The 144,179-nt window shown below is 41.3% G+C and overlaps 2 protein-coding genes across 2 annotated transcripts in view; both read left to right on the top strand.

Moving 5' to 3' along the window:
* The first annotated feature begins 42,282 nt into the window (after nucleotides 1–42,282).
* LOC107385341 (neurexophilin-2) lies at nucleotides 42,283–107,437 on the top strand. The gene is made up of 2 exons (XM_015959164.3): nucleotides 42,283–42,486; nucleotides 106,482–107,437. Exons 1-2 carry the CDS (start codon nucleotides 42,433–42,435, stop codon nucleotides 107,286–107,288), a joined length of 861 nt encoding a protein of 286 aa, XP_015814650.1. The 5' UTR covers nucleotides 42,283–42,432; the 3' UTR covers nucleotides 107,289–107,437.
* Nucleotides 107,438–124,639: 17,202 nt separating this feature from the next.
* shmt2 (serine hydroxymethyltransferase 2 (mitochondrial)) overlaps nucleotides 124,640–144,179 on the top strand; it is a 21,062-nt gene continuing 1,522 nt past the window's right edge. Inside the window, exons 1-9 of the mRNA XM_015959165.3 lie at nucleotides 124,640–124,768; nucleotides 130,768–130,959; nucleotides 134,802–134,881; nucleotides 137,110–137,310; nucleotides 137,538–137,619; nucleotides 139,870–139,992; nucleotides 140,988–141,127; nucleotides 141,539–141,701; nucleotides 141,891–141,990. Coding sequence (XP_015814651.1) covers nucleotides 124,736–124,768; nucleotides 130,768–130,959; nucleotides 134,802–134,881; nucleotides 137,110–137,310; nucleotides 137,538–137,619; nucleotides 139,870–139,992; nucleotides 140,988–141,127; nucleotides 141,539–141,701; nucleotides 141,891–141,990 — 1,114 coding nt within the window. The 5' untranslated portion in view covers nucleotides 124,640–124,735. The remainder of the gene's footprint in view (nucleotides 124,769–130,767; nucleotides 130,960–134,801; nucleotides 134,882–137,109; nucleotides 137,311–137,537; nucleotides 137,620–139,869; nucleotides 139,993–140,987; nucleotides 141,128–141,538; nucleotides 141,702–141,890; nucleotides 141,991–144,179) is intronic.

The raw sequence follows: 144,179 nt of genomic DNA, 5'->3' as shown, positions 1-144,179 counted from the left end.
GAGGAGGGGACAAGTCAAGAGGTGCGGCTATAGATCCCATTTCCGCATTCCTGTGGCAGCCTGCCCCCCAATTGTATTTGCACATTAATCACTTCCAACAACATTCCACGCAAACACACGCTTATGGCCTTGGGATTGAGCACACTCAATGGCATTTGGCAAGGGGATCTTTCAGCCTCATCCCGAGTACCGGTGTCCATTTCCAATTTTAAATTGCACTTAGACACAGCGAAGTGGGGTTGTGTGGTGGAATCAGCTGGCATAGGCCAGATGATGCCTGCCATGCCTGCTCACCCCAGCCATGGAATAAACCTCATCAACACACATCAACACTGTATTGGAGCAGGCGGAGGGAGACTAGGGGTCTTAGCACACCTCTGTTGTCGCTTGACTTTCCGGGGCTGGAGGCCAGGAGGGGGAGCTGGCTGTCTGGTTGGGGTCTGGGGTGGTGGGTTGCTTTGCTCGGTGCTGAGCAGTGGTGAAGAAGTAAACTCCTCGATTTCTAAAGGCTTTATTGACAAGGATGAAGGAGCCCTGCGGCAACATACAAAGCTGAGTGAGCAGAAGCCAATGGCAGCGTGAAGCAGCCACATGGACTAAGGCTAAAGGTAAGCAATGCGAGAAAGAACGTATGCAAATGCAGCGCGGCTTAGCATGCATACTGACAATGTGACCATATAAGTTGAACAGTAGCCTGGATAGACAGCAGTGTGATGGCTGAGCAGCAGCAAGACAAATGAGAAGCGGCAGTATGTATAGTCAGGAATAGCTGCATATACGTGATTTCAGGCACGTTCCTGACGACACCTTTTCCCTCGAGGTTTGATCACAGTGTACCCTAGTGGCTGGTGGTGCACTTTGCAGGGGTGCCTGCTCATCATCACCCCAGCAGAAAGGGGCTAACTCTGGGAACTGGTGATGTTGTACCCTTTGTGCAGCAGTACTGGGACCAGAGTGAATAGGGTGTGTATGGGGGAGCGTATGGGGAGGTGCGTAGCATTCATTTTTGTAATTCTTGGGATGCATGTGTATGTGTGAGCATGAGGAAGGGAGTGTGTGACTGTGTCTGTGTATGACTGCATATGTCAGGTGGGGTCTTGGACTCCTCCCCTCTCCTGGGACTCCTTGTGCTGCTACACATCATCGCCTACCCTCCCCCTGCCACATTTGGTGCGGAGTGTTCGTGGCTCCCGTGTCAGGGAGCTAAAGATTTTTGGCATCTGTCTGATTGATCCCGGTGGCTGCCTAGTGGGATCTGAGTCCCTGGGCCCCGGCGGGGCTAGTCGCCTCTGGGTATTGGGTCGCTGGGTCCCAGGCTTGGCCGGCTTAGGAGTGGGAGGCTGTGGGCGGGCCTGTGGGCTTGCCGTTGATATCTCCCGGGACTCTGCCGGCTGATGGTTGTGGCCCCCCAGGGCAATCCTCTGTGCCTTTCAAGAGGGGGCTGGGGCTGGGGCTGGGGCTTTTCTAGTTACAGTCTCCCTGGGGTCCTTGTGCTCTATGGCAGCTCCTGGATCTCTGGGGCTTGGAGCTCCTTCCATCTCCTATGCATCTTTGGGGGACAGATCTGTGGCCATTCACACTCCATTGGACACTCCTATAGAGAAACCTTACATATACAAGCACGTGTACGCACACAGGTGCTCACATGGTGCTCTCATAAGTATGGACTTGGGCACGTTCAACACATGTCTTAAGGCTGTGGTTGGCACTAAATGCACTGTGATTTACTATCGTAAGATTGTTCAGCAAAACAATGTTGATTTTATATTTCCTCATCAGGTTGACGCAGTGATAGTCTGCTGTATGTGTGTCCCTTTTTTTCTCTCTTTCTGCAGGTCTAGCTGCAGACCCCTGTTCATCATTGATTGTTTATTTTGTGGACCCCCCCCTCCTATTTTTCTCTTCCCTTCTCTTTCACCTCTGTCTCAGTGTCTGGTAGGAATTAGAAAGCATCCAAAAAACAATAACAATAAAGTTTTAAGTATCAGGCGTGACATTAAAGAACCAGTTTTTATGCTCCATCTGAGAGTAAATCTGTAAGGATTGTCACCAGCATTCAGACATTAATTATGTTTGCTTCACAGCCAGACAGGACACGGGAAAAAAAAACCCAAACCAAAACAAAAAAATAAAACTTTAGTAATGTTCAAATCTGGGATTGTTTCAGACAACTATAGTGCAGCTTTTCTGTTTTTTAATTATTTGCATTTAAGATGTGATTCGGCCAGTTGTTATAATACAAAAAAAAAAAAAAACTATGAAGTTCTTAGACCTTGTTTACATTGTAACACTTGATTTTATTAAAACATTTAGTACCACTAGTATCACATTCAGCTTAAAAGGAGCACAGCTTGATACAGCCATAATGTTTTACTGTAAATAGGTGTTTTCTCGTCTTTTACAGATGCCATTTTTGCCATATTAAATTAAATGAATAGCAAAAAATTCTCTGATTTCAGTTTCTTCAGTTTTTGCCTTATCGTGGTGGAGGAGTTTGAGTGCCCTAATGATCCTAGGAGCTATGTTGTCTGAGGCACTTTGTGCCCCTGGTAGGGTCTCTCATGACAAATTGGTCTTAGGTGAAGGGTGAGACAAAGAACGGTTCACATGATCTTTCATGGAAGGAAATTCAAAGAGTCGGAGTACCCGGCCCGGAGGGTTACCGGGGTCCCACCCTGGAGCCAGGCCTGGGGTTGGGGCCCGTGAGCGAGCGCCTGGTGGCCGGGCTTTCGCCCATGGGGCCTGGCCGGGCCCAGCCCGAACCGGATACATGGGCTCATCCAACTGTGGACCCACCACCCACAGGAGGAACATGAAGGGTCCGGTGCAATGTGGATCGGGTGGCAGACCAAGGCGGGAACCTTGGCGGTCCGATCCCTGGACAAGAAAACTGGTTTTTGGGACATGGAACGTCACCTTGCTGATGGGGAAGGAGCAGGAGCTTGTTGCAGAGGTTGAGCGGTACCGGCTAGATATAGTCGGACTCACCTCGACACATAGCATTGGCTCTGGAACCCAAGTCCTTGAGAGGGGTTGGACACTCTCCTTTGCTGGAGTTGCTCCGGGTGAGAGGCGGAGGGCTGGGTTTGGCTTTTTGTTAGCCCTAAGACTCTCTGCCTGTGTGTTGGGGGTTACCCCGGGGGATGAGAGGGTAGCTTCCCTGCACCTTCGGGTCGGGTAACGGGTCCTGACTGTTGTTTGTGCTTATGGACCAAGTATCAGTTCAGAGTACCCACCCTTTTTGGAGTCCCTGGGACGAGTGCTGGATAGTACTCCATCAGGGGACTCCATTGTCCTGCTGGGGCACTTAAATGCTCACGTGGGCAATGACAGCTTGACCTGGAGGGGTGTGATTGGGAGGAACCGCCTGCCTGATCTGAACTCAAGTCGTGTTTCGTTATTGGGCTTCTGTGCAAGCCGCAGTTTGGCCAAAACGAACACCATGTTCGAACATAAGGATGCCCATCGGTACACTTGGTACCAGGGCAGCCTAGGTCGCAGGTCGATGATAGACTTTGTAGTCGTATCATCTGACCTGCGGCTGTATGTTTTGGACACCCGAGTGAAGAGAGGAGCGGAGCTGTCAACTGATCACCACCTGCTGGTGAGTTGGATCAGATGGCAGGGGAAGATGCCACGTAGACCTGGCAGACCCAAACGCATAGTGAGGGTCTGCTGGGAACGCCTGGCAGAAGAACCTGTTAAGACAGTCTTCAACTCCCACCTCCGGCAGAGCATTGACCGCATCCCGAGAGCAGTGGGGGACATTGACTCCAAGTGGGCCTTGTTCCACTCTGCGATTGTTGAGGCGGCTGTTGCTAGCTGTGGTCGCAAGAAGGCCGGTGCCAGTCGTGGTGGCAACCCCCGTACCCGCTGGTGGACACCAGAGGTTCGGGGGGCCGTCAGGCTGAAGAAGGAGGCCTACAGGGCGTGGCTGGTCTGTGGGTCTCCGGAGGCAGCAGACAGGTACCGGATAGCCAAGCGGGGTGCAGCAGTGGCGGTTGCCGAGGCAAAATCTCGGGCATGGGAGGAATTAGGTGAGGCCATGGAGAAAGACTATCGATCGGCTCCAAAGAGGTTCTGGCAAACTGTCCGGCGCCTCAGGAGACGAAGGCAGCAACTCGCTCACACTGCTTACAGTGGGGATGGGGAGCTGCTGACGTCAACTGGGGCTATAGTCAGACAGTGGAAGGAATACTTTGAGGAGCTCCTCAATCCCACCTATGTGCATTCCGAGGAGGAACCAGAGCCGGGAGACCTGGGGATGGACTGTCCAATCTCGGAGGCAGAAGTTGCTGAGGTAGTAAAACAACTACACAGCGGCGGAGCCCCGGGGGCGGATGAGGTTTGTCCTGGGTATCTCAAGGCTATGGATGTTGTAGGGCTGTCATGGTTGACACGTCTCTGCAACATTGCGTGGTCATCAGGGGCAGCTCCTGTGGAGTGGCAGACCGGGGTGGTGGTCCCCATCTTTAAGAAGGGTGACCTGAGGGTGTGTTCCAACTATAGGGGGATCACACTCCTCAGCCTCCCTGGAAAGGTCTACTCCAAGGTACTGGAGAGGAGGGTCCGATCGATAGTTGAATCTCAGATTGAGGAAGAGCAATGTGGTTTTCGTCCTGGCCGTGGAACTGTGGACCAGCTCTATACCCTTGCAAGGGTGATGGAGGGGCATGGGAGTTTGCCCAACCAATCCACATGTGTTTTGTGGATTTGGAGAAGGCTTATGAACATGTCCCCAGGGGCACCCTGTGGGGGACGCTCCAGGAGTATGGGGTGGGTGGCTTTCTGTTAAGGGTAATTCAGTCCCTTTACCAGAGGAGCGTGAGTTTGGTCTGCATAGCCGGTAGTAAGTCGGACCTGTTCCCAGTGAGGGTTGGACTCCGCCAGGGCTGCCCTTTGTCACCGGTTCTGTTCATTACCTTTAAGGACAGAATTTCTAGGCACAGCCGTGGTGTGGAGTGTGTCGAGTTTGGTGGCAGGAGAATCTCATCTCTGCTTTTTGCGGATGATGTGGTCCTCCTAGCTTCATCCAGCTCTGACCTTCAGCTCTTGCTGGGTAGGTTCGCGGCCGAGTGTGAAACGGCTGAGATGAGGATCAGCACCTCCAAATCTGAGACTATGGTTCTCGACCAGAAAAGGGTGGCTTGCCAACTCCGGGTCGGGGGAGAGGTCCTACCTCAAGTGGAGGAGTTTAAGTATCTCGGGGTCTTGTTCACAAGTGAGGGTAGGAGAGATCGGGAGATCGACAGGCGGATTGGTTCAGCATCTGCACTGATGCGGACGCTGAGCCGATCTGTCGTGGTGAAGAGGGAGCTGAGCCAGAAAGCCAGGCTCTCGATTTACCGGCCGATCTATGTCCCAATCCTCACCTATGGTCATGAGCTTTGGGTAATGACCGAAAGAACGAGATCGCGGATACAAGCGGCCGAAATGAGTTTCCTCCGTAGGGTGGCCGGGCTCAGCCTTAGAGATAGGGTGAGGAGCTCGGACATTCGGGAGGGACTCGGAGTAGAACCACTGCTCCTCTGGATCGAAAGGAGCCAGTTGTGGTGGTTTGGGCATCTGGTCAGGATGCCTCCTGGACGCCTCTCCGGGGAGGTGTTTCGGGCATGTCCTGCCGGCAGGAGGCCCCCGGGTCGACCCAGGACACGTTGGAGAGGTTACATCTCCAATGTGGTCCGGGAACACCTTGGGGTCCTGCCGGAGGAGCTGGTGGAGAAGGCCGGGGAGAGGACGGTCTGGAGCTCCCCAGTTGGGATGCTACCCCTGCGATCCGGACCCGGATAAGCGGAGGAAGACGACGGCGACAATGACGACAGTTTTTACCTTTTATCTCATAAACTTCACATCAGCTTTATTATTTCTCATGTCATTTTGGGGGGCTAGAAATAATTAGTTTGATTTTAAAAATCTTCATAACACTTGAGGGCACACTTGGCAGTCTTGGCTTGCTTTTATCACCCCCTAGTGTTCATTTAGTAGAACAAAAAGTGAAACTTATCTTCTTGCTGCAAGTCTTTTCACCTTAATCTACCTGCTGAATTGTCTCACCAGCCTTCCTTAATGTCTACAAGAGCAGTTCATCACCAAATGATACAAACAAGCTCTGTTAATCATCTTAAACATCCGGGAAACATGCTGGAAGCATACTGCATTGCCTGGGATGGCAGCTTAATTTTTTCTAAGGATTGTTGTATACATGTACTTCCCAAAGCTAAATTCTGACAAAAAAATAGATGGAAGACTTTTTTTTAGTGTTTATAGAAGCAGCAGTGACCCACATGGCAACACAAAAGGTGAGTCTTAAGATTTGCTTTTACTGAATATTTGGCTGAAATGAAAATTCTGCATATTTATCTACTGTGTGTGTGTGTGTGTGTGTGTGTGTGTGTGTGTGTGTTTGTGTGTGTGTGTGTGTGTGTGTGTGTGTGTGTGCGTGTGTGTGTGTGTGTGTGTGTGTGTGTGTGTCTGTGTGTGTGTGTGTGTGTGTGTGTGTGTGTGTGTCTGTGTGTGTGTGTGAGAGAGATTATTTTACCTAAATAGTGAAACAAAATATATTAACAGTTTCAATTATTTTTCCTTATCAACCTTTGGTTTCAGTTCTGATTTTGGTTTTGTAAATATGCAATCACTGTTTAGAGACCATAAACATTCAAATGTGTGCAGAATGCAAGAAGTAAATACATGTCGGTATGTCTGTGTAAACATTTTAATGCTTATTTAATGATCATATCTAGCAATTGGAGTGCATTTCTATAATTTTAGCCTGCATAATTTTATTTTTGGTCTAAAGCATGTCTTACACATATTAAAGCACTGTAATCACATGCGAGACTGATAAGAGGGTGTGAATCTGAGAGCGTCAGAGGAGGCAGACTGTCGGTGAGTCAGGGATGTGAATTACGTGTGATGGAGACTATGATGCTCAGTGTCTTTAGGATCTGCTGAGAACAGATGGTGTTATGATTTCATCACATTGCTTTAAAGGCTGCCTTGCACAAATGCTCATCTAAGCGTCCAGTGAGTAGTTACCTCAGCATCTGCTTACCTTGACAAGCCTCACAGCAGGACATCTGACATCATCTAACCCAATAAACCTGCATGCTTTCTGCAGCATTCAGCCCCAAAAATACTCTTATGGATGGCTGGTCCTGGATAAGCACATCGGCAGCTGCTATTATCACCTACTTCTTGTGGTAAAAAAAAATGTAACAAACAACAACAAACCTAATACATTTTGGCAATTTCGAGTGCAGAGATGTTTAATGTCTCCAACTTATAAGTTGCCCTGACTGTATACAGTCAAGGCATCAAATTTGTTTGTGTCCACCTTAGATAACTCTAAATCTACTGATTCATTTTTAGATTTGGCATTTAATTGACATTTTCATGACTGACACCTTTGTTTTCTCTGCTCTGATTCACATCACAGCTGTTCAGTAACTTACAAGAACTGTTTATAATGTCCTTCAGACAGAAATCAATAGATCAGAAAAACAGCTCCAATCAACACCGTTAATTACGCACAGTGGCAGTACACAGTGTGAATGAGAATATAAGAAACTTAAAGTTTCACTATTGCAACAAAGCACAGATAAAACATCACTGATTGACTTCTGTACCAGAATGGAGTTCAGTTCAGTTTATTGATATAGCGCAAAATCACGACATATAAGGAACCCAGCAAATTGCATCGAGTCACTGACTGGAGTCAGTAAAATTGCAGAATGCTGTAAAAAATTTGCACAGATTCCATATAATTTTTTTTACCCAATTGTCCATATCTGACATTTGTAAAGATGACCTTGATTACTGGAATGCCACAAAAAATAATCTCATCAGACGTTCCTGCTGTGTGTGGTGTGTAAAGAGTACTCTGGTCTTTTTGGAATGATGTCTAGGCCACTTGATTGACAAATTGGGAATATTCAACATGTTGGATCTTGACCCGACACCACAGTTTGTGCATGCACTAAGGACAAATTGGGGTGAGCTCTGATGCTTGTGACAGATAGCCAATCAGAAAGTGAGGGTATGAATGCATGGTGCACAAAGCAGGAGGAGGAGGAAAAGGAGAAAAATAAGTTTCTATACATTGTAAAAACTGATTTCTAAGAAAGTTAAAAAAAAAGCCAAATTTTTTAGACATTTTACCTTATATTTAGTCTAAAAAGACTATCTCTACGAAAATAATATTACTGAAAATAAGGAAAATATTTTTAGATATGATCAAAAGTTTGTTGTTTTGAGTAAAAAAAAGCTGCTAATTCAAAAGTTGCTTGGCTAGAACTCTTAAAACTAAAATAAAAATCAACATTTTGATTTATTTGCTAGTCTTAGGGTGGATAGACATGTGCAATGATTTCATACAAATCTTACTTGTTCAGTCATTTTCCGGTTTCCCCAGTACGAACGTTAAAATTAAACATGCCAAGACTCATGGAATGTGAGCTGTTGCTCATTCACATTTAAAGACCAAAGGTGGATGATGTTTTATTCTTTGATGATGTCCACTCTATAACAGATATAACAGTTATTAATAGAATAGAATTTGCACTGTAAAAAACATACAAACAAATAAAAACAAATGGCCTGTAAATGGCCTGTATTTGTATAGCGCCTTCTTAGGGTTCTACGACCCCCCAAGGCGCTTCACAACACAATCAGTCATTCACCCATTCACACACACATTCACACACTGATGGTGATGAGCTACAATGTAGCCACAGCTGCCCTGGGGCACGCTGACAGAGGCGACAAATATTAAACAAATATTAAAGCGTGCATTTTAACGAGTCATAAAACACTCTCATCCGGAGGGAGAGAAAACATCACATTTGTATTTATTTGAACATTTGGTCAACTTAAAATTCATGAACAAATTATCTGGTTCCATTATCAGCACTTTCACAGCTTTGGCAGAAACACTCACTTGCTGTTCTCGCTGTCACAACGACCCATAAACTGTGCTGCCCTCACCATATGTCCTGGTGGCTTAAACTTAAGAGAAAAATGGTTTAAAATTAAAGCAGATTTAATTTTGTTGTCAACCTTTAATTATGTATAAACAACCTGGTTGATGTTATGAAGGTCGTATGATTTTCATTCACCACTGTTTTGTTTAAAGTTCAAAACACCAAACTAAGTGGCAGTGTTACAACATGCTTGTAAGTACAAACTTGATAATTTCTTCCTTAAAAGAACAATAATTTGGTTGCCTAATGTTAAAATTTAAGTCCAGTTCTTGACTAAGACTGGTAAACTACTCATTAAAGTTACTTTCACACTTTACACTTAGTGATGAAGAGTTAGTTAGGATTTAAACTTTTAATGAGACTCGTAATTTAGACTTAATGAGATGTTTTTCTATTCATGTGAAGACAAAAAGAAATTAGCTCTCCAAGTTAAATTAAAAAGCACAAATAAGTTTATTATTTTCACATCAATGCCGTTCAAAAAGCGAATGTAGAAACATTAAATTATGTTGTGCAATAACCAATGAGCTGATGTAATATTTCTGGAGAAATGAAGTATTTGACATTTAAATTGGAGCACATTAAAAACACACATTAATTTCACAAATCATTTTCCTGGAGTTGTCTAATAGGTGCTATCTTAAAAATAATAAAATTCTGATGTATTTGTTTTAATTAGAATGTGAAAAACATCTCAGCACACATTCTGGGTCCCATCAGGAAGATAATGTGTGGAATAAAAATGTAAAGTTTGTGATCATCAGCTGGTGACAGCTTGGTGAAAGCTGCAGCACCCAGACTGACTGAAAGGGGAGAGAAGGGAAAACCTTTGGAAAAGGAAAAGGTTAATTGTAACTAAGAATACTTATGACTCTTTGCATTTATCATTTACCAAGACCCATCTTAAAGTTCTCTGACCTTTTGTTTGCCGCTGAATGAAACCTATGAAATAAATCACACCGTGGCACACCTCGTCCTTCTCCCCCGCTCCTCCTCCTCTTTCCCCTGTATTTACTGATGCTGGAATTCTGTGTGGCATCTCCTTTTCCACCCTCTCGCTCTAATTCTTCCACTTTTCTTGTTTTTCGGCACTGGTGTTTCTTCCTCACTTTTATGAACCTTGGGCCTGCATTAATAACAGTGACACTCTATAAGAGCGGGAGATAAAGGAAAATGAAGATGGGAACCAGTGTCTCTCAGTGCGTGCACTTCATCATACACCAGACAGCCGCTGAAACCAGGGGATGAAGATGTTAAAGGGAGGAGAAAAGCGAGGGAAGGAGATGGAAGGAAAAGGTTGAGGTCAGAATGCGGGTTGTTGCACATGAAGGAGGAAAGAGGAGAAGAAACACCCTGGATTATGGCAGAAAACAACTGGAAGCAGAAATATTTTCTTCAAAAGTCACTGATGGTTTAATATCAGCAGCAAACATAAAAGAAAAAACAATAAAATATTTAAGAAAACAAGCATCTTGGATGAAGAAAAACGTATGAATCTGAGCAAATCTTAAAGTCTAATTTTAATGTTCATCACCTTCTTGTGACATCAGCGACTTCTGCATAATTGGCATCATCTTCATCCTGTTAACAGATGGTGGTAATGATTAATTGGGGTGTTTTATCAGATTTAAAAAATGCATTTCTAAAAAAGTAGTTGTTTTCCCCAATTATTTTGCAGGAACTTGTTTGGAACATCGATGTTCCCTTAACAAAATCCGCTCTTCATTACTGAAATGAATTATTTTTAATCAACTCCATAGCTTGTTTCAGTCATGGTTCACTGTTAGCTTTAAAACTTTTCTTTGATACATAGGTCTATATTTCATTTAATCAATGATGATGCCACTTTAAAATAAATAAACGGTAACACTTTACAATAAGGATCCCTTTATTAACATTATTTAGTGCATTATTAAGATTAATTAACTATTAATTAAGTATTAACAACTATGTAACCAAATTATGTAACGCATTCCTAAGCAGACACCCCCCTGGACTTTTTGTCCTAACCTTAAGAACACTTAAAAGTTAAAGGTAGCACTAATAAATGGACCCTCAAACAAACAAATATTTATAAATAAACATAAATGTCATCAAAGCCACTTTCACACCCGTTTATTGTCCCCACCAGTTAAAAAAAATAAAATAAAACTGACGCCCTTGCCCACTCTCACAGCCCTGATCTCACCTCCATTTTTGTATTTTCCAGGAGTGATGAGAAAAGATGCAGCCAAGATGGCGGTGGTGGAAACCGCCCAATGGGCTTCAGCTCAGCTCTTCAGAAACCTACAGGTGATGGCACAGAGGGTTCGTTCATTGTACCAGTCAATGGATGGGATATGCAAAAATAAGGTGGTAAGTCTAAGATTATTACATGTTCTACCAGCTTTTCTCAGAAGCAGCAGTTTCTCTGTGGCCATCACATTACATTACATCTTCACTAATTTACATAAAAGGCAGGTTGAAGACAGCACAGTTGTTTTGGTACGCTACATTAGACACCGCGAGTTGCCCATATTCAACAAGGTAAATGATGTTTTGAATTCCAGAACCCCTTTAAAATATTTTGGATGATTTATTTTCAAAGAAAAGTTCCAACCAGATAATTCTTTTATTACTTTGTTTTTGCTGTAAAAACATCAACGCCTCTCAAAAAGTTTGTGTTCAGCTGCGAACGGTAGAAGCCTCATCATCGTCCTTAATCACCATCATCACCTCGCAGTAGATTTTAAAAGCGTTCATGAATCCCAATCCTTTTCTTCTCCTCAGCTTTGCACCCGTTTCTTGTATTTTTTTAAGAACATCGAAGGCATGTTGTTTTTAAAAGCAGATTGTTAAAAATCCAGCTGTAATTAACAAGCAGACGAGACTTGGGGAGAGCAAGAGGTAAACAGAAAGAGACAGATTCTCAGTGGCTTTAATTGGAACAACATCTCACATTATACAGAAGTGTCGCTCCCTTCCCATCAGTAGAACCACTGGTTCTTCTCTCGACTGAACTTTTTCCCACTTCTTCAACGTTTTCTGGTCTTCAATTAGCGCTGGCCAATCAGTTGACCAATTAGGCCTTTTTGTGATTTCCCGCCTTTCTCTGCTCAAGCTGATGAACCCTCACCCGCCTCCCAATTAGCTTTAACTTAATTGGAAGGAACCAGTTGGTGGAGATGGAGGGAGTTACTGCATTGATACCATTTGGAGGATCTTATCAAATGCAAATCTGAATGGAGACATCGTAATACACAGATCGAGAGCAAGCCTCTTTTGCTGTATAAGTTTTTATTGTTACCAGATTCCAAACACATTTGGCAAAACACCCCTGACAGCCAATCTGGAAAAGATTCTCTCCAAACCAGGTCCATCCAAAGCGTCTCTCTTCCTCGTGTCAGCTCTATAAGCATATAGAAGAGAAGCAATGAGTCAAGGCGACCATGCGTGGCTCTTGTGCGCTGCTCCATGAGCTTTGTTTGAGCTCGAGGATGCTCAATGAGACGCAGAGAGTGTCATTTCTCAGGCCTGTCCCACAGGCGTGCCGAGAGAGCAGAGAGGGGAAAATAGAAGTGTTACAAACAGACTGTTCAATTAGGAGCAGAATGGTGTGAAATTGCCTCAGAATGATAAGCTTCTATTACAGCTGCGGCTGCGTGCTTGCCTGGTAGGTGAGTAGTTTCTGTGACACTATCTGTGAATGTATCAATACGACAAAGCAAACATCACTGAGTTTGTTCTCCGCGCAAATGAAGACAACAGGCATGCAGGTCAAGGCAAACATTAAGAACTAAACACAACACATATTTAAAACTAAACACAATTTCAATGCACATTAAAATCAACTCCTTTAACTCAGAGACCATGGTCTTGAGTCAGAAAGGTGTAAAAGGTCTTCTCCAGGTCACAAAAGAGATGCTGTTCCACCAGGAGACCTAAAGGAAGACCCAGGACACGTTGGAGGGACTATGTCTCTCAGCTGGCCAGGGAACACTTTGGGATTCCCCTGGAGGAGCTGGCCCAAGTGGCTGGGGAGAGGGAAGTCTGGGCCTCTCGGCTTAGGCTGCTGCCCCCGTGATCCAACTCCAGATAAGAGAAGGATAGATGGATGGATGGACTTTCTCATTATAGGTCTCTGTCATTTGGAAACTTATATTTCATTTTTTAGAAATACAATTTCTTAGTCTGAGTGGCATATGCATGAACTCTTCTACGTCACAGTGAAATTTAGCATTCATGACGCCACCCATCTTGGCTTGAAACTGCAGACATTTGTATTGATTTTAGATCCAGGAGAGAGCAGCGCTAATAGAAGATAACCGTTAGCAACTCCACAACATGGCAGAACAAGTTTGGATTTGTTCAATGCTGAAATAAGCTTTTCTTTATTTGAACCTTTGCAAATCTTTGACTGGTAGAAATAAATCCATGAAAATGGTTGCTTTTGCTCTAGTATTGTCCCAAAAAACCCAATCAGAACAGTTTAACAAAGTAGTTCAGATGAAAAAAAGAATCTCTTACTTCAAAATGTATTAAGTGTATTTGACCATTCACCTTTTGAAAAAGTTCAAATATTGCATCTCTTTTTGACAAATTTCCAAGCATAAATAAAGCTAATATAAACCATGTGAAACAGGAGAGGACGACAACTTCTCAGAGTGTAGAGGCATGAAAAGTTTGGAGTGCAGCTTTAATTATTTAAAACCAATTACAAAGATAACAGTCCTGTTTACGGCTTCCCTGCCCCCCTGACTCAGAGCTGTCCTTGACTTCTCTCTGATATTATGGATGCACAGACCTACAGCCACTCCTCTCAGCTCATCTATCATTTGGTAAAGGTTACTGAACAAAACTCTCCTCAGACAATGGCCCAGGAAAGGGCATGTGTAAGTTTTTGTGTAGAGGTTTTTCTCTTTCTCACGGTAGAAGAAGAAGAAAAATTCATGCATGAGCAGGTGGGTTAGGGCACACAATGGCTGCCAAAAACAAAAAGGATATTTTAAATGTCTTCTTCCCCATGAGACCACCGCTTCTGCTCAAAAGCTACTTTGGATAAGTCACTGAATTATTTCCGCATACTGTTATCGCTGAAGCAACAAAGAACATTTTAAAATGAAAGTGTTTGGTTAAGCTAAATGTTTTCACAGTCATGAAAAAGTCCTGGATGTAAAAACTGAAACGAGCCTCCTCCATAAGAGGAGGAGCTTGGAGTAGAATCTCGGACCTTCTCAACGATAGTCTGTTGAGGTGGTTCAACAATCTGACTTTACCTCATGTGGGAGAAGACTCTTAAGACAGACTCACAACCTACTGGTGAGATCATATTTCAGTTCAGTTAAATTTGATTCAGTTTATTTATTTAGCGCCAAATTATAACGAGTCGTCTCAAGGCACTTCTCATAGTAAACATTACAACTGAGTTCAGTGATTTGTGAAGATAAAACATCAAGGTAGAGTCACATTGCTTTTATCCAATCAGAAGCTAAATGTCCAAATATTGTCATCTGAAGCCACGTTCTGCTCCATTTGAGTTGTTCTTCCTGATTCAGGTGCATCTGAGGAGAATACATGCAGTTCGGCTCATTGCCTTCATAAAACTCACAGAAACACATTGGCCCCTCCCCTTTTTTACTAAACACCAATCATCAATTTTTGAACCAACTTGATGACATTCCCGTGGTAGCCCCACTACAACATTCATTAAATTCTGAAAGTAAATAGTTTTTTTTTATTCGTATGTAAATTTATCTTATATTGTCGTACAGGATATGCTGAATTCACCTTATCTGACAAATAAACAGCAGCAGAGACACACCTCATAAAAACCTGCTCCCTCTCCGAGTTCTGCTAAAGTGCAGTGACAAAGAAGGACTATCTTAATGCTTGTTCACACTCACTCGTGCATTCAGTCATGATTGCTGCTGCTTGGGTTTGACCAGAGTTTTATCTACAAATGTAATGGGGTCAACATGCTGCATCCACCGTCAGTTAAAGGCCTGTCGGGATTTTACCTCCCCCCGCTATAGCAGAACACTAGCTACCAAAACCTATGAAAAAAGACAGAATAATTACATTTTTACGGATGGCTTTGTCAAAGAGCTAAAGAGGCTTTCTCGCTAACAATGCCAGTGCAGGTATGATTTTTAAATCCCAATCCTGCTGAAATCAGCAGAGCACACTGCTGCTGTTTTTACTCAAGCAGGTTCCTGACAATGAAAAATGTCCATATATACTCAGACTGAGCTGCATGGGTGTGAGTGTGTGTGTGGTTAAAAATGAAGGGCAAAACAAAAACAGCTTCAGACAAAGTGGCAGCAGTAGATAAAGATTGTCTGTGTGCATGTGTGAGTCTGTGAGTATTTTGAATATACCGTGTTTGGTAGAGTCCTGCTTCTGTCACCCGTCATGAGAAGTGTAACTGAGTCACTGCACACAGTTTTCATCACCCCACCAGCTGGCACCTCCAGACAATTAAAAACATGCATATACACATGTGCACCGTTTCTGGAGAAGGGAGGAAGCCACACCCAATGCTATTCTGCAGCCGCTCAACTTGGAAAGAAGTGTCAGGATTTATAGCTGACAGACTCTGAGTAAATCTTTTTATGCATCCCCTTGCTGTTTTTCCTGCTTTACTTTCTGTTGATCGTGCTGACGTCAGCTGAAAAGCTTCACAGACGTGTTTAGGTCTGTGTTGGTGACCTGATTCAAGCTTTTGACCTCCACAGAGAGGAGTACACAGGATGCATCTGAGTGATGATGTGAAAGATAAGAGATGCATGGAGAGGTCTGATTATTTCATGTTGATGATTAACTTTTTGATTCATCTACCCACCCTCTCTGCACAGCGCTGCCAACTACAGCAGGTGTTCATAAACACGATGAGCGCTAAAGAGCAGCATGCTACTGTGAGGGAAACATGATTCAATTAAAATCACCCAGGACTTTGATTAAAGACAAGATGTAGAGATACGTGAATCTCAAATTATTCATACTTTCATAATCACGTCCCAGGTGTTGTTGGAAAGTCTGTTGAGGTGTATACAGCTTCCTTTGGGACAAACTTTTTAAAATTCTATTTTTAAGAGTGATCCTTCTGTTTGGGTCCTTCCAGACTGATCTTTAAGATAATGTGATATTTAACAACAGGTCATTCCAACGCCATGGCTCACATGTTAGTTTTGACCCTTGTGAGGGTTTATGAAGCAATATTTAGAACAACCTTTTCCAAACAAGCTTCCAGGATCCTCCTGGGGGTTTGAGGTGTGATGACAACAGAACCTCCATGAAAAAAGACAATTAGACCATAAGTTTGGAAACTAGCTTGGGAGTTTTTCTAGTCTTGATTATAGTTTAAGATACAAAAGTACCTGATCAGGGTTTAGGGTTGTAAAGAGATAAGAAAAAATTCATTTGCAGCAGTTTCTGGGCATCATCGATCAAGGAACCCATATTGACATTAATATCTATCATCTGTCTCAGTTTGCTCTGTTTTCATTCTTAACCTCCCCACCCTCCAATGCAAAGTGGCAGCAGTTCGTAAGTACAAACATCTTCATAATTCAGCCCATAAAGATCACAGTGATCAAAATATTGTTAATAATTGCGGTCACAGTCAGAAAAGACGAGGGCACAGTGAAGAACTTTGTAAACAACAGTGATTTACACTTCTACTATGGTGTAGTGTTGGATGAATGCCATAGAGCCCCATGCTGCCCCCTACAGTCTGAGAGAATATTGGCCCTCAGTGGAGATGGGCCGCAGAGGGCAGGAAGGAACCACAAACGCTGCAAGTTCCGACATGTGTTCCACCCATGCATTTCATTTCAATGCTGAATGTACATGCGTCAAGCATAAACCAAGCTTTAAGGAACTCTGGACGGATCTCATCAACTTGGGGGGGGGGGGGGGGGACTTGCTACCGAGGAGCTTTTTGACCACCTCAGTGACCTCAGCACCAGAGATTTTAGAGCCCAACCCAAAGTCTCCAAACTCTGCTTCCTCACCGGAAGAAGTGCCGGTGTGATTGAGGATGTCTTCGAAGTACTCCGCCCACTGATCCACAACATCCTAAAGCCAAGGTCAGCAGCACATTGTCCCCACTGTAAACAGTGTTGGTAGTGCACTGCTTTCCCCTCCTGAGACGCTGGATGGTAGACAAGAATCTCCTCGAAGCCGTACAAAAAATCTTTTTCCATGATCTCACCGAACTCCTCCCATGCTCAGGCTTTTGCCTCTTTGACCACCCAGGTCATGTTCTGCTTGGCCTGCAGGTACCCATCCTCTGCTTCTGGAGTTCAACAGGCCAAAGGTACCCGATAGGACTCTTTCTTCAGCTTGATGACATCACTAACCGTTGGTGTCCACCAGCGAGTTCGGGGATTGCCACCACAACAGGCACCGGCGACCTGCAGCGGCAGCTCTAGTCAGCCGCCTCAACATTGGAAGCACGGAACATGGCTCATTCAGACTCATTGTCCCACGCCTCCCCCAGAACATTTTGGAAGTTCTGTCAGAGGTAGGAATTGAAACTTCTTCTGACAGGAGACTCCGCCAGACGTTCCCAGCAGACCTTCACAATACGTTCGGGCCTGCTAGGTCTGACTGGCATCCTCCCCACCATCAAAGCCAGCATCATAACATATGACCCAAAAAAAAAATGGGTGTAAAACACATGGAAGTAGGTCTAAGTCTCTGGGTGACAAAAAATTAGATGCAATGTTTCCTTCTACGTGAGCCCATGAGGACGAAATGCACTTAATGATTTGTAACAAGCAGCTACAAAAGGTTGTATGAAAGGGAGTCTGATGTGCTTGTCATTTTGCTGGAGGTTTAACTGTCTGATGAAGTACCTGTTCAATAACTGCACTCCCAGGGATTTTTGACCCTAATGGCCATCCGTTGGCAAAGTCTTACTCGATCACAAAAATACTACTTGCTTGCAATGATTTAGGTATGTACTGCCCTCTATCACCAGGGAAATACACAACTTGTTCCTCCCACAACTTTTAAACAGATAAATAACACATCAAAACAAAAATATAGTCTTTTATACCTGCTGTTATAGGACAGATGGTTAATATTCAAATTGTTGATCAATTATTTGCCTGAAGCAATTTTGCTGTCATGGTGTCAAGAGAACATGTCCGTATGTGGACTGGAATGAGAATCAGCTCTTCTAAATCTGAGACCATGGTCTTCAATCAAAAATAAAGGATAGAATGCCTTCTCCAGGTCAGGAACAAGGTCCTGCCTCAAGTGGAGGAGTTCAAGTATTTCGGTGTCTTGTTAAATTAAACAATGAGGGAAAGATGGAGCGTGAGATCAATAGATGGATTGGTGCTGCGTCTGCAGTGATGTAGGTGTAATACCGGTCTGTTGTGGTGACGAGGGCTGAGCCTAAAGGCAAAACTCTCAATTTACTGGCCGATCTACATTCCTACCCTCACCTATGGTCACGAGCTTTGGGTGGTGACAGAAAGAACGAGATTGCAGATACAAGCCGCCAAAATGAATTTTCTCCACAGGGTGGCTGGGCTCTCCCTTAGAGATAGGGTGAGAAGCTCGACCATCCGGGAGGGGCACAGAGTAGACCCGCTGCTCCTCCACAACAAGAGGAGCCTGTTCATCTGGCTCGGGCATCTGGTTAGGATGCCTTCTGGATGTCTCTCTGGTGAGGTTTTCCTGGCACTTCCAACCTGGACAAGACCTAAAAGAAGACCCAGGACATGCTGGAGTGACTACGTTTCTTGGCTGGCCAGGAAACGCCCTGGGAGTTCCCCGCAGGAGCTGGCCCAAGTGGCTGGGGAGAGGGAAGTTTGAGCCTCTCTGCTTAGGCTGCCGATCCTGCAACCCAACCCCAGATAAGCAGAGGATGACGAATGGATGGAAATAATACTTGTTCTTTTAAAAATATGATCACCCACTCTTGGACCAAGCCAAGGTATTGGCTGAGGTTTTTAGACAAATGCGTCGGCCCAAGTTGGGCTGGCGGCCCACCGAGACAATGCCAGAATGCCAGATGGGCCAGTCCACCCATGTCCACATAGGCACACCTGTTGAAATGTAATGGTAATCAACTTCTGGACTGTCCCTGAAATAATTTTTGGGCTGAATATTTCGTCAGAGACAAGCTGCGTGAATACAGCGAGAAGACATGTTTTGACCACAATCATCTTTTATAATTCTAACATTTCATGTTATAATAAAAACTCTTTTTTAAGCAAGTGCAAAAAAGTTTTTAGAATTTGTCAGGGGTAAAAATAAGCCAAATGCAGCACCATATTTGGATTACTCCGGACCACTTTCACCAAGAGTAAAAGAGGAGGACTTTATTGCAACGGCACACTCATCGCAAATGTACAGTAATAAATGCAATTCTCCGAACCTTCAGTGCATGACAAGGGTGAGACAAGGGCAGTAAGATGAGACAGCAGATGATGATGATACGAGCCATAAATTGGAATATAAGGCCTATCTTTGTGTCTCGGGCTGCAGATGCAGATACTGAAATGTCTGTCCACTCCTGTTCATCAGCGACTCTGCTTTTGTCATTCACCTCCCAGAACTTCTCCACTGCTTTGACTCATGGGCTTTAATTACGCCTCAGGCACTACTCAGTAGCAGCTCTCTCAGCATAAATGCATAAATAAGTGAGGGGAAAAAATAACACAAAACAACACACAGACAGGTGGACAGAGAGGCAAACAAAGTCACGCACCTCTTTTGCAAACAAAGACAACGAGAAGTGTCATTTGAATTGCACAGGAAAGCATTTTTGCACAAGTTATATGGATGTAACACAAGTTGCTCTGTCTATGGCTAGTCAGTTTTGTGTTGTCTGAATTCTAAAAACGGAATAAAAAACATAGTATCACTTATGCTTCTTTATCATGAGCTGAGCAGCAGGCATTGCATACACGTGTGGGGCCTCCTTCATGTAAGAGCCACTAATGAAAGGCGGAGATAGAAATGTGATTGGATTTGCAACATACAGAGAGCAAAAATTCAACTCAGGCATGCAGGGCTGGACAATAAATTAGAGATAGCACATGCAGTGGCAGAACAACTCTCACTGACAGGCAGAGGAAGGAATGTTCCAGGACTACATTACAACCCCCCTCGATCAGACGCGCCAGTGTTTCCAGCACCTTCAGATTCAGTCATTACCTATTCAGAGCCTATTCCGCCTGACTGCCATGGGACTCATTACTCCATTGCTTTGTGAGGCTGCAGACAGTCACAACGCTGCGTGGCGGGTAAGAAAGAGTGGGAGCAGGCTGACCCAGGGCACGGGCGCTGACACAAAGTGTCTATCAAAACACACAACGAGTATACCAGGTTTGACTGCAGCGACGGAAGTTTAGAGGGAAAACTGTGACACGGACAACTGTTCAGAGCATCACTGAGTCCAAACAAGCTGCATACATGTAATAAAAATAGTTCCTGGTGTGAGGCAGCAGGAACAGCGGGGTGCTAGGAGATCTGATTTTCATATTTTCATATTTTTGATGGAAGTATTTGTATTCAGTTTCATTTTTGGTACATATATCACACGAGATCATGCACAATGTTAAATTGAAGATGTGACCAAAGACAACGTACTCTGTATTTCCACCTGAATCCATAAGTGATGAGTAACATGTGCAAAGCACAATATGCAGCTAAAAGTGACCGTTGGGCAATGGGCTTGATCACTACCAGGTGCAAAACCGCGTATCGGACGTGTCCTAGAAGTTTTGTGTTGTGGCTTTTGGGTATATTTTCTACGCATTACACTTCCATAACCATGTAAAGCTCAGAAGTTCAGATTGGGCCAGACAAGTACTTCAAACAAGGGAGCATTTGACAAATTTCAATATAAAAGACAAGTGCAGATTTTAATTGTTAAACTTATGTCATGTGACACCTTCTTAGTAGAGGTAAATAGCAGCAAACAAACCCTTTTGGATACATGCCATGGTCTTTCTTCTTGTTTGATTTTGTGTAAACTGGCAAAATCACGTGTGAACTTGCAATTCTCATGTGATTTCATGATACTGCGAGACCGGCCGTTTGGAATGCATTCACAGCCGCCGCTCATCTGAAACCTAGATTATACTTCTATGTCAGCAGATTTGCAAGTTTACCTTTTTTACTTCTCTGTTGGTGTGTGGCGTTTCCAAGCAATTCTCCACCGGGACAGAAGGGGGCGTACACCTTTTCTGGCAGATTTGCCTTCCATTTCTGTGACGTCTCTGGTCAAGGACTTTACTTACTTCAGCTTCTAAATGCAAACATCTTGAATAGAAACTTTGGATCCTAGTGTTCATATTGGAATTTGCCAATGTTTCGTTTCTGCGCTTACTCTTAATTACGAAACAAGTGTGTAAACATCGATTCACTCGGGAAGCAATGGCCGACAGTGACTTTTCATTGAGCTGGAACTGTGCGATCCCACAGAATGAAAACTGTTGTTACAAAGAATTCAACTGGAGCAACAGAGATGGCAACGTTGGTGGAATGTCCATCCCCGACGCTGCCACTGTTGTTTGCTCGACCAATCTCAGTCATGTGCTTTCTGTTGCGTTTGAAGGATAGTAAAAAAAATTGGAATCTACACCACTTGTCCTCGCATGCCTATCAGAGAGCCCTTGTGTCACTCTACAATTGCGCTGCATGTTTCCACACCTGCGCAGATGAAGTACAAACCAGGCGTAACACGCTCCTGGTAGGAAGTGAAAAAGCATCTATTCCTAAAAGTCCAGATAAAACTCCATCATTTCTCAACAGATGACAAAAGCTGTAGTAATTCAGGTTGGGTTCACTCAGAAAATAAGAAGTACCTCTTTATCTTGTCTGTTTTGCCTCGCCTCTCTGTGCTATTAATACCCTCCTTCTAGAAAGTTCTCAGAACCTGAGGTGCTGCTAAAATGTATATGACACATGCCTGTCAAGGGCTGAACAAAACAGATGTTAACAATAATAATATCAAGAAGAGAAAGATTTTAAAGAACAGAGTGAGACACATCGTCACGGCGCTAAACTCTGTACACACAACTATGTGCAGCTCTGTGTTATATGATCCAGAAAGAGTGTGATAATGGAAAAGCCTAGGGGTGTGAGCGGATTGTGTCCTCTCTGACTACAACTCTCCACTGCCGGCTGCATTACAATCTGTCAGGCCACTCCACTGAAACCCACAGCTAAGCTTCAACACGCAGCTCATTATAGCAGTTTCTCTGGAAAAAGAAATCAGCAACCTACACACAGCAGCAGAGCCCATTTGTTAAATCTGTCTCATGAATAGGGAGTGGCTGCTCGGACAAGTATTGCTGTGGTTATTAAAAAAAATAACTCTAAAACTTAATAGGAGCTTAAGTGGGGTGGCATGTTTATTGATGCCGATAAAATTAATAGGAACTTTAAAGGTGCAATTTGTAAGACTGACATCATGTGGTCAAATGTGGTTACTGCAGTACATTTTTCAAGCTAAAGTATTATTTTGTCACTGGATCTCATGGATCAGCACAAAAATATTCTAGATGCCATACACAGTAAATTGAATAAATAGATAGTCTTGTCTGGTGTTAAACGCTGGGGTGTTTTACCACAGGTATTGTTATAGGTCGTCTCCGGTATTACAGCAAGTGTGGTTGTTTGCCATTTTGCTTAGCTTGCTATTATAGCTCTGAACTAATTAAAGGAAGAAAATCACCACGATTGACTCATTATTCACTTCACACGTACATTTTACAGTAATGTCGAGTTGTTGGTAACTGGAAAAGTAGCTAAAAATATTGTTGTAGCTGACTATTTGCTTCAATTCACCATTAGCATTGCTAGTTCAACATTAGCTTCCAATCTTCCTCACCCAATACTGGACAGTGGCGGCGCCAGGGGGGTGCTAGCTACCCCTGGATTAGTCATTGCACCCCTATAGCACCCCAAAGTACATATTACATTTATTTTTTTTACAATTTAATTTTTATATAACGTGTGGATGTGATGATATTTAACATACAAAACAAAAATAATCAGTAAATTATCACATAGATAGTAAAACTTAAACCAAAACAAGAAATTGATGTTAACCTTTGACCTCATTTTCCACCTGCGAACGAGTGAAAGGTAGAGCTAGTGGTAAAATTGATCAGTTTTTGTTGCCCAAATTTCCACGGGTTCGGTCAGAAACAAATGAATCCTTGGAAGTGATCTCAGACCCACAAAAACCTATGGTTCTGGATGAAGAGAGTCAACCCTCAACCGCCGCAGCAGTCGAGGGTTTTGCCGCTGGAAATGCTAATACTAACGTTAGCTAACCTTGCAACACTATAGATGGTTTTCTGTGTAGCTGTATGTGTTCATGATTTTATGGAAAAGTCAGCGATTGTTCATATGTTTATTATGTAAATTAATGATTGTTTCAGGTGTTGTTGAGGTTTTGTGCACGCATGTGTATCTGCTAGTGTTGAAGGTGTTTTAGAGAACAATAGGTATGCATGACCATTTCCTTCATAGCACCCTCAATAAAAAGACTAGCTCCTTCGTAGCACCTGCAGAAAAAAATTTCTGGAGCTGCCACTGATACTGGGGTAAAACAAAAAAGGCTTCTTGGGGGTACAAGGAATAACTTCTGGGTTGCTCCTGTTTACTGGTTTCTAAAGCAGCTGGTCTTGAATTACATTTTTATTTTATTTATTTTTAAAGGAGAAAAACTGATAACCCTGTCAAATATGTTTTAGTATAACATTCCTTCCAACATGATTAACATCCTTCCAATTATTTCACAGTAGAACGCTTACAAACTGCAACTTTAACCCTCTCACTGTCTTCATGGATGACCCCACCAGGAAGTTGACCATTGAGCAGGATTGATGGTTTTGGTGGGGTCACCCATAAAGACAGTGGGAGGGTTAAAGGAGCTGATCTGAGGTCAGTTTGTCTCTTGTATGAACCAGTAATTAGAATAATTGTAGTTTATTTCCTGCTTTTTGGATCAAAAAGCTTAGATTTTCCCGTGTCGGGACCTTAATGGGATCATACAAGTTCATATTAGTTAAAAGATCACTATGGTGCAGAGATGAAAATTACCTGGTGTAATTAGGTCAGAAAACTTGGTTAGTTTGCATTGTTCATATTTTTGTCCCAACTTTCAGATTAATTGTGTCACGATGCTCTTTTAAAGTCCACCAGAGGAGCTGAGCTGCTTTCACACTTTTAACAAAACTTGTTAACGGCCCTTCATTTTATTTTTCCTCTGGAAAATATTCTCACACATCTTGACCCATCTAATTATGAAGTTTTTAACTACCACCATTTGTTTTTCTTTGCATCAAAGTGAACTTCTGCAAGATTTGAATGTTTCTGAGTAATTAGCATTTTAGGGAAAATGAACCAATGTTGTCTGAAATTTGAATGCCACAACGTTCTTTGACTTTTTTAGCTTTGTGTCTGTGTGCTACATAAAAAGTCAATAGATGAAAATTTTCAGAACTTTTAACCTTTTTGTAATGGAATTTGGCAGGGGTTATGATAAAACTCAGACTTGAGTATGTCTAAAGCTAATCAGTGTTTTTCAGCCTTTCATTTTTTTGTTTTTTGGAATCATTTGTTTTTTGTTATCTGATAAGTTTTTGCAAGTTTATAACTGAAGAAAAGTGTTTTGCACAGCTCTTTTTTGATGCAATCTACTCACACATCCTTAATATTGCATTTGCACAATTTGCCCTGAAGTTTACATCTTACTCACCTGTGGTCATCTGGGGAAGAAAAGGTGTACAAACACCACTTATTTACTTCAGTCTCGGGTAAACAAGCAAGACTTGTGCCATCTTTTTTCCCATCTTGCATTCAGTTTCCGAAGTATTGCACCAAACTGCAGCATTTCAGCATACTCAAGCTTTATTCCCCTAGCTCTCTGTCATTCTGATCACTGTTAAGCCTGTCATATTGAGGATCTGTCCTCCAGGGAAGTCACTTCTACCTCCATCTCACTGCTCCAGGGTAAACTCCTGGACAGCAGGTTGAAGTACACGCTAGGCTGATGCAGAACAGCAATAGCAGGAAGACGCTTGAAGACAACTGTTTGTATGGAAATGCCTCCTATAACGAGCTCCCTGGATGTTCTATCAATGATGAGAAAACACAAAGGAGCTCATTATGAGCTACAGATCACCCTCCCTAACCGGCACCTTCCTGATGCATCCACATTCATCCACAATCTAGATCGGTGAATGACAATGAAGCTCCAGGTGTCAACAGTAGGGTGATTATTTGCATGTGACTCTTTCCTCTGTGAAATGCAGTATTTTTCACCATAAAAATCAAATAATTGTATAATCTATTCCTTCTCAGATTAATCGAGACAAGAATTTGATGACTGTGGATTTGATTTGTGCATGGACACTGCAGATAGATTTGCATCAATTAAAAGCTGAACCTTTTATTTGGTAAAAAAAAAAAAAACTTTTTTTCCATCCAGAAGCTTGTTTCCACTTGTTGCTTTCAAACACATTTAATGACTTTGTTCAAAAGAACTCAAAGCCTTTGTTGTGAAAATGTGAAGGAGAAAATACTGGACTATTGTTAACTTTGCAAACAAACAATGTAGTTTTTGTTTTCTTTTAATTCAGGCAAATGTGGGTTTTTACGTAAAAATCCCTACATGGACTCCTGAAGCTGGTTTCTGCTATTGTTAAATGCTCTAGATTGATTTATTTCCCCCCAGTTTCTTTTACTATCTAGAAATGATGACAAATAATGTTTTTATCCCTGGATAAAACACTGATATTAAAAAAAAAAAACTTAAAATAAAAAAAATCAGCTGGATGTATTTAATTTAGGCAACTTGAAATTGCAGCACAAAAATAGTATTTTCTGCAGGACAACACTGGTGGTGATGGCTAGTTCTGCTTAACGTTTCTGACTACCAGTCCACATTGGTGTCCATTGGCCTATCCCCCCACACATCACTGATCCCATTTCTCTGCCATGGAAAATCTAAACGGCTACTAAACTAACTTGCAGTGCAAAATATGAAATGCACCTCACTCATCATACGTCCAGATGTTCCATTCTCTCTTTCCTTGCAACACCATCATTTGCAACTTGGTATTCTCTTAATTAAAACAGTTTTAAGTTGTTTATTATTTTTTAAAATCGATTTCTCTCAGCATAAACAGCCTAAGTATACATTATAAATTTTACAAAATGTCAACCTCTGCTAAAAGCTGGTGATGCAGATAAGTAATACGTTTATACTGGGGGAGTAGAAATAAAGTAAAAGTCTCTTCTTTCCACTGAAGAGCAATAATGAGGAACAGGGTGGCACCCAGACTTGTTCTAGCTGGCAGCACAGTGCCTGTAGGGGAAGTTCACACTAATCAGACTGGTGTGAAGGTATTAGCCTTGGCTGTGCACTTGAACTGCCTCATTAAACACCTCACTTGATGGGTAACGCCAACCAGAACTCTCAACTTTACAATCCATTTTTCTCAAGCTCTCTTGTCCAAAACACCCGATTTCTGCAGTGGAAGGAAGCACCTACAGTCTTGTGTTTACCGAGCTAGAAGAGAGGGAGGATTTAGACATCAGCTGTTTAAACAGTTCAGCCACCTGCACCACTGATGCATTAACTCTGCATCTGTAATGGAAGCCCTGAACTGTATCAAATACTAACTATGGGACAGAATTGGTTTGTTCAAAATTATGTACACAGGCGCCACCGGTCCCACCGACCACCGCCAGCAGGTAAGATGGGTATAGTGTCTTGCCCAAGGACACAACGACAGCAACAGACTGAGCGGGGCTCAAACCTGCAACCTTCCGAACCTTAACTCCTGTGCCATTGTCGCCTTTGTGCCATAAAAATAAAGCTGCCTTGCCTTGTTTATAGGAAACAGAAAGTGTTTGCCATATAGATGAAACTGCAGATGCATATGAGCAGATAAGCTCTTGTAGAAAACAAAGAAGGAACATCCTTCTTCTTAATAAATATAAAAGTCTATGGGAAAGAGGGATAAGTGCCATCCAAGCCCAGTCGCCCTCATGTGTGTTTGCTGCATGTGGTGACTCAGGAGTCAAGTGGCTGGATTAATTTGTCATGGAGCAGAGGGAGTGCTCAGAGTTAGGAGTGCGCCACGAGAGGATGAGTGGGAATGAGTATCAAAGGATAAAGAGGGTGGCAAACTGTATGGGGGGGGGGGGGTAGATAAACCTGGAAAGTGGAAAGACGAGCAAGAATAAAAGCAACAAGAGTAGGAAAAGGACGCGAGAGGGAGACGAGAAGCTTCAGTTCCCAGAGCCCTCTGACAGGGACTCATCTCCAGAGACCTCTTATCTGCAGGGGGCATCTTTGACTTGATAAACCTGCTCTACACACACACACACACACACACACACACACACACACACACACACACACACACACACACACACACACACACACACACACGCCTCCCAGAAGAGTGAAGTGCTAGCTGTCACTGTGCCTATACCTTCAGGCAGCTTGTGGGGCAGGATGGCGAGGGGGAGGTTGACATTGTGCCTAACTAAGAAGTCACCTTTTGGGGGATATGAATCCTAATAAGATGAGGATGGGAGGGTGAGCGAATGTACCCAGTTGCTGCTTGCGCGTGTGTGTGTGTGTGTGCGTGTGTGTGTGTGTGTGTGTGTGTGTGTGTGTGTGTGTGTGTGTGTCAGATGGAGAGCTGCAGAGTGCTGACAGGCCCTCTATGCTTCCTGGCTGCTGGATTATTTTTGGTCATTTATAAGCATTGTTGCTTAAAAGAGCTTTTTACTTCCAACTGTTACAGATGCAGCAACACTTCAACAGCAGCAATGAAGCCGACTCCAGCAGGCTCAGCCCAACCCCCCACCCCCACCCACATGTGTGTGCTGTGCTTTGTGTGGTCGTGTGTTTGTTTTTGTGTTGAGGGGAACACCAGAGATAGGAGCGTTGTCTCTCTCTGACAGAAATGAGAATGTGTTGCAGTTCCCAAACGAAGGAGCAGAAAATTTATTTTAGTCTATGTGAAAGCAGAATAAAGAGGCCAGATAATATAACCTGACGGTTGTCTGAAAATTGATTTGTTTATTGGAAGCTGCGGATCTTTGGTTTATCATCAGAGCTAAGCTCACCTTTGATTGGCATCAGCTACTTCATTTAAACCCCACAGACTTCATTTATCTGGCTCTGCTTTGCAAAGGGTTTTCAACTGTTATTTTACAAGATATTCATTTTCAAACACAAGGAATTTTTATTGTCTCTGCTGGTGAGTTGCTCTCCAGTAATTCTATATTTTATGGTTGAGTTCTCTCAGAGCTTCATCAAAAAGCAGAACTAGTTATTAACTATGAACAGTCACTGGTTTAGCTATTCAAATGTCACAATTCAGTTTGTTTCATGCTGATTTATTTTTTCTGTTTTCGGGATGATCTACTTTGCCAAAAATGTTTAGTGACCTGAATTATGACATGCATGTGCACGTTCAGATATTTCTACTACCTAACAGCAAAAGGTCTCTCCATAGCTGCAGACCAGCTCCAGAACTTTATGTTTGTGTGTTTCTCAAATGTGACCCTTTCATTGATTAATAATTAAATGGATAAAAACATCTGACAAAAGACAAATTATATTCTACTTGTTATTGACATTTCTAAATACTTTTATAAAATGTGTTTTTTCCAAGTTGGGAGAAACTAAACTGTTATTTTACTATAGAGTTTCTGGTGTCCCACATATTCATTGATTTTAATAGTTTTTAAGGTGCAACATGTAAAAATGAAGTAAGACTGACATCCAGTGGTCAAATGAAGTTACTGCAGCCCTTTTTTAGAAACAAAAGTTTGCTTTTGCACTGCCGTTTCGTGAGTTTCATGCCTGTTGCCAGTTACGAATCAGCGCCAGAAAATGTTAGATGACAAGCAAAGAAGAGTCATACACAAGGTGTTAGCACTCTTGGGCAGTTTACAGTTAGGAGCACTTACTACACTTATTACGGTAGTATGTCGCTGGCATTAGAGGAAGTGTGGTTGTTATCTCTTCTGCTGTTAGCTCGCTGTTATAGTTTTAAACAACTTATTAAAGGAAGAAAAACTCTCTAAACTAACTCATAATTCACTTCACACATACATTTCACTGTAATATTGAGTTGTTGGTAATTGAAAAGTAGCTTGAGATATTCTTAGAGCTGACTATCTGCTTCTAATTCACAATATAATTTTCATGTGGAGTCATAAGGTCTGCAAGCAATTTCTAATATATTTGTCTAATATATTTGTGATGGTATATAAATAAAAATATATATAATCCATACTTAGGCTCATAAAAATAATTATATTTTAATAGGGATTTTAAGGTGATAAAAAATATACACATAAAGCTACCTTTCATTGTAATTTAAATTAAAAAAAAATTCAGATCTTATTATTATTATTATAATTTTTATTGCATTTATTTCATGGCCAGGGAAGCAGCAAAACCTTTCAAGAAGCTGATTTGGTTTTGAGTTCAGATTTATGTAATTTAGCAATTTTTTAATGCAAGCTGATGCATTGGAAAAGCTATTGTTGGAAAGGAATCGACTAGAAACAACCGGCCATCATGATAAATGACAGACTGACAAACAAATGTAGACTGTTACAAACTTTGTCAATAATATTTAAATTATGGTTTCATCTTGGTTCTCCTGGTCCTCTTATTGACAAACTCATTATAATCAGCCCATCTGCTCTTACTCAGTAATCAGCATCCTCAGCGCATAAAGCTCTAGGTTTCCTTCTTTTCTCTACCAGATCCTGTTCTGTTCTCCTCAGAAGTGTCCCATTTCCTCTTGATGCACCTCGTGTTTAGGCTTTAGATTTAGTGGCCTTTATACATTTTCATTTTCTAAAGTTCAAACATCAACTTTGCCTCCCAGTTTGTGTTTCACTCTGGTTAAGAGAACAAACAAGACAAAAAAAAAACCAAACCAAATAAAAAACAAAACACTCCAACAAGCACTTTTCTACACAAAAGGATAAACTAGTTGGGCTCAACTCTCTCAAGACAATGGTCATTTCAAAAGTCTGCCACTGAACTACTGGAGGAGTCGTTCACATTGTGTCACTGTCAAAATGATTCCAGCCACACATTCTATCCTTCTCGGCTCTGACAGACGTAATCAAATCCAATTATTCCACTCCTCCATTTGATTCCCATTAGTGTTCATCTCCCATTCTCTGCTCAAATTCCCATCCTACAACAAAACATTTGAATGTCAATGCCATAGCCATAACACCCGCAATAGGCTCATCTCTCACCCCAACTCCTTCCCACGCGTTCTTCTTTCTATGCTCGACAGAAAGGAAAACAAAATGACATGGTTTCATATCTCGGCTGTGATATCCCGAGACTACACAGGGAAATGACTATTTCTCGCACACAAAAGGCTCCATTACTGCTAGGTGACCTCTTGTCATTGTGTTGCTTAACCTCCAAGGTAGACACCTCAGGATCTGTGTGTGTGTGTGTGTGTGTGTGTGTGTGTGTGTGTGTGTGTGTGTGTGTGTGTGTGTGTGTGTGTGTGTGTGTGTGTGTGTGTGTGTGTGTGTGTGTGTTTGTGTGTGTGTAACTGAGCAGTGTAATTGTGTCTACTGGAGTCTGTCATGCAGTGTCAAGGAATTTATCCTGTCATTCATCCTGATTATTTTTTGCTCATTCCCACAAAAGTCTCTGCTGTCATGTGTAATAATTGATCAGCCTTTTAGTTTGGGGTTATGTTTCCAGCTATTAAAAAATGTCACATGGCTTTAAAAGGCTTTTAAATTATGTATTATTTTGTGCATTCTCAATGGAAGAAATACCATCTAACCAGAATATGATTTTTTAAGACATTGGATGCTTTGTGGGAAAAGGACATTTTGATTTCTAATTGATTTAAACTCAGTTGTAGAATTTTTACAGATGAATTTTTTTGTTTAAGGACGAGTGACACCTAAATCAACTTTTTTTGGCTGATAAACGGTAAAGATCACCATCGGGGTTCCCCAGGGATCAGTCCTAGGACCACTCATTTTTATCCAGTACTACATGCTCCTCCTCTGCCAAATAAGCCACCGAAATGTAATCTCTTTTCACCATCAAGCAGATGACTTTCATCATCATCACCATCTCTATGTTCATCCATAATGCCTTTCATTCTCATTGTCTGGAAGAGGATAAGCACAACTTTCCCCTGCTAACGCTGTTTTCCCTCATCAGACTTGCTAGTGTAATCTAATCGAGATGCAATATTTTCCCCTCCTCATCAGTGTGAGATTTGATTTCTGCACCAAATTTTATTTCCTTCCACAGAAATCTTAAAAAAATGTTTCCTTTGGATTTTGGCTGCTTGGTGCCAATTTTCATCCTGGTTGTTGTACCTGACCATGACAGAATATTGTGTAGATGTGAATGAAAATTAGAAAAGTGGACAACAAGGGATAAAAGAGTTGAATTTCATTAAAAACTATCTGCATCAGAAGGTTTTTGCCTGCAAAAGATGAGGAGAGGATCCATCAAAAGACCTGAGAGATGCATCATCCTTCAGTGTGACAAGTTTTCAGCTAATATCTCTTTGGGAATCACCAAAATACTATTTCATGTCTGTCAAACTGTTTTATCTGTGTTACTTTTCACAGATTTGGAACAAAAAATATTGGAACAAATTGACTTTGTGACAGGCTGCTGGTAGCAAAATGATCCAGTTTAAATAGGTCTTTTGCTAAGCTATCTATTGTTGACGCTGTGCTTGTTGAGCATTTAAACTAGGTTATAGGGACTCTACAAGATATCTAGTTGTCACTGACCTAAACAAACAAACAAAAAAATAAAATGAATACACACACACACACACACACACACACACACACACACATATATATATATATATATATATATGTGTGTGTTCATATTTATATATATATTTATATATATATATATATATATATATATATATATATATATATATATGTGTGTGTGTACATATATATATATATATATATATATATATATATATATATATATATATATATATATATATGTGTGTGTGTGTGTACATATATATATATATATATATATATATATATATATATATATATATATATATATATATATATATATATATATATTAAGACCTTGAAAACAACAATTGCTCTGCACCACCTTTAGGAGTCCTTAGGAAACAAGCAGAAAAAAAGGCTTTTTCACTTTACTTATTCCTTCTTTATTATTCTGTCTAACCACTTGCTCCAAGACAACCATGTGCCATTTTTGTCTTGGAGTTTCCCTCTTATTTGCTACTAATCCTGACTTCACTGATTTTCCTCCTCCACCTCTCTCGTGATTGTCCTTCTCTCTTATCCTTCTTTACCACCTTCTCCTCATCCTCCACAAGATTTTAGCTCAGTGCATCAAGCACATTAATGCTATGTTGTGTACAAACCTTCCTGCACAGTCTTCTCTTTAATACATTGTCTATAATAACACACATATTTATTAGCTTGCAAACACAAGCGATAAACTGTCTTCTGTGGTTTTGAAGATGATGAAACCTTCTCTTGGCATTTTGGAAGGCGAAAAAAGGAATAATGATACCAGGATGATATTTGTGAGGGTAGATGCACTCGGCTCCAGCTCAGAGCATGTTCATTCATTTGCTATAACCACGCAACGACTGAGCGACTTGAAAATAGGAGTGTCGCTGCTAAGTGGAACAGAGAAGGGGAGCAGCTGGGCGAAATTCACCTGCCACTTCCAATGTGGATCAGAAATTGTCTTCACACCAGTATCCTCTCTCCTACAATGGGGGGAAGAATTAAGAGAAACAGGAAGACAGAGTGTGCTGTGGCTGTATAAATCACAAACAGCAGATTGAAGGGGGTCAGGGATCGAAAAGGAAAAGTCACATTCTTTGACACCTGCTGTGTTGGTAACAGAGTTTCATGGTCTGCTAAAGACAAAAAATAGGTGTAACACACTGATTTACAGCAGATACAAGTTTCTCAAAGCAAACTTGATCTGGTGTGAAATAAGTTTGCTTTACAGTGTTTTAGTCCTACCACCTGTTTGAATACTCTGGACTTAAACGGTAGGTTTAGGAAGGCACAGAACCGGACTGCTGAGACAACAGCTTTAGCAGTAATCCTCAGACCGTCTCCCCAGCTAACTTTTTCAGCTTTGAAAATAACAATGGCTCCATTGAGCCTGGGTCTGCAATAAGATTTTACTCCTGGTGGGATGTGTCTTAAATACATCAAAGGTTTTCCAAAGGAACCCCTAACCACCTCAAATGAATCTTCTCAATGGGGAAGAGCACCAACTCTACTTTGAGCTCATCTCAGCTGACTTCTTCGCTCATTTCCTGAGGATGGGCCCAGTCAAATCTTCTAATTCTTTCAGTCATCACCCCCAACTCATGAATGTCCATTTGTGAGATCAGTCCTCTCTTCTCCATGGCAGGTGGATACAGCATCCATGTAACCAACCCCAATCAATCAATCCTCACCTGTCATTGACATTAGAGTTGTTAGGGTTTTTCCTTTCTAAAATAATAATCACACAGGAACGAGTATTGTCTTTTTTTTTAGCTTTGCAAAGGGGAGAGAGCAATGGAGAAGTTAAACAGGATACAGTCGTGTCTCCACTCCACTGCCCAACTCCAAAGTTCTCCCCTGCGTGGCTCATTTTTACTAAGCACAGGAACACATGGCAGTGGTTGCACATTACAAGGATGTGATGTGGTAAGATTGTGCTTAACTGCAACATGACTTGGAAGTGAAACATAATGCTCCAGACACACAACAGAGGGTGATTGTGTGTGAATGTGGGTGAATCATCAGAACGAGGAACAAACCTCATGTACATACATGGTCACATATATTATGAGATGAATGGTATTTAAAAACTCCAACAGGAGTACACCGCCCTGAGCAGAAGCAGAGCTCAGCATCAGCAGCTTGGAGATGTTTTTACCAACCTGCTTGACTGGGAACTTCTGTTCTGGAATGACAAAACTCAGTGGCACATGTCTATGTTAGGTCCATGGGTTGAAGAGGTTTCTCCATGAATCTGAGAGAACAATGGTATTACACATTGAGATGAAATCAATGAACAGGAGTCTGGTGTATTTGTCCTCAATGTCTAGGTCCAACTGTTGTCTTAAAGATGGCCCAGTCAGTGGCCCGCAGTGCAGAAGTTGCACCTTTATGGCAGACCTGAATTATTTTCTTCTCAGAATGGGTGAATTTCAGCAGGGGTTTGTAGGATGGGGTTAAATGGATGCACAGATTATCAAAGAGTCCTAAGTGATGGAGGGGGGATCTTTTGTATGCATTGGAGAAAATACTGTAGTCCAGAATACTGTTTTTCCTGGTGATAAAGTCTACATAATGGTGAAACTTGGGGAACACAATCGTTAAATTGAGGTTACTTGAGTCCTCACAAAGCTAGCAGCTCGTTGTGAACATTCTGTAGAACTTCTAACCAGGTTGATGTGAGCAATAGCACATGGAGCTGCATAAACAGCCACTACAGCTATGATGGAAAACTCCCTTGGTAGACAGAAAGACCATAGAAACAGTCTATGTCAGTGGTCCTCAATAAGCGGCCTGTGGGCCATGTCCGGCCCGGGGGACCCCTCTTTGTGGCCCCCGAACCCCCCATGCTAGGCTAACCAGAAGAATGTTGACATAAAAAGGTGTGTGTCACCACCGTCTGTAGCGGAGTGGTGTGTACTTCATTCAATAGGTTTTCTAACATGCATGTAAACTATGAAAAATGCTTTTTTCCCCCCTTTTTTTCATCCAAAATAAAAACAAATAAAACATATAAACAACAAGAAATGCATAACAAAAAAATCAAATATGAACAAAAAGGAGCAGAATGAAGAAAAACATCTTATAATTTCTGCCCCCTTTTCCAGAAGAAATAATCAATACAATTTCCATTTGTCAGACGCACATACAGATTCATTTTAAACCTTTTCCTGTTCTAAATTCCAGTGCGATCATGATCACTAGCTGCGTTTTCATGTGCCTAATTTCCTCAATCCGATTGAAATCTTGGTTGATCGGAATTTCCGAATCTCTGTTCACATGGACACGAACTGAAATGATCCGATCATGCCGTGCGTACATATGCACCAAGCATTTAATCCGATTAAATAGGTTGAGCATGCGCAGAGTTGCCTTTCACGAAAGAAAAATTGTAAACAAACGCCATGAAACGAAAAGAAAAATGTAAAAACAGAAATAACTATTCTTCCTGCTTTCCTGATCCATTTATTCAATTTAATATTTTTATTTAGCTCATAGAAGTTACGTTTTCTTCAGTGAATAACTGCAGATATATGCTTTGCTGCATTTTATTGTTGATTAAAATAAGGGAGGGTTATGTCTGCCTCTTGATCAGCTGGTCCGCAGGTCTGAATTGACAGCTGTTGCGCTGCGCTGCGGCACAGAGCGGGGGTGGGGGTGGGGGGGGGGGTTAGCCTCATGTTTTATTACTGAGCTCTGTTGTGGCTTATTATTAATAACATGTGACGATCAGCTGAAACTGTTGAGAAAAATCTGTTCAAACAAAATAACAGAAGATGTTCAGAAAGTTTAGAAGCCTGTGTTCATCATTAACGAACCGCATCTCAGGTCATCTGCGTTTACGTGCTTTTAACGAACACGGACTTTACTGTCGTTCAGAGTATTTAACCGAGGACGTTTTCCTACCCAACATCAGCCTCCAATCAGGTCTGTAAAACCCAGATTATCCTGTGTTCTTTACAAGCGTGTCTCCATCACCTGCTGCAGAAGCTGCTGTGTTCAAAGCTGACAGAAACGGGGATCCGTGCGCTTCAACCCCCACGATAAACCTGCGTATTTCCAGTAAAGATTTGAACATCTTTGTCGAATGATTTGTGCAATAATCAGATTTTTATTTTACTTCCACAAAATGCAAGTTCTGAATTAAATATTACTGAAACGGGACGGCTTGTTGTCGGATTTAAAAGCCGCCGCTTGTTAATTACACTGTCATTTTTGAAGTCAGGCAGTCCAAATGACAGCGGAGAGGCCCGCTGGCTGTTGCACACATGCGCAGTGGGCATTGTTTTACCCCAACAATCCGAATGGCTGTGCACATGCACGTCAATCGGAATGAAGAACGGAATAAACCACCTCTCTCAATCGGATTGAAATTTCAATCCGATCGGGCCGAATCGGATCAGAATATTCTGATTGACATGTTTACATGCAGAATTTTCAATCTGAATGGGCATTCAATCCGATTAAATATGCGCATGTAAACGTGGCTATTGATTTAATTAACATTTTCATAATTATTTAGAACACTCAATTTGGTACATTTTTTGAATATATTAAATGACAGAGTTTTTTTTATTTCCCTTTTAAGGTTATTCCATAATTTAACACCATTTACAGATATATTCCATTCCTTAATTTTAGTTCTAAATCTAGGTTTTGTAAACACATCAGTTTCTTTCAGCGTGTAATTACTAGTTCTCTTTTCAAATATCCCCTGAATGTTTGTTGGCAGAGTACCTAAATTGGCTTTATACATGGTTTGTAAGACTTTCCAGTCTTTTAAATCATGAAATTTCAGTAATTTATATTTAATAAACAATGGGTTTGATGGATCTCTACAGCCAATATAACTGATTATTCTTAGAGCTCTTTTCTGTAAAATAAATAAGGGCTGTATATAGTTTTTGTATGTTGTTCCCCAGATTTCTACACAATAAGTCAAGTATGGAACAATCAGGGAATTGTACAATGCCAACAAACCAGAATTAGTCAGTAAAAACTCGACTCTATGTAATACTCCTACGGATTTGGCAATTTTACCTTTTATGCCACTAATATGGGATTTCCAGTCAAGTCTTCATCAATAAGAACTCCAAGAAATGTAGTGTCTTTTACTCTTTGAATTTTAATCCCATCTATTTCCAATGACACGTCACTGTTCTTTTTATCATTAAACAGTATGAAATTTGTTTATTAAGATTCAGTGTCAATCTATTTATATCAAACCAGTTTTAAATTTTAATCAGTTCATCATTTATCACTTTAGCCACCTCCTCAATATTTGATCCTGAGTAAAACAATGTTGTATCATCTGCAAATAGAATGGTACTGAGTATTCTTAGATACATTTACCAAGTCATTAATAAACAAAATTAACAGTTTTGGTCCGAGGACCGACCCTTGTGGCACTCCACAATTAATTTCACATAGTTTCGATTTATGGTCCTTTATCTGAACAAACTGTTTCCTTTTTTCTAAATACGTTTTAACCCATTGATGAGCCACACCTCTTATTCCATACTGACTTAATTTTCGAAGTAACCTTGAGTGATCAAAGACATCAAATGCTATTTTCAAATCAATGAAAACACTAACAGTCATTTTTATTGTCAACTGCTGTTGATATTTTATCTGTTAATTCCATTATTGCCATTGCCGTGGAATATTTAGTTCTAAACCCAAATATATTTTTATTTTTGATGAATTTATCCAACCTTGATACAAATACTTTTTCCAATATTTTAGAAAACTGTTGAATCAGTGACACCGGCCTGTAATTATTGAAACTATGTTTATCACCACTCATACAAAGGAATGAATTTCGCTGTTTTCATTGCGTCAGGAAAATTTCCAGTAGAAAGTGATAGACTACAAGTGTAAGTGAATGGTTCAATGACAGATTCTATGATGGTTTTAACAGTTATCATGTCCAGGTCCTGATAATCAGTTGATCATTTGTTTCCACAGTTTTTTACAATGTTCACAGTTCATTGCTACAGAATAACTTAGATCAACTTGCATGCACAAGTAAACCCACTGATTGAACTCTTTTAGAACAGCAATGTTTGGTAACTATAGTTGGTTTTCCTTGTTTATCTACCAAGTCATCATGCTTCTTTTGTCCTCACTACACGTCACTGTGTAACAGTTGCATTTACACACCAATCTTTTTGTACGTTTGTATGTGCATATGTACATACATACAGTACATAACAACATAGGTCCATACATGTATACATACATACGCACAAACATTTGTATGTACATGCATACATACATGCATACATACATGCATACATACATGCATACATACATACATACATACATACATACATACATACATACATACATACATACATACCATACATACATAACATACATACATACATACATACATACATACATACATACATACATACATACATACTGTCACACCCTGTCCTGTCTCCCCTTATGGTTTAGTCTTGTCTCTGTTAATTGCTCCCACCTGCCTGTTGTTTTCCAATCACCCAAGTTCCCAACCCTCTTGTATTTAAACCCCTTCAGTTCCTTGTCTCGTGTTGGATCATTGTTTCTGTGTCAGCGTGTGTTATCATTAAAGCCTTTAACCGTTCCTGTCTGCCTGCCTTCTTCACCCGTGTTTGGATCCTTACCTCCGCTTCGCGCTCCAGCACGTCTGACACATACATACATTTATACATACATACATACATACATACATACATACATACATACATACGTGGACTGTATGTATGTACGTACGCACATACATATACACATATATGTACGTACATACATACATGCATACATACATACACAGTCTACAGTCCTTACTGCAGAAGCTGAAGTTCATTCATCTTGTTGTCCAGGGATTGAACATTACAAATCAAGATTGATGTTAGTGCTGCTTGTAGCTCTTTTCCCTTTCTTCTTCTTCTTTTATTTAATTTTTTTTGTTTGTTTTTTACATTTTTTTCCTGCTTCCCATTAAACTGTGGGATGTCTGCCAGGATATCATCAAAGGAAAAGGTAACCAAATCAAGCTTAATTCCAGAATGCAAAGGACCAGTTTGATTTTCAGTGTACAGTATCTGAAGTGGGATACCAATAAACTCACACAAGCTGAACTGAACTGAACCCTCACTTCAGATTCTTAGACACAAGTTTTAGGAAGCTTTGAAATCCCTAATTTCAACCAAAGATATTCACTGAGATTGTTGCAAGATGATGAAGAAAGCATATGAAATGCCAACAGGAAGAACTTGCACACTATACAATAAAAAACCATGCATAATAGCAGCCTAGAAATGTTTCACACAACCGTCATTAAGTGAGAATAAATATCATTAGTGCCACTCACTTTTCTCTGAAAACATATGGTGCAATAAATTAACATGTCATTTCCGAGGCAGGTTTATTTTCCTTTATTCTGTCCTGAGCACTTACGCTTCTATTATTTGAGGAATGTAAATGTGATATTCCACCACACATCAGCACATTTTAATTTTCAAGTGTCACGTCTTGTGGATAAAAAGTAAGCTCTGGTGTAAGATGCTGGGGTATCTTTCCTCATGAGTTCAAAAAATAGTTTTTGCCTAAACAGGATAGAAATATTGCTCTGACATGAACATTATTAGAAATAACAGCTTGACAATCTCGTCCTGGTCATCCAGAAATGTACCGGCGCGTCCTGGAGAAGTAATCCTGATCCATCTTAATCTTTCTCCCTTCCTCCCTCCCTCTTGGGAGCTCAGTAGTCGAGTCCTCTCAGCGCTCTTGCTGGCCCCGGTGTGCAGTGACAGCTTAGCTCACATGGAGGCAGTGCTGTGTTGTTCACACGCTGATGATGAGAGACTCTGAAGCATGGAAAAGAGCCTGAATCCTAACAAGTGACAGCAGAAATTTTAAACAGGAAACCGGAGAAGTTGGTAACTTGAATGTCAGAAAGACAGAGAAACAGACATGAAAACAACACGACAGATGGATGGTTAGAGGGACATTGTACAGTCTGGTGACATGCAGGAACAGTCAGGAAAGACAAACTCTGATTCATTGACAGAACAATAAAATCGGACCCAGGGAGGAACACTGATGTCCACACAAACATGTGAGACAGGAGACACTCAGCGTCCCACATCAGTTAGTTGTGAAGCGATCCAGCAGTCAGCAGCTGGGCCCGGCCGTGAGGGAGAGACGAGCTGCCCTTATATATCCATGCAACATTAATATTTCAAAATAGTTTTTATGGGAATTTGCAGTTTGCACGGCTGACGGCCTTCACACAAAGTCACAAAGCTTTTCTTTCTCCTTTCAATCTCGGTGTTATGATTTGATCTTCTTAAATTAAATGGGGCAGAGTGACATTTAGACTTTCCTCGCACTTATTGGCTTGATCAAATTTAGACTGCATTATCCAGAATATTGTCAGAAACTGAGCTAAATGTGTATAATAGTATTATCTGTTGCCACACCATGCCGGCTTTATTTGTACAAGCACTTTTTAAATGCAATGTTGACACATTAACACTATCCAACCGTACAGTTATGTAGACAAAACCACTTTATAACAGAAGTCGCTACATGCTGGGTTCACATTTGTGTTTAAAGCTAAGTGATTAAAGTGGGTTTTCAGGTGAGACTTAAAGAGGGGGACCGACATGGCCTGCCTCACCTGCAAGGGCAGAGCCTTCCACAACCTGGGCAGTGAGAATGCAAAGGTCCTTTCCCCTCTCGTAACACAACACACTTTCAGGACCTTGAGTAGTGATTGATCCGCTGATCTCAGACGACTCCTACTGAATGATGTCTGACATAGGATGGGGCCATGGATTGTACTGCTTTAAACACAAATAGAAGGATCTTAACTCATTAACTGCCATTGTTGACTAAAGCCATCAATTGTTTTTTTTAACGGGGTTGGCTTGGGAACGAGCTTGTGCACCTTCAGAGTAAACATCACAGCTCTAAAGTTGATTTACATCCATCTGTGTCACATGTCACATGATCATTAAGCAGCATGTATTAGGAGATTGTTTTGGGACGCCACTATGCCTAAAGCGAGGTGCAACCTTAAAAAGCTTCTGCAGTTCACGTTTCCAACAACAGATTGTGAAAGAATGGAAAAAGCTAGAAACACACTGATTCTTCCTGATTCAAAAGAAGTGAAGAAGGGAGTCTACTTTTTCTTTTGGCAGTTTTGGTGTTGGTCATAGAGCACAATATTCTGTGACTCTTAAAAAACAGTAAAAATGCTCAAAATCGCTGGCAGTCAGGGGCTTCCTGTTCAGAAAAAGGCTGGCAGTGAATGAGTGAAATGTGATCCTGAACTAGATTGGCAGCCAGTGCAGAGATTCCAGTAGGGGTGTAATGTGATCTGGTCTACGCACCCAAAGCTGCTTTAGCTTCCCAAAGTTGTTTGCACCAAACCGCACGAATGATGTGCTTGTTTCAAAAACTAGCAGAATGCCACATCAGACAAGAGCAGAACACAGCAGGATTTGGCAGGAGATAGGTGTAGGAGATTGTTTTCATGTTCCGCCTGCATGAAAAACTCATAGTGATTGACTATTATCAGAAATAAGAATTAAAAATGTTTTATCAGTGTTCCATAACTTTAAAGTATTATAAGCTTTTTAAAAATTTGGACTGATTGAAATAAAAATGGTCAAATCAACTGAAATATCACTGGTGTAAAAACTAACATAACTGGTTGCTCCCTTTGTTCTGGTAACTTTAGATAATGTTCAGTTGTTATCAAATGAATAACTGAGCACTGTTTTAACAACTAATATTATAGGTTATAGTTTGTTTTTTATAGCTGAATTTGTGTGGTATTATATTAAGCTAATTATGGCTTTTTGGCTTTGTTGTTTTGAACCCAACTGATTTTATTTTTGGCACCACAAAAAATAAAGACTACAAAATAAACACCTAATATATGTTCTTCACTGAGGTTTGAATTACTCTATTCATGATGCTGTGCTCAGATATTTTTGATGTCAATAGAAATAACAAATAAGAAATGACCAGCAAGTGATTTTTACAAACAAGTGATGAAAATTCTGTCATAAATTTGGAAATCAGGAGTAAATTTCTCTGAAAACCAACTACTAATGACCTTAATCAGAGTATTCTGTCTAGCTAACATAAATGATCACCTCATCACCAAAACACGAGCTGGACTAAATGATGTTCAACACGCTGTTTTGGTTGATGTGGTTTCCAGTTAGAACAACGCGTCTGTGCGCCGTGACAGAAAGGGAGGGCAGTAGGAGAGCTAGAAACAGCGCAGGAGCGACACATCCCAGCTCTCCAAAACCACCCAGACAACAAGAAGCGCTCGGAACCTCCAAACGATCCAAACTGACTCCACGCAAACTTCCCGCAGACGCTCCAGCATGTCCAGCGGAGGCGAGCACCGCGGATGCGCCACATGAGGCGGACCAGAGGAACAGAACGCCGCGCTCTTAAAGTTTGCCCGCAGAGACGCGCTGTGACTCTCGCAGAGCCCAAAAAGAAAGTTCCTCTGTGTTTTCAGCTTCTCTGACTCTAAACGGACTCTTGGGATTGCTTGGATTCAGCGGCGCGTCTTTTTTTTATGTTCAGCCGGGGAGACGCGTAAATATCCGGGGTGGTCCGCTATCAGGAAGGTGACATGCAGGTTCTCGGATGGACCACAGTTCTCCTCTGCCAGTGGATCCTACAAAAGGTGATGTTTTTTTATACTACACAGTTTTATTGTTATATCAGTTTTATTCTAACAGAGCAGGAGGTGTAACTTTGATTAAAGTTTATTTCCCTTCACACCAGCAGTTGGGGCGCACTATAAACGTGTTTTATGGCTACTGTTGATTTAGGAAAGATAACTAACTAAATAACTAAATAAATAAACACATGAAGCACGAGTCTGCTTCCAAAAGCCGCAGATTTGTGCTGCCTGAGCGCTTCCTTTTAAGCAGCTCTCCTTATCCATTTATCTTCTCACCCTTCCAGCAACTTCCTCTCATTTTTCTTTAGAAGTTGAACGCGCCCGTGGCTTGTCTTATTATCTTCGCCATCGCTTTACGAGCGCACACCCCGCGCATCAGCGTGCGTGTGCGCGCGTGACTGCTGAAGCTGCTGCATGTGTGTCTGCAGGGGTCAATTTACGCGCCAGTGCGCGCGCACGCATCCACTATTTTGGTTATTAAAGTCCTACCTTGCCATAAATAATCCAGAGCAGAACAAAGTCTTCAGAGACTTTTCGGCCTCACTAATAAAAAAACAGACTTCTCACCAAACATATTCTCCTCTTTTGTGTCTTCACCTTTTCTCCCCTCTTTTATCTTCCTGTAATTAACTTTTATTGCAGCATGCATCCCATTTTTGCATATAAAGACATAAACATCTGCTGTAATGTTTACGCTATACCTCTGGTTAACAGAATATCAGTGTAAAGTGACAAAGTAAAGTGTTGGATGGGCGGGGGACCTTTAACACCAACGGAAAAATAGCTTTCCTCTAGAAAAGATGCTCCTGATGTGTTTTTGTGATATTTTTAAACAAATTGGGGTTGAGCTTGTTTCATGACAGGTAATAACACATAAGCCTCTTTTGAAGATGTAATGCAAATCATTCCATGCTCATCCGCCTGAGAGCGCAACTTAGGTTCAAGTGCTGGGATTGACTCGGTATTAGATCATATCTGCCCCATCACCTCTGCTGTCTTCCAGTTGAAATTGTATTTTTTTTTCTCCAAGGGATGAAGTAGAAGCAGAATCTTTTTTGTGCTCACAGGTAGGATAAAGAAATGCAAAAGTGAAAGGAATTAAATTATCCAGAAATTCTGAGAAAATCAGAGGCGTTTTTACGTGTGAGTACACATGTGGAAGCAGGGAACGGTGAGGAAATATGGCAAGACAGATATGTAAAGCTGATGGTTTATTTTCCAAATTTCTCTTGTTTTCAAATAGAAAAGTAATAAAACTGTTCCTGCATGTAATGCAATCTTATAATTCTTTTTTCACCTTGTGCTTTGAAATTATATCTATAGTAACAGCACTACAGAAGAAGAAAAGATGTGTGAAAAGCTTCTTTGCTCTTTTATGCTCCCAGGAGGAACAATAGCATTAGCCAGCATCTCAATCTGACAAAATCCTCTTATCTCTCCTCATAAAACAACTAGCTGTATACCCCAGGGACAATATGGCAACTCAGTTGCTTTAATTTCATTGTATGTGGCCTCACTTCCTTTGCAATCTCGTCTCATGTAGTCTGCATAGCATGTGCATTCCAGTGGTCTCTGTAAAGTGGAACGGGGAGGAGCGTGCTTTCCACACCTCGCGTCCATGCACACATTTTATGCACCTTGTTGTTTGGGGGAGAATTTTGAACCATCAGCAAACAGCAGGATCAGATGTTTTCCCATTACGGATTAAACCAGGTGCTTTCTCCCCTCGGTTAGTCTTTTTTGTCCATCTGCCCGTGGATCACCCTGCATGTAAGGAAAACAATCCAGTTTGAACAAACATTAGGCACCGCTGCTCTGTAATCTGTGTAAATTATATTCTCTTTTTACTGATTAGATATGTAATCTGTTGAATCATGATGACAGAAGCAATCACATTACTGCTGTATCTTTAGTCTCCCAAACAGCTTCCACTGAGATCAAATACTACTTTAACCTAAAAAACAAGGAGTGGAATAAAACAGTATTTCTGCTGTGGTTATCGTGAGATTAAGCTCAAGTGTAGATTATTTGTTTTAGCAGCACCATTTTTTAACGAATTGTGACGTGCAAGGTGAGCAGTTACTTGCTTCGTGTCATCCTTTGACTGCAGAAATGAACTTGAAAAGTTCAGCTTCAGTTGCAGCTTCACTGATAATAATTCCTACAACATGACTGAAGCATTTGGTGTTCAGAGGATGATGACGGAGAAAAATGTCTCTTGGTTGAGATCTGTGGACTGTGAAGGCCACACTATATGATTTGTTTAATTTCTAGACCCATTCAACCATTGCTGGGCTCTCTGTGGGTGGGAGGAGTGTCACTGTTGAATAGACCACAGTAGTGATGCTTCCCTGCTAAACACAACAACCACAAAAACTCAACTCATGGCTGTGAAAACTAAATGCCACATCCTCTCACTGTAAAGGGGCTGTAGTTCCAGTTTTCTGCTTATGAGCTACTTATTTATGTTTCTTTAATTTGGACCATGCACAGAGAAATGCAACATGACAGTCATGAGAAGGCAGATGCATGTGGCAGATCAAGCCATCCATCTGCAGTCTTTCTGCACGTAAATATAATAGTTATGAAATATGAAATACATTAATACCTCAAAAATCAAACTGCATTTAGGGTGTTTACCTGGAATGTCGCAGCATTTAAATGACAAAAGTAGCAGGGACATTTTTTAAAGGGGACGTGATGCAAAACTCACTTATTGCACCATGTTGTGCTGCCATGTGGGTCTCTACAGCCTCTAAACACTCCTAATTTGAAAAATAATCTACCAATCTATTTTCTATCAATGTTTAGTTTCAGTAATTATGTGCCTAAAACAATCTGTTTCAAAATGTCATTGTTTGTGATGTCATAAACCGGGAATTTAGCTTTGGACCTCTCAACTTTTCAGGTTTTAGGGGCAGCAGCTCAACTCTGACCCCCCCTGGATATTGGAGCATCTCAGCTTATAGTAGTCTGACTGGGATGGGTGGGTGTGGCCAGCTCTAACTTGTTTTCCTAAAGTGACAGAGCCTTGAAATGGCTCATTAAGTAAGGTACTGAAACTGTTAAATATAAAGCTGCTGGAATTTCTTCATGTGAGAGGGATTTAGTGATAAAAACAAAATTAACATTTTTGTGTTAGCCATAGAACTTTTATGTATTACAATAAGTCATATCGTGTCTCATTTAAAAGAATATTGACCAAAAATTGAAAAAAATCTCTACTCTTTGACCTTCTGATAAACCTGTCTTTTATGACTTTTTTATTGACTACTCATAGTTTCTGCATGTGATTAAATTTGCAGTGTAAATAGTAAGTAGTGGTGGTGCGTTACTACAGAGGTAGATTCTTTAAAGTCAGTTTAAATGCTAAATGTTTGAATACCAATATTGATTTTAAGTCTGAGTTGCAGTTAACAAGCTACAGTGTTTTTATTTTACCTGCCAGTGACACTTTCAAGCTTAATTTCTGTTATTTTATGTGCCGCCATCTTAACAGAAAAAATGCATTTGCATTCAGGCTGTGTCACACAAGATTTCTCTGCCCTAATTAAGTACACTTCTCCATTTCTGTCCGTTTCAGATAAATAGGAAAACAAGGACATCAGCGATTGATCTTATCCTTCTGAGTCCACCCAGTCCCATCATTTTGGCTCAGTACAAACTTCCTGTATATAATATAACCTGCAGGTTCTGGTTGAGCTCCAGTTGTTTATTCAGGGTCTAAAGAGCAGGTTTCATATAACAAGTAGGTGAGCTTCTGGTGAAGACAAGAAAGGGAAGAAAAAGAAGAGGAGATAGAAAGATAAATGTGTCAGACTTGTTACCTCATTTACTTCTCTCTCCATCCAGTCGGAAGCAGATTTGTGTCAAGTTTAAATGCAGGAGCATGTCACAGTCCTTTGAGCGGAACAGAGAGTCAAAATAAATATATATATATATATATATATATATATATATATATATATATATATATATATATATATATATATATATATATATATATAAATAGATGGAGAGGCTGGGTTTGAAGATAATTTTAGGGTCAGGTCACTAAACATTTTTAAATCGAGATCCAAGCCTAGTGACCCGTGAGATCCCACTACAGGAACGGATTTACGCTGAAGCTGTTTCTGTGTGTTTTCTGACACATGGAAGAGTAGAAGCTCTTTAAAGAAGAAGAAAAGGAGGGCATCAACCAACATTTACTTATCTGTTTTCAGTACCGGGTTAAACCTTAGGAATACAATCAACATTTTAAGGAAAAGTATACATGTATCAAATTCCAAAAATGTGTAATAAAAGAGCTGCATATTGGCACAGTAAAGGAAGGATTACCCCTGCACAAAGAGATTGATGAATCTCAACATCTTCGTATAAAATTCATTTTTAACCTTTTCTGAAATTTTATATCACAGGCTCTTCTTCCCACTCGCGTGATAAAATCAAATGTGTGATTTCACCCCCAAACAGTGGGGTCATGCGTACGCTTTTCCGTATTTTGTTCCACCACTCGACTGTTGACTAGCCATCAATCTGTGCGTTTCATTTTAAAGGGGACACATTAAGACTTTCTCCTTAGGTTATAATAGAGCTATAAATATTGTTGATAGGGTTAGGTTTGATACATATTTAGGAAGCTCTTTGCACTAAATCCTCTCACATAAACATACAGCAGTTTTATCCTTAGCATTTTTAGTACCTTCCTGAATGAGGCCATTCATGGCTCTGTCACTGAAACAAGCTGGTGCTGGCCATGCCCACCCATACCTCAGTCAGGCTGCTATAAGCTGAGAAGCTCCAATGTCTAGGAGGGGCTCAGAGTAGAGCTGCTGCTATTCTAGCTGAAGCTTTCCCCTGAGAGGTGGATATATTCTAACTTCCCTTTTTGTGACATCACAAATGGGGCTTTTTGAAACAGCTTTTTTGGACAGACATATCCAATATGCGGCCCATGGGCCATTTGTGGCCCTCAGAGTGATTCTGTGCTGCCTCTAAATACATTTCTAGAATCATAAACTTAGTCCCTCCTGCAAGTTCTTCTTAAAATTCTTATTTAAATATGCACTAACATGCCTAGTCTATGTCTATGTTTGAGCTGTGTCAAAACAGTTCATCATAAGATAATTTGCGGCAAATTTTTTTGTTTTGTTTTTTAAATCCCACTTTTGTGGCCCTTGAGGAGTTTTAACTTGATGATTTTGGCCCCTTGTCTTTAAAGGGTTGAATAACTCTGAGAAAGATGCCTTGTTTAATCACAAGTTGTTAAAAACCAAAAAACTGGTATGTGATTTAAAATATATTTTTTTTACAATTGTGTCATTCAGGTAAACGGCTAAAGTCTGAGAAACAGGTACTAGAGCGGATAATGCCGAGTAGGTTTATTATGAGGCCATGGAATCTGTAAAACTTTTATAGGTTGGAATTCTGTAGAAATGCTTCTTGAATATGAATATTGGGGCAATGGTGGCACAGGAGTTAAGTGCTCGCCCCGTAATCGGAAGGTTGCAGGTTCTAGTCCCGCTCAGTCTGTCGCTGTCGTTGTGTCCTTGGGCAAGACACTTAACCCACGTTGCCTGCTGGTGGTGGTCGGAGGGACTGGTGGCGCCAGTGCTCGGCAGCCTCGCCTCTGTCAGTGCGCCCCAGGGCAGCTGTGGCTACATTGTAGCTCATCCCCACCAGTGTGTGAATGTGTGTGTGAATGGGTGAATGACTGATTGTGTTGTAAAGTGCCTTGGGGGGTTCCAGGACTCTAGAAGGTGCTATATCAAATACAGGCCATTTACCATTTTACCATGAAAAACAAATATATGTATGGATGGATACAGATATGCAACAGATTAATTTGACTGTATACATTTTGATAATCTTTTATGAGTTTTTGAAGCAGAATGTGCACCATTTACTTGATAGAGTACTGTAAATGTACTACAAATAATTTCAGATAACATGTTTTGTATTAACTATAGTAAAACAGTCACTTTCAGTATAATTGAATCATCTAAATAAAAGAAAATAGAAGAAACAATGTGAACTGCTTTGCAGCAAATTATCACAGCAAGTAATTAAATTAAACTGATTCAAGACAGAAAATTGAAGTCTTGTTTACTAAAGATCCACTACAGGTGCACAGTTTGTATGACTGGCAGAATTAAAACCAGCTCAGAGGTTATTTAATGTCAGTTTTCATTTTAAAAATGTAAGATTTCATTAAAATTGAACTTTAAATATAATCAAATCAGATGGAAGTGAAAACAACACGTCTTTAACATCATCTCAGACAAAATGTACACAGAGGAAGTTCTGTATAAAACCAGGGATTCTAGGTTGGGATGATTCGGAGAAGGAAGTGTGTAAACATCTGCTGCCTCTCTCACATCTCATGACCTGGACCACCTCTGACCCTCCAGCACAGAACTGTGTTTAGCAGCCACTTTGAGCAGAAGTAGAAATGATAATGATGGAGCTTTTAAGAAGAAAAGGCTGAAAAAAATGCAGAATTTTCAAGTTTTTCATTGTTTTTATTGTATTTTTTTCTCTCTCTGCATCCAATATTTCCTCCCTCCACCTCTCTGCTCCTCTCAATGACAAGAAAGGACGATGAGGGCAAAGTGGGTAAAGCACATATGGAGGTCCAGGTCATGATAACCACACCTGATCTTTGTTGAACTGAGCCCGACCCGTGCTGCAGAACACACACTCGCACAGCATTTTAATGCATCCCTGCCTACCTCAATGGATGGGCTGCCATCACTACAATAGTACTACGTATGAATCACTAAGTCCCAGACATCGACTGTGGAAAATTACTCCCTGAGATGAGCTGGTGGGGCCAAAAAAAGACCAGATCTGAAATGCTGAATGTGTTTGTGATGTGTCACAAATACGGATAAATGTGTTGCTTCTGTGATGACATGAACTATCCCCGAACACGAGAATAACAAGGTATGCTTGGAAAAGCCTCCTAATTGTTTTCTGTTGTCGGGATCAACGTGAGCCAGACAAGGAGCCTCTTTTTATCATAGGAGATTTAACAAACATGCATTAAGTCAGGCACATGAGATTAACGGTGATCTGACAGAGGAACAGAACAGATGTGAGTGTCATGGCCTTGTACATTCTAACAAGAAGACCAACATCAATCATCATGCAGGTCCTGAACAGAAGGACAGGGAAACCTTCATCATTCATTATCTTCCTTCATTAAAGTTGACTTTAATTAAGCATGAGTCTATTATTTTTAAGGACGCGGCTTAAATGTATCTACCTTTATTATACAAAAGGGTTAAAGTCGACAATTATTCCAAATGTGTATTTATTTATGTGTTTAAAGCGTTTCTGATTGTACATCAATCACATTCTGTATCATTCTAAAGATTTAGTTGTTTTAGACGTCTGTTTTTCATTTACAGCCATAAAATTATGACTGTTGTGACAATGAAATGCGAGTTACACTGCACAGCTTGTTGCAATGTAACACATTGCTGGGAAAACCTGAATTTTAAGAGTTTTATGCATGTAAACTTTGACACGCCCTCAAGTTAGCAGTTCAGGGATTTGGTCAGCATGTCCCCAGGTCCACCCAGAATATGCTGGATGGATTATACCTCCACAAAGGCCAGGGAACATTTTTAGGTCCCACCGGTGGTGCTGGATGTAGCTGGGGAGTGGGCGGTTTGGGCCTCTCTACTATGGCGAGTGGTAGCTGCTATGGTGAAGCTAACCATAGAAGAAAGTGCAGCTGAACCTTTTGTCGCCATCTGAATGTCTGAAGTTTCAATGGGATTCATGCATGTTACTTATTAAAGACTCGCAATGATGTGGCGGCAGTTTATACAAACAATTGCTAGCAAGAACGCAGTGGTGGTGCACCGTCAGAATTCACAAAACCTTAAGTCTAGAACTAAGTACGCCACCTCTGCCACACCCAACTGAAAGAACAGATACAGGTACTTAGGGCCTTTATTTAGAAAAAAGGATGTATTTGCTTCTTCTTTGACATTGTATGGCAGCCTGCCCCGTTGACTGACATCCGTAGCGGTCCAACAGCATGCAGAGACATCTTGAAAGACAACCATTGATAATGGTCCACAGAGATCTCTCTATGGGTCGTGGCCAGACTTTACATACACATATAAAGGATGGCAACTGCTCCACCACACCAGTGGCTGAATCAGTTGTTTAGCAGCTCATCAAGTTTTGCAGAAGCCTGTTAATCACCTATTGTGGGGGAGCAGCGAAACAACTAAATGTGCCAGAAAGCAGACCACCAGGGCTAGAATGGGTTATCCTGGGACTGTAGAAAGTAAAGGTTAGGAGTATCTTCTGATGGCAAATGCACTTTTCTAACTTCTTTCTATTGGTGCTTGCCATGAACTTGACAATAGATCTTGTTTTGGTTTTAATTTCATTGAGATGTCCCTCTTATCACTGGAACAGATCGAGGTCATTGGAATATTCACTGGCTTGTGCATACAGTAGCTTGAAGTGGTGTACACACTCTGTATCCCTATAAGTCGGTGTGCTGCTGTCAGAATATGATCTTTTTTTTTGCATTTCTGGGATTGTACATGCTTCATGTACTCATAACTGTTACTGGAATTTCACATTTATACAAAATGTTTTAAGAGGAATGTATGATGCAACGTGTTTTTGTCTATGTATACTTTCCTGAAATTACTGCATGTCCTGGTCCTTTCCCCAGTTCATCAGACGTTGTTGTTGTTGTTGTCCTCTTTTGCAGTATTTACTCAAAGAAAGCAGCAGGGGGAGGTTGTGGGTAAAGTGGTCAGCCCTACTTTGGTCTCCTCATGTTGCTCCACTTTGAGAGGTCCCCAGTCATCTTTATGATGCGAGCAGGGTGTTAATCTCTCTCTCCCTCTCTTTTTCCTGGCTGTGAGGAGCACAGTCGAGCTTTGGAAATAGATCACATCAGAGGGGACGCTTGGCGCTCGATGATGGGCACCGTGTTTGTTTCATACATGCATGATGAGTAGCTCAGCTCTCAGAGGGGGCCACCAGTTGCGGCATAACACCGCTGCCCACGGTCAATGCCGAGCCTCAGTTCCTCCCTCCAGTGGGAGAAAACACAAACTTTTACAGTTTGTTACAGCAGAGACCTGGTGTGTTGACTCGTGTGAGAAACACACATTTGAACACGTTTCCCACCTTAACTTTAACTTAAATGTTAAGGGGCCATATAATGAAAAAAACATTTTTTGGAGCTTATTACAATGTGACCTTATTTCCATAGTGGAAAAAAATAACAGATAAACCCATTTATGTCTGCATTTGTGCATTTTTTTCAGTTTTAGCTATAAATTTAGCGTTATACTTAGAAAATAATCTAAAGCGTCAGTGGAAACTGGTTTAGTCATCAGGCCCTGCTCCCCTTCCAGAAGCTTGTCCCTGGTCTGCAACCTGTCTCATCTGGCCAGTATAGGATACGTAGGTTAGATGACTGGAGTCATATAACAGACTTGGTAGTCCAGCAGTTTTGTACTGGGCTGGCTTGCAGTTTTATGCAAGTTTGCATCCCAGTCTGAGTGGTAACTTTTTTTCTTCTTTTTCAGCTACATTTGCCCGTATTATGTTATCAGTCCTGTATTATTAAACAGTTGAAAAATTAAGGACTGCTCTGTTTATTTTTTCTTTCTTTCTTATTTAGCCTGTGTGAGTCCACGTGAGGTGAGCAGAGTAAATCATCTAAAATGCTGCTTGGAAATGACCAAAATCAAAGAGTTTTAGAGACACAAAATATTAAGCCAAAAAAAAACCAATAAAACAAAAGCATAAAACCATAACACTTGTTTCGGCTGGCTACAAACATTACTGCCGCACCACCGGTAGTCAGACCACGGGCAGGCAGACCGTAGGCACATTTTGTCAGCGCAGGTGTGGGCAGCGTTTCAGGAGACCTAAAGGAAGACCCAGGACACACTAGATGGACTATGTCTCTTGGCTGGCCAGGGAACGCCTTAGAATTACCCCGGAGGAGCTGGCCCAAGTGGCTGTGAAGAGGGAAGTCTGAGCCTATTGGCTTAGGCTGCTGCTTCTGAAAATGGATGGATGGATGGATGGACATCTCAATAGTGCCAATGGTAATATTTAATCATAAACTGTGTGTACATTTGCTCTCAAAGGTTTAAAACAGCATAATATGTTAGTGTGTTGCTTGCCCATTGTAGCTGAAACATATTAGGGCCTTGGGTTTACAGTACACAACATTGTTTGATTAATACCAGCCTGTTGAGATATAAAACAGGATTTTATACATGTAATGAAATATTAAAGCATAATCCGAGTGACACCTTAAATATATAACTCATGGTTCAGATGACAGCGAACGCTGAGGGTCATGTCAGTTTGAGGACCACTCCCCGCTTTGAGAGCAGGAGGAGGGATTGGGTTTTAATCATTCTTTAATATCTCAAATGCAGCTTGTAATGCATTAATTCAGAGGAGCATTGAATTTATTGGAAATCTGTGGCAGAATGAGATGAGAGAAGAGAAATTGTAGTGCAGCTAGACCGGTGACCCCTTCAGTAAGCCTCAAAATGCACTGAAGCAGGGAAACACACCAACCTGATAAATAAAAGATTCTGCATAAAACCACTGGACATAAAATCTTAGGAATTTGTCGTGTTTTTAAGAAGTAATGTAATATCAGATGTTTGTTTGCGTTCCTTTAAGGGTTACGCTGGATGCAAGATAAAAGCAAGAGAACACTCTTGCATGTGTTACATTTTTCAGCTTGTTTGCTGTTTATGCCTTTTCTCTTCCATGTCAAAACTTTCTTTATATATTGTTTCCTGAATTTGCACCTAATGGAGAGTGGAGTGGCGATTTCAGCAAAGAACTGAGCACTCAGCAGGAAGCATTTGGTCACATATCCCTCGCACATCTCTCACCCGTCTTTCATCTTACACCTCTCTCACCTGCCGCCTCCACCTGCCTGTCAAAGCCTTCCCAACCGAGCTTCTATCTTCGCCCCGTTTCTCATCCTGCAAGCTTCTGCACCCTGATACGATTTTGTCCAGCTCCACAACCACTAGTTTTTCATTTATTTTTCCAGTGCCTCTAATTAAAATGAAGCTCTGGAAGACAAACACAACCCAAGGAGAATTTTCTACTTTCAGTTTCCAGCTCCGTGAGCTCGTACAGTTTCCCTGCTCCTCTCCTGGTGGGTTCTGGCTTCAGTCATCGTGTTTCTCTCCGGGTGTTTCTGAATCACGACATGGCACTTCTTACTGCTGAATTATATAAAATCTCTGCTTGGTTTTTTGTTAATTAGTCTGAGCAAAGAAGAGATGGGGGCGGGGGCTTAATGGCAAAGGGGCAGACAGGGTGTGTGTGTGTGTGTGTGTGTGTGTGTGTGTGTGTGGAGGCAGCGAGGGGAGACTTCCGCCTTTAACTTGGTCCAAGTTGGCCCAAAGGAGGCTGCTGCGAAGGGAGACTAGGTCAGGGCCATGGAAGGAGAGGAGTCCACAGAAAAGTGAACTTGAGGCTGTGTGGGCAGACGGCAAGATAAGAAAATCTTCTGACATCTTAACTGTCCTCATATTCACACAGTATTCCTCAGAAATCATCTAGCCATTGGGTTTTGTTCACTCCGAGAGCTTTTTCAGAAGCAGCACATTGTCTGCCTGACTCTACAGGTCACACTCAGCTGTGTTAAATCACTCTTTTATGCCTTTGTTATGATCATTCATTCATTTTTCTAATCCTTAAAAACCCTGTAGATTATTTCTATACCTTGTTGGTTTCTGGTGTTTTTCTGATACTCTGATGTTTATTATGTTCATTAATGTGTATTTTGGGCCTTTTAAACAATACTTTTGTTGTCTAAATATTATAAAAATATCCTTAATCTAAATGTTCTTTAAATATAAAGGAAGTATGAATACCTTTGAAATGAATGTTTAGATTATTTTATATCCTTAAAGGGGACATATGCAAAACTCACATTATGCATCATTTTGTGCTGCCGTGTAGGTCTATATTGTCTCTGTAAACAATCCCAACCTGACAAAAATCTGTTTGTGTCTAAAATAACCTGTTTCAAAAAGTCACCATTTGTGATAATGCAGCAACTGAGTTCTGAACGAAGGTCCAATACGTAGGTCCCATAGGCCAATAGAGCAAGGTGTACCTAATAAAATGGAGAGTGACTCTTGTTCAACTGATCATTCTCTCCTTGCGTTACTTAAAGTGACATTTTTGGAGTAAAATTGGATGGATTACCATGTAAAAAGGCTAAAAGTCAGTTTCAGATTGTAAAATAATCGACATGACTATGTTAGAGTTGGGAAACATCATTAAAACATTTAGTTTAAAATTATTCTCTGTTACACACCAGCCCGGCTAGGAGGTCCAGGAAGAAGGAACACAGATATAGTAGGACTACCGAAATAAATGAAGAGGAGGGAGTGGCCACTTCTTAACAAAAGTATTTAACAGAAAGAGTCCCTCAACAAAGGCAGTTGGTGCTCTCCATGGTGCTGAACCTTCAGTGGGGGATCTGGTAAGTAATCTCTGCTGGGGGGCGCTCTCTATGGTGCTGAACCTTGAGCAGCAGGAAACCATACTGAAATGGCCCAGTGGACCACTGGACTTCTCATATGGGGTTTGCAACTCACAGGGCTCGTAACATCCACCCCCTAAATAAGCAAAGAATATCAATAAAACAAAGCAAAAGTGACAATAACTGATTCAAGACAAAAAAAAATCTGGCAAAAGGGTGAAAGGGGAACCCCTCTAACTGCCTAACCAATAGCTAGCTGACTCAAACCTAGTCTTCATGCAGCTTGGCGGCGGATTGATTAAGCTTGAAACCAGCAAAACAGTGAGGTGGCCCATTTCCAAAGCCCATCCCAATGTTTCCTTGCGGAGCCCCCGAGACCACCCAAAGATAGCCAACTCTTGACCCCGTTCGCCACAACACTATAAAAAAAAACCTAGGAAAATAATATAAATGGAAACTGTGTTCCCTCGCCCAGACGTGAGTCACCGGGGCCCCCCTCTGGAGCCAGGCCTAGAGGTGGGTCACATTGGCGAGCGCCTGGTGGCTGGGCTTTCACCCATGGAGCCTGGCCGGGCACAGCCCGAAGAGGAAACGTGGGTCCCCCTTCCCATGGGCTCACCACTCGTGGGAGGGACCAAAGAGGTCAGGTGCAGTGTGTGACAGGTGGTAGTCGAGAGCGGGGACCTTGGCGATCTGATCCCCGGCTACAGAAGCTGGCTCTTGGCACATGGAATGTCACGTCTCTGGTGGGGAAGGAGTCTGAGTTGGTGTGTGAGGTTGAGAGATTCCAACTAGATATAGTCGGACTCTCTTCAACGCTTGGGTCTGGCTCTGGAACCAATTTCCTTGAGAGGGGTTGGACACTCTACCATTCTGGAGTTGCTCCCATTGAAAGGCGCTGAGCAGGGTGGGCATACTAGTTGCCCCCCATCTTGGTGCCTGTACGTTGGGGTTTACCCCAGTGAATGAGAAGGTAGCCTCCCTCTGCCTACGTGTGGGGGGATGGGTCCTGACTGTGGTCTGTGCTTATGCACCAAACTACAAATCGGACTACCCACCCTTTTTGGAGACCTTGGAGGGTGTGCTGGTGAGTGCTCCTTCCGGTGACTCCCTTGTTCTGCTGGGGGACTTTAACGCTCACATGGGCAATGACAGTGAGACCTGGAGAGGTGTGGTTGGGAGGAACAGGCCCCGATCTGAATTCGAGTGGTGTTTTGTTATTGGACTTCTGTGCCAGTCATGGATTGTCCATAATGAACACCATGTTCAGACATAAAGGTGTCCAAATATGCTCTTGGCACCAGGATACCTTAGGCCGCAGCTCGATGATCGACTTTGTTGTTGTTTCATCTGACCTGCGGCCGCATGTCTTGTACACTCGGGTGAAGAGAGGGGCGGAGCTGTCAACTGACCATTACCTGGTGGTGAGTTGGCTCAGAAGGTGGGGGAGGATGCCGGTCAGACCAGGCGGGCCCAAACATATTGCAAGGGTCTGCTGGGAATGTCAGGCAGAGTCTCCTGTCAGAAGGAGCTTCAACTCCCACCTCTGACAGAACTCCAAAATGTTCCGGGGGAGGCGAGGGACATTGAGTCTTAATGGACCCTGTTCCGTGCTTCCATTGTTGAGGCGGCCAACCGGAGATGTGGTCACAGGATCGTCTGTACCTGTCGTGGTGGCAACCCCCGAACCCCCTGGTGGACACCAGTGGTTAGGGATGCTGTCAAGCTGAAGAAAGAGTCCTATCAGGTCTTTTTGGCCTGTGGGACTCAAGAGGCAGCTGATGGGTACCGGCAGTCCAAGTGGAACGCAGCTCAGTTGGTCGCTGAGGCAAAAACCCGGGCATGGGAGGATTTTGGTGAGACCATGGAGCAAGACTTCCGTATGGCTTTGAGGAGATTCTGGTACACCACCCGACGCCTCGGTGAGAAAGCAGTGCGCTACAACTCTATAATGGGGATGGTGTGCTGCTGACATCTACTCAGGACGTTGTGGATCGGTGGGCAGAATACTTCGAAGACCTCCTCGATCCCACTGACACTTATTCCAGTGAGGAAGCAGAGTCTGTGGTCTTTGAGTTGGGCTCTCAAAGTTCTGGTGCTGAGGTCACTGAGGTGGTTAAAAAGCTCCTCTGTGGCAAGGCTCCAGGGGTGGATGAGATCCGCCCGGAGTTTCTTAAGGCTCTGGATGTTATGGGGCTGTGTTGGCTGACGCGGCTCTGCAATATCGCGCGAACATCGGGGGCAGTCCCACTGGACTGGCAGACCGGGATGGTGGTCCCCTTATTTAAAAAGGGGGACTGCAGGGTGTGTTCTAACTACAGGGGGATCACACTCCTGAGCCTTCCTGGTAAGGTCTATTCGGGGGTTCTAGAGAGGAGGGTCTGTCGGATTGTTGAACTTCAGATTCAGGAAGAGCAATGTGGTTTTCGTCCTGGCCGTGGAACACTGGACTAGCTCTATACCCTTAGGGGGGTCCTGGAGGATGCGTGGGAATTTGCCGAACCAATCTACATGTGTTTTGTGGATTTGGAGAAGGCATTTGACCACGTCGCTCGGGGGGCCTTGTGGGGGGTACACCGGGAGTATGGGGTACCAGGCCCTCTGATACGGGCTGTTAGGTCCCTGTATGACCGGTGTCAGAGCTTGGTCCGCATTGCCGGCAGTAAGTCGGGCTCGTTCCCAGTGAGAGTTGGACTCCGCCAAGGCTGCCCTTTGTCACCAATTCTGTTCATTACCTTTATGGACAGAATTTCTAGGCTCAGCCAAGGTGTGGAGGTCATCCGTTTTGTTGGCCTGAGGATCAGGTCTCTGCTTTTTGCAGATGATGTGGTCCTGTTGGCTTCATCAGAACGTGATCTTCAGCCTTCGCTGGAGCGGTTTACAGCTGAGTGTGAAGCAGCTGGGAGGAGAATCAGCTCCTCTAAATGTGACACCATGGTCTTGATTCGGAAAAGGGTAGAATGCCTTCTTTCGGTCAGGGATGAGGTCCTGCCCCATGTGGAGAAGTTTAAGTATCTCTGGGTCTTAATCACAAGTTAGGGAAAATTGGAGCGTGAGATCGATAGGTCGATTGGTGCTGCATCTGCAGTGATGCGGGCGTTGTACCGGTCTGTCGTGGTGAAGAGAGAGCTGAGTCAGACGGCGAAGCTCTCAATTTACCGGTCAGTCTACGTTCCTACCCTCACCTATGGTCATGAGCTTTGGGTAGTGACCGAAAGAACAAGATCACGGGTACAAGCGGCCGAAATGAGTTTTGTCCGCAGAGTGGCTGGGTTCTCCCTTAGAGATAGGGTGAGAAGCTCAGTCATCCGGGAGGGGTTCGGAGTAGACCCGCTGCTCCACCACATCGAGAGGAGCCAGTTGAGATGGCTCGGACATCTGGTCCAGGCCTCCTGGACGCCTCCCTAGTGAGGTTTTCCGGGCACGTCCAACTGGGAGGAGACCTAAAGGTAGACCCAGGAAATGTTGGAGGGACAATGTCTCTCACCTGGCCAGGAAACGCCTTGGGATTTCCCTGGAGGAGCTGGGCCAAGTGGCTGGGGAGAGGGAAGTCTGGGCCTCTCGACTTAGGCTACTGCCCCCGCGACCCGACTCCGGATAAGCGGATGAAAATGGATGGATGGATGGATGGACCTAGGAAAATCCCAAAGGGGATAATCCTCTACATTCTACAAGGGTCCCACTTAATACTAGACCTAGTGAATACTTTAGGGAAAAGCATGGGACAAACAAACAACTGATACATTTTCAGTTGTTTCAACAGCAATAATTATCTATTTAGGCATTTCTCCAGTTACACTGATTCACTGAATCCATCTGCAATCATCAGTGTGGCAGCCAAATCCTGCTCACAAAAGCCTCCTATCCGGCCTGCAAAGTATTAAATTATCCATAAATTACACAAAATCCCATGCATGAGTCAGATGTAACTCAGCTCATAAAGGGTTAATGAGGGCAGAGCCTCGGTCGCTCAAAGCGCTCGCTCACAGCTTGGTGAGCGGAATGACAGCCACGTGCAGACGTGTGCTGCTGAGTGCTTGAAAGAGCCCCTGCCTTCTGAGCCCTGTTTAGTAATGACTGAACTCCTGAGCAAAACACTGCTCAGAAGGTGCTAAACTAACAAGTTCAAATGAGTAAGCCTGAAGTTAACAAAATTAGCAGCAATGAGGTGAGCCATGGTTCACAGCAGCTTATATTGCTTTTGTGAAGTTAGATTTCTGTGAAGCTGTTTTGCTTTTGGAACAGCAGTCCTCTGCAATCGTGTGGGCTGTTGTAATCACTGCTGGTTCTTCCCTTTCTTTCTTATGTTTTCATTTTTTGCATTAAAATCACTCTCCATTTAATCTTTTATTTTAGATTTTTGTCTAACAAATAATTGCAACTAAAACTTCTCACTTTAACCGAAACCTGGAGTTCTTTCTCAGAGGGCTCCACCTGAAGATGGAAAAATGTGCTGCAAAGCTGTTATGACGAATCTGCAAGCAAGCTAGGTCTTAAACGCAAACACTCACCTCTCTTCTTGGGTATCTTCCCTTCAGCCAGGATCGGAAACCTGCATTTTAAGAGGAAATGAGAGAGTGCTAAACACCAGCCACCATTTTCTAGATCCAAATGTCTTTTGTTGTCTGTGACTTGACATGTTTTTCTTTCTGGAACTCTGATAGTTTGTCCCAAAGTTTAAGTGGTAGCAGCCAGCTGTTTCTCCTTCCTTGATGTCATTGAGCTGCAAACCTCTCATACCATTGGTGTTCTGTTGCTAAGTGCGTTGTGAGTGGAGGACCCAGGGAGGTGCAGAAGTGCAATCATTTGGCGACATCAACAACCACATGGTCCAATAGTTGCTTTGGGTCAGGAACAAATGTGAGAGAACCGCTTAATGAATTATTTTCGTTATTTTTTTTATTTATATATATTTTTTGATCTTCACAGTATACTTACTATGTTAAAAAGTTGTTAAGTGGCATGAAAGAATGTTTTGCGCTAAATAGTTTCCAAATTTGCAACCAAACTAGCTATAAGCTGCTCTCCCTGTGATTACGGCTGAAATCGATGCCTCTCATTCATGAAAGTGCACCTCTACAGTTACAATTAAAATACGTTTCTCACTTTATGCTTTTTATTCATTTATATATATTTCAAAGACTTACTTGTCCATAAGAAAAGTTGCCAGTTCTGCATTTTTTTGTCATCAGAGTTGAATATGTACTTCCTTCTACCTTTCTATCAAAAGCAAGTCCAAGGAAAATTCGTTGCTGGTCGTTGTGGTGTTTTTTTGGCATGCGCCTTTCTTTCCTTTTGTCTGTCTTTAAGTAGAAGCAGGCGGTCATGGAGTCGGGATATTTTTTAAGGTGGTTATAGTTGCTCCATGATTCACTGTGTTTTTGTCAACAGCTTGAAAATGCAACTCATACTTCTGTAAACGCTTGTGCATGCTCTGTAATTGACATTTGTAAATAAGAGGATGTTTAACACCATTGGCTAATGCTGAGCGACAGTCAAGTAAAAAAGGATTGTGTTCTATAGGATGAGGGCTGGGCTGGGCTGATTGTTGTATAGCCTACGTTAAATCACAGCACAGCATCAAACTTTCATTTTTATGGGTAAAAAAACCCCAGAAATATTTCTTGAAAAGGGGAAATGTCTGGATTCCTGGTGTCCATTTAGAAAAAACATAGCTCTTACATATTTTTGTTGCTGAACCCATCACTCCCTGAGGTTTAAGACTTAAAAAAAAATTCAAGACAAAAAAATAATTTTTTGCCTATTTGAATGTCACTAAACATTGCACGTCCTTAGAAAATTCCCAATTTAACATCATAAATAATGTAGTTTGATAACTTTTTAATGCAAATGGTGTCACATCTGCATCACAGTCACTGCAAATATAAGAGGAGGGAAAGCCTCTTTGACTGAAATAACTTCCCCCAGAATCAGTTTCCTTAAGCTTGAGTTCACTGTGCTCAGCAGATGTCACCCTCCCCTCAGCAAACTCTCCAACTAGCCCTCAACCTGCATGTAGCTACATGACCAGTCGGTGACAGTGACATAATGTGGCACCTTTATAAAGGACCAGTCAGACAGAGAATGTGGAACGGGAGGTGATATATAGAGAGAGAAATGGAAAATCAGCCACATATGTACCAACAGTGAGAGACTTGAATCTGAACAGAGCTGAGGCTCAATAGGAAAGTGTGAACAACCTGATGCAGTTTATACAAGGACAGACCACTGGTTGATAAACCAGGAGATCGCTGATCAACGTCTTCCTTCTGCTTGAGCAATGCAGAACTGTGCAAATGTTTGAAGCCAACCCTGATTTATTTATATTTTGCTTAAAGGTGTGGCTGTAACATGTCATCAAGGAGAGGAGGATAAGATTTTAAAAGTTAATGGCTACAGTCCCCCCTTCCCTTTGGGAAGGAGCTTAAAGCCACACCTCATACTACGCACAAATAATGCCATGGTGCTAACAAAGGGCTGCTGAGGCTGCATGTTTTTCATTTGTCCCTGCTCAGATGCACCTGATTCAAATAGCTGAATTATCTCCTCAGCCTTCATCAGGTTCTGCAGAAGTTTTTGTTCAGGAGAGGGGCTTAGAGGAAATAAAACTTATGAAAGATCACCAGAACAGCATCAGATAGACTAATTAAAGCATTTTAAGTTACTTTAGAAATTTTAAACCACTGCTCTAATAAAATATATTATTCTGTAATTCATTAGAAGGCCTTGACAGATGTTCCCCAGACAGTCTGAATGCTTTTTACAGTTAATCTTTGTATTTTGGCTCCTTTCATGCTGTGTTCTTTTGCACTTGATTGTGACAGAGGATTGTGCAGCGTGAGAGCAAAAATCAGAAACAAGAGAACACAAGAAATGTCATGGTTGTAGAAAGATCCTAAATAAGTTTTTCTTAATTTGGACAAACTTAGTTTTACAGACTGATAGTGTAACATAATGAAACACATGAGCCTACAATGTTATTTCATTTACTGAGGATCTGGCCTTTTGCAGGTAAAAATCTAGAAAAAAAAAGGCAGAAAATCACAAGAGAACAAGCAACTTATTTGTAAAATAACAAAGTGACTCAAAAAGAAAATGAAAAACATGTCATTTTATCCCACTGTTTAAATTGCAGAGTAGATGGGATTAACTCTAAATAAAACACCAACAGCTCTTTTGAAAATGAGCCAATAATCCACCCACCACAAACACAGAAACACGTGTCACACACCTGAGCTGCCAAACAACCTCAGCAGTAAAAGTCTGCATCAGCCGCATAGCTAATTAAACAAAAATATGTGTTTACATCATTGTTGTTTTGTTTAGACTCTAAAATCAGCTGCCGTTTCACTCAGTACTGTTAAATTAAATTGTTTTTTACCCAAAGCCTTTGAACTACATTAAAAAGCACAGGACATGTGTCTAGTGAATCTCCAATACCTGATAACTCCACAGTTTTTACTGAAATCTGCAGCTTATTTTCAAAAACTGAGTGAAGAAAATTCCTCAAACTTTGAGAACAAATTGTAATTTTTCCAAGTCAGCAGAATTGCCTCGTGTGTGAGATGACTTCATGTCCCGCTGAAGGAAAACTGTTCTCTGCAACTCTGGCAGCTGGCAATTCAAAATGTCACAGAATTGACTTCCTAAAACCTCCGCCTGGGCTTTTCTCTTACACTAGACATTATCAGGTTACGGAATGATGGTTGGACAAATTTGTGAGGACTTAGTCAAAGAAAATTAGCCTAGTGAACTAGACCAAATTCTTGCTTTGCAAAGAATGGTCTAGGCATGCTCCATTGGAACCTCAGCAGCTCCTACCAGGACTCTGGCTAGCCAATCACAGCTCTCTAGAGGGGTTTCAAACACATAAAGAGCTGTGATTGGTCCATAATGGTGGGCCAATCATAGTGCTCTATCTGCTTAGTGAACAAATCACAGAGCTTTATCCGCTTTGTGGGCCAATCAGGGCACTCTATATGCCTGGTGGGTGGGATGATGCAACAGAGTGAAACAAGAGTATGTCACATTCATTGTCCAGTGGAATGCAGAGATCATTTGAAAGACAACGATAGAACCCGCCCCACAACCGAGAGCCATCAATGGAGCGTGGCCAGACTAATAATACATTTATTTAGTCTGGCTTGCCAGGCTAAAAGAAAATAATTCTGCAGCTAGAATTCAGATCAAATTAAAACATGTCTGCAGCACTAACACCACATCTGCTCAGAAAAACTCATAGTTGTTTAATTATTTGGTCATGTAAGGGATTTATTAAACAGTAAAGCAAACAAGTTCATTTGCATTTTGACCAATTAATTTCAAGTTGCATCCACACAAAAAAAAACAGACAGAATTACTTTATTTCTTCCATCAAAGGCTGTTCCAGCATGTTAAATGGATTAATAAGGAATTGAACTTTCTTTCTTAGCATTGAGAAACATAGACCTACTTTTATCATAGCTGACATTTAGGTAATTCTGTAATTTCACTTAGAAACTTTCAAGGAAACCATTTTGACTAGTTCCTAAAAGAAAGAAGTATACTCTCAGTTCACAGCATTGCATAAAAAGTCACACAAATTGGGACTGTGAAAAAATTATTTAAAGGCACACTTGGCAGTTTTGACTTGTTTTTAGCACCCCCTAGTGTCCGTTTAGTAGAACCAAAAGTGAAACATATCTCCTCCTCGCTGTGCGTTCATCTTTTTAACACTTTAATCTAATGGCAGACATGTCTCCTCAGCCTTCATCAGTGTCTACAGGAGTGAGTCATCACTAAATGAAACAAACCACCTGTGTTCATGATCTAAAACATGGAGGAAACTGGCTGGAAGCGGACTGTTTCATATCATGATTTATTTAAGACGTCAGCATATCGCAACCAAAAGGGCTAGAGACAAAATTGTTTAGCATAAATAGTAGTGGGGACATGTCCCTGACGCCCTTGGCTAAAATGACACCTATATGCTTCCGAGTACATACCCCAAGTGCACAGGTGGTCCCTGATATGACCTAGAAAGTAGTGCTTTCAGGTTGGCCCGCTGAAAGGGTGACATGCACGTGCCACATGTCAGGGCGGATGGGCTGAGCTGAAGAGTAGCGGAGGTAATTGTAGCGTGGCTGTGTGACCCAGACGCGGAGTTACTGGCGTTTGGTTATAACAGGAACGCAGCTTGCTTTTAGGAACGGCGATACAGCACTCGCATGGAGTCGAGGCTGAACTGTGGTTCCTTTAGGTAGGGAGCTGTCGTGATGGAGTGCAGACAGCGCGGAAAGTTCTCTTTCCTGGATTGATTTTGGTTTGGTTTAGATCGGGTTGGTTTGGCGTCTGTCATGAGACAATGACTGAATGACAGCTCAGTGGTGACAGGTCCTCAAATAGATTCCGCGTGGTGATGTCACCGAGTAGCGTCGGTGACGGGAATGCTGGGAAATGGAGTGCTGCGCCAACCCGGCCCGCAGAGGAGGTCAGGAGGAGGAAGAGTTTGTGACACCACGAAGGTTTGGTAAAATGACACGGAAGTCCTGATAATGGAAACAGAACCTAGGTACTGCATGCTTTATTTAAGTATCAGATCAAAGCAGAACAGATTAGGAACATGTTCTCAATTAGGCTTTCCCCACCTGAAATAGGTCATTTAGTGGGATTAATGCTGACATGTTCTGCTCATGTTGCAGTTTATTCCAAGTCAAAGGGCCAAAAAAAAAAGCAAAAAAAAAAGAAAAAAATACTTCTTTTGGTCTCTGGGCCTTTTAAGAGCTGTACGCTCAGAGTGGGTTAATGGCGTCTCACCATCGACCAATTGGGATTCTCTGAGGAAAAAAAAACTTTGGATAAACCACAACTGGGAAGCATTTATAGATATGAATATTTTGGCTACAATGATTGGAAGAAGGTATCAATGAGCTGTAGTTGGAACATTTTAAATCATTATTATCCAGACTTTCTGGGCTGTAAGGTTTAAATGTGTATAGAATCAGCAGTCTAAACAGACAATAACATGCATTTAATAGTCTAAAAATGTAGTTTTAAAGAAAAATAGCACTACATTTACTTTTCAACTTAAATTTTCTCGATTGATTCCACACCCTCACCCAATAACAATCCTGGATGGAGAATAGAAATCTACATCTGGATTTAAATATATTTGTGAATCGTTTGACTGGGCTGGGCCCCAGTTTGCCTTTGTACTTTACTTTCTCTACACTCTTCTTCCTCCTTCTCCTCTGGTATTCATTTCCTTTTTATTTTTCTCTGTCAGTTCGTGCGGTGGGATATTTTTCTGTAGTCTAGATAAGGAGGCCAGGGTGAACCTGCGTCTTGCTACATCAAGCAGCAGAGTATTGAGAGGCCAGCTTTCTGTCCCCGCGGCCCGCAGAGTCGCATAAATCAAGCACATGTACACACAAGGACAGAAAAAAGAGATTAAAAAGATATCTGTGAGAGATTGATTTCTCTGTTACCTTGTAAAAAATAAAGAATGGTGAAAAAAATAAAATAAAACACATCATATATGTGCATGCCTGCGCAGGAGACCTTGACTGAGAAAGTCCACGACTTCGGGAGCGACAGGTGTTCAGAATTTATGTCTGGGCCAAGCATCATTCTTGAGATCGTCTTGGGGGCTTAACCTTAAAGTAATATCGAAAACGACGAGTCCACAAATTTTGCTCTGACATAATTGTGTGCCTCAAGGTTTATCACATCCAACAGAATCTCATCAGGCAAAGCCATTTGCGTTAACCAGATGTGCTTTATGCAGAGATTGCCACATCCACTAAATCGAGATTAAAATGAGATTTACAAATGAGCATTGCTGATAAATGTTTTGTACATTTTAATCTACAAGGCCAGTGCTTCCTATGAACCTCCCTCCTGCATCTCTTTTGTTATTATTATAAATGCTGTTATTTGAGAAATGCAGCTATGGCTTGTTATTTATTTTAAAAAGAGCTTACATTACAAAGGATTTACCATTTAGCGTGTGTTGTAAACCATGCAGCGGCACCGAGACACCTTCGGTGCTTTATGCACACAGTGATTTCTATTTTGGCAAGAATTGATTTTCTATCTGTGATAGCTAATGTTCTTTGTTGAGATATCAACCCAACTTTCCATTTTCATTTACTACATCTAATATAGCAAAGATTAGATTAAATGGGTTTAGTTAATGGTTTCATTCTTGTTCTTCATGGAGATGTCAGACCCCACTGTCACCTTTCCATTCCCATATCCGATGCTGAAGAGATTATATTCCCCATGTATATATTTTATAATTTTATAGCCTTTTTTAATAGAACACATTAAATGTTGGAATTAAGAAATGTTACTTTAAGTCCTAGCTTTTTTTGTGTATGTGCAGCATCAAAAAATTATATTTATTATTTGTTTATTTTTGAAGAATACATTCATAACTTTCATATGGAAGATGTTGGTTTTTATTAAAAAAAATTGGGAATAGGAGCAAAATACATGTGACAAATGGAACAAACACTAAGCTGGGACTGGCTTTATAACACAAACACATTTTAAAGGTGTGGGACCTGTTAATCTTGATATGTTTATGCTCATAGAACAATGTAATGCTAAATTGGCACAGATTGTAGAACATGAACGTCACATGAACTGCCATGAAACTTTGAAGATTGAAGCTGTTTAAATATGGCAGCAATGCACCTTGGGCTTAGCTAGCCGTTAGCTCATCAGTCTTGTAGGACATAAAGCATTACGATGCCATTCAGGAAGCTATATAAAGCATTTTATTTAAAATCTTAAACAGGCAGTTAGATTACTCTTCTGTCTTTGATTTGCTTTTATAATAAATTTAAACATGAAATAACATATATTTCTACATTATCAATATTATTATTATTATTATTATTATTATTATTATTATTATTATTATATCAAATAAAAATAAATAACAGTTTATCACAGATCATCTCCAGGAGCTTTAATTTTTATTTTCTAAAGAACCACACTTTTAAAATTTGAAATAAGTTTTTGATTGTTAATGTAAAATTTTAAATGTTTGCATCATTAGTTTCCAGCTTTTCCAGCTGTAAAGCCTCTGGTTGGGTTTGAGTTTCTACTTTCCCTTTACCTGGAGTGTTCCAACAATGAAAGTGGCTTTAACAAGTGCAGAAACAAATGTGTGAGTAAAGCGTGAACTGCTTGCTGTATTGACTGAAGTTTATTGACAAACTAAACACTGTGCATTAGATTGGTGTGTTTATGGGCTAATTGCTCCTTCGACAATAAACTGATGAGGAGATCTGAAATTCTCTTTTCTTTTCAATGATACTGAGATCGATGAGAGTGAACAACTGTATGATATTAAACCAGGACTGTTTGTTAGAAAGGACTAAATGAGGCTAATAATGTATGTTATTTAAGGAGCAATATGTAAGAGTGAAATAAACACACAAAAGTTGAGTGTTTCGATCATATTGGAAGGAAGGTTGTATTGAAACAAATTTCCTTCTAAGCTGGCTGGGGGTTGTCAGTCTGTCTTTCTCCTAGTCTTTGTTTACAATCTGTGGGCCTGTGAGGTTGCTGAGTTTGCGCCAAGCTAATGCAGCAATACCAGCATTTGTAATTTGACACCGGAATGCAAAAAGCCCCACAGTTGTTCAAAGAACCAAAGCCAGTTAACAAGAGCGACCTGGAAGTTATTTCTTGGACCCCCTAGAAGCCACAGCATCTTTTTGTTTTACTCTAATATCGAATTAAGCAGGCTAGAGGCTAATTTTGTGCTAACAAATTTAACACTGAATTAGGAGCAAACACTCGGCTCCAAAAATGTATCAAGCTACTTTTTCAATTACCCAAAACTTGATATTACAGTGAAATGTAAATAATCAGTCAACCGTGGAGTTTTGCTTCGTAAAGAGTCATTAAGACTTAGAACAGCAAGCTAACAGCAAGACGGCAAGCAACCACACTTTTTCTAATGCCGGAGATAACCTACCGCAATAAGTTTAGTAAGTGCTCCCTATCGTAAACACCCAAAGAGTGCTAGCACTAGATATGGCAATGTATTTATCTACTTATCAGCTTATATGACTCGTCTTTGCTTGTCACCTAGAATCTTCTGGCGCAGAACCGTAACCGGAAACAGCCATGAAAATCACGGAACGGCAGTGAGAATGTGACTTTATTGCTTAGGAAAATGTACCGCATGTATCGCCTCTGTCAGTGCGCCCCAGGGCAGCTGTGGCTACATTGTAGCTTATCACCATCAGTGTGTGAATGTGTGTGTGAATGGATGAATGATACACTGTAATGTAAAGCGCTTTGGAGTCCTTACTCTGAGAGGTGCTATACAAGTGTGGGTCATTTATTATTGATTTATCATATATTGCACCTTTAAAATATACGTATATTAGAATCATTCATGTTGGTTTCAAAACAGTTTCATGCAAAGTTCTCTGAGAACATTTAAAGTCTGACAGGACAAATACAATAAAATTCTTTATTCAGTCTCAGCTGCACACCTCTTAAATGATTAATCAGTAATAATTATCCAGCTAATTTAATTTCACTTGTATGCTTTTACTCACCATTTTAAAAGCCTAATTCTTCCATTTGAGCCTGATTTGGAACCATTGTTAGATTAATTTCCGGTATAATCATCTGAAGCTTGAAAATACACCAAAATGTAAGTTATCAAACATGATAACGACCAAGCCAACCAAATTCCAGCATTTTCTTTAAACTAAAACTTTTAGTAAGGTGCATTGAAGTGATGATAGTGGTGCAGAAACTGTGACCATCCAGACATGCATGAAAGTCTACAGTAAAATCAAAGTGTCTCCTTTTCATCCAGGTTTGGTGCAGTAACAGCAGATCAGATTGCCAGACGTTAATGTTTGCTTTGCTAAAAGCTTCAGAGTGGAAGACGTATAATATCATTACTGATTCATTCAGCTGACGGGTTTGTCAGGAAGGTTGGAGGGAAGGAAGAGGAGGAAAGTGTACAAAGAAAAAGGAATAGCACATCGCTGAAATTAAGAAACTGCCATAAAATGAAATAGAGATGAGTGCTCCACTGAGCCTCAGACTGAATACAAAAGAAAATCCTGTGAAATATACATGGCTGGCAGGAGAGCAGGGCAGAATGCTAAGCTGGGATTTCTACCTGTAACTTACAATGCTTGGTCTGATCCTGAGCCTGTTGATCATCCCGGAACATTTAGGGATCACCACTTCGACATCTGCGATCTGTCCAAATGGAGCCGATTCCTCATCACCTTGGCAACAACAGACAGGAAGATGCAAAGGAGAGGAGAACATCTCCCATATTTCATAAGATTTAATGTTATTTTTCCCTGTCTGTAATGCTTTTATTATTGCAGATTGGCTTAGCGGTGAAAGGTATTGATTGTAAGCCCGGAAAGCCAACTGGGACTAAAGGAAGCAGAGATGGGAGGTGTGAGCAGTTAATGGCAGGTGATTTGTATTTGTTTAAAAAAATCTTGTCGTCCCCCGAACATGTAAGGTGTTATTTTCCAGCATTTTACCCAAACGATGCATTCATGTTTCTGAATAAATCATAAGAGACGTGTTTCTTTTTGTAAAAAATTGCTTCTGGAAGATTTTGAAGCCGTAGACACAATCCACCCTAAAGTGGCGGTGTGTGGAGCATGTTAAAGCGTTCAAATAAAACACAGAAGATGTCTGAGAGATGAGGAAAGAAAAGGATAAATAATTTATAATGTAGTTAAACAAAATAAACACTGATTCAATATAAAATAAATTATCATTAACTAAGAGGTGTCTGTGTTCTTGCCTGCAGCTAAACCAGATTTTCTACAGTTGATTATTGTTTCAGACTCTTAAATAAGCAAAAGCAATGTATGAAAGTGAACAAATGTCCGAGCAAACATATACAGAGATAAGTGAGAAATTGTGTGTTTTTTTGTTCCTATGCTAGGCTTTGCATTGAGAAAACGATCTTAATGATTCTTTCTCACCTTAATACCAAGCGGTCAAGGTCAGCCCTGCATCATGGACAAGGTGTCCCGGACACATAGGAGCACTGCCGCATCAAGTTTTTTTTTTGCCCGTTTTGTTTTCTGTAACTTTGCCCCAGAATTTATCACTGTTCCAACTGAAGGAATACACAAAGATACAATCAGAGAACAAGCGATTCATCCAGCTGCGCAGCTCTGAGGGAACCAGCTCTTTCTAACTCTTTTTCTCAAGTCATGCATTTATTCTTTTTTACTCCCAGTGATAGAAAACTTCATAATTCAATTTTATAAAATAAAATTACTTTAGAGATTAAAGAACATATCGACTCCAGTTAAAGGGATAGTATGCAAATTTTTCGCATTTAAAATAAGTTGCCGGTATGTGCTAAAATGACCCCACTCAGACCCCACCACCCTCTATGGCCAGAATACCGCACTTGCAACTTCAGTGAGGCGGGCCGCCACTTGGCACTGCAGCCTTCTTCCATCACATGATTTTTGCATCTTTTAAATGATGAACACAGCTGATTTGTTTCAGGAATGCGTACCGTTTATAAAACAGTTTTATTGTTTTAGCTGACTTTTGTTCTGTTTTAGGGTTTTATGAGTGATTTGTTTTTGCTTTCTTTAAACATTTACCTTGACTTTTATTATTTTTGTTGTACAATATTCTTGATTTCTCTGAAAGGCGCTTTAAATAAAATGTATGATTATAATAAGAAGGCTAGCAGTTGTCTTTTTCAGTTCGCCGACCTCCAATGAAAAAGAAGTTTGCGATTTTGTTGGCGTCATGGCGAAGCATGGGAGTAAAAGGAAGAGAGTATAGTCTTTGGAGGAGAAGTGAAGAAAGTGTGAACTAGATAAGGACTAAAATCAGAGTGAACTTGTTACAACTTTTAACACTTCTTTTCTTTTTTATTTTATTAATTTGAAACTTTTGATGTGAACTTATTTATGTGCCTTTTACAAAGTGAACTACTTAAACCATATTTATATTGACCTACATCATAGCTGTAGGAGACCAAGTGAAGTATATTAAAATTACTCACTGGTTTGTAGGAAAACTCTGGTAATTCGCACCTGGTTTATTTTTGAAAGTCAGGGTCAGAGCATGAATATGCAGATGACACCATCCCTTTTTTTTTCATTGATAGCTTAGGAGCAGAACATGTTTGCAAACCGTTTGTTGTGTTTCTCTCACCTGTCTTGGAGAGCAGAGAAAGATGACATGAAGCTGTGCAAAAGCTCAAAGAAAGTCGATGTGTCTGAAGACAGAACTGTGGGGAAGACTAAATGTTTACTGGTGGGAGGCAGAGTCAGCCTGTCTCACTCGCTTGGATCATTAATTTGTGTTCTAATTAGCAGTAATGCCACAGTTGAAATGTAACGCCTGCTTATGAACAACGTGTGTGTGTGTGTGTGTGTGTGTGTGTGTGTGTGTGTGTGTGTGTGTGTGTGTGTGTGTGTGTGTGTGTGTGTGTGTGTGTGTGTGTGTGTTTGACCTGCCCAAGTTCTAAGTCTCCTGGCTTGTTAGAAATGACAGATTGACGCTCTCCTTCACCCCCTCCCCCACCCACCCATCAGGCCCACTCCACCCATCCATCTGTTCTGGAGATGTGCCAGATCTCTTGACCTGTCTTGTGTTTACACCACACGGTTGTCTGTGTGTGCGTATTCTAGTCAGTCCAGCATTGGTGGTATTGGACAGGTCTAACTGGTGGAGAGCGCGGCAATAAAAAACAATAATAATGGAAATCACACTTTAGATGCAGCCATCGTTTTCAGTGCTGTGAGTTCCAAGGCCAAGCTACGTTTTTGTACTCTTTTGCATTTTTCGGCCCCTACGAACAAAATTTGCCGTCCCCCTCAACAGACCACACACACCCACACTGACATCATTCTCTTAATTAAGATTGTTAAAGATGAGGGATATTATGAGTCCTCGGGTTTGAGCTCACCACTTCCCACATCTGTCTCAGTTCTATGAAAGATGCTGAAATTGACTGCATAGGTCACTGTTCATTTCCTGTGTTTCCTCACTCATTGTGGATAAACTACTTCAGCCAACCTTTTCATCAGCTGTCCTCTGATTTTTTAAGTCCCATACGCCTCGATGAGCATTTGCCTCCCCAGGCCCTGAAAACATTCATTTAGATTGTGCCAATATCCAATTTTCCAATGTGTTTCTTGTGGACATATCTTTAAGGAAGAAACCAGAAAAATGTGTTGGTGTTGCTATCCTTCGGTCAGTGACATCACATTTATTAAAGGCTGTGTGTTTGTGTGCTTCGGGGTGTTTTCTTTGTGCGTGTGTGTGTGTGTTGGTTATTCTAGTGGAACGTCTAGCCCAGGGACTGAGGCGAGCTGGTCTTCTCTGTAATTGAAGCACAGATCCCGCCAGACTATTAGTCACATGTCTTGCTCTGTCCAGAACCTTTTATCGTTGTTGAATCAACACAATCTGTGCGAATGAGAACTGGTCAGTAATACAAATGTAGCTTTCAGGGGCAGCTATGACATATCCATTTTCTGTTCTTTTACAGCAGATAAAAACTTTTGATGCTTTTCTTTTGTTGTTGTTCTATAGAATGTTCACTGTCCGGACAAAAAATAAAAATTCACACACTCAAATATCTAGTTGGACCTCCTTTAGCTTTGATTACAGCACACATTTGCTGTGGCATTGTCATTGGCTTCTGCAATGTCACCAGATTTATTTACATCCAGTGTTCCATTAATATTTCACCAAGATCTTGCATTGATGACGGTAGACTCTGACCGCTTCACAAAACCTTCTCCAGCACATCCCAAAGATTCTCAATGGGGTTAAGGTCTGGACTCTGTGGTGGCCAATCCATGTGTGAAAATGATGTCTCATGCTCCCTGAACCACTCTTTCACTATTTGAGCCTCATAAATCTTGGCCAAGCTTGCATTGTCATCTTGGAATATGCCCGTGCCATCAGGGAAGATGGAATAACCTGGTCATTCAGTATTTTCAGGTAGTCAGCTGGCCTCATTCTTTGAGCACATCCTGTTACTGAACGTAGACCTGACCAATTGCAGCAACCCCAAATCATAACACTGCCCCCACAGGCTTGTACAGTAGGCACTACGCATGATGGTTGCATCACTTCATCTGCCTCTCTTCTTACCCTGATGCACCCATCACTCTAGAACAGGATCCATCTGGACTCATCAGACCCGTTTTGAATAATATGTTGGACAGTTCTTAACCCAGTTTTAGTCGTTTCTGCAATCTCCATAGATGTGTTCAAAAAGGAAGATAAAAAATAGAGATAAGAAAAATAGGAGGTAGGAATATAATCATGATATAATAATATAAAGTGGCAATAATATACAAGACAGTGTATAGGCACTAATCAAAGCGGATCAGTTCAGGTACAAACACAACACAGGGTCATATGACTGGAACCACACAACTGGAGTGGGCAGACCTAGGATTGTCGTTCCGACTGCAGAGGGGAAGAAACTGTTCTCATGGCGAGAGGTTCTGGTTCAAATAGATCGGAGCATCCTGCCAGATGGGAGCGAGTCAAAAAGACTGTGTCCAGGGTGACACATCTGCTGTGATCCAACCTGCATGCGTCAATGACCTGGAAGTCTTGTATAGAGGAGAGTTTGCAGTCAATGATCTTCTCAGCAGAGTGCACAACCCGCTGAAGCCTCTTTTTGTCCCCGGTGGTGGCTCCAGCATACCACACAGTGATTGAGGAGGTGAGGATGGACTCGATGACTGCGGTGTAGAACTGCCTCATTGGCTGTGCTGGCAGGTTGAAGCCTAGCAAGTATAAGCCAATTTTACTCTTTACATCCACGAGCCAAGTTTGTGGTGACAAAATAATATATTAGAAATAAAATAATTACTTTTGAATAAGTTATGTTTTTATTTAAAATGATAATATTATTGTTATTCATGCCTAAAGATGAATAGAATTTTTTAGATAAAATCCTGGTTGATGTCATCATTATTCATGCATGAAACTGTGAAATTCCCAGATTCAATCAAAAAATATGGATGTTTTCCCCTCCTTTTCTTCATTTGTTTCTTTTTTGCACAAAAGTGGGTGGATTGTTAAGTCATCATACTAATCATTACAATGGCTGTTAAAACCAGCAACTCTGCAAATTACATTAAATAAAATAGAGTGAGGAGTGTTTTGCGGATAAAAAAGGTTTATTTGCAAAAAATATGTTTTGAAAAACATAAAAAAAAACGCTATCTGCTCTACAAAGTATTTTAATTTCAGCAGATTTGCATGATTTTGTCATCAGCAGACATAATCTGCCTCGGTCGTATTGTATGAGTTTACATTTCAGCTGCGACCAAATAATGAGCAGCTGAGCAACACCCAGCAGGTGAGATGACCTGAGCTGAACCAGATTGTCCTGTCTGCTGTGAGGGAGCGAGCAATATCGCTGCAATATTTAAGACCTGATGGAACGGTGATATAGCTGGGCGGCCCATGGAGACACAAGCCTCCTCAGACCGTTAGCAACTATGACACAAATAACTGTAGTGGACATGATTGTCCGCACAAAGACAATCAAGCCTTTTTCTTTCCTGTATTGAGGCCTGGAGTTTGACACCTGTGGAATGATGGAAGACTGATCCAAGGGAGTGTTTTAGATGTAGAGCAGGGTTTCCCTTACATAGGCGTAGCCGTGGCAGCCCGCCACGGCTGGAATCCCACCGCCACGCCTACAAGATCCCAAGTTTTTTTTTGTTTTGTTTTGTTTTTGCGCTGTTTCCCGAAGAAGCAGCGGGAACTACTATGTTGTCGCTTGTGATCACAGCCGGCAGGCAGCAAGGAGCAGCAGGCAGGGCAAGGTGAAGTTACAGGATAAGTTACTGAGTTTAAAATTAGAAAGGTAGCAGTGGATATAATGCTTTGTGGTTTACATGTTTCAGCAGCATTAAGATAAACAAGTGTTGACGATCTTGACAGGGTTTCCTCCAGTGCTTATTATGCCAGGTTCTCCTCCCCCCACCAGGCTAAGCATCACTTATTCATGTAAAATTTATTTATTTTTTCATGTCTGACTTTAACCGCATCTAATATTGTATTACGGCGTGAGCGCGACAGCGACAACTTAAGATCGATGTATGAGCAGCCTGAGAGGTCGGGTGTTTTCATCTGAACCCTTACAACCTCCAGCAGGCTACGCTGCACTATTGACGTGTTAGCGCGCGGCGCTAACAACTTAGCGACGTGACATGTCTCTGAGAAAGCGTAAAAACACGTTGGACGCTTCTTCTGAAGCGGGAAAATAACACTTCTTCTTAAGCAGAGCACAACGTCGCCTCGGCTCGTTCACGGCCGAGCCGGACTGAGCTCGATGACATTGACCCAGCACAGCCACTGGGTCGTTGGAGCTGCCCCGTGACTGCCTGATGGAAAACCTGCAGGTTTCATCAGACTCGTCTCGTCTCGTCTCGTCTCGTCTTCCTCCGCTTATCCGGGTCCGGGTCGCGGGGGCAGCATCCCAACTAGGGAGCTCCAGGCCGTCCTCTCCCCGGCCTTGTCCACCAGCTCCTCCGGCAGGACCCCAAGGCGTTCCCGGACCAGATTGGAGATGTAACCTCTCCAACGTGTCCTGGGTCGACCCGGGGGCCTTCTGCCGGCAGGACATGCCCGAAACACCTCCCCGGGGAGGCGTCCAGGAGGCATCCTGACCAGATGCCCAAACCACCTCAACTGGCTCCTTTCGATCCGGAGGAGCAGCGGTTCTACTCCGAGTCCCTCCCGAATGTCCGAGCTCCTCACCCTATCTCTAAGGCTGAGCCCGGCCACCCTACGGAGGAAACTCATTTCGGCCGCTTGTATCCGCGATCTCGTTCTTTCGGTCATTACCCAAAGCTCATGACCATAGGTGAGGATTGGGACGTAGATCGACCGGTAAATCGAGAGCCTGGCTTTCTGGCTCAGCTCCCTCTTCCCCACGACAGATCGGCTCAGCGTCCGCATCACTGCAGACGCCGAACCAATCCGCCTGTCGATCTCCCGATCCCTCCTACCCTCACTCGTGAACAAGACCCCGAGATACTTAAACTCCTCCACTTGAGGTAGGACCTCTCCCCCGACCCGGAGGTGGCAAGCCACCCTTTTCCGGTCGAGAACCATGGTCTCAGATTTGGAGGTGCTGATCCTCATCCCAGCCGCTTCACATTCGGCCGCGAACCTACCCAGCAAGAGCTGAAGGTCAGAGCTGGATGAAGCTAGGAGGACCACATCATCCGCAAAAAGCAGAGACGAGATTCTCCTGCCACCAAACTCGACACACTCCACACCACGGCTGCGTCTAGAAATTCTGTCCATAAAAGTGATGAACAGAACCGGTGACAAAGGGCAGCCCTGGCGGAGTCCAACCCTCACTGGGAACAGGTCCGACTTACTACCGGCTATGCGGACCAAACTCACGCTCCTCTGGTAAAGGGACTGAATGGCCCTTAACAGAAAGCCACCCACCCCATACTCCTGGAGTGTCCCCCACAGGGTGCCCCTGGGGACACGGTCATAAGCCTTCTCCAAATCCACAAAACACATGTGGATTGGTTGGGCAAACTCCCATGCCCCCTCCATCACCCTTGCAAGGGTATAGAGCTGGTCCACAGTTCCACGGCCAGGACGAAAACCACATTGCTCCTCCTCTATCTGAGATTCAACTATCGATCGGACCCTCCTCTCCAGTACCTTGGCGTAGACCTTTCCAGGGAGGCTGAGGAGTGTGATCCCCCTATAGTTGGAACACACCCTCAGGTCACCCTTCTTAAAGATGGGGACCACCACCCCGGTCTGCCACTCCCTAGGAACTGCCCCCGATGACCACGCAATGTTGTAGAGACGTGTCAACCATGACAGCCCTACAACATCCATAGCCTTGAGATACCCAGGACGAACCTCATCCGCCCCCGGGGCTCCGCCGCTGTGTAGTTGTTTGACTACCTCAGCAACTTCTGCCCCCGAGATCGGACAGTCCATCCCCAGGCCTCCCAGCTCTGGTTCCTCCTCGGAATGCGCATTGGTGGGATTGAGGAGCTCCTCAAAGTATTCCTTCCACCGTCCGACTATAGCCTCAGTTGACGTCAGCAGCTCCCCATCCCCACTGTAAACAGTGTGAGCGAGTTGCTGCCTTCCTCTCCTGAGGCGCCGGACAGTTTGCCAGAACCTCTTTGGAGCCGATCGATAGTCTTTCTCCATGGCCTCACCAAACTCCTCCCATCAGACTCGTAGTTTCTTATTTTTGCTGGGGACCCTCTGTATTTTACCGCTCCCTCCTGCAGTCTTCCCCTATTAAAATTTAAAATGATTCTGTAAATTACGTGTATCAATAGAAAAAATCTGCCTCTGCCAGCTGCAGTAAATGTAGTCTCCAAATAATAAATAAGAGGTGTATTCATCTGTGTATCTCCTTTGATCCACATTAGTGATATTCTCAGCACCAGAACAGTGAAGCAAAGAAACAGATTCCTGAGTTTGTTAGTCATTTTATTCATTAGGTGCATCTGACCTGCTCTATTCTCTGAAATGAGATCAAATTAGTGCTTCTATGGGTTGTCTCCTCCCTGCACTAGAAATTTTTACTTTATTCAGAGACGTGTCAAATTTCTCCCCAAGGCCCCCCCCCCCCCCCCCCCCCCCCCGGCCCCAAATTCCTAGGGGAATCACTGTAGAGAATCCGAACTTCTTTCATGTCTGTCCGTCACCACTCCTCCACACATCCAAGTAGAAGTTTTATTTATGAAAAACAAGCAGTCCAGTCGGACCAACCAGTCTTTATATTGATAAGGTTCTCATCTACAGTAGATGCTCAATACCCCCCACCTCTCACAGTTCATCTGAAGAACAGAATGGGAGCAAGGCTGCTGGTCAGCACTCTGGTTTTCCGCATCCAGATGGTAGATGTGAAAGATCCCAGTAAGGGGTCCTGATGCTGCGTCCTTGAAGTCAGATGATTTATACACCGGCAAAGGCATCCGAAAGGCAGCCGGGAGGAAACTTACGACACGTTGTGAGTGCTGCGTCATGCCTTTATTTACACTTTCTATCAGTCATTTTTGATTTCTGTTTAATTAGATTTTTCTTGCAAGATTAGAAGAATTCTAGAGCTAATCCTGTGTGTGTGTGTGTGTGTGTGTGTGTGTGTGTGTGTGTGTGTGTGTGTGTGTGTGTGTGTGTGTGTGTGTGTGTGTGTGTGTGTGTGTGTGTGCATAACCTTGGAGTCAACAGGAGAGAGTTGCAGTACCCAGCTGCCAGCATCTCTTAGGGGTTATATTCTTTGGCGCCTCCCACTGTTTCCTTTTGAATTAACACTGCCATTGGTTGCGGTGAAAGCGGTTTGCCCCGCTACGGAGAGCTGTGTATCCCACCACAGGCTTGAGATTTGCCCGCGTTCAACCCTTTTCAGCTAAGCTCCCTGTCACACTCCCTCACACACATCTATTGAGAGCATCCCTCACAGTGGGGAAGTACCAGACATGGAAACACAGTCTTTTCATCTTTTTATCCTATTACATCCTAAAAGTCAACTGATTCCCAGATCAGGGAGCAGAGGCTGGAAAGCTGTTGGTCCTGGCAGCTAGATGAAAGAATAGAGGGAATGGAAAATGGAAGGATGAGGAAGTAAGAATTATGGGATGTTTTAATTTTGTTAAGGAAAGGAATTAAAATAGCACAACTTTGAACTTTGGGACGTGGATGTGGTGAACTGCTGAATGCAGAGAAAAAATAAGAAAAATGAATTATTTACTTTAAAGAGACAACGTGTAGTTTTTTTTTACCTCAATCTCAGGAAACATCCATTGTAATGTTTTTGAAAATGAATAAAATTACATGCAGTCGTTGAAAAATATTTGTGACTTCGTAACATAAAACCATAAAAATCGCGTCTAAAGTACATAGGGCGTGGTTCTACTTCTCTGGGGTACGCCATTTTAGATGACCTGCCCCTGAGATATAAATACATAATGAAGTAAATAACCTATCATCGACTAACACAACTGCAATGGTGGCGTGACTGCCTCCAGAAAAAATGATGCCCTTTCCTGGCAGAGAATTGCTTTGTAACACCTTCCAGACGACAGAGAACTCTGAAAGGTAAAAATCTCAGCCAGTGTGTGTGCAAGACTTCACACCCAAGCTGACGGAGACGCATCAACTTAAGGTGGATGAGTCCATAAACGCAAATTTACAGCGTGAGTTGGATCTGTGTGTTTTTCAATGCAGTTGAGGGCAGTTGAAAATTACTTTCACATTCTGCATGCGTGTGTAACTCGGCATGACCAATCATATGTCAAAAACGTTGCTCAAAAAAACTCCACTTTAAAACGTTGATATGGTGGAGTCAGCCATGTCTGTCAAGGCTATTAAAAATTTATGAGATTCAAAACTTAACCAAAATAACTTTATAATCTCTAAACACAAGAAGTAGAGAAGCAGGTGATAGAAGGAATGTGTCACGTTGTGGGCTGAAGGAGTTGGACCCAATGCGCAGACATCCAGAACAACACGAGGCTGGTCGTCCTGAAGCAGACCCCCTCGAGAAGAGGGCTGAGAATGAGCCTTGGATGGCCCGGAAAAATACCAGGCCACCCACATATGTAAACAACCTACGCTACCCGGCCCTGGCCGACCCGGTACAGATGGGAATGGCCCAATAGTGACTTACTTTGAGTACATTTTACTTTTTACTTTTACTTGAATCAAAGTATTGGTGCTTTTACCTAATTAGAACATTTTAATGCTCTTTCCATCTCTACACAGAACTGAGGCAGCCAAGTTAAAGTCCTGTCCACTAATCGTTAATCATCTTACTCGACTTTTCTGAGCTGTATACTGTTTTCTGGAACTTTTTACACAGTAGACTCATGCATTAAAATCACATGGTTCAGTTTAGTTTTGAAAAGTATCTTAAGAAAACACGTTATGCATTCAAACATAAATTGTAAGAAACTACAAATGAGTGATTATTTTCAATTTTGTGAATTACTAGTTGTTTGCGGGACCTTTGAGATGATTTTCTCAAACATCCATCCATCCATCCATCCATCCATCCATCCATCCATCCATTTTCAGCCACTTATCCGGAGTCGGGTCGCGGGGGCAGCAGCCTAAGCCGAGATGCCCAGACTCCCCCCTCTCCAGCCACTTGGGCCAGCTCCTCTGGAGGAATTCCAAGGCGTTCCCTGGCCAGCCAAGAGACATAGTCCCTCCAGCGTGTTCTAGGTCATCCTTTGGGTCTCTTCCCGGTTGGACATGCCTGGAAAACCTCACCAGGGAGGCATACAGGAGGCATCCTAACTAGATGCCCAAACCACCTCAGCTGGCCCCTCTCAATGTGGAGGACCAGCAAGTCTACTCTGAGCTAGGGCTGCTCAATTAATCGAATTTTAATCACGATTACGATCTGAGTTTTGAACGATTATAAAAACAAAACAAGCCAATTATTTGCTCCTCCCACTTGTGCTGCCCTGAGTTGCAAATGAAGCGCTCCACCCACAGTGTTGCCAACTTGGCGACTTTGACGTTTTTTTCCAACAGCTTTTCAGACCCCCTTCTTGACTTTTTAAATCTTAAAAGTACCTAGCGAACACCTCAGAAACATCTCTGGTAACCCTTAGCTACTTTCTGGATAACTGTCGTCTACATTTCCTGCAGGTTAGCTAAACACTCCGCCTGCGCTCCGGACCGTTCTTCACAACATTAGGAAAGGGAATGATGTAGTGATGTGTCGGTCGCTAAAGAAACAGCTCTCGGAGCCGGCTCCCTGTTGGAGTAACCAGAGTGAGTGACACACACACTGCACCTGCGGACTCCTGAGCCACTAAAAACGGCTAAATGTGCGGCGTGCTAAACACACGTGCAGCTTGCCCCGATTGCTGAGACCGGGTTGGGGGGTGGGGGGTGCAGCTGTGGTTGGGACAATTATTACATTAACTGATGGACTTGTAAATAAATAGTTTATAAATAAGGTAGAAATAAGTTCCTCACGCTGATAAATAATAACTGATCTCTCTGAGGGCACGGTGCTAGTGCACTCTCCTACAGCACCTTGACACGACTCAATAAATGTTATGCAACGTTTTGTGAACATCAATTTATTTGTGTTTATTTGTTATAAATGCCACTGTATAATTCTCGCTGTCAGTATTTGCAAGATATTGGTATTTGGGTCTGTACTGGTTAGACTTAAATGAGTTAAACCAAGGTCTACAGCCCTTGGGTCATAAACTATGAGCTATAAGTATATTGGTCTTTTTATACTGGGAATCAGGAGTTATTTTAGTGATCATCTTGTTTCTTATTTCTTTTTGTCCTGATTGTGCCCTGAGCAATTTTATGACAGAATAAAAACAAATAAAATCAAGATAAATTGAAAAATAATCCTAAATAATCGAGATCTCAAATTCAGCCACCATAATCGTGATTATTATTTTTGCCATAATCGAGCAGCCCTACTCTGAGCCCCTCCCAGATGACCGAGCCTCTCACCCTATCTGTAAGAGGAAGCCGAGAAACCTAGAGAGAAAACTAATTTCGGCCGCTTTTATCTGTGTTCTAATTTTTTCGGTGACTGCGGAAAACCTATGACCATAGGTGAAGGTAGGAACGTAGGTCGACTGGTAAATCGAGAGCTTCGTCTTCCTGTACAGCTCTCTTTACCACAACAGATCGGTACAATGTTCGCATCACTGCAGACGCAGCACCAATCCACCTATCAACCTCACGCTCCATCTTTCCCTCGCTCGTGAGCAAGACCCCGAGATACTTAAACTCCTGCACTTGCAGCACTTGGGAATGCCTTCTCCTTTCTGATTCAAGACCATGGTCTCTGAGTTAGAGGAGCTGATTCTCAAACATAGTTGTCAAATTCGTTATAAAAGTTCTTGTCTCTTAAGAAAAAAATAAACAGTTTTGAACCCTGCCAGTTTGCACAACTGAATTATGACACTTTCACATTAAAATGTTATTATCCAGAGGACTGAAGTCAGCAGTGAGTTCAAGCACAACTAAAACTGAAGCTGTGTGTGACTATTGTTGATCTTGAGGTCGTTGCTGACTGCAATTAGAGCAGCTTCTTTGAAATGACTGTCTGAAACCCGAGTGCTATGCAACATAAGTACTAAAATAGAAAAGTGCAAGAGAGAAGGAAATACTGGGAGGGAGATTGGAGGGAAGTGCGGAAGTGGAAAGATCAAAGACTGTAGGAATTAGGGATGGAGGAAAAGAAAAGGCAACAGGAACCAAATCTAATTCTTGTTAGGGATAGAGTGTGAAACTAGCACAGCTAAAGTGAAAGAGAGAAAACGGATCGACACAGAAGTGATGTAAAATTTCAAATGATAGAGAAAATTAAGAATGAAGAGATCGGAGATGAGAGCAGCATGTTGGAGCAAAATGTATGTCATCCCATAATCACGAGTAGAATGAAGCTTCGAGGAAGAAAAGCATGAAAAATTAAACAAAGACAAAGAAGATGGAAAAACATTGACATTTAAAATGAAAATGAGAGAGCATGACTCGGTCATTGTGAAAACAGCATTCTGAAGCCTAATTCAGTTTAGGTACACCAAAAGGTTAGTCAGAAAGTTTACAGGTCATCTTCACTAATAACCCATTTTTTAATTAATATTTCTGATTAAAATCTGTCAGTTTTTCATGCAGGCTGAACATGAAAATAGTGTCCTACATATTTCTCCTGCATTAGCTTCTGATAAAAAATAAAAACTCTAGGGTTTGAAAATCCTGACAGATCTCTGTCACACTGTCACAACATTCATGGACTCACACATCTTGACTCACGATGGGGAAAACTGTTGTTGGTTTAGAGTCCAGGAAACGGCAGAGTTTCCCCCTCATAGAAGCTAACTGTTAGCATTAGCAACTCCACCACACGGTAGAACTTCTTCAGACTTGTGTTATTTGTTAAGATAAAACATCAACATTAAGCAGAGTCAGTGGTAGAGTCATGTTGATGTTATCCAATCTAAGGCGAGATGTCCAAATATCAGGAAATAAGACTCAAAATTCTGATTGGTTTAATGAACTGAACTGTATTGAAATGTTTACTTTGTGAATTGCCTTCAGACAACTCTTGTCATGATTTTGCACTGTATAAGTAAACTGAACTGAATTATCCATCCTCAAACAGGCAGCGCCTTTTTCCCTAGTATGACTTACTAGGCATTCATTCTTACTAGAGACCACTGCAAATGTAATAAAAGTACGAGTAAAGTTGACCTTTAAAGAACTTTTGTATCTCGTAGGTGAAATAACTATCTTGATTTAATGGCTTCCCTCTGAACTTCATATTTTATAGTGGAATGAGCAGAAATAATTATATCATTATATATTAGTGTTTAATCTTACCTGAGGGTGCCTTTAACCTGATGCTGATGGATATGGCAGGAATTTAATGAAATTGTTAACACTCCATCTGGCTACAGAGCCAGCATCTATGCTAAGACATTTCCACTCACATCATAAATTATGTCAGACGGCCTTTTCATGTACTTTTAGAATTACGGGATTTCACCCATCATGCTAGTCACAAATGGCATCATGGCTCTGTTTGACCAATCAGCACGGGCCTGCGATGCGCTCAGTTCTCGTGTTTGCAGTCGGATCTCTAAAACTAATAATGCTAGGTTTGTGAAATGCTCACATCACAAGGTTGACTAGTTGTGCTAAAGAAGGATATATGTGTAAATGTTAAACTCATTGAACTTGGTGAAGTCATAGCAAGAATATCAGAGCTGCTATAATTGAACATACACCCTGAGCAAGTATTAGAAATTATTTGTATTTTTAGGTAAAAGCCATTGTTTTTTTCGACATTATTTTCATATTGATCGTAGAAAGAATAACAACAATTATAATATTGAATACCTCTTATAGTTTAAACTAAGATTTCTATGGAAAATGGAGAATTGCAGTTATTGTGCTAGCCAATCTCACCACCAGTGATGATGATGATGATGATGATGAATAGAGGGAAGATGACACTGAGAGAAGATGCTGAAGTATATAATATTCTAATATTTATATATGATCAAAAAAGGTATCTATTGCTCGAATTTTTTTTCTAAAATGTTCTACAGTAATCAGATTTTACAAAAAATGTACTATATTGTGTACTAATTGTCATCATACCAATTTATTTCTAAGGCGCTTTGACAAACAGCATGCGAGCTGACCAAAGCACAGACAACACTTACATAAAAATCATACTAAACAGATGAATAACAGTCAATAAACTCACCTAAAAAGCGATTAAAAACATTAAAAGGGATGTAAACGTTAAAAACACATAAAAAGAAAGTCATGGTCCAAAAGTCACCATGGGGTTTAAATTTAAAGTTTTTAATTATTTCAATGAGTTCACTATAAAGGGTGTCACTACCCCAGCCAGGTCTAGGAACCCCTGGGAGGTCCAACACAAAAAGGTAACTAAATAAGCAGACTTCACACCAGTCACCTTTAGTACAAACGTCTTTAATATTAACACAAAGCGTCCCGACGGGAGGTGACAGGATAACAAAACAATTAAAGATAAATGAGACATTTACTTTTATAAGGTATTAATTCTAAACTGCCGTTGTTAACTAAACAAACCATCCTTCAACTAAGATGGGTACAAAACACTACTGAGGCAAAAGGCAAACAGAACAAGAACAAAACGTTGTAAATGAAATGTAATTCTTGCCAAGAGTTGGTTCGGCTCAGAATACTCAATAGGGCCTTACCAGTACGGGGAACGAAACCCAAGCAATGAAAACCGGGAGAGAGGGGAGCTTGCCAAAAAGACCTATAGTTCTACCAAAGCTTCCCTAAAGGTGGAGTGCCCAATTCTCTCTCTCTCTCTCTCTCTCTCTCTCTCTCTCTCTCTCTCTCTCTCTCTCTCTCTCTCTCTCTCTCTCTCTCTCTCTCTCTCTTTTTTTTTCTCTCGCACAAGCCTCCTGTTAACAGAAATGTATACTAAGTGTCCACTTGTGGGTGTGTCTCAGCTTTTATGCACTGCACCTGGGGAAGTCTGATGTTTTTGCGGCGTGCCGCTCTCCATGGTGCTGAAGAGAAGCAGCACCTGGGGAAGTTTGGAGTTGCCGGAAGCAAAAGGCGAAGGAAAAACCTGTAGATCGTAACAAGGGTGAAAAGTGGAATGTGAACACAAGCACCAAAGCCACATCTACTGTTTGGAGGTTGTAGTTGCAACTTGCAACAATAAAACTAGATTTCCAGCCGTTGGGATACCAGGTTTTCTGCCGATATGTGACATTTTTACTTGGGTCCATCTGTTGTAGGCTTCACCTAAACTCATTCTGGTTTTACATCTTTTATGGTCGCTCCTCTACTTACAAAGATAATGACATCTTCTGCTCAGAAGCAGCTGCTTGACTTGCCGAGTCCACCATTTTCCGCAGTGCCAGCCTTGCTGTGTTGAGCGGACTGTTTGGCAATCCACAACGACGCCCTCTACTGGCTGGAAGATGTAAACATAAACCCAGTGTCGTGCTCGTCAAACTACATATATTTTAATTAAATTGTAGCTTTTAAAGGAAATTCTGTACCTTCATTAATGCCCCGTGGAAGTATTTTTTTCTACACTTAAGAACCCATAAAATTTGAATGCCAATCTGTCAACATTTTAGTTGCCAATAAACAGACTAAACAAACGAGTCACATAACCTAAGTACTTCCCAGGAGAAGCACTTAAATCCATCCTGGTGGGACATAAACAAGAATAGGTGAAAAAAAATCAGACCAACCTCAAACAAATCAGTAAAATGGTGGGAAAAAACTTAAAATCAACATTTTAAAAGGTTGTCTACCAGAGGAAAAGGACTCAGGCTAAGATGCAAATGAGTACGGATGAGTTGAAATGAAAGTAGTTGTAGGGAGCAGGACTGCAGGTGGTTGGGGGAAAAACGGGGGTGGGGGGTGGGGGGGGGGGGGTTGGGCACTGGACTGAAAAAGAGCAGGTCTTTATTATGGTGAGTAACTTTGACACAGTTGCGCTGCGCCCAGTGCCAGTCCATCCGTCATCCAGCTCTCCTACTGATGAGCGCTGGAAACAAATCTGAGGAAGCCGGGCTTTACTTTGCCGCCTGGGTGACTTGTCGGAGTCGTCATGAGCCTATGTGTTCCTGTATCCCTCCCCAGCTGATGTCTCCCAGGCTCAGCTTCACCCGCTGGCAGTCTCTCCCCCTCGCCTCCCCCTCTTCCCTTCGTCTCCCCCTATTCATTATGCAGATATTTTTTCCCCCTTGCCAGTCCTTCATGTTTATTTCATTCTTTATTTATCTCAAATGTTTTGTTGCTGTTTATCTGTTTGCAGAGTGCGTGCGTACGTGTGCTTGATAAGATGCGAAACACAGAGGGCATCAATCACTGTCACTTAGCTGTTCGGCGTGTCAGCGGCAGACGTAGCCGTCCTCCAATCCTTTCACTGCTTAGTCTAACTTCGATGAATTTTCAACTCCTTCAGTACATAAATCTGCGAGACGGGGAAGGAGTGAGAGAAGATGCGGGAGAGCTGGATGAGGACAAGTACTTTGTGCTTTTGCAATCTGAGTCAAATACATGTTTACACATTTACAATTGAGAAATCCAGGAGCGTGGTGTCAGATCTCATATTCAGGACTCTGTGCCTCTGCCCCCCCCCCCCACCCCCCACCCTCCCCCACCTTCTGTAGACTTCTGCAACAGTTATTTAGATGGATGATTAAAGTTAAGCCACAGCCAGCAAGAGTCTCAGCATTCTTATTTAAGGAAGAATGGGCAAGCTGTCATCTTTTGATGCATTGCCTGCCATTCTGCATGCAAACAAGACGCGCTTTCTTCCCAGTCCCTCCCTTTTCATTTCATATGTATCCCCAAAGACTTCCCTTAGTCATTGATCAGGTGCTACTGTGGCATCAGTGGATACATGTGGGAAGTCTGCCCACCCAGCAAACCAGGCTCAAAAAAGAAAAAAACACTCCTGCATCCTGATCTGGTGCAATCAGAACAAGGATGAAGGGAAGACTACAGCACATTGATAATCTGTGTCTGGCTCCTCAGCGGGAAACTCTCCCAAGGTTTTACCATCAAGCTTATTTGTCTACTTCAGGGCAAACTGCATGGAGGCAAAACATAAAAAGTTCTTTATTTACAATTACAGGTGTTTTTATGAGTTTTTACAATTTATGATTTGAGGTAATTTCATTTGCATATTTTTTATGTTTTAAAGTAATGCTCATCTTACAGGAGTGTTTGACCTGGTTCAAGGAGTTAACAGATGAACTCAAATAACCTTTAAGTGGGTTTAAATGTTAGCGCAATAATCCACACTGTGTTTCCTCTGAAATTACCACATTTAGCTACAGATTCCTACACTGTTAACGCACTATTGCCACCTTCTGAAAAAAGTTACCATATTTATGTATTCAGAGTTTGTCTGTGACATAAATTCAGAAGTTCTTGGCTGGCAGGTGAAGATCTTGAAGAGAGGCAACAGGTTCTGCTGCAGGTGTAGGAAGTTCCAAATCAGCAAAGAAAATAAAGATCAGGGAAGAGAGTTGGAGGAGAATTCTCCTGGTAGCAAGTCACAAAACGGTGAACAAAGAAAAAAATGCACAACCAGATGGTGGTATCTAATGAAGACCATTTGGGCCCATTTTCTTATTTATTTATGAATAAATAAATAAATGTATTTGTTTGTTTGTTTGTTTTTATTTATTTATTTATTTATTTATAAGAAATAATCCGGTGACGGCTCTTGTCCTAGTAGACCCCACAAAAGGCAACAGAGCGTTTTTAGTTGAATAACCTGCGTCTATGTATATAAAAGCCAGACCAGAAGCTGTTTGAGTTCTTTGATTTTATTTAAAACTAGAATGTTTATGAGTTATTAAAAGAATAACTGAAAACAATTGTTTAGGTTGTTTTTAATTTTCTCTACAGTCCAGCAAGGTAAAAAAAATAGCTATTTCATGTACGTATTTGGTAAAACGGCCTGTATTGTAGTGTATAGCACCACCTCAGGGTTCTACAACCCCCCAAGGCACGTTACAACACAATCAGTCATCCACACATTCACACGCTGGTGGGGATGAGCTGCAGTGTAGCCCCAGCTGTCCTGGGGCACACTGACTGAAGCGAGGCCTGCCAAGCACTGGCGCCACCAGTCTGCCCGCCCACCACCAGCAGGCAACGTGGATTAAGTGTCTTGCCCAAGGACACAACAGCAACATTCTCTGGTGGGAGCCGGGATCAAACCTGCAGCCTTTCGACTTATTGCTCTACCTCCTGAGCTACTGCTGCCCTTTGTTCATTTATTTAAAATGCGTTTATTATTTTTTTATTATGGTTAATGTAGTTATGTTTTTTTGTTTTAGTTTTGGTGCTACAAACCCACAATCCAGCTAAAAGGTAACGTGGTCAAATTCTAATCCAAGAGTTTGGGCCTTCTTCCCCTCTTACTTTTCCTTCATACCTTCATTTATAAATCAGACAAACCTGCTTAAGAAAAGAATGTTAAAAGGACAAAAAATGCCAGCAAATATACAGCGTTCTATCAAAATAAAGTGCTCATTCATTTATGGTCAGGATTTCATCTTCTAAGTTTTTCAAAACATCTGCTATGGTCCAGAGTAAAAATGAATGTTTTGTGGGACGTCCTCTTGAGGACTAAAATCTGTGGCACCCCTTTTTCAGGAAGTGGAAGTTAGTTGGAGGAGTTGGAGGTAGAAAATGGCAGGATTTAAAGTCTCTCTCATTAACATTTATGGTATTTGACATCTCGCTTCTAATTGGCAAACAGCAATGTGACTTCCACTGCCTCTGATCACTCTGCAATGCTGATGTTTAATCTCCACAAATAACCCAAACCTGAATGCGCCCCACCATGCTGTGGAGTTGCTAATGCTAACAATTAGCTTTTTCTAGTCAAGACTCACTCTGCTGCGCTCAGAGGAGGAGGAGGAGAATATCCTTGCTGGGCATTTATCAGATGCAGGGCATGCAAGACCTTTCTAACATCCCATCATGGATGTAAGTGTTGTGTGTGAATGTATAATAATAATAATAATTATTATTATTATTGTATGTTTGTATGCTTTCACTGAAGTGCCAGAATCGATCCATGCTTATTATTATAATAATAATAATAATAATAATAATAATAATAATAATTATTATTATTATTATTATTATTATTATTATTATTATTATTATTATTGTTGTTGTTGTTGTTGTTGTTATTATTATGTAATAACCTACAGTGTGTTGTTTGTGTAGTCCAGCTAATTTCCAGAAATTGTTTCCTTATTAGAATAATATTGTAAAATGTAAAAGAATAATAATAAAATAGTCAAAAGTTGCTATTTATTTTCATGTTTTCTTTTTCTATTTATATTTTGGTCATACCCTTTTTTAAATGTTGAATCACAATGCATTATGTGTTTCAGCGGAGAAGTTTACAGCTCAAAGTGACAGATGGGGCCAGTTTAGATCATGATACAAAAAAGAGAAGCTGCTTTTGGAGTAAAATTTAACAGTGTGAATCTGAATGAGTAATGGTCAAAGAAATTATGAGCTGACTGTTTCCTCATAGCCAACAGCTTTGATAGTTGTCTTCTTCTCATTCACATTGAATGTATCCAAGAAACCCATTATCTTCACCATTGAGTGAATGGTCTTTTTATCTGTACATAAAGTTTTTTGTGATGTTTAAGTTACAATGTGTTTGGATAATGTGATTCTTAAGAAAATAGATACAATAAGAAGACATCAAGTTTCACTAAAAAAGTGCACAGGCATATCACACACTGCTGGATTTCCTGTTTGGACCTGCCTGCACTGGTCAGAGACGTGAAATAATTTTTTTTGAAAAATCTGCCTGTCTCACCTTTTTCAGGATGCATTCATTTTTCATGCATGTCTTTTGCAGATGTTACACCAATAATCACTTTTTAATTTTTTTTTTATTTTGGCTTGTAGTTTGAGGAGGTTCGAACCTCATCTGACTTAGGCAATGATTGCAAAGTCATTCAGGAAATTTCATCTACAGCAGTTCTTTTGTTTAAAACAATGATTACCAAAACAAATATGACCCTGTAGTGATCTAGAAGCACATCGGCGGTTTGAGATGGAACGTTTGCCGTTTTACTTATTTTTCACTTTTCTTACACTTGGTACTTATGATTGCACACAATTGTTTCAAACTGAGAAATACTTAGGTTATTAACATGTTCAGGAGGAGGGTTATATTTTCTTGTGAGTCATGGTAATGTTTCACTTGGAGACATAGGCACCAAATGACTAATATTCCTGTACATTTATACAAGGAGGTGTAGTTGAATGCTTTTATGTATAATTTATAAATTATGATTCTGAAAGTTTAAGAGAATTTTAGCGCTGAGAAGTGAGACTAAATCCACCCAGCAGATAGAGGAACACACAGACGGACGTGTTGCCTTATGATGGACAGGACATGTGGTAGACGTCCCCCACCGCGACTCGGTTCTGGCTCCTGATTCTAATGGATAAACAGAAAAACCGAGACTGAAACAGTTGATTTTTGTGCGGCCAAGTGAAAAAATGCCAAAGCACAGTTTGGATTATTTAGATTTTTCCTTTTTTGTGATGTGCAGAGAATTTCTGAATTATTAATTCCTACTTAAGTTTACCTAATTCCTCACTACATACTCTGTGATGGCATCAGATGCCAGAGTAACTATCATCTCTCTCTCTCTCTCTCTCCTTCTTGAAACGTTATTTTACCTTCAACAGAAATCTCATTAAAACTGAGAAAAAGAAGAAGCTTTATCCTGACTGAAATTATTTCAGACCTAAGCTGGTTCTTTTTGAAACAATATTAGAAATATTACTTCTCAAGAAAGCTCTGATTATTCTCTCTGGGCTGATGTGAGTCTCATTTCTGTCTTATTGCACTCATAATCTCACTGTGTGTCGTATATATATTGTCTTTTTACCTTTTTTTCCTCTTTCTTTGCACTTTCGCCTCATATTGTCTTACATCCCTCCCTTTTTTCCTCTGGACTCCCTCTTTTATTCGCTCTCTTTTTCTCCCTTGCTGTGTTATCTGCCTCGGCTCCATTTCCTTGCTCCTTGATACTCCCTGACTCAGTAGCTTTCATTTTCATGATAATCCAGAGACACCACTGGACTGCGAAATCGCTTTTACTGCCTTTTTTCTCCTTACCCCCCCCCCCCCATGTTTCTTCTTTTCACTCTTTTACTTTTTTCCCTCCTCTCCATATTGGTTTATCTTTTTTCCTCCTGGCTTTATTGTGCTTTTTGTAATTAAAAACCATTTTTGGCCCTTTTTTTTCTCCCACTTTTAGGGCGATGGTGGCGTGTTAACTGTTACCAGAGTTCACTTCTTAAATTCACTTTCTGATTCTTGCTTAAGCACATGACTTTCCTGTTTCAGGGGGACCGTTTCTCTGCTGAATTAATGCTAGATTAAAATGTTGAGGCAATTAAAAAGAAAATAAATGACCTGTTTTCTGTTCATCTAGTGGAAAGGCCTAGGTAGGCCCAGGTACGTGTTTTTGGTCCTCCTGCAGTGGTCGCTTTGACGAAAATTAACCATTAATTAAAAAGTTTCCATTCCTACAGGCTAGTTTAGCTAGTTTCTGTCAAGTTTAAAGCAAATTTGTGATTAAAACCTATGTAGCACAATGATATTAAGAAAATCAATGACAAAAGAGCAACATTTATGCTCAAATATGAAATAATTGAGTAGTCGAAATGCAAAATTCTCTAGAAATATAGAAAGGTCTTCCTATATAGCATTTAAAACTACAAGTCTAATATTCCTTTCATAAAATTTTAAGGAAACTTTTTTCATTGAAGAATCAACGCACAATGACCAACGAATAATGAACTTTCTCTCTACTCATTTAAAAAAATATTTTTATTATTTCAAAGTGGAATTTTAGAGGCTTTAATTTCATCAAAATGGTACAAACAATTATTTGTTTTCCCATCATTCTAATGTTAAATATCCCAAAAACCTATGAGTGGATTTCTTAACTAACAACTGAAGCGACTTTTAGTTTTATAGTTTTTATCTAACACCTGGTGAAATGTTATGTTTATTGTGTGTTTTAAATATTTCTTGTGGCTCCAAAACATTTCTACAAAGCAGAAGTTTTTTCAATGATTGTGAAGGTTGCAGACCTGTGTTCGGACCCTTTTTAGGCTGTGTGTTAAAAGTTGCATCACAGGATCTGAGAGTAAATTTAATTCACATAAAAATGCTAAATGAAAGACTTATCACAGTGAAAAATGTCTAATCAAATGAACCTGTTTTACTGTTTAATGCTGTTATAACAAATCTGCAAACAAGCTAGGTTTTGAATGCAAACACGGTCACAGAATACTCAGTCCTCCCCTCAGGCATCTTCCCTTCTGCCGGGAATGGAAACCTGCGATGCCAGAGGAAATTAGACATGGCTAAACACCAGTCACCCTTTTCTAGGTCCGAATGTCTTTTGTTGACTTCAAATGGTGTTTTTCTTTTTGGGTGTTCTGTTGCTAAAAACGAGAGTGTGTAATGAGTGGACGAATCAAGAAAGTGCAGCGGATCAGCAAGACTGACAACTGGAGGATCAAATTGTTTCTTTTGGTAGGAAATGTGTTATTGGTGGAGGTTTTTAGACAAATTTGAGAGAACCACTTCATTCTTTTTTTTAATTTATTTTGTCTCCACAATGTGTGTATAGCTTTTTGATCTTAGGACGTTAAGAGATATGACAAATAAAGTTTTAAGCTTATTTGTTTTCACAATTTGCCATTGCACCTTTAAAGCCAATTTAAATATAGAAGACATGTTAGAGAAGGGAATCACACACCCAAAAATGTCTTTTCCTTTCATTCTCAGGTTGTAAAATGAAGAAAGCATGTTTGAAAATGGCTTACTATAATGTAGGCAGACAGAATTACTGAAATGGAAACTCAGACTTCTGTCCTGAGGCTAATAATAAAGAGCTCTTTTAATATGTTGGTGCTGAATACAAATAATGTGGTATTTATTTATTTATTTATTTTGCTTATAGACGTAAACTCCGAACCCTAATCAAATAATAACAAAGTAGTAAAAAGTAAAATAATGCACATTTGGGTCACTTTTAATATAATTTGTCCTATTATATGTGCTATATTTTGATTAAAATACTAGTGTTAGAGTAAGTTTCTGGTTCTTTATTCTGGGTTTTATGCATGAATAAATGACATTAAATCCATCATTAAGTGGTTGTACACATTAAATAATGCTGAAGAACAGAAGCTGACTCCCATTCTGCTCATTGAAATGATACGTTAAACAAATTAAACATGTATAATCTTCTATTTAGTCTGAATAAACTGAGTGTGTCGATGCATTCTCCTCCATTGTTGATCCTTTGATTGACTTCAGCAAAACGGAGTTCTTGTGATGTGGAAAAAAATCTGTGGGAAATAAAACAATACAAAAAGCTGACTAGAACATCATCTGAAAGGATGTCACTAAGATAAAACTGTAATGTGGCTCTTAAGGTCGTTAAACCAGCCTGCCATGAGACTGTCTAACAAGTCAGCAGCGCCATCCAGACCACAAGGAAACAATCTGATGAGTGTCAGATTAATCAGAACAAATTTGGCTGTGTAAAAACCAGCCCCCATGGGACGTTTCAGGTCTCGCTTTAGTGAATAAAGTAAAGACCTCGAAAATTCAGAAGTAATTTGAAGCAGCCAAGACCCAAATTCCTCCTATAAAATGGATCAGTGAAGGTGCTTTGGGCAATTTCTGTGCATGTACTAATACAGCCTGTCTGTTGCCCCACAGTGCACATACAATAGTCGTTTTTCAGGAATTTTTGAATCAAATTCTTTTTGTGAGCATGACAGGACACCCCCACCCCCAAATCCCAGGAAATACAGATGGTGAATAATAGCTACTGGTTGCTGCTGCTGGGGAGGGATAGTTAGTTAACCAACACATCAAAGGTGTTTTTAAGTAATTAGTATGGTTTTGGGATGGTTTAAAACACTGAGGAAGCGGTAATAATGCAGCCACACCCTCCCCCTGCCACGCCTGGTGTGAGGGGTTGTGCCATGGTCTGCCTGAGTGTTCGTGGCAACCGGGTCTGGGGGTTTAAGATTCAGGCATCTGCCTGATAGATCCCAGTGGCTGTCTGGTGGGGTCTGGGTCCCTGGGCTCTGCTGGGTCCCCGGCGGTGGTGGTCACCCCTGGGTCCCGGGTCGCTGGGTCCCGGGCTCGGCCGGCTAGGGGGTGGGAGGCTGCGTGCGGGCCTGTGGGCTTGCCGCTGATATCTCCCGGGACTCTGCCGGCTGCTGGTTGTGGCCCCCCGGGGCGATCCTCTGTGCCTCTCGGGGGGTTGGGGGGGGGGGGGGGGGGGGGCCTTTCCTGGTTGCAGTCTCCTTGGGGTTCCTGTGTTCTGGGGCAGCACCTGGATCTCTGGGAATTGGAGCTCCCCCCGTCTCCTGCGCATCTTTGGGGGGCGGATCTGTGGTCCCTCACACTCTCTGTTGGACGCTCCTATAGAGAAACCTTAAATAAACAAGCGCGTGTACACACACAGGTGCTCACATGGTGCTCTCAAAAGTATGGGCTTGGGAACGTTAAACACAGGTCTTGAGACTATGGTGGGCACTTAATGCACTGTGATTTATTATCGTGATTCTTCAGTTAAGCAATGTTGATTATATATTTTCTTCATCAAGTTGACGCAGTGATAGCTTGATCTTGTTGTATTGTTGTTGTGTCCCTTTTTTTGCCTTTTTCTGCAGGTCTAGAAGCAGACTCTTGTTCATTGTTTATTTTTGTGGAACACCCCCCCCCTCTCTCTCTCTCTCCCCACCTTTTCTTTTCCTTTCTCTTTCACCTCTGTCTCCGTGTCTGGTCGGAATTACAAAGCATTCAACAACAATAGCATTAAAGTTTTAAGTATCAGGCGTGACATTAAAAGCAAACACTTTGATGCTCCACCTGAGAGTAAATCTGTAAGGCTTGTCACCAGCATTCAGACATCAATTCTGCTTGCTTCACAGCCAGACAGAACACGGTAAAAAAAAAAAAAAAAAAAAATGCAGCCAGAATGTGAGATGATGAGATAAGCACAGACAAAAATGCATTTTTCCTGCTTCTTCAATCTTTGTGAACATATTACTTACAGTTGTTTATGTGTTCTACACATCTCCTACCCACTTTAGATTACCATGTTTGATCACTGGATTTCCTAGATTTCTTGGGTATTGCTCCAAAATGTCTAAACATTTTGATTTACAGACGTTTTATTTTCTTCTTCTTTTCCTGTTCTATGCAGAAGAAATACTTGTTTGACAGAGTAAATTGAGGTTTAATTCTAGAAAAATGATCCAATTTCCATAACCTTCCTTTCTGGAGTTAATGCTTCAGTATTTCTTTTTTATTTACAGCAAAGATTAGCCCTACTGCAAAGAATTAAACTGACACTTTATCAAACGCTTTAACAGGCTATACTCTAAAACATTATTTCTTAAAAAGCATTTTTAACCCAAAATATTCAGCAGCTTGACTAACAATCAAGTGGACAGATAGTTTTCTTTGTAAACTTTCCTTCTTTTTTAGGAAATATTCAAGAATGTTATTTTCATTTAAAAAAGAATTTTCAGATTTTTTTAACATGCAATTTATTCTTCTTTTGGAAATACAACTGGTCACTCTGAGTTGCATATGCAGACTGATTGTGAAAACAGTCGTCTAATTGCATTAGCGGATGAAAGAAAAAGATGAAGAAACTGTCGAGTCAGAAAAATCCAGACCCTTCCACATCACAGGGAAGCGTTGGTATTCATACCATTCAGATCTTATACCAGGGGTCGGTAACCTGTTCCCATCAAAGAGCCATTATTACCCATTTCCCACAGTAATGAAAACACCGCAGCAGTCACATCGTTGTGGGCGGGGCCTACCCTCAGACAGCAGAGCGCTGCTCACAACAGGTGACAGCAGCCGGTACCATGGGCGTCGCACCCGTGGGGGATTCAACACCCACACTTTTCCAGCTGTTTTGCTCACCTCCACACCAGTCTGGTTTCTTTACGTCGCACTCACTCTGTTTGCCTCATCTCCTTCTTCACCTCCCGCTTCTGGCAGCCAATGTCGGGTTTCCAGGAGAGCAGGAGAAGGAGGGACGGAAGAGCTTGACTGAATTCATAATTTTGCATCTTGACATTAGCTGTACAAAGTCTGAGTTTGATAAAGTGAAGAACAACAATTTGCAGAGGTTATAATAGGCGCGGCGCCAGGTTTTCATTTTTGGGTGGGCCACGGTAATTTTGGACGGACCTTAATAAGCAGTGACTTAGTGAAGCAGGCAGGTCGCGCTAGAAAATTTAGTTTAAAAAGACGTCATAAATGTGTTCCCCCGTCATTTTTATTTCTAAAATATGAAGTAAAAACTCACAATTTAATTTTCATTCATTTGCCATTAATATTTAGTCTACACACATGCGTTAAGTGGACCAACTTCCAGTAAAAGCAAAGCATCCAGCCCACCTCTCCAAATGCGTAAAATGTGCATCAGCCGCTAGTTAGGCGCGCCGCGCGCACCATCAGCTACGTCAGCCCAGACAAGAGCAGAGCAAATAGAGAAAGAATAGAGGATAATTGTGTCTGGATGTGGATGGAGATTACATTTTACATCAGCATGATCATCATTTAAATACATAAACTATCACCTGTCTTCTAGTCCATGCTATCAGCATTATTTTAATTGGTGTGTGTGTGTGTGTGTGTGTGTGTGTGTGTGTGTGTGTGTGTGTGTGTGTGTGTGTGTGTGTGTGTGTGTGTGTGTGTGTGTGTGTGTGTGTGTGTGTGTGTGTGTTCCACTTCAAACACTGGTCTAACCAACCAGACCAGCGTGTCCAGTAACATATTAATGTTACAGTTAAAGTTTCACTTCATGTAGGCTAGGAACATTTCACCTGCCGTGGCCCGACCGCTTCTGCTCCACATGAACTTTGGGCATAATCAAATGTCTCTACAGGTGCTTTCTGAGCTGAAGAGGCTATTCTGCCTCAGACTGGATGCGTCATGCGTGTCCATATTAGAGACGGGAACAAGCGCTGTTCAGCCAAAGTTTCATAATTTCATAAAAAGAACATTTTTCCAGGTGACACATTCCTCAGAGAGACCGGGTTTCCAGACCGCTTAAGTGGGAGGAAATCTCATGCACCGTGGTTCTGCACTGCGCTGCGAACCCCTCTACAGATCTTCAGCTCACTGTCCACCGTGGGCGATCCGAGCCACGCTGAACACAGTGTCCAGTATAAAGCTCTGATGTTCTGATGGGAATCATTTTCTGACGCGATGTGCGTTAACGATTAAAATGTCAGCTCATCCATGCGCATCAGTGTGCGTTGGGGTAATTCTTTCAAAAAAACCGTCATCCTTGAGTTTATCCGTCAAAATAAACAGTCAAATGAAAATATCTGTAAACTGCCATTTAACTGTTTTGACTTCCTGTGAAGATTGTTGCAAAGAGAAACAATTAAACTTGTTTAACCCCAGAGCCTGTGCTGCACTTCGTGACTGTAAATGAGGGGAAAACGATTTAATGGGATCTTTTTCTTTTCAACATGGTTTAATGTAAAGTTTCATTTAGTACAAACTTTAGTTACACCAATCTAACGAGACAGAGCCTGGATTTGTATTCTGAACAGTTTAAACATGTTTAAAACGGAGACATGCGTGACACGTCTAAAATTCGCACCTGCTACGCTATTATGGAAATTAAACTAACAAGATGATTAACATGAAATTATTTTAGGCACAGACAACATCCCCCACACTTTTGAAAAGCTTGCAACGCGCCTGGTCGCTCGTGTACATCAAAGTTGTCTTTCATAAAAAGATAATCAATAAAACGATTAAATAAAGTGGATCCAGAAGCTGTAGCCCGTCTCTGCCTACAATATTTTGATATTTTTCACCCTGTTGATGGTTTTACTGAGCAGGTGCCACTTTTGTCATACGTTTCTTTTTAAAACATGTTTAGACTGTTCAGAATACAAATCCAGGCTCTGTCACGTTTGATTGTTGTAATTAAACTTTGTAGGTGGGGAAGGTCAGAAAAGGATCCGATCATTTTGTTTTTCCCTCATTTACAGTGACGGAGATAACGGCGCAGTGCCCCTGGCTCTGGTGTTAATCAAGTTAAATTTTATCTATTTTCACAAGAAAACAGAACAGTTAAAAGCAGGGCTTGTGTTGACCGGATAGTTCCCGTATTTGAGAAAGAATAGAAAGAATTACCCCGACGCATGCAGACGAACTGACATTTTATTCCACTTAAATCGCAGATGTTGCTAAATCACTCAAGAAAAGATTCCCATCTGAACATCTGAGCTGGACATTGCTCAGCGCATCTCGCTGTCAGCGCATACATAAGGTACACAGCTAGCTGAAGTTGTGGAGAGGGGTTTGGAGTGCATCGCAGAACTAGAGCGCATGCGGGAAGATTCCTCCCACTGAAGCGAGTGTTTTCCAAACCCTGTCTCTCAGAGAGACTTGTCACTTAGAAAATGTTCCCTGATTATGAAACTTTGGCTGAATAGCGCTTGTTCCTGTCTCCAATGTGGCGTCGCATCCAGGAGTCGTCTGAGGAGAAGCCCAGAATCTCACAACGTCTTCAGCTCAGAACACGCATATGATTACGCACAAGCATGACACGTCAACCCGGTCTCACAGTAAGACTGGGTTGGACCTGTTCAGGTTTACGCAGACAATCTTTACATTTAGAATTGGCATACAGATGTAAAATTTATGCAGTAAAATATAAAGCATTTTATTTAAATATCATTCATTATTTTACAAGCACAGAGAGCCGCATCAGATGGATGGAAGAGCCGCATGCGGCTCCAGAGCCATGGGGTGCCGACCCCTGTGCTAGCCTACTTTATTGTCCCCAGCAATTTTTAAACCCCACTCAAGTGTATGGTTATTGTCCCCAGCAATTCTGAAAAAAAACAGACGCCCTTGCCCCCCCCCCACCCCCCCCCCCCCCACCCCCCCACCCCACCTCGCTCCTCCAGGCTACCTTCTAATCCATGAAACCGGAGCACCAGAGCTTTTTTTCCGCAGAAAATGGCATGGCCTCACAGGGCATTTGTTAATTTTAGAAAAAAACAACATATTTATTGAAATCCTTTATTACAAGTGTCACATTAATGTTAATAAGTATAAATGTCACAATTGCTTACTTTGGACACTTTAGAATCATCCCGCAAAGGTTTTTAATGGAATACTAGGCAGTTTTGTCTTGTTTTTAGCACCCCCTAGTGCCAGTAGTGAACCCAAAAGCAAAACTTATCTCCTTGTTCTGTGCTCATCTGTTTAACACCTTAATCTAACAGCTGAAATGTCTCCTCAAACTGCCTTAGTGTCTACAGGAGTGGTTTATCACTAAATCAAACAAATCAGCTGAGTTCATGATCTAAAACATGCAGGAAACTGTGCTGCAGCACCAGGCACGTCAGCTCCACTTTATTATTTCCAACAGGGACTGGACTAGCACTCTGAAGTTGCAAGTGCGATATTCTGGCCACGAAGGGCAGTGGGGTGACATTTCTCTAAAAATTGTAGTAAAATAAAAAAAGGTAGGGATTTTGTAATAAAGTGGATAAATATTTAGTTTTACACCCTCTCATCCCCAGTTAGTGTGTTGTGACTGCTGTAAACGAAACAGAAAGCAATCAGTAAAACGAGAGCTTGTGGTTTGAAGTGTGGTGGGAGCGGAACTGGGCATTTGACTCTTCTGTGTGACAGCAGATCAATGCACCCCAGAGTACCGATAGAAATGAATAGATTGTCACCAATAAAAGTCCAATTAAACAAAGGAACAAGCCTCTGAGACGAGCAGCTCTCATCTTCACATCAGTCCTTGTTGTGGGAGGTGAGGCCTGGATGTGGGCTGGGCAGCCAGCGATCCTTGTTCATTTCCTCTGAATGTTTTTGCTATCAAAGAGGTGTGAACATTATGGATGAATGTAAGAGTGGGCAAACTGCAGATGCAAGATCAGATAGACAATAGAAAGAACGAAAGAAAGAAAGTGAGAGGCTTGTAACAATTGATCCGAAGCACTCCCCATGATGAAAAGAGATCTTAATATATCAGGTTTCAGCAGTCAATTGTAGAGGTTATTTGACCTTATTTAATAAGTTAGGATATGTTCCCTCACTAAACCAATCTATTTGCAATAAGGTGAGTCTTATACTTTTGCCTAACTATCTCATCTATACATGCAGTCTCCTTATTGAACAATCCAGACATTTTATTCTTGCATGTACTTCCAAGTAGTTTATAGGCCTTCCATCTCGGCTCCAGCTTTTTGCTCATATGGAGCTCTAAATGAAGTTAAAAAATGATTCATGTTCCCCTTTCCTAGAAAATGTACAAGATCTCCTTTCCCTACCCTCACCCCCGTCTCTTCTTCACTAATAACATTTTCTTCACTATATTGTTCTATCTTCCAAGCTCTGTAATCTGATTGTTGCTTCAATGATTGTGCTGTTATTGAGTTGCCTGTATCATACATATGTATAAGTCCACCACAATACTTATTTCACCTTCTGCTACTTTTCCCCCTTCAGCATCCAACCAATCAGGAATATCCACAGTAATAGTTGTTAAACACGTGTAAAGCTCACCGTGTGGATAGCCCAATGGAGACTCTGGGCATGGGATCGTGTGAAATTCTGATGGTTTGGAAATTTTAGTATTGTCATCTCACAACATTCATATATTTCAAAGAGGAATAAAAAAATTAAAGCAAGCGAAAAGTTATTGATTTTTTTTCAATATCACAAATAGCTGTTTTTATGTATCATTTTGAGCAAAATGAGTCTCAAGCATTTTACCAAGATGTCTGAAAAGCAAGTCAACATTTCAAAGAAAGGTATGATATGATGTGTGATAAAAATTTCATTTTTTAATTCAAAATCAATAAAACCATTTACTTATGAGAAAAGGGGTTTACTAAACAAGCTTTGAAAGTATAAGACATTGATTTTCTTAGTCAGACCATCAGAAAATGTGTTCCTGTACAATTATGGAGAGATTCTTGACATTGACCTGGTTGTTGAGCAGAAGCTGCAGCAATGAATTGTCTACTTTGTCTAGCTTCAATGTAAACCACAGCTTGTCTCAAGGAGCTTGTTTCAATCTCAGAGACTATGTGGTCTGAGGCTGTTGTCTGCCCTTGGCATGATCTCCTATGGCAAATTGGTTCAGGATGAGGGCTCAGACAAAGACTTGGATTAAAAGGAAGTAAAGTACCTTGCCAACATCCCTAGTTAGATCCCGGTTCACGTGGAATTTCAAAATTGTCCGACAATTTTCAAAAAAAATTAAAAAAACAACTGATTTCACACACAAAAATTATCCGGGTCAACGGGAAATCTCACAAGATCATTTGTGACATTGGAGTAAACATCCGTCCATCATCTACGCGTCACATTCAACAGGCAGCTTGCTTGTTTGTCTTCAGAGTTGGAACAAGGCAATCCAACACGTTGAAAGTCTCACATTCATCATCAGAATGGTGCGGATGTCCTTCTGAGCAGACCAGAAGGCTCTGAACACACCTCACATGGCAGGAATATCAGATAAAAAAGCTTACAGAGTAATTTTTGGTGTGTATTTAAGATTGTCGGAAGGCGAGGATCAGATCAAAAATAGGCATAATCTACGTGCCGTGTTAACCGGGTCTAAACTAAAAAAACCTGAGTTCTGATCAGGTCTGGAAAGAGGCTTGTTGAAAACCCACTGAAGGCTATGTTTTCCTTATGGGGTCACATCGGACCAATCTCCCACCACCAGCAGGAGGTACTCAAAGGGACTGGTGCTTCGTGGATTGGGCAACATATGGTCCGATTATTGTTACTGAATGGTACTATAATGTTGTTTATTCCATTTGGATCTTAAATGAAGCATGGCTCAGTTTAACATTAGAGAAAGAGCTACTGCCCTCTCAACTGTCCTCTTCTTTCTGAGCATTCCTTTTCTGTGGCCGTCTCCAACTTTAGGTCCTCCACCACCTCTCTTACCCATGGTGACCCACAAGGTTCTGTGCTGGGGCCTCTGCTCTTCCTCTATCTGCTTCCTCTTCAGCACATCCTGAGCTCCTTCAAAGGAATCTCCTACCATCTTTATGCAGATGACATCCAACTGTACATCTCCTTTAAGCCCCATGAGATGTCTAAGCTGCAGCTGTTACACACCTGCTTAAACTCTATTAAAACCTGGATGGCTGGGAGCTTTCTTCAGCTGAATGAAGATAAGACTGAGATCCTCTGACAAGCTGGTTCCCAAAGTCAGAGACTCTCTTGGTCAGCTTGCTTCTCACACCAAACCTTCCGTCAGGAATCTTGGCGTGACCTTTGACCCAGCTCTCACCCTGGATTCTCATGTCAGTTCTTTTGTTCGCTCTTCCTTCTTCCATCTCAGGAACATTGCTAAGCTGAGTCCCATTCTGTCCCACTCTGAACTTGAGACAGTTATCCACGCCTTCATCTCCGCAAGCTTAGACTACTGTAACTCTCTTTTCACGTGTCTGAGCAGAACCTCCCTGAACCGTCTACAGGTGGTTCAGAATGCCTGTGCTCGGCTTCTGACCATGTCCTCCAAACACACCCACATCACCCCGCTTCTCCTCCAGCTTCACTGGCTGCCAGTCAACTTCAGGGTTCATTTCAAGATCCTGGTTCTGGTCTATAGGGCCTTACATGGACAAGCACCATCTTACATTGGTGATCTTAGTCCCTACACCCCCAGCAGATCCCTGAGGTCCATTGATCAAAGCCTACTGGTTGTGCAGCACACCAGGCTAAAGGCTAAAGGTGACAGATAATTTGCTGCTGTGGCCCCCAGACTCTGGAACTCTCTCCCCCTGAGCCTGAGATCAGTGGACTCAGTGGTCTCCTTTAAAACGCAGCTGAAAACTCACTTGTTCAAGCTGGCTTTTGTATGACCTTCTTCACCACCCTCTCTTTATTCTGTTCTCCCCACCTATTCCACCTTCCTCAGGATCCACTGATTTCCCTCTTTCCTGTTCACTCTCTCTCTTTCTTTACATTTTTAATCACAACTGTCTATTTTTGGCTCATTTTAAATACATTTTTATTCATTTTCTAAATTAGTTTTTATATTTTTACATTTTTTGTTTTTGTGAAGCACCTCGTGATTTTTATCTTGAGAGGCGCTATAGAAATGACATTTTCTTCTTCTTCTGTAACTTTGTTTTTGGTATGTTTAAACACAGCTGTCCTTTTATAGCCATCCTATAAGTTTACAGTATTACACGAGCATTTATGATCTTTGCCTTAGACATCATGCCAAGACATCATGTATAACAACTAAAACAGCTGATGTGTAAATGGCTTTAATGTACAGCATGAACCAGTTTAGTCACAAGGTTTAGGGCCTAAACAAACAAGCCTTCTGGCTCCACAGCTCAACATTATTCACATTATTATTTGAATTCTACATTTTTTTAACACATTATTTGTGCTACGTAGCTTGTAGCAACAGCCACACTAGCAGGATAATCCTTCTAGGAAAACCACAAAAGCAATCATTTGTTGCTTTTTGAATGATTATTTCTTTGACTGCAAGTGTTTTAAAATTATGTGTGTGTGTTTTCTTTGTTGGGACTATTCTAACATATGCTATACAACACAAGACCCTAAAATAGTATGTTGTTTTCTCACGGAGAGCATTGAGAATGAAAAATCTCTTGACACTATTGAGGAAAAACCTTTTGCAATAGACTCTACATTACTCCAGAATCAATTTTTAAACCAGAAACTTAAAGAACAAAAGTTTATTTGTTTTAGTTTGACTAACTTTGTGCACATATGTCATTTTTCTCATGTACGCTTTAAGCCTGTGAGTGTTTGCTTGTGTTTGCTGTGCGCGTACATGTGTGTGTGTGTGTGTGTGTGTGTGTGTGTGTGTGTGTGTGTGTGTGTGTGTGTGTGTGTGTGTGTGTGTGTGTGTGTACCCGGAGTACCGATAGAGGCTATCACTCTAAAACTTACTCATTGTAACTAAAGTGAATGGCATCTCAGCATGAAGAAATACACACGGTTTTATTTCTCAAACTGTCAATCTTTCGCCGATGCCGCAGCCTGATTTGACCTTATAGCAAACATTTGCTGTTTCGCAAAGTCCATAACTTATGGATTTCACGTCAAGAGAAAATATTTGATATTTCTTCTAACAAACCCTCACCCTTCAAATGGATTAACTGTCAAGGGAGAAAAAATTTTCATATTTATGCTAATGGAAAGTCTGTCTGTTTATTGGTTTTTGTTGGCATTTCATTATTTCGAGTGCCACAGATGAAGAGGCTCTTCCTCCGTTCTCATCTTTTACCCATCTATCGATGTTTGCTGAAGTTGCTGACTGTGAACAGCTGCTTTTCAAATCTTTGGTCAGACTCACACCGGCCTCGGGCTCCATGCTTTTAGCTTCACACCGTTGACCCTGAAGGTTAGGTTGAGGTTCACGTTGCGATGCTTCTTCTGAGGATGGCTAAGGATTATGATGATCATGCTACTTCCTGCTCGGTGCTGTACACTAGAGAAATGATTAGGACTGCACCAGCAGAGTGTTAGCCTGACAGATGGCAACACACGGAGATATCTGACAGCACTGCTGACAGCGCGTTCACAGGAAGTCCCCATATTGCATGCACTGTGCACACTGTTTGTTGCTGTATATATTCAGATGTTTTTTTTCCTCTGCCATCAACCCAAGCTTATTCCTACCTGTCAATGCCAAAGTCAGCACACATCATACATTCGCCAGCTTAAAATTGCAAGACCTCTGCATACGGCTTCTGTCATGGCACAAAAGGGAATGGGGTGTGTTAAAAATCTGCAGTGAGACATTATCCCAGTCACATGTCATTTATCAAAACCTTTCTTTGTTGGCAATTCATTCCTCCAACGGTCAATAAACTTTCTGTTATTTTCCCCCCAATCAATCTGCTGAGAAATCAGCTCTGCAGCCATGTTAATGAACGGCGAGCCGAAATAGAGATAGTTTAATTGAATGACCGAATACATTAGGAGCCGTATTGAGTGCTGTACTTTTACCTCTATGAAAAGCAATATGTGGGTGTTATTAGGCTCCGTGATTGATGAAAATGAGGCAAGCACAAGCCTGTCGGTTTCTCTGCCTCGGATAGGAGTGATGGAACACAGAAGCTCTCCTTGCATGAGCACATGCAAAGATCTAATCCTGCAGTCCTGAAACGCTGTTTTTGTCTTGAGGTATGGGGTTGTTTTTCCACTAAGAAAATAGTTTTAAACTCCATCCAAATGCATCCTTGGGGGGAAGCGAATGTAACCCCCTCTCAATAGTTGTAATAATTCTCACTGTCACTTCATGACAGCTTCAAGCTAGAAGCCTGTGCATGTGCAAATGGTGTGCTGTTGTGTCTGTGCTGCATGTGTGTACACATATGCATATAGATGGCAGTGATGTGATTGATGAAACATAAAAGAAAGCAGACCAAGATTTCCAGTCAATCAGTCTTGCGAAGAACCACAGAGAGCGTGGATTAAAGGCAGAACGCTGTCTGAACAAAGACCCACATCCATTACCTTACACGCAAAGCTGTTTTTTCTTCTCTCGAGCAACTCTGACAACAAAATTAAAGTGTGTTAGCAAAAATATATGGTTTTGTTTTCTTGAATGCAGGAGATGAAACGTGGAGACATTTAACAACTGGGATGCTTGAGGATAGAAAAATGACGTGAGGTGGAAAAAAGGAGAGAGAAAGAGACGAGTACAGAGAAGTGACCTCTGTAACTTTAAAGAGTGTGGGAAATTATGTAAAATCAAATGAGACACAACAGAATTATTAAACATGATGTATGCTTGGTTTTATGTGGATAGACTTCAAAAGAGATCAAATCAGCCAAGTCCTGCTAACAGGTTCTTTATTCAACTCTGATTTCAGCTGTGATGATTAAATAAAAGGGTTAAAAGTTATATTTGAAATTAAGTTTTTTGATAGATTATTCATTTAGATTCGTCATTTTAAAAAATTATGAATAAAATGTATTTTCTACGGAATAATATCATCATTCTATTGCAAACCTGTTTTATTTACATTTAGTATATTGGATATATTAGAACTTAAGGAAATAACCAATTTCAGTGTAATATTATTAGTTGAAACCTTTTGTGACACTGGTTGAGATTGGGTTCATGCTCAAAAATTTAGTTATAAATAAGGATTTCCTGTGAAAAAAACTATTTCTAACCACATATTTTAATTCTGTGAGGTGCACCTTCAAACCAAACATTTCTTTAATTACATTTAGATCATTTATATTTATGGTATGTTTGTTTGTGACCAAAAAAATGGCCAATAATCTTTTTTTCTTCCTTTTTGTCTGTGTTTGCTTCAGGTCCAGGGACTGGAGAAGCAAGTGGACTTGTCAGATTTGGGCCCTGTTGGGTCAGTCATGAAAACTCTGCCATATGGCATGGGTGGAGGAGCAGCTGGCGGAGTTGTGAAACCTCCATATCAAACACGTATATTCTCCACATCCATTGACCAGTCGCCCTTGAAGTCCAAACCACCTACGTACAGTTTCTACAACCCATACGACTCAGGCCGAAACCAATCCCTGCTGCTCGATCAGACAGGCTACCGCTCCAAACGCAAGCCATCCCTAAAAACCAACATGAAGACCAAGAAAATCTTTGGCTGGGGAGACTTTTATTTCAGCGTTAAGACAGTGAAGTTCAGCTTGTTGGTGACAGGGAAGATCGTGGACCACATCAATGGAACTTTCACCGTTTACTTCCGCCACAACTCATCCAGCCTGGGGAACGTGTCGGTGAGCATCGTGCCTCCCTCCAAAGTGGTCGAGTTTGAGGTTCTTCAGCAGCCTCAGCTACACCCTCACACCCAGCAGGACATCCAGATCCAGGACACGCAGCAGTCCACCATCGACCCCAAAGAGGGGAAGACCCTCAACTGTAGGGTGGAGTACGAGAAAACCGACAGATCGAAGAAATCCAAACCCTGCCTGTATGACCCGTCCCAGACCTGCTTCACAGAGCACACTCAGTCCCACGCTGCCTGGCTCTGCGCCAAACCCTTCAAGGTCATCTGTATCTTCATTTCTTTTTTAAGCATCGACTACAAGCTTGTTCAAAAGGTGTGCCCAGACTACAACTTCCAAAGTGAGCGCCCTTATTTTGGATGAACAAGTGAGACTCAAGCGAGTGGAGAGAGAAAGACAATAATCACGGCGAAGATTGGAAGAACGATGAAAATGATACATACATTGATAACGATGAAAAAGCAGCGGACACATTTATTTTCCCTCTGAACTGCTGTGAATTGTGGATCTAAATAATGTATATAAAGAGTTATGAACAGTTTAGAGTATGGAGGATTTCTCTGACATATTTTCCAACTTTGTTAACATTTGTTTTTCTGTTTTCTTTTCTGTAAATAACGTGCTCATCCTCAGCAGACCTTATTGTTTTTAGATATATGTTTCTCTGTGTTATTACTTTCTACAGATGGAGAATTCAGTTAAAAGCAACCCAAATGGGTAATATTATGCCATGTGAGTACAAACTGAGCCTGTTAGGCAGCTGTGCTGTGCCATCACTGTGTGGCAGACATAATGTTATGGTAGACTGACTGTTAATCTTCCTCTCAGCTCTACGTTTCAAACCATGGATATAAGAGAGTTATATGTATGAGAAATGCTATGCTGGATATGCATACAATATACTGTATGAACAAGCACATTAAAATCTCTTTAACTGTCTGTCTTTTACTGGGTGAATATGTTCATTCATCGCTAAAAGCAGAATTGCCCGGTGCTAGCTGTGCAGAACAGTTTTATCTAATGCTGCAAGAACACTATTATGAATTAAACCACATTTTTCTCTGATTAGGAATTCAGACTCAGGCTTTCAGGGGAGATATACAATTTCAATTTTCTTAATATATATTGGAGGAAGGCTTGTTATGGGGATACATCAAACCAACCATGAAACATTCTTAAGATAAAATTGTTTCTCCTTTTTTAAGGAAGCTGATTCCAACCTTAATGGAAACCATTAGAAGCACTAGAAAGTTTTTTTGTAATTATAATGAAAACAGCAACTACTAAATTGCAAACTGTGATTGAAAGGTTCTTGTTTGTTTGAAGTTTTCATGGTACATGTGCTGTTTATCAAATTAGAATATCATGACAAAGTTGATTTATTTCAGTAATGTCATTCAGAAAGTGACACTTGTATATTAGATTCATTCATTACACACAGACAAATATATTTCAAATGTTTATTTATTTAATTATGATTATAACTGACAAATAATGAAAATTCTAATTCAGTAAGTTAGAATACTAGAATATTGGGATAAGGTTCACTATTGAAGACTCCTGGTGCAACACTCTAATCAGCTAATTAGCTGTAAATACCTGCAAAATCCTTTAAATTGTCTCTCAGTCTAGTTCTGTAGGCTACACAATCATGGGGAAGACCGCTGATTTGACAGTTGTCCATAAAGACAACCATTGACACTTTGCACAAGGAGGGCAAGACACTAAAGGCGATTGCTAAAAGGATGGCTGTTCACCGAGCTCTGTGTCCGAGCACATTAATGGAGACATGAATGGAAGGACAAGACATGGTAGAAAAAAGTATACAAGCAATAGGGATTACCACACCCTATTGAGGATTGTGAAACAAAACTCGTGGGGGAGATTCATGTAGGATGTAACATTTGTATGTAGTTGGGTGCTTTTAAAGCTTGATGTACCACCCTACACTTTGACCAATCTGATGTGAATTTCCATATAAATATGGAAATCCAGTCTGAATGGTCTTTAAATGTTTACCCAGAAGATTTAGAATTCTTTGTTTATTCAGGGATTGCAAGACACTTCGTATTAATTCAAGAAGAGAGTCAAGTTTATAAAAAGTAAGAAATGCATTTTCTAAACAATTAAAACATGAAAACTCGGACACTTTATGTGATGTGGGGCGATGGTGGCACAGGAGTTAAGTGCTCGCCCCGTAAACGGAAGGTTGCAGGTTCGAGCCCCGCTCAGTCTGCCGCTGTCGTTGTGTCCTTGGACAAGACACTTAACCCACATTGCCTGCTGGTGGTGGTCGGAGGGACCGGTGGCGCCAGTGCTCGGCAGCCTCGCCTCTGTCAGTGCGCCTCAGGGCAGCTGTGGCTACATTGTAGCTCATCCCCACCAGTGTGTGAATGTGTGTGTGAATGGGTGAATGACTGATTGTGTTGTAAAGTGCCTTGGGGGGGTTCCATGACTCTAGAAGGCGCTATATCAAATACAGGCCATTTTTACCATGAATGGATCTAAGTGGATGGAATGTGAGGTGTGATGATGTGTGAATGTGATGTTATCAGAACCCTCATATCTGAAGAAACTGAGTTTTGAGTGGGAATGAATTTGGTCTGCATTAAACTAACAACGTTGGTTCTTATTAAAAACACATTAGATGCAATCTGTCGAGTCTACGTACCCTCGAAGAGCCCCGTGGTAGATCCGGAATGTGTTGAGGTCCGGGAACCCCAGAGGTACCGAAGTCCGTAGACGAAACCGCAGTGCCGACTAGACCGGTCTCGGGATGTCTCCAGGTCACAACAGCGTCTCAGGAATAACTCTTTTTTTTTTTTTTTTTTTTTTTTACCGTGTCCTGTCTGGCTGTGAAGCAAAGAGAATTGATGTCTGAATGCTGGTAACAAGCCTTACAGATTTACTCTCAGGTGGAGCATCAAAGCCTCTGCTTTTAATGTCATGCCTGATACATAAAACTTTATTGTTATTGTTTTTGAATGCTTTGTAATTCCGACCAGACATGGAGACAGAGGTGAAAGAGAAATGAAAAGACAAAAGGTGGGAAGAGAGGGGGGAGGGAGGGGGGGGGGGGGTCCACAAAAATAAACAATGAACAAGAGTCTGCTTCTAGACCTGCAGAAAGAGAAAGAGCAGAAAAAATGGGACACACAACAATACATCAGGAGCAAGCTATCCCTGCGTCAACCTGATGATGAAATATAAAATCAACATTGTTTAACTGAACAATCACACGATAATAAATCATAGTGCATTTAGTGGCAATGACAGCCTCAAGACAAGTGTTGAACGTGCCCAAACCCATACTTTTGAGAGCACCATGTGAGCACCTGTGTGTGTACACGTGCTTGTTTATGTAAGATTTCTCTATAGGAGCGTCCAATAGAGAGTGTGAGGGACCACAGATCCGCCCCCCCAAAGATGTGTAGGAGCCGGGGGAGCTCCAAGTCCCAGAGATCCAGGCGCTGCCCCAGAACACAGGAACCCCAAGGAGACTGCAACCAGAAAGCCCCCCGCCCCCCTCAAGAGGCACAGAGGATCGCCCCGGGGGGCCACAACCAGCAGCCGGCAGAGTCCTGGGAGATATCAGCAGCAAGCCCACAGACAGAAGAGCACCCCCTAGCCGGCTGAGCCCGGGACCCAGTGACCCGGGACCCAGGGGTGACCACCCCCGCCGGGGACCCAGCAGAGCCCAGTGACCCAGACCCCACCACGCAGCCACCGGGATTGATCAAGCAGATGCCAAAAATCTTAAACCCCCTGACCTGGGAGCCACGAACACTCAGGCAGACCAAGGCACCACACCCCACACCAGGTGTGGCAGGGGGAGGGGAGACGAAGATCTATATCTTCAAAAGAAGTCCCAGGAGAGGGGAGGAGTCAAAGGCCCCACCTGACATATACAGTCATACACAAACACAGTCACACACTCCCTCCCTCATGCCTTACATGCACATACAACAAAAGACTTACAAAAATGCATGCCGGACACCCACTCATGCTCCCCATACACACACTATTCACTCTTGTCCCGGTACTGCTGCACATTGGGTACAACCAATCACTGGTTACCAGAGTTTGACCCTTTCTGCTGGGGTGCTGATGAGCAGGCTACTCCGCCCAACGCTGAGCCCAGCAACCCACCACCCCAGACCCCAACCAGATGGCAAGATCACCCTCCTAGCCTCCAGCCCCAGGAAGCCAAGCAACAACAGAGGTGTGCTAAGACCCCTAGTCTCCCTCCGCCTGCTCCATTATAGTGTTGTGTGTTGATGAGGTGTACTCCATGGCTGTGGTGAGTGGGCAGTGCGGGCATTGTCCGGCCTATGCCAGCTGATGCCACCACATCACCCCACTTGCACCCACAGCCCTCTGTGTCTAAGTGCAAGTGGGGTGATGTGGTGGCATCACCCCACTTGCACCCACAGCCCTCTGTGTCTAAGTGCAGTTTAAAATTGGACGTGGGCACCGACACTCGGGAGGAGGCTGAGAAATCCCCCTGCCAAGTGCCTTGAATGTGCTCACTCCCAAGGCCCTGAGTGTGTGTTTGTGTGGAATGTCGTTGGTAGAAGTGTATAAGGTGCAAATAAAATTGGGGGGCAGGTTGCCACAGGAATGCAGAAATGGGGTCCATACCCGCACTCCCTGACTTGTCCACCCCCAAGGTCCTATGTGTATGTTTGTGTGATGATGTGAGGGAGCAGGAGGAGAGAAATGTGCGGGGATGGGGAGGAATGGCTGGTTGGGCTTAGCCCTCCAGGGGGCCAGCTCCCCCACTGGCCCCAATAGGCACCTCTGTTGTCAAATTGCCACCCATGGCATGGAGACCCCAGCCCATCCTGCCAGGGCCCAAAGCAGCAGCATTACAGAGTCTCACGGAGTCCGAGGGCACCAACCCAGCCCCACCCCAGCAGAATATCTATGCCCATCCCTGCATTTGCACAACTTCCAGAATATATGACATAGGACATCCAGGTAAGGTTGGGTCCTCCCCCTCCTGGACCTCCCCCTCCCCTGTGATGGAACAACAGAGGCGCCAAGGTCTATCCGAGGCCCCTGAACCCGGGCCAGGCACTGCTGCATATTCCTGCCTTCTTCCCGGCAGCATACATGTCAGGACCCGACCCCCAAGGCCCCGCCCAGGTCCCCACATGGGGCCGGCCAACCCCACACCCCAAGCCCCCAGGCCCCCACACAGACCCGCCCAGGGGCAATGCAGCTGCCAGGCAGTGACCCATGGCCGCCGCCAAGACCTCCAAGGGGCCCCACTCACAACCGCCAGTAGTCCACCCCCCGAGGCAACCAAAGCACCTTCAGAGGGGCGCAACGGCCCCCCAGTCCCAGACACCCCCAGTAAACCCACCTCCAGGGGACATCCGGATACTCCAAACTCAGGACCCCCCCCCCCCCCCCCCCATCATCCCGCAGGACAACATCAACGGTCCCCCATCATCGCTATGTGATGGAACCGATCAAAGGAGCCCAGAGATTGATTTGAAGTAGAAGCAGAGGCTAAATCAAGTGCAATATGATCTAACAAAAGATTTCTATACTGGTTAATGCAGAGTTTCTCTATTTTTCTAATTCAAGATTTTCCAATTCAAGAGGATAGTTTTCTTAGCGATGCATATGGCAGTCAGAACCACGTGAACCAAAGATGTTTCAATTGGGACAATGTCCAGGTTTCCCAGCAAACAAAGAGAGGGGGAAGTTGGGATATGACATTTAAGATATTTTTTGACAGATCCTCACATACTCTACCCCAAAATTCCTGGACATGTGGATAGGACCACAGTGCGTGAATGTAATTGTCAGGAATGCTGTTTGTGCAGTGTGTACATGCGTCAGATGACACAAACCCCATCTTGAACATCCGATGACCTGTATAGTGTACTCTGTGTAGAATTTTGTACTGAATTAATTGTAAATTGGGGTGTCTGATCATTTTAAACGTTTTTAAACAAGTTTGGGACCAGAAGTTCTGGTATAAGCTAACTGATAGATCCACCTCCCATTTTTCAATAGAGATTGCAATTTTATTGTCTATTTTGGACAGTGTCTTATATACTTTAGACAGTAGTTTGGGGGGGGGGGGGGGGGGGTGAAATTATAGAAGTCAAATACCCTTGGTGGTGTTTGTAATTCTATTTTATTGAGTTTAAATTTTTGTTTGACTACAGATTTAATTTGGTGATATTCTAAAAAGCTATTCTTATCCATTCCAAATTGGGAGACTATTCGATTAAATGGGATGAAGTCCAATCCTTCATATATGTGTTCCAGGTATAGGATTCCTTTGTTTTTCCAGTCCGGAAGGTTCGTCATTTGGTTATTTTGCAAAATGTCAGGATTATTCCAGATAGGTGTGCGTCTGCATGGTACTAGTGAAGACTCTGTCATTTTAAGATTCTCCCACCCTGCTGTCAGAGAGGTGCTGATACTAATACTTTTGAAGCTTTCATGTTTTCTTATGCTTGAGCTAATAAATGGTAAGTCTGAAAGCTCTATCGTCTTGCAAAGTGTCTGTTCTATATCTAACCAGGACTCATCTAGTGGTTTTTTTTTTTTGCAACCATCTTGGTATATATTGCAGCCTGTTGGCTAAGAAATAATAATAAAAGTTGGGTAAATCCAGTCCTCCTCTGTCTTTGGTCTTCTGAAGCGTTTTTAAGCTAATTCGTGGAGGTTTATACTGCCAAAGGAATTTAGTAATTGAAGAGTCCAGAGATTTAAACCAGTCAGCTGGTGGTTTGTTTGGGATAATCGAGAATAAGTAATTTATTCTGGGTAAGACCATCATTTTAATTGTAGCAACCCTCCCCATGAGTGATATCGGTAAGGATTTCCATCTTGCAAGATCATCTTCCACTTTCTTTAAAAGTGGGATGTAGTTTAGTTTGGTTAGATCTGCCAGCTTGGGAGAGACATTAATTCCCAGGTATGTGAAATTCCCTGACTCCAATTGTGTATTAAGCAAATTGACAAATGAGAAATTAGTTGGTAGAACTGTGGATTTTAACCAGTTTATAGAGTAATCTGAAACTCTTGAAAAAGAGTTGATCAGTTCTATTGAATGGGAGAGAGAGGATATAGAATTCTGGAGAAAGAGTAAAACATCATCTGCACAAAGACTGATCTTATGTTCTATTTTCTTACACTCCATCCCTTTAATATCTGTTGTATGCCTAATTGCTGCCGCTAGTGGTTCGATAAAAATAGCAAACAGTGAGGGGGAGAGTGGGCATCCCTGCCTGGTCCCCCTCTGAAGGCAGAAGCTAGCACATATTTGGTCGTTCGTCCTGACACGTGCTGTTGGTGAACTGTATAATGTTTGTAGCCAGTTTATGAAGACGTTCCCAAAACCAAATTTATGTAAAGTTGCAAATAAGAACTTCCAGTTAACTCTATCAAAAGCCTTTTCTGCATCTAGAGATAATATACTAGTTTCTATATTTCTACTGTAAGAGAAATCTATCAAATTAAGTAATCTACGCGAGTTTGTGGATGACTGTCTACCCGTAACCCCCAGAAACCCGAATTTAGAAAACAACTGCAAAATCTTTTTTTAACCTTTCACATGTTGTTCTAGGAGGCCAGATAAACGGGCCTATTTACACATTTTAACAGCCAATAGTGTTGCAGAACTGAACAATAGGACCTATTAGCAATGTAAATGTGGTTTTAAAAGAAAAAAAAATGGGGAAGGTTTATTTTTGTAGACTTACCTTCTCTAATCTTTTTGCCAGGGCTTTACAAATTATTTTGAGATCAACATTAATAAGATAAATTGGGCGATAGCTGGTAGGAAATGCAGGGTCTTTCCTGGTTTTAACAAGAGACTAATATTGGCTGAATTCATGTTTGGCTGTAATCTGCCGCTCTCTTCGATATCCCTCACCATTCTGAAAAATGTTGGGGCCAGAATGATCCAGAATTCTTTGTTGAACTCTGCTGGAAACCCGTCTGGCCTGGAGCTTTCCTATTAGTCATGGATTTAAGGGCTTCCTGGAGCTCAGCTGATGTTAGTGGTGAGTCCAGGACTGTAACTTGGCTGATAATTTAGGAAGTGTTATCCTGTCAAGGAGCACATTGATCTCGTTTTCTGATGGGTTTATCTGTGGTGAGTACAAAGTTTGGTAAAAGTCTCTGAAGGTGTTGTTTATTCTTTCAGGGTCATTAACTATATTCCTGGTTGAGTCTTTAACAGCAGATATGGTAGTTTTCTCTTTATTTATTTTTAATTGGCTAGCTAAGAATTTACCTGATTTATTACTATGTTCAAAGTTTTCTATTCGTAGTCTTTGTGCTAAAAATTATGTCTTTTTGTCAATAATTCCAAGAAGTTCTAATTTAGCTTTACATAATTTGCTCAGTAACTCTTCTTCTGTGGATGCCTCTAAAGACTTAATGATTTCTTCTAACTCCTGAATACGTTTGTTTTCAGTTTTTTCTTATGTGATGAGAAATAGATTATTTTACCTCTCATCAATGCCTTTCCTGCCTCCCAGAGAATAGATGCTGATGTTCCAGGCAGGTCATTATGTTCTAAATATAAAGCCCACTCCTTTTTTAAAAAAATCAATAAAACCTTCGTCTTTGAGCAATGATGTATTAAACCTCCAGTTTTTGCTTGGTGGGATTGTCTTCTTGTTTACCAGAGTTAAAGAAACCGGAGCATGGTTGCTGACAGCTATGGGGTGTATATCGGTGTCTGAAATGTCAGCCAACAATGAGCTGCTGACTAGAAAATAATCCAAACGTGAAATAGAGTGATGGACGTGTGAGAAAAAAGTATACTCTCTACGGTTGGGATGAAGAGATCTCCATGCATCACAAAGCCCATAATCACTTGTGTACTGTTTAACTATGTTAGTGGATTGCCAATTGCGCTGAGTCCCAGCTGTACTGAGCCTGTCTGTTAAAGTGTCCATCCAAAAATTAAAATCACCTCCAAGTATAAGTGGACAGTCCAAGTGTTCGGAGAGTACAGAGAAAAAATTATGAAAGAATGGAGGGTCATCAATATTTGGACAGTATATGCTGACGATAAATAAGCTTTGGTTTTGTTCAGCTATTTTTAACATTATAAATCTACCCTCTGGATCTGAAATTGTGTCCAATACTGTGAAATTGATGTTTTTGTGGATTAAAATAGCTACACCCCTTTGCCTAGAGTTATAACATGCAGAGAACATGCTGGGAAACTCAGGTGTTTTAAGTTCATCTGCAGATGTGAAAGATCTATGAGTCTCTTGTAATAATATTACGTCTGCTTGCACTCTTTTTAACTGATCAAAAATTTTAAATCTCTTCTCTCTAGAGCCAGCTCCATGTACATTCCATGAGACAAACCTTAGTGCACCCATAGATGTGTGTGTGAGTAGCTATAATATGACGCCTTCATGTGTATGAGATAAAATAAGTAATTAAATGCATACATTAATCTTATAGTAAATAATAGAGAGTAAATAATAAGGGTATGATTATAATCATTATTATCATTATTATCATTTGCAATATTAAATATAATAACAATAATAGTAGCAAAATAATAATGATAATTGTTTTATTTATTTTTTTACTACAACATTAATATAAAAATATTAATGCTGATAACGATAAAGTATAAATAAATAATAATAATAAACAAAAGCAATAATAATAATAATAATAATAATAATAATAATAATAATAATAATAAAAGACAAGCCCAACAGTGTTTGCAATGAAACGCCTTAGGCTACTTATCCGTGTGACTGCGTATGGAGTCTCTCTCTCTGTGTGTGTGTGTGTGTGTGTGTGTGTGTGTGTGTGTGTGTGTGCGTGCGCGCGCGCATGTGCAAGTTGTGTGCTGCAGTGTGGAAAGGGAAAAAAAACCGTGCAATGCAGATGTAAAGACCCAGCAGCAGATAAAAAAGGGAAAGAAAGGAATTAGAACGGTTAAAAAGAGGGAAAAAGAAGAAAGAAAAGAAAAAGTGTTGTGGGTGTGAGGTGGTGAGGGAACAGGTGAACATTTCTAAACGGATCTAGCAGCTATAAATCCTGACATGTTCAAACCCAGTGAGTGCTTTTAATAATAATAAAGTTGTACCTGAAGTTTGTCTAATAAAGCCAGTCTGTTACTCCTCGTTCTTTGTAGATTTTACCGTCAACAAACAGTTTATCCACGGAGATCACAGCCCGCTTCCCATCCTGGATAAACTTCTTGCACAGCGGGAAGAGAACTTGGCGGCGATCCAGAATTTCTTTAGGATTAGGAAACTGGTCGTTTACGCTGTAGTCTTTACCTTTAAGCTTTCTCCCGTGGCTTTTAACAAGATCTTTCTGCTTAAAGTAAACAAATATAGCCACGATGGGACGAGGTCTTCTGCTGTCTGTTCTTCTGGCTCCAAGGCGATGTACCCGATGAAAGGTGATGTTTTTCCTCAGGTATCTTCATGTGGGTGTGGAGAAAGTTCTTGATGGTTTGTTCGCAATCCTCCACTTCTCCTCCGGTCTGCTCTGGAAGGCCTGTGAACACCAGGTTATCTCTCATGCTGCATGATTGGAGATCCAGAACCGTCTCCTTTAGAACTTTGTTGTCCTGGGAGATCCGATCTAATCCTGCAGTCAAGGAGGAAACTGATTCCCGCAGAGACGCGTTCTCAGCTGCGAGCCGCTCCACCTGCTCCTGGCTAAACTCCAGAGATGTTCAGAGGTCCTGGAACTCATTGTGAAGCACCTCTAGCAGGTGGAGTCGTCCCTCAAATCCCAGAAGCCGTTTATCTATGGACTGTAGTAAATCTAAGACATCCTTATGGGGAGATGAGGCCTCGGGCAAGTCCTGGGGACGGCTCCTCTTGGTCCCAGGTGTTTCCGTCTCAGCTGCTGCTGCTTTCTTCGGTCCCATGACAAAATCTCAAAAACCTCATCAATATATAATTGCACATTTTCTAAATTTTCTCCACTTACCTCCAGGTTGAGTGTGTTATATTTACCAGATTTATTCATTTTTTTGCATTGTCAGTGAGTAAATTAGGCGAAAATCTGTCTTAATTGTTTGTGGAAGTTGATTAACAAGCTGCCATCTGCTTCAAAACGCCGCCGTGTGTCCAGTGATCGGGCCGTCAGCGCATGCGCATGCTCTCTAGAGGAATAACTCTTAAGGAGTTGAAGTTGGTTCAGTTTTATTCTGAGTGAACCGTTTGCGGTCAGCTGTAGCATGCAACAGGTTTTTGACAGCTTGTCAAAAGATGCTCTGGGTTAAAGAGGTCTTGCTTCGGATGGCCAGTCTGAAGCTTTCTCAAGAACTCACAAGAACAAGAACTGACTCACGGTGAAGTTGTCATGTTGTGTCCCCTTGGTCCCCAGCCCCCTGCTGTTCATCCTCTGCGTTCCCCTCATGTGTCCCCTTGTGCTGTGAGTGTCCCTATGCTTCCCCAGCCCTCTCCAGGTTCTCCTCGTGTCTCCTTGTGTTCTCCAGCTCCCTCTAGGCTTCCCTCATGTTTCCTCCTAGTCACTCCAGTGTAGTTTCTATTGGTTTGTATTAGTCCTCCTCATCCCTCTAGGTATTAGTTGTTTATCTTTGCCCTTAGTCTTTTCAGTGTTTTATAGGTTATGGTTTATCTTCCCTCCTGCTTAGTTCTTTCCCCCATTTAGTTTATTGATGGCACCTGTCTTCCCTCTAGATCTCACTCCTCACACCTGTCACCTGTTGCCCTGATTGCCTCCCTTTGTGTTTAAAAACCCTGTCTTGTCCCTCAGTGTTTGTTGGTCCATTGTTTGTGTCAGTGTTGTTCTGTTCCCTCTCGAGTTCTCCGAGTCTGTGCTCATGAGTGAGCTTTTGTTTGTTTGTTTATTTGTTTGTTTGTTTTTGAGCGTTCAGTGTGTTTTTGAGATTTAGTCTGGTCTTTTGTGCTTTGGACTTTTGGGCGCATTCTCCTTTAAATAGTGGAATTATTTTCTTTAACCACTCCTGCCTTGAGTCATTCTGGGAATTATGCATCTTGGGTCCAAACCTCCTGCACTCACCGTGACAGAAGTGAGTCCTGTTTTAAAAATCGAAATATTTTGATTTACTAACAAATCAGAATTTGACATGTAAAAAGAGTTTTGTCGACAAACAAGGGCGTCAGTTTGTTTTTAAAATTGCTGGGGACAATAACCATACACTTGAGTGGGGTTTAAAAATTGCTGGGGACAATCATTAAATAGGCTAACATATTTAAGTATTAATCAGTTTTTAATGTTTCACTCCAATATGCACAGCAGTGTATTGACAGTTATTAAAAATCCTGTTTTGTTTTTCCAACGGCATTGAAACCCCCCATTAGCCTGTAAGCAAGGTGGAATCTTTACATCCATAGAGCTAGCCCAGCAAAAAAGATCTTGTATTATTATTATTATTATTGTATTATATTATATATATCCTTGTTATATTATTTGTGACTGTCAAATTAGATTTTTAGAGAAAAAATTTATATCAGGCTCCACTCTCTGGTCAACTCCACTCTCCGACAACCTAGCTGCCCGTGAACTACTGGATTCATTGATTTTAATACACTTTTCATTTCGTTTCATGGCATTTGTTTACCACATTTTCCGGGAAAGACAACTCTCTGCGCATGCTCAACCTATTTATTCGGATTGAATGCTTGGTGCATAAAATAGTGTCCATGTAAACAGACATTTGGGATTTCCGAACAGCCAAGATTTTCATCGGATAGAGGAGATTTTGCGCATGTAAACGTGGCTAATGTGTGTTATCCAGCATCACACTCTGTTCAGATTAAAAAGACAGCGAAGCAACTTAACAATCACTCACGAGAAGGTAGCTTCTATTAGTGACACGCAAATCGAAGCATTATCACCCATATAACTTGCTTTTCTTTTTAAAGCTTCACCGAACACTCCCAAGAGCCCTCGCATGTCAAAAACAAGTCACAAAAGCTACTTAACTCAACTTATAATTGACTTAACTTATTATTCTGCTCAGGTGTACTCACCTCCACCAGCTACATGCTAACAGCTGGGGTGGCTGTAAGCACACCTGAAGGACCCCTGCATTAATCGCATAAAAATATCCCCTTCTTTTGGTGTTAAATAAAATATAACATTGCTTACCTCTTGGAGCTAAACAAGAATAAGGGATTCTAGAGCAGTGTGGGTGACGTAATCTCCTGCTTATCACAACTGCTGACAGCTGCATGCAGGGCAGCAGGGTAGAGAACTCAGCATAACACAGGGCGCTTTTTCAGAAATGTTACAAATTAATTAATTAATTGATTACAGTTTTATTTTTATTTAAAGCTCAAGTATAAATAATTAGATGCCAGTTGCGACATTAAAAAAATCTGCTGGGAGCAGACGTAGGTTTACGATCTGAGCTGGTAAGAAAAAAAAAAACAAATTTTTTGAAAGTGTGTGTGTGTGTGTGGGGGGGGGGGGGGGGGGGCACAGCTGCCAATCAGAAATTTTGCCGGGGACATGTCCCCGGTTAAAATGACGCCTATGCCGACAAACCTCAGAAAACACGCCTCGTGTCAGATACATGAGTTCTGATTGGTGGAACAGAAAACAATGTGTCAGGATATTCTCTTAACCTTGTCATCGTCACGTGTCTTGAGTGTGTGAGCTGTCAGCAGTAATTCATTTGTTAAATCTAACTTTACTGATCATAACATAATAAAATTCATTTCAATCACAGTAGTTTAAGCAGATTAATCAAAAGAGTATTATTCTTCAACCATTATTGTTTATTCAACCAAATTATTATTTACTCATCTTGTTTATTATATTATTTAATTCTGAAAGTTCATCTGTCTTGTGCTGTGAATAAAAACCAGTCTTAGATAAGAGTGAGCTTGGAGGGGCCTTGGCCAAGCAACAGTATTTTTCTTGCAGATTAAAGGACCAGATAAGATGTATGTCTCCAAATGACCCGATACTGAAGAGGTGACCTGTAGATGGAAAAACAGACCATTTCCAGAGACTACATTCACAAAGAGTGGACTGCAGCTGGAGTCAGTGCTTCAAGAACCACCATGCACAGACAAATGCAAGTTTTAGGCCACTCTTGAACAAGATACATAGCAGAAGTGTCTCTTCTGGGCTAAAGACGGAAAGCACTGGGCTGCTGCTGAGTGGTCCAAAGTTATGTTCTCTGATTAAAGTAAATTTTGCCTTTCCTTTTAAATTCAAGGTCCCAGAGTCTGGTAGAAGAGAGGAGAGGCACAGAATCCATGTTGCTTGATGTCCAGTGTAAAGTTTCCAGTCAGTGATAGTTTGATGTCATCTGCTGGTGTTGGTCCATTGTGTTTTCTAAGGTTTTAAGTCAACACAGCGGTATACCAGGATGTTTTAGAGCATGTCATGCTTCCGGCTGCTGACCAACTTTATGGAGATGCAGAATTCATTTTCCAACAGGACTTGTCACCTGCATACTGTGCCACAGCTACCAGTACCTGGTTTAAGGACCATGGTATCTCTGTTCTTGATTGGCCAGCAAACTCACCTGACCATAAACCTATAGAAAATCTATGTGGTATTGTAAAGAGAAAGATGCAATACGCCAGACCCAACAATTCAGAAGACCTGAAGTCCACTATCAGAGGAACATGGGCTCTAATAATACCTGAGCAGTGCCACAGACAGACTCCACACCACATCGCTGCAGTTATCCAGGCCAAAGGAGCCCCAACTAAATATTGAGTGCTATACATGCTCATGCTTTTCATAATCATACTTTTCAGTTGGCCAACATGTCTAAAATTCCTCTTTTGTGTTGGTCTTTATTTCTGTGTGTAATGACTGAATGAATGTAATATAAGTTTCACTTTTGAATGGAATTATTGAAATAAACCAGCTTTTTCATGATATTCTAAGTTTATGACCAGCATCTGTACCTTCCACATATTTTTCTTTCTGCAACAGTCTTGATTTATGACATTAAGCTATGCAGAGTTTGGTGATTGCTGCACCTGCTCAGGCTTAAAGGCTGGTTATACATGTGTTACACAGAAGGTCTAAAGCAAAGGATCACCAAACATTTATTTTGTCTTATCCTCTGATGTATCCTCATTGTGAGAATACATGAAACAGTCAGCACATGAACACATTCAGATTGTATGCAAATTAAAGATTTTTGAATGTAAATGTTGTCATCTTCAAAAAGCTGATTTAGGAGACAAGTGTACAGTTATGCAAAAATGCATCGCTGAAGCATCAAGGGTATACTTACAAAGACAAGTCTGTAGGCTGTTTTCTTGGAGAATATTTAAAGTATAAATATATTTCTAGGTGTTGTCCAGAAATTGACATATACCCATTACATTGACATTCTTGGGTAATATATACCCATTTTCTACTGATTCTTATTGGAGATTCTAATCATTTCTGTTTGCAAACTCTTGTTGGTTCACTTAAATTAAATTATCCCATAAAATGCAATAGCTACTCAACTAGGGATGTCTGATATTATCAGTCTACCAATTGTGTAATATCGGTCGATATGAATACAATGTAACATCTGTATTTGTTGATACTCTTTTAATGATTTAACATTTACATACTACACACATTGTGCAAACTCTTCAGTTACTTCTCTCTCAAAATGTCAAAAAAGGACAGATCTGACATTTAATTCTTGAGTTAGCACAACTTGTCTCACCAAGCATTTGTCAGGATTATTTCAGGGAGAATGAGATTCAGCTGATGTTGTAGACAGCGTAAATATGGCCCTTTTCCCTATTGACTAACTTAAATTAAAGTAGTTGTCTTTTGTCACATATAATTTTCATGCATGACAGAAGATATGTAATGTTAGTAACCTAAAATTTAGTTGTTTTTTTTTTTATTAGAGGGGACCTGGCATAGATCAGTATCCCTTTATATTGGTATCAGAAATTGAGTTAGACTAGATCTGACATCAGTAAAAAAGTGACATGGTTTGGGGAGACGTCTAACCCAAGACATGCAGAATCACAACTCACAGAATGACAGGAAAAAAATATTTATTGTAAACGGGAACAGAAGGCGCACTGGTAAGTCCAGTGGGGATCGAGAAACGGGAGTGCAGCGTCTGAGGAGGGGAGAGCAGATACAGGTAAGTCCAGGGTGGTAAGTCTTAACTTGGTGGGTGCAGAGAAAAGACTTTCTAGGAGTTGGGGAAGCACAGGAATGAGGGAGGGCAGGTTGAGAGCCGGGGTGTATCCAAGTGAGGGGTCCAGGAGAGGGAGCGTGAGGAGAGCAGGAGAGCAGGTCAGTTAGGAGGAATGGAGAACGGTTCAGAGCTGCATCCAGAATTCCTAATGGGCATGGGTGAGTAATCCTGAGGAGTCGCTGAATCCAGAGATGTTCCAAAAACCTGGAGGCGGGTAATCACAAGAGTCAAAAAGTTCACAAAGTCCAAGAAACTTGAAAGCACAAAATCCAAGAACACTAGGAGGCTGGACACTACCAGGCTGTAGTAATCATCCAGCGTCGAGGTGTGTTCTCCATCCTCCTTAAGTAGCCAGGCCCGCTGATTGCAAACCAGGTGCAGCTGGGAACCTCCCTCTCCTGCAACACACAGCTCAAAGGTGGAATATTGAGAGGAGTACTCACCCCGTCTCATGACAAAAAGCCAATTTCGAGCATCCCTAATCACAACAGTGTTAACATTGTCCTGACACTTAGTGCTATCTTATCCAGCTACCTTCCACAATCCAAAGATATGCACTTTAGGTTAATTTCTTGATAACCTTTAGAAGACCATGTTTGAACTGGGCCTGTGATGAACCAGAAGCATGCGAAGTCTGCATGCCATTTGTCCATGGCTTGGAGGCTCCATTTATCCTGCAACCATGAACAGAATATAAAGGTGAGTATGAAAAGTGAATCCAGGAATAAGTGGAAAACCTGAGAGGTTAGGTAACAGCACAGCTCATGAATAAATAGTAAGAAATTAGTCAACAATTAGAATTTGATATATGCACAATATAAACAATCAAACTATTTACATTACTGTAACTGAATCTAATCTTACAAGGAAAAAAATACAGCAGATTTTTGTTTTAGGATTAGGGTCCATCAGCTCACATATGTTATCTGTTGGGCAAATTTGCTTTCATGAATTTTTTATTTCTCATAATTTTAGAAGAAATTTCACACCATGTGTGATTTTGCACCACAGTGCTCAGAGATAGATAGATAGATAGATAGATAGATAGATAGATAGATAGATAGATAGATAGATAGATAGATAGATAGATAGATAGATAGATAGATAGATAGATAGATAGATAGATAGATAGATAGATAGATAGATAGATAGATGATAGATAGATAGATAGATAGATAGATAGATAGATAGATAGATAGATAGATAGATAGATAGATAGATAGATAGATAGATAGATAGATGATAGATAGATAGATAGATAGATAGATAGATAGATAGATAGATAGATAGATAGATAGATAGATAGATAGATAGATAGATAGATAGATAGATAGATAGATAGATAGATAGATAGATAGATAGATAGATAGATGATAGAGATACTTTAATTATTTTATATACGTTTTTATTGTTTGCCCTTGTAGACACAAACAAGGCAAGCAGTTGACAGGTATACACATAAATGCAAAGCAAAGTAAGAAGAGTACAAAAAAATCAATAAATTCATAAATAATTATACAGAGTATGTCATTGTGAGTCTTTTGTTATTATTTCCTACAATTCCCATCAGCACTTTCGGCAGGGAAAGCGTAACCCGACGCTCTCGAGCCGCCAGTCGAGTCTTGCAGTGGTGTGTTGCTGTGCTTCTAAGCTGACGTCTAAAAACATGCTGTCATTCGCTCTCAGGAAACTCGCACGGGTAATTTTAATTTTTTGTACATTCACGTATAATTTTTTTTCTTCTTTTGTTGTGTTTAGCTTGTGTGATGGATCTACCGTTTCTGCACAGGTGAATTGCTAGCTAGCTTCATTCAGCGCGTGTGTTAGGAGGAGAGGGGGTTAAAGTTGATCATCTTAGTTTTGACAAGGTTTGCAGTTGCTATTATAAGATAGGCTGGTGGCTCAGATGCAGCACTGCTTGTATTCTCTCGTCTGTTCAGGTTGTCTGTTTTACATCTAGCTAGCTGGTTGGCTAGTAGGCTAGCTGTGTGAATTTATACGGCTGCTTCACAGGGTTCGTGTAAATGATGCAACAGTCAGTGCTCGGTGTCATCATAACGGAAAACCACTAGAAACATCAGTAAGTCACAATAGTCTTAGGGATATGAGAAAACTCATTTCGCAGGTGAAATGGAAAGGGATGAAGCATTGATTGGTTTGATAAAGTAACTTTAATCAAATAGGAAACACACTTACCAAAACTGTAAAGGTATGCAACTAACTGAGACCTTGTGAGTAGGTATTAAATATACTGGAGGATTTATTTGTTGTCTGTGTTATCTATGTGTTGTAACAGGCTAAGGGGAAATATTCAATAACAGTTATATAACCTGTTTATAGATAAGACCCTGAAAATTCAACCACCATAACACTGCCTGTGTGTTTGTGTGTGTGTGTGTGTGTGTGTGTGTGTGTGTGTGTGTGTGTGTGTGTGTGTGTGTGTGTGTGTGTGTAAACACCCAAAGCTCAAGAATTACTTCAAAATTTCATAAATACTAAATTTTTATTCACCAATAGCCTTCAAAACCACAGTTGTATCAAATTAAATGCTCCTAATTCAATGCAGGTGACTGACATAATTAAATGTAATCGATTAGTGTTGCATAACTGTGTTTTTTTATTTCTGTAATAACACATTGATTAACAGGTGTTGGATACATTTTCAACCCCAGTTTCTGATGACTCATTAGATCGGTGAGATCAGGCCAACAAAGTGGAAACCAGACATGTTGGGTTCCATCCAAAATACAGTTCAAAGTGCAAAATTAACTGTTTTCAACTAACATTGAGAAAATATTAACCTCCTGAGTTCCTGCTCAGAAATAGTTGTGCAATGGATAGAGGTATTTTTTGACTCCATGTGGAAATAATGGTTATTATTTTGATTATGTTAGCGGCTTCTTAATCATTTGTAGTTTTTTCTTCTAGAGTGCAGCTGTGTGTATAATACAGTCCAGATAAATGGTACACATTTCCTCTGACATGTCATTTCATTATGCACTTTTAAAATGACACAGTCAGACATATTTTAGGATTTAATATTCTATGAAACCCTTACCAATAATTTAATATAACTTTATGGCTCACATCAAAATACTGCACCCTTCAGGATGCCAACATTGTGAACCCAAAGAAGTGCTGTCAGATAAATGCATAACGTAGACATTTAGATGTCACATATACTACTGTATATAAAATGCACCAGTCTACATATAACAATATCATTTGTATTTCTAAAATTTGCTAGTAAAATTTATCCCCATTTAACTTTAATTGATTAGAATTTCTTTCCTCCTTAATTGTGTTATAGGCTTCTTAGATGTGATCTTGGGTGTCTCGTAATTTGAATTTAAACAAAGGTTCATAATTTGTCTGCAGGTGGAAGTCTCAATTTGTTGTTAATAATGCAACCTGCTTAGAGATTTTATACATTTCCAAATATTAAAAAAATATATTTGGAAAGAGTTTGGGTCAAGCTTTTGAGGCATGTACTCAGACCTGCTTTTGCTAGTCACTGTCAGTGTTGGAGGCCTCTTGTTGAACACATGACTCACATGTTATCATGAGTTTTCTATTGGTGCTAATTGGTTAAGTGTGTTGTGGTTTAATCACAAGACAGTTTTGTTTCTTTGAAGGCTTGCCTGCATGCAGCTTTTTAGTGCCAGCATGGGATCTCTATTACACATTAGGGATTTGGGTTTGGCAAAGTTGTTTCTTACTAGTTTTAACATTGAGTTTAAAAAGACAATGACCAGATCAAGAAAACAGAATTTAAGTAAAAATGTATATCTCGGTTAGGTTGGGTGTAAGTAGCTTAGCACTAATGCTGTAGTCTTCAACCTTGGTCCTCAGGACCTTTTGTGCATGGTTTAAACATTCCTCTGCTCCAGCACACCCAGGATTAATAATTGAGTTAATGCATTTGCTTATAATAAAGTTTTGCAGAAGCTTGTTTAAACTATGTGGTTTAAAGCCAAGGAGCGCCTAAACCCTAATTCACACGGGGTGAGTGAGGAGCCACTGCGGCACGTAACGATTGCGGTGCAGAGTGTTAGCGAACACTGCAGCGTGTCAGTCCACACCGAGAATGTGTCCAATTCAGATTGGCTGTCTGTGTTGTTGATCACTAAATCACAGGGGAATTGACTTTGTACGCTTGAAAATAATATATTTATAAGTGATTTCAATTTACCATCCACTCTGATAATTTTTGAAACTTCAGTCCGTGCCTTCTCCTTTTTTGTGTTGTCTTTGTACAAAGGCAGCTCGAACATTTTCCAACCATGGTGCCAGTCGATGGGGGCGTGGATCATGTAGCTTCGGTGCGTGGTCCATGGGGGGAGGATTTTGTAGCCGAGGTGCCGAGCATATATAGAGGAAACACTGAAGTTTGTTGTCATTTATAATGTTGTGATTGTCCCCCACCAGGTTGTTCATGCCGAAACACACTGTTGCTCTCCTCAAAAGATGCAGGAAGCAAATAAGTCATTCAGTCACCGGTAAAGATGTCATGTTTACATAGTGAAGGAACTGTACAATAGTCTTTTGTTTTGAAATTTATCGGATGCTTTACGCTGATAAGGCTGCGATTTCCTGTCTAGCCATATGTTAACGGCGAAGTCTGACACGTCCTGGAAGCACATCACATCAAAAGTAGAACCCAATCCTGTCCTTAGCAGTGCCGCCAGACGCTTCTGGGACACCCCTGAAAGTGCTTTTGCTGTAACGCATCAGAGACGCACCCAGTGTGATTTGGGTGAAAAAGATTCGTGATGGTGATCCCAGAGTACCAATGAGCAGCCGGCTGCACTAAAGTACTGTTTATTTCTTTTTAGTGTTAATGGTGCAAGAAAGGCCAAGAGCTTGGCTTGACCCGGTATTGGGCAATAAATCGAAAATTCATCGTTATTGAAATTTCTGACTCTTATTGAGATCATTTTTCCATGTCAATAAGTTTGCTAATAAAAAAATGAAAAGATGTGTGTATTTTGGCAACGTTCATGTCCCTTTAAGAAGCTGCACAACAATGTAATACACATGACAGCCCCATCTAGTGGACAACTTTTGTTTCTGCGCATACCTGCCTTTATCGTCCATTTATCGTTATCGAGGTGAAATCCTCAAAATATTGTGATATTGATTTTAGGCCATATCGCCCAGCCCTACCGTGCATGCATCTGACACCAGACTGTGTAGTGAAATGTTTTTTCTTTTTACAACCTTTGGTAAAAACCTAAATATTGAGGGTCAATTAAAAGTATAAATGCTTCATTCCACTGCCTTTACCTCTAGAAGATTGACTTTATTACCTGCATCTCTTAAGTCTCTGTCTCCATGACAGACCTTTTGATCCTGATAAAGCCAGCCTGGATTGTCCCTGCGTCCCTTGGTGCTTCTCCACTCAATCCAGATTTCTCAGTCTAGTGTCATCGCGAGTGAATCACAGGGCAATTTGTAACCGACAGTCCTGCTATTAGTCAGTGACAGAGAAAGGGGCAACTACGTGTCAGACTGACGGATGCTGCTGCCCTATTGACACTCCTCTGCTTTTTTTTATATCCATTTTTTTCCTTCGCCATTCCTCTACTCTTCTCTCGTCTCGTTTGTTTTTCTTGTGTTACAGGGTTGATTGTTGTTTGGTATAGCCACTGAGGGACAGCAGCCATCTGTAAAATTGACTCTGCTCAGGAGCTAGTTCAGGGAAACGGGCAAAAATAACCCAGAAGTAGGATTAATGAGATGATTTTCTTTCTTCTCTTTTCATTGTCTCTGCTGTGTTTTTGCATACAGATGTTTGACAGGAGAGGTAAAGTGCCAACAAAGACATCATCATCACCACAAAGATATAGTGCATTATTTTGTGCTCAGCACCCAGGTTAATGTGGCCTCTTCCGCCCCTTTTTTCTCACAGCAGACTTTTCATGAAGTTCACCTTCAAACGACAGTGTAATCTGTCGCCTAAAATAGTCCCTCTGTGACATATTTGGTGCTTGCATCGTGATTCTCACTTTTCTTGGATCTCTTTATCTTGTGTTTATTAATTAATCTTCCGTAATGATCGGGGCTGATGAATGAAGCAGAAAGGAAGAGAGAGGGACTAACCTGGGTGTTGTTTGTTGAAGCCCTTGTGGAAGCCAAAATAAAGATGCCATACGAATATTACATGGCTGAGTTAGCCCAGCAGAACCAGGTGACAGGATGGGGACAGGAAGATAGGAAAAGGGGAAGCGAAGAGGCAAGAGGCAGGGAGAGGCTCCCTTGTCTGCTGAGCACTCGTTAGTTGATGTATTGTTGTTTGTGCAGTTTTTTTTTAGCTGCTGCTTCGGTCGAGTACAGCAGAGAGCAAAGGATAGTTCCTGTCAAGATTTAATGACCCGTGTGATTTTTCAGTGAGCAAACGCATTCTCTGATGCAGCTCAACTTGTTTTTTCCTGCTCTTCCAACACTCTCACCTTTTCCAAAAATCTTTGCCTCCACCAGTGACAGAAGGCCAGGGAAGAGGTGGTTTAGAAACTGTTAATCAGTGCGCCAACTGCTTACCCTGGTGTGTCATTTTTGTCCCCTCAACCAGATCAGCTAGCAGAAGAAGCAGTGTGTTCAAAGATGCGATGAGAACAAAAACACGATTCTTTGCTTTAAAATGCACTCTTTTCACTGGTTATAAGTGTAAAAAATGTCGTCAGAAAGTAAAACACCCTAAAAAGTTTTAATAACACGTGGAATGAGCAGAATGGCTTTTTTAATATGGATGTCTTTATCTAGTTCTGCGCATCGTGTTGATTGCTTTTTAATGGCGCTATTAAAGAGAGGCTGTCCCTCACACCCCAGCACACCTGTATGGATGATGACTATGGGTTAGATGTGGGGCGATCGATCTGAGCACAGGGTCATCATCATATTGTTGATTAAATGTCCTCAAAGAGCCCATTTGTTTTAAGTCCAATCAACATGTCAGGGGTTTAATTTAACCCCCCAGTGTTTTTGGCGGAAACACTTTTTTTCTTTATTTTCATAGAGTTATTGCATCTTACATCAAGAATGACACAAAAGGGCTTTCTGATGGTTCAAGCAGTCATTTAGCAAAGTCAGGGAAGTGGAAGCAGCATTTAACCCGATAGAGGTCGTGAAATTTTAAAGAGCACGTTTAAGTGTTGGTCTCGGCTCTCCGATGTGAGCCGGCGCTGCAGAGGCAGCCGCAGAATTTGCCAACCCCGGTCCAGATTAGATAAGCAGGAAGTGCTGAATCTGTTCTCTTTATGCTTACTTTTGGTACACTGAGGCTGTAAAAGTCAGCTGCTCAGTTTATAGAAGTGCTGATGAAGGCATAATTGAATAACCGTGCTGATTATTGATATCAGGCAAACACACAAGCTTGTAATTGTGCAGGGCTACGTATTAGGGTGAGAGAAAGAAAAAGTAACAGACTTCAAAGACTTCTTATCAGACTGATCAGGCTGTCACTTTGAAAATTGGAAGCTTGCTTTATTGAAACATGTTCTGAGCACTTGTAATGCATGACTTTCAGCATAACTGCGTCTTTTCTTTGTTCTAACATCTCAGCAACCATGACCCCGTCATGATTCAGTTAAATGGTCTAATTTTAAAATTCAAACAACTCTTTTTAAGGCTATTCTTCCACTTGACCATGCCGTTTACTGCATTCTTCCATCACACTCTCAACTTTCCTCCTGTCCCCAGCCCCTGTGCCAGCGTGCCCCGGTTGGTCTCAGCGTGCGTCTCCAGCAGTCCCATGCAGCCACTCGTGCAGCTGACGAAGATCGCCGCTGGACGGGTCAGGAGAGCCTGGCTGAGGATGACCCTGAGATGTGGTCTCTGCTGCAGAAGGAGAAGGACAGACAGAGTCGGGGTCTGGAGCTTATTGCATCTGAGGTACTTCAGTACAGTTAATTAATCATCTTCCTATGAGATGAGTTACTATTGTTTTCAGATTTTTTTTTATTTACAATAAAAAAATGTGAAACTGAAAGGAAGATACTGTTTAAACTTGGAAATACCACTCTCAGGAGGATGTTTTTATTTTGAAGTAGTGACATGAAACCCTTTATGTAGCAGCTGAATATTTTGATGTTTCTCCCAAATTCCCACCACAATTTCATGATCTAATGTCAGGTCAGAACTAGGGCTGCAAATAACGATTATTTGGATAATCGATTAATCGGATGGGGTCTCGACACGATTAATCGGATTACATAGGGACATTTTTAAAAACTGCTAGGGAAACGTTATTTTTCTCCTTCCTTCACTTTATTAAACACAACATTATTAGAAAACAGTTCAATAGCAGAAAAACAACATGCCATCACCTAAATTGTCTTATAAGGTGTATAGACAGAGACCCTAAGCTACACCTATCTGTGACCTAAAATGCTTGGTCCAAGTTAAACAGCTTAAAGAGCAAGTCAACCCCTACCAGAGTCTAACTCCACTCCAGCTTCATGTTTGAAAAATGCAACACATGCTGTTGCCTGGCAGACCGAGAGGGCGGAGCCGCTAACAAATACACACACACTCAGGCTCACGACAGCATTGTGACATCATAATGTACCAGTTTACATCATAGCATACTTCTTAGCCAATAGCGGTGGCAGATTTAAATTAAAATACAGTGCAGAGTTTTTACCTGACAACGGCACAACACTGCCAGTTTTAGGCAGAATATTTAAATTTTAACTAAGATGCACTGAAGTGCCAAATTATTGACGACACGTGTCTGCAGCACGATTAGACACTCGTTTATTTAGTTTATCAGCAAAAAAAAAAAAGTTTATTTGGGGGTGACTTGCTCTTTAAGGGCAATTCTCATCTGTTTTGTTTGATCTCATCTGTAGACATTTATTATAATTGGGGATGTCAAACAACTAATTTTTAAATGAAATTAAACATTGTCTGTGAATTAATCAAAATTAATCACTATTTCCAAAAATGACTGAAAAATACCAAATAAAACAAAAATAAATGAATGCCATCCTCCTTGTGATGATGCCCTGGGCAACTGCCATAAAGTCACATCAAGAAATGCTGCTGATCATTCCAATGATCCCAAATAGACTCTCATTAGGCCACATGAAAGCAACTGAACCCAAAAATACATTAACCAGTATATAACTGCACTCTCACAACACGCCTGCAGCAACAGTTAGGACTCCTCCCTCCCTTTTAAAAGCGTTTTCGCTTCTGAGGACATTGTGGTTGTAAAGCCACATGTTAGTGGTCTGGCCCCGGTGTGATCAACCAGTTTCTGCGGGAATGTGATGGCGGAACCGGTCCGCAGCAGCGCGAGTCCCCCCCACCCCACCCCCGCCTATCTAATAGCGTCGCGCTTACAATTTTATAGACTTTTTTTTAACGAGCTTAGGGCATGTCTAGCCTGTGTAATAATCCGGGGCTTGGGTGAATCACTTTTGAAAAGTTTTTAAATTACCCAGACACAGAGCTCTCTCCTTCCTCGCTGATGATTCCGACATGCTTGCGTTTAAGACGCTGCATCATCACCGTAGTATCCCCGTGCCATGCTAAGTCTGACCTACAAACGTTGCATGTCTTCGCCTGATTCAACTGAAAATGCTCCCAAACTTTAGAAGTTTTTACTTTTTTGGGGTCTCGCTGCTTCTGCCATGTTCCTCTTACAAACACCTGCCGGCTCTCCACCGGTCTGCGCGCAACGGCGGGCGGGAGGGGAGGGGGCTTTAGGAAGAGTTGCGCAACACAACGAATCGATGACGCAATTCGTTGCCAACGCTTTTAGTAATCGATTTTCATCGAATTTATCGATTCGTTGTTGCAGCCCTAGTCAGAACTATTTGCTTTTGATTGATAGAATATAAAAGTGCTTTAAAGCTGCTGCAGCAAATCTACAGGATAAGCTAAGTTTTGAATGCCAACACGGTCACGGAGCACTCACCCCATCCCCTCGGGTGTCTAGCCTGAGACGCTTCCGACAGAAGCGGAAACCCACATTGCCGAAAGAAACGAGAAAGTGCTAAACACCTTTCAATATGATTCATCAACTAAAACTGTGGATGTAGTTAGAAGTAGTAAAACTGCCTGGAATTGAAACTTTTAAAAATAAATTCAGTCAGATTTTGGTAGAAATCTCATCATTGTACACTACTTAACTTGCCTTGTGGTTAAAGAAGTACAGCACTCCATCTGTAAGAGCTGGCGGCTCCTCACTTGTATTTTGGTGGTGTTTGTATTTGAGAACATTTAATCTGTGATGAACATTTTGGCGAAGCAGGTGGATTTGCAGAACGTTTATCTCATATGTTGCTGCTTTCATTTGGACTGAAACATTTTCTAATTAGAGCTGAATGAATACAGACTACTCTAGGATTATTACTGTGAGGATGGAATAGTGCAGTAAGCACAAAAATAAAAAGGGAAGTGCATATTTATATTTATTGAGTAAAAAAAATCATGACTCATTCATTTCTAATATATCTTGGAATCATATCTTATGTCACCACGTTCCTTTATTATTGTTATTTCTAAAACCCTAGGAGGTTTATAGGATGGTAATCTTTTTAATCAAACATGCTAATGATAAAACATGTATTATAAACACTGAGCTAAAGGAACATCGGCCTCACTAAACATTTACTTGGCATCCACTGTCACGCTGTGCAACGAAATTATTTAAAACTGGCTTCAGTGGTGAAATGCTGCAGGAAACTGCTCGCTGTAAGCAACAATAACACTGTACTTACAGTGAAAAAAAAGATTTGGGCAGCCCCTTTTTGTTTTCCTTCCAGGGCTGGATAGCGTGAAATGGAGAATTTTATTATTCAGAAGGGCAGATGAGGCTTAATCTTCTGTTGTTCTTTTCCTCTTCCCTTGTTTCCTCTTTGCCACCATAGTTGTTCAGTGGAGTATATCAGCCTCGTCTCCACACAAAGCCTGACCACTCGACTGTGAGATAAAACTGATATCTTCATTCTGCTCCTCCTGCCACCACCAGCCAAACCTGCAAGGCCCATGGCAGCACAGCCGGGCAGACGCTCGTTGAGTCAGACGTACATTTCTATGCACGCCACCTACAGAAAGCATATACCTCAAATTGCAGCACTGCAAATGTATTTCTGTGCTAATATATGCACAGTTATCAGCATGACAGACGGATGCAATAGAAAGTTGTTACTGAAGCTGTTATCTTCCTTGATCTCATCTTTGCTCCTTGGTGAAGCATTAGCATAACTACTCATTCACGATACACCACCACCCAGTCAGAGGAAATAAACAACACAAGTGGAGTAAGACCATGTATGTTTTTTAGACCCTATTACTAACCTCAGTGATTATTTCCCACTTGTGGTGTGGAGTGTTTGCCTTGTTGGAGACCTGTGTCTATTTCTCAGAAGAACATGCTTACCATTTGTTTGTTTTTCTCTGAAATAGAAAAATGATTTAAAGAGAAGTCCCCAGAATTGTATCCAAACATCTACAGAAACATTTATTACTTTATCTCATGCCCTCCAGCAGCGTGGCGATAAGCACTGTGAAGTATGGAGTGTTAGTCTATGGATGTCCAGGAGTTCAATACTGTAATGATTGCCTTATGCCAGAGGGGGATTTCTCACTATCACTTAACATACTTTAATCTGCCATCCTTGTCCCTTCTATCCTCTCGTTTCATTGATCTGAGTGTGTGTGTGTGTGTGTGTGTGTGTGTGCGTGCGTGTGTGTGTGGGTGTGTGTGTTCGTTCTCACCACAGAATTTCTGCAGCCGAGCTGCTTTGGAAGCTCAGGGCTCCTGTCTGAACAACAAATACTCAGAAGGCTACCCAGGGAAAAGGTGACAGTTTATTCAGTCACACCTCACCTTATTAACACTGCTGATATTCTGTGCTTGAGGACATTGCTACAGACACAAAAAATAGACACGAGCAAAGGTGCATACTAATTTATGCTCTATGACATACACCTTTACCATATCGTAAATAATCTAAACTGTCCGTTTAAATAAAGTCTTTTGCATTTCCTGTTATTTCTTTTATAATTCACATTTATCAGCATCAACCCGAGAGCCAAAATGCTCAATGCTAATCGTTTGATGTCTTTTGAATCCAAGGATACAAGCTTCTCATAAATCTCCCTCCCACTGAATGTGTTTTTAATTTTCACCCCCCCCACCTCCCTGACATCCCACTCATCTGCTGCTTTACGCTTTAATGTAATGAAACCAAAGGTTCGTGTCATTGATTTAAAGCTTTAAACTGTTCTTGTCTATTGCTCCTTTTCTGCCCTGAATCTGTTAAAGCATGTAGGGATCAGAGGTGGTTATCATTAGACGGCTGTAGTCTCCATTAAATAACAATTTATTAAATGAAAATGTTGAAGGATTTACTTTGTACTGACAAATGTGTCCTTTCCTTTTAAATGTACAGCTTCCCTTGAGTTTTGTTGAAATTCACTGGATGCTTTAGCTGCTAAGTTTCTAATCGTGTCTGAATAAAGAACGGTGTGTGGTCTACTGGTGAACACAGTAGATTACTTTACAAAAGCAAGTGTTTCCATTAGGAGATGATGATAAAAGGAACAAGCATTTGTTGAAGGAGTACGTATCAGCCCGTGCCTTTTATGCCAGAGTTTTGAAATAAGATCAACTTCTGTTGAGAATTGTTTTTTGTCAAATCTTCAAAAACAACATCATGTATAGTCCTATAATAATATCAGAAGATCTCTAGCAGTCTGTTAGCACCCATATACAGATGTGGTCAAAGTTGTTGGTACCCTTAGGTTAATAAAAGAAAAACCCACAGTGGTCACAGAAAGAACTTGAATCTGACAAATGGCCTGTATTTGATATAGCGCCTTCTAGAGTCCTGGAGAGTGGCTAAGAGGAAAACATGAAACTTCTAAAGTAGCCTTCTATGAGCCCAGACCTCAATCCTATTGAGCATCTTTGGAAGGAGCTGAAACATGTCGTCTGGAAAAGGCGCCCTTCAGACCTGAGACAACTAAAGCAGTTTGCTTATGAGGAGTGGGCCAAAATACCTGCTAAGATGTGCAGAAGTCTCGTTGACTGTTACAGGAATCGATCAATTGGAGTGATTGCCTCAAAAAGTTGTTTAACAAAATATTAAGTTAGGGGTAACATCAGGCCTGTTCCTTATTTTATTTTTATTTTTTTAAATAATTCTGTTAAAGCATGGTTGAAACGCAATGTCTGATTTTCATTGGTTACATTTCATAGAATTTGTATTTATTGTTACTTTTGTCAGATTCAAGTTGTTTCTGTGACCATTGTGGGATTTTCTTTCATTGACCAAAGGGTACCAACAACTTTGTTCACGTCTGTATGAGAATGTGAATGATTCAGGTACTACTACTACAAATGTTCTCAGTTTCTAATAAATACGTAAACTTGGCTATAGCGATGTCTTTGTTCGTTAATGCCTATTAGCAGTGGTAGACATCTTGAACTGGGTTGAGTCCCAGAATTATCAAATTATAGTTTCTTGAGTGATGCATTTTGTTTAAATCTTTTATTGGTTCATAGAATATTTTGCTAAGTAATCAAGTAGGTTGACTCCAACAGCAAGTAAATGATTATAATTAGTTCTCAGATTATGTGGTTGTGATGAATTACAGTACTGAACATAACAAGTTCTAGCTTTGCAGTGATTAAAATAGCTGAGTTTAGTTTTGGTCTTCTTGATTGTTCAAACTATTTCTATATTGATTTTGACTAGCCAAATTTAGTTGTGTTGTCCATCTTGATTGAGATTGAGTCTAAATGTTATTCGGTTGTTGATGACAGACACAGGAAAATACGTTATTGCCTGCCTTTCAGTGACAGCTGATAAAAACTTAACTTTCACTTCATGTGGTCAGACATAATTGCAGATGAACCATAGTTAGGTTTAAGATTCTAATATATGAATAAATATCATGAGGCCCTTAGGAGGCAAAAAAAAGTTACTGTATGTCTTAGTTGTAATAAAGTAAAATCAAGTGGCATTTTCAGGATTCATACTTCTATTTTACATAATAGAAACTTTTATCCCTTCTCAACACCAGGTACTATGGTGGAGCAGAGGTGGTCGACCAAATCGAGCTTCTTTGTCAGAAGCGAGCTCTGGAAGCTTTTGAGCTAGACCCACAAAAGTGGGGTGTCAATGTTCAGCCCTATTCTGGTTCTCCTGCTAACTTTGCTGCCTACACTGCTGTTCTCAACCCCCACGACCGTCTCATGGGTCTGGACCTGCCCGATGGAGGACAGTCAGTATTCACGCTCTTTTTTTGTCCCTTTTGCTATTATCACCCTTAAAGCTGTCCCAGTTTTTTTTTTGATAGTCAGCACTTGTTATCAAAAGAATCAATTCAGTTTTATCCATGTTTTTGTAAAACACTATCATCAGCTACAAAAGAGTTTTTTCTTCATAAATAAAGTTGTTTGTTAAAAAAATAGTGAACACTTTTCTTTTTTATTTGTGTCCCTTTGACAGTCTAACTCATGGCTACATGTCTGATGTGAAGAGAATCTCTGCAACGTCAATCTACTTTGAGTCCATGCCCTACAAGTTAAATGTAAGTAGAGACCTTCCACCTGTCCTTGTATGCTCACCATGATTTCTCAGCTTTCCTAATAAGGAAACTGGCAATAAAAAATGTTGCAGTGTCATAAAAAGGTGACCCATTTACTAACAGTTTGTATTTTTGATCGATTTTGTTGGTACATTTTAAAAATTTACAAATTTTGTCCATTCAGGTAAAGTAAATCTGTTATTTATTTATTTGTTTATTTATTTATTTTCAGAAAGTTTTTATCCCATTACTCTGACATTTGATGTTGTCTTTTTAAAGTAGATTTTCTTGAGCTATTCATTCAGTACAAAAGGAAATAGAAGAACACTTAATAACGCCACATAGCCAAAACACACGATGCTAGTTACAACACACATGAGTCACATTCATTTATATTTCGGCTTTTATTTTGGACGTTGAGCAGATAATAGTTTAATCAGACTGGTGCAACTTGACGAACATAATCCAGTCGCCATGACATCAAGAGCATTCTTGATTGTGCAACAATGCATCAATAAAATCGATGAAGATATGCGTTGGCACAGCTCATGTGTAGGAGGCAACAGAGCAGACAGAGGCAGATCAGAACGTGAGAGAAAGCCGGTGTTTTGATGACGAACGACACACTTAGAACAGTAAGTTTCTTACTGATGCACAATGAATTAATCTAGGTGGTGTAGAGGAAAACAGAAACCAGCAAAGACCAAAGGCAGAAACGGTTTGGGATCAAAAGTGCAACTACGGGCAGATTAGCTAATGCTAGCAAGTAGCAGGCTCACAATCAAGTGGGGTTCTGAAAAAACATGATGGTCGTGAAACTAAGAATATCTAAACTCTACAAGCGGAAGAAAACTCCTCACCATTCTGTTTATTCTTAGCTGACCGCAGCGCTGTGGAGCAGATTCAGGTTCGAGTCTGCTCTGCTAAACACCGTTGCAGGAATTTGGCAAGCTACTGTAGCATGTAATTCACAAACGCGTCTATCTGTGAACATAATTTAAATTAGATTATTGCTAACCTGTACATAATAAATATATGACCATTCAATTATTTGCAGTAGGGTTCCTAACTCAGGGAAATTTAAAGATGGCAGACATTTGCTGGCAGCTGCTTACTAAAAGAACAATTGAAGCATTTAAGTTGATGTATGACCACCTTACAAAGTGCAACATGCAGTCCCACTATCTCAGCAGGGAAAACATCCATGGGATTGTTCACTTGCATGTAGATCTTCATAATCAGGCTCCCCCCACATCTAACAAGGGAAATTCCTACAAACCATATTCAGTAGATATGATCAGTCTTTGGTGAATTTAATGTGTTTTGTTCCTGGTGTTTATGGTTTTGTGATAGTGTTGGTAGCAGCTGATGGATGGCAGTGAGGGTCTGCATGTCCAGACCTGCTGATGTATGGGTAGGCAAGACCCCTCTGCGAGAAAGATAATGGGAAATCGACAGGCTGGCCAGCATCACTGGCTCTGTCCTCACGATGAACAGGTTGATGGAGTGAGGGAGCATCGTAGATGTGCTCTTGAGATGGGAGATTATCAGGTTGTCTAAATAAAGCTTTCGCTACTCTGTTTTCTCTCTTTATTTTTTTTTCTTGTTTCTGACTCCTATTCTCCATTCTTTTTCTTGTTTCTGACTCCTATTCTCCATTCTGTCTGTCTCCTACTTTGTTTTTCTGCAATCGTTGGTCATCTCCCCTCTGATGCTCGGTGGAGATTCAGAATGGTAAAAGTGTAGGATCAGTCCCCAGACATGCGACTCAGACCGCAGCCTCAGATTTATTTATTAGCTAACGTGTTTCCTGCATTACCTGGTTGGTTGAATGGAACAGGGAGAGTCTTAAACCCAGCTTAATCTGTTCAGGCTCATCACACCGGTTTAGCAGGTCCCTAAAAGGCTGAATTAGGAAAAGTAGGGGTGCATTACTGCAATTGCCCCATCTTCCTCCACAATATGATAGGTGTAAATGTCTCCCTTAGATAGATCCTCTCCCCTTTTAAAGTAGCCAAAGTACTTCAATTGCAGCTGCTTCGGGTGAGCTTCAAATGGAAAAAATTCTTCTCCGTGTTGATATGCTCGTTCTTGATCTCCACGTCTAACTTTTTTTTATCTTCTCATGTTTCCTTTCTTCCTGACCCTTACACACCCTCATATTTTCATATTCCTCCTCCACTTTCTCGTGGTTCTGTTTTTTTCCCTTCATTATTATTTTTCTCTCCTCTCTCCCTGTCTTTTTCTCTGCAGCCTGCGACGGGACTCATAGACTACGAGCAGATGGAGGTGACAGCCAAGCTGTTCCGGCCCAGGCTCATCATCGCTGGCACCAGCGCCTATGCCCGCCTCATTGACTATGCCCGCATCAGGAAGGTGAATTAAAACCCCTTTATTCAAACCTCACCCTGCCCTCTGCTTCCTTGCCCCTGGTTTTCTTGACTTCTCCAAGTGTAAAGGAGGTCAACCCAGCTTTGTCCTCTAACGCAAAACTCCTCCAGCCCTTTTCTTTGAAATGTCAGACACACCCGCTTCCTTTAAAGGTAGGTCAGGCCTGAACAGTTTTTGCTGATCTCTGTCCTACAGTTGAGATCTGCTCTAAATACACGGAGAGACCTTCTTTATTCACTGGACTCTTTCATGGTGCACAAGAGGAGCCTTTTTCTTTTTTTGTTACATTAACCTGCTGATTCACTTCATTCACTCCATAACTGGTTTGCTTTGTAGCAGAGCTCCACTTTAGGTGGCGTGTCCCACCATCACAGAGCTTGGTTTTTATTAACCACCATAACCACTCAGCAACTGGCATGCCACCTGGATTTTCTCTTTGTTACACTGCTGGCCTCCAACTACACTCTGATGTTCTTCTCCCTGTTGATTTCCCATCTAATAAACCAGTTCTGATCCAGTTTAGATGCCAGAGGAAGGGAGATTGTCTTGATGATTCAGAAACTCAAAAGATTGTTTACATTTACATTTTAGCAAGCTTTTTGTTGTTTCTGCCTTTTCCAATAAATGCAGGGAAGTGAAGGCATGGATTTATTGAATGTTGCTGTAATTTTTTCAGGCCTCTTAAGACTTCAGTCTAATTACACATCTTTAAAAATCTTCCCTCTGAGAAGATAGGTGTGGAGTTAGTTATCTTAATCATGCAGAGAAAATGCAAATGTAGAAAGGCTAAAAGCTTATCTTTTATCTCAAACAGCCAAATAACACTTAACACGACTTACTTGAGTCCCAGAGGCTTTTGTATCACCATGTGGTTTAGTTTGATGTTCCTAAAGTTGCTTTTGGGGTGGGGGGTCGGTATCATTTCCTCTGATGCTTTCCTTACATAAATGTGAAACTTCTCATCTTTTTGTTTTTATCAGTTATGCTCAGAGATTAATGCCTACTTGCTTGCTGACATGGCTCATATCAGTGGCCTGGTGGCGGCCAAGGCGATCCCTTCCCCCTTTGAGCATGCCGACCTGGTCACTACCACCACTCACAAGTCCCTCCGAGGAGCACGGTAAGGGCAGTCAGTGTGAAAATGAAGAAGAAAAAATCTAGTAAAGGTACAATATGTAGGATTTCTACTGTAAAATAATCACAACACAGCAGCAGCAGCGCTGGCATTTGTAATTCGACACCGGCAGGCAAAAAGCTCCAAAGAGTTTTACACTAATATCGTGTGAAGCAGGCTAGAGGCTAGCGTTGAAGCAGTCAGATCTAAAATATTTCAAACTACTTTTTCAATTACCAAAAACTCTGTCACAGTGAAATGTATGTGTGAAGTGAATAATGAGTCCATTGTGGTGTAGTGCAGTACTGCAGTAATAAAATTTGACCACACAATGTCATTCTTACATGTTGCACCTTTAACAATGACATGTGAAGCTTATATTTTTCAAATGTTTTATTTATTGATTCTTCTTTTCAGGGCTGGCCTTATCTTTTACCGTAAAGGCGTTCGCTCAGTGGACAAGAAAGGAAAAGAAATCCTGTACGACCTGGAAGATAAGGTCAACTTTTCGGTGTTCCCCTCCCTGCAGGGCGGACCTCACAACCATGCTATTGCTGGTGTAGCTGTGGCTCTTAGACAGGTCTGCTCAACATTAATGCTCAATGTCATTGTGTGACCCCCCACTCCTCCAATAAAAGCTTCCCTTTGCTCTGATGTAACTGTCAGTTAGAAAGTAATCATTTTGAGATAAAATAAATTTTTTGTCTTAATATCAGATAATTAGCCTCTCGAAAGACGCAGCTAACCAAACTGACCTGTTTGTGTCCAGGCATCGACTCCCATGTTTAGGGATTATATTGATCAGGTACTTAAGAATGCCAAGGCTATGGCTGCAGCTCTTCTCAGCAAAGGATACACGCTGGTTTCAGGTAATCTGACTTGTTCTTAACTCTTTTTTTAACTGCCACAGAAGGCATTGATCCATCATACAGAAAAGAAACAAAGTCATGTAAAACCACCTGTCATAAAATGCTAATTACACAGCAGGGGTAAAAAGACAAAAGTGCATTTAAATTCATGATGTGCAAATGGACTAATACCTGTACAGCTGCCTTGTCAGTCAAGTAAATAAAATCTGATGAAAGTGGTCGCTTTGCGATTGTGAGCAAATGCTTGAGTCTTGTTTAGCATTTAATACGCTGGCCTCAGCTGCTTTTTGATGTATGGCCCCAAATTGATACCCTTAAAAAAAACTGAGGCTTGTTTGTGCTTACGCTGCAGCATGTGCATAGTCGTGTTTTAATTCTGTTTCAGATGCTTTAACAAAAGAACTGGAAAAGAGATTTTAAGACCTTGTAACACTGATAAAAGATACAACGCGCTGCTTAGTCTGACAGACAAGGTAAATATTAAAGACCAAATTCACTGACAAATTATCAGTCACCAAAAGACTGCTCAGGCCGCTTTAGTTTATTAATGTAGACACTGCAGACATTTTTGTGCTCTTTTCCCCGCCCACATGCACGAAGATGCACTCATGACATCACAGACTGCCCATGTGCTCAATTATGTCCGCATTCCTAAGGCGGTGTGGTACGGGCCTCACTGGGGCGAGCGGGGCGGAGTGGAGCCAATGCTTGTGTGTGAGTGGGATTAGTGTCCAGGAGAGAGCAGAGCATGCCTAGGCTAATAGCAACTAACTGTTAGCATGATCGACTCCACAAATAGGCAGAACTCTTTCAGGTCTGTGTTATTTGTGGAAATAAAGCGTCAACAATGAAAAGCAAATGATGGCAGTGGTAGAGTCACGTTGCTGTTGGCAAATCACAGATAATATGCCTGAATATCAGGAAACTATAATGAATACGACCGCAAATCCTGCCGTTTTCTGCTCCCTGAAACTACTTCCTGAAACAGGAGCATCTGAGCTGTTTTTCCTACAGAGATCGACTCACAAGGCATTCATTCATACTAGACACCATTGCTAATGTTTTTAAAAAACAAGTGAACGTCTTTGTCCTAACTCATTCAATGTTAGACATTTCCTGGTCAGAAAGCCCCTGAGACTGGCAGTGTTTTTGAGCGTTTTTACTGTTATTTGAAGAGTCACAGAATATTGTGATCAGGAAGAATCAGTGCATTTCTAGCATTATCCATTCTTTCATAATCCGTTGTCCAAGTGTGAGTGTAGAAGCTTTTCCAGTTGACGCCTCACTCTTTCACAGCCGCGTTCCAAAACAATCTCCGAAATCATGGATTTTCTGCTTCCTGATCATGTGACGTGTGACATGGGCAGAAGACGATCAGCTTTAGAGACACGATGTTTTTCGCACGGTGCGGGGGCTCGTTCCCACGCCCGCCCCGCTACAAAAATGCAATTGACCGCTTTAGTCGTCAATGGCAGCGAGCGGTTGAATTTAAAATGACAACTTTTGTCATCAATGGCAGTAAATGAGTTAGAGACTAAAATGACCGATTCCTGTAGATAAATTAGAAATATGCGCTAATTTTACATTTGAATTCTTAGCAAGAATAATTGCTCATGTTCCTGTCCACCATATTGGAAAATAAATGAAAGGCTGTTATTTCCGAGTTAAACAGAACAATTAAAAATGCTTCACAACAGGTAGATAAACACACAGAGGGCATCAGCCCTGAATGGATACGGGTTAGCGTTAGCACAGCTTTAACCTGACTGAGAATTACTTCAGGATTTTTATACATATTGATTATTGTGATGAATTATACGTTTATGCTGAACGTTTCCAGTGCTGCCCTTCCTGCTTCAAGCACAGCTGATGTATGTTTTTATGATACAAAACCACACTCCTGACCCATTTATCTCCCTCCTAAGAAAAGGCTGTCTGCAGACGGCGTGACTATGACAGAACGCGTAGGATTGGAACATTTGTCTAGTCTAGCTTTGATCTTGCAGTGGGTGTGACTTGTAACATGCTGCTACCATCAAGTAGGGGAGGCAGATGGATGCTGTCACACTTCAGCCGCGCATGTAGCCTAATTAGATTTTGCTCATTTAATGGCGTTATGAAAAAGAAAATACAAATGCAGATTTCATATTAAAATAATAGGATAAGTGTTTGAAAATTTGAACTCTGTG

The sequence above is a fragment of the Nothobranchius furzeri genome, chromosome 3, assembly GCF_043380555.1.
Source record: "Nothobranchius furzeri strain GRZ-AD chromosome 3, NfurGRZ-RIMD1, whole genome shotgun sequence".
In the NCBI taxonomy this organism is placed as follows: Eukaryota; Metazoa; Chordata; class Actinopteri; order Cyprinodontiformes; family Nothobranchiidae; genus Nothobranchius; species Nothobranchius furzeri.
This window is presented reverse-complemented; position numbering and strand designations above follow the sequence as displayed.

Excerpts from the sequence above, each read along its gene's own strand:
- LOC107385341 (XM_015959164.3), top strand. The coding sequence starts at position 42,433 with ATGCAGGTTCTCGGATGGACCACAGTTCTCCTCTGCCAGTGGATCCTA. Across the intron at positions 42,487-106,481 it reads GCCAGTGGATCCTACAAAAG|GTCCAGGGACTGGAGAAGCA; the intron begins GTGATGTTTTTT and ends TGTTTGCTTCAG.